Below are 130,225 nucleotides of genomic sequence, written 5' to 3'. Positions count from 1 at the left end.
GAAAGCGGAACAACCAAATACTAACTAAAGGCAAAAAATAAAATCAACTACCCACAAAGGCAGTTAAAGGAAACACAAAAGAGCACAGAATAAAACACCCAACATATAAAGAATAGAGGTGGAGGAATAAGAAGGCAGAGAAATAAAGAATGATCAGATAGTGTCTATAATAGCTCAATAAGCAAGTTAAGTTAGGCAGTAAGATACTAAAGAAGCTAACCTTGAACCTTTGGTAACCACAAATCTAAAGCCTGAAATGGAAATAAGTACATAACTTCTAATAATCACCCTAAATGTAAATGGACTGAATGCACCAATCAAAAGACACAGAGTAATAGAATGGATAAAAAAGTAAGACCCATCTATATGCTGCTTACAAGAGACTCACCTCAAACCCAAAGACATGCACAGATTAAAAGTCAAGGGATGGAAAAAGATATATCATGCAAACAACAGGGAGAAAAAAGCATTTGTTGCAGTACTAGCATCAGACAAAATAGACTTCAAAACAAAGAAAGTAACATGAGATAAAGAAGGACATCACATAATGATAAAGGGGTTAGTCCAACAAGAGGATATAACCATTATAAATATATATGCACCCAACACAGGAGCACCAGCATATGTGAAACAAATACTCACAGAACTAAAGGGGGAAATAGAATGCAGTGCATTCATTTTAGGAGAATTCAACACACCACTCACTCCAAAGGATAGATCAACCAGACAGAAAATAAGTAAGGACACAGAGGCACTGAACAACACACTAGAACAGATGGACCTAATAGACATCTATAGAACTCTACACCCAAAAGCAACAGGATACACATTCTTCTCAAGTGCACATGGAACATTCTCCAGAACAGACCACATACTAGGCCACAAAAAGAGCCTCAGTAAATTCCAAAAGACTGAAATCCTACCAACCAACTTTTCAGACCACAAAGGTATAAAACTAGAAATTAATTGTACCAAGAAAGCAAAAAGGCTCACAAACACATGGAGGCTTAACAATACGCTTCTAAATAGTCAATGGATTAATGACCAAATTAAAATAGAGATCCAGCAATATATGGAAATAAATGACAACAACACAGAGCCCCAACTTCTGTAGGAGGCAGCGAAAGCAGTCTTAAGAGGAAAGTATATAGCAATCCAGGCATATTTAAAGAAGGAATAACAAACCCAAATGAATAGTCTAACATCACAGTTACCAAATTGGAAAAAGAAGAACAAATGAGGCCTAAACTCAGCAGAAGGAGGGACATAATAAAGATAAGAGAAGAATAAAACAATAGAAAAAAATCAATGAAATCAAGAGCTTGTTCTTTGAGAAAATAAACAAAATAGATAAGCCGCTAGCCAGACTTATTAAGAGAAAAAGAGAATCAATATACATCAACAGAATCAGAAACAAGAAAGGAAATATCACAGCGGACCCCACAGAAATACAAAGAATTATTAGAGAACACTATGAAAACCTATATACTAACAAGCAGGAACACCTAGAAGAAATGGACAACTTCCTAGAAAAATACAACTTTCCAAGATAGACCAGGGAAGAAACACAAAATCTAAACAAACCAATTACCAGCAAAGAAATTGAAGCGGTAATCAAAAAACTACCCAGGAACAAAACCCACAGGCCAGATGGATTTACCTCAGAATTTTATCAGACATACAGAGAAGACATAATACCCATTCTTCTTAAAGTTTTTGAAATAATAGAGGAGGAGAGAATACTCCCAAACTCATTCTATGAAGCTGACATCACCCTAATACCAAAACCAGGCAAAGACCCCACCAAAAAAGAAAATTACAGACCAATATCCCTGATGAACATAGATGCAAAAATCCTCAACAAAATATTAGCAAATTGAAATCAAAAATACATCAAAAGGATCATACACCATGACCAAGTGGGATTCATCCCAGGGATGCAAGGTTGGTACAACATTCGAAAATCCATCAACATCATCTACCACCTAAATAAAAATAAAGACAAAAACCACATGATCATTTCAGTAGAGAAGCATTCGAGAAAATTCAACATCCATTCATGATAAAAACTCTCAACAAAATGGGTATAGACGGCAAGTACCTCAACATAATAAAGGCCATATAAGATAAACCCACCGCTAACATCATACCAAACAGCGAGAGGGTGAAAGCTTTTCCTCTGATATCGGGAACAAGACAGGGATGCCCACTCTCCCCACTGTTATTCAACATAGTACTGGAGGTCCTAGCCACGGCAATTAGACAAAACAAAGAAATACAAGGAATCCAGACTGGTAAAGAAGAAGTCAAACTGTCACTATTTGCAGATGACATGGTATTGTACATAAAAAACCCTAAAAACTCCACTCCTAAACTACTAGAACTAATATTGGAATTCAGCAAAGTTGCAGGATACAAAATTAACACAGAAATCTGTGGCTTTCCTATACACTAACAATGAACTAATAGAAAGAGAAATCAGGAAAACAATTCCATTCACAATTGCATCAAAAAGAATAAAATACCTAGGAATAAACCTAACCACGGAAGTGAAAGACGTATACCCTGAAAACTATAAGACACTCTTAAGAGAAATTAAAGAGGACACTAACAAATGGAAAGTCATCCCATGCTCTTGGCTAGGAAGAAATTAATATCGTCAAAATGGCCATCCTGCCCAAAGCAATATACAGATTTGATGCAATCCCTATCAAATTACCAACAACATTCTTCAATGAACTGGAACAAATAGTTCAAAAATTCATATGGAAACACCAAAGACCCCGAATAGCCAAAGCAATCCTGAGAAGGAAGAATAAAGTGGGGGGGATCTCCCTCCCCAACTCCAAGCTTTACTACAAAGCCACAGTAATCTAGACAATTTGGTACTGACACAAGAACAGAGCCACAGACCAGTGGAACAGAATAGAGACTCCAGACATTAACCCAAACATATATGGTCAATTAATATTCGATAAAGGAGCCATGGGCATACAATGGGGAAATGACAGTCTCTTCAACAGATGGTGCTGGCAAAACTGGACAGCTACATGTAAGAGAATGAAACTGGATCACTGTCTAACCCCAAACACAAAAGTAAATTCGAAATGGATCAAAGACCTGAATGTAAGTCATGAAACCATAAAACTCTTAGAAAAAAACATAGGCAAAAATCTCTTGGACATAAACATGAGCGACTTCTTCATGAACATATCTCCCCTGGGCAAGGGAAACAAAAGCAAAAATGAACAAGTGGGACTATATCAAGCTGAAAAGCTTCTGTACAGCAAAGGACACCATCAATAGAACAAAAAGGAACCCTACAGTATGGGAGAATATATACATCAATGACAAGTCCGATAAAGGGTTGACATCCAAAATATATGAAGAGCTCACACACCTCAACAAACAAAAAACAAAAAATCCAAATAAAAAATGGACAGAGGAGCTGAACAGACAGTTCTCCAAAGAAGAAATTCAGATGGCCAAGAGACACATGAAAAGATGCTCCCCATTGCTAGTCATCAGAGAAATACAAATTAAAACCACAATGAGATATCACCTCAAACCACTAAGGATCACTACCATCTAAAAGACAAACAACAACAAATGTTGGGGAGGATGTGGAGAAAGGGAAACCCTCCTACACTGCTGGTGGGAATGTAAATTAGTTCAACCATTGTGGAAAGCAGTATGGAGATTCCTCAAAAAGCTCAAAATAGACATACCATTTGACCCAGGAATTCCACTTCTAGGAATTTACCCTAAGAATGCAGCAGCCCAGTTTTAAAAAGACAGATGCACCCCTATGTTTATCGCAGCACTATTTACAGTAGCCAAGAAATGGAAGCAACCTAAGTGTCCATCAGTAGATGAATGGATAAAGAAGATGTGGTACATATACACAATGGAATATTATTCAGCCATAAGAAGAAAACAAATCCTACCATTTGCAACAACATGGATGGAGCTAGAGGGTATTAGGCTCAGTGAAATAAGCCAGGCAGAGAAAGACAAGTACCAAATGATTTCACTCATATGTGGAGTATAAGAACAAAGAAAAACTGAAGAAACAAAACAGCAGCAGAATCACAGAACCCAATAATGGACGAATAGTTACCAAAGGGAAAAGGACTGGGGAGAATGGGAGGGAATGGAGGGATAAGGGCGGGGAAAAAGAAAGTGGGCATTATGATTAGCATGTACAATATGGGGGGGCATGGGGAGGGCTGTGCAACACAGAGAAGACAAGTAGTTATTCTACAGCATCTTACTACACTGATGGACAGTGACTGTAATGGGGTTGGGGGGGCGGACTTGGTGAAGGGGGGAGCCTAGTAAACATAATGTTCTTCTTGTAATTGTAGATTAATGATAACAAAATAAAAAATAATAATTAAAAAAAAATGTTTCCTAGCCTACCCTGCAGAGAAAGATGGCCACGTAAGTAAATCCTGGCAATGGTATGTTGGCATAAGTTATTGAATGAGACATTTAGGAAAGCACCTTAAAAGAGCAGCTGACTCAACTGGAAGGCCCTTTGGCATTTCCTCCTTTATTCTTGCTACCTGGGGCTCAGACTTGGTGACAGGAAATGGAGAGGCCACCTTGGGACTATGAGATGACCCTGAGGATGGGAGCACAGAAAGATAAAAGGTATCTGGGATGATGATGTCCATCTCCAGATTCATTTTATGTGGGAGAAAAATAAAGCCCTATCACTTGTTATCTCAGGCCTGTTACTAGGATAGTGTGGCAGCCAGCTCCCAGATCGGCGGCCACTGATCCTTACCCCTGGTATTCGTGCTCGGTGTGATCCTTTCCCACATGAAGCTGGCTTGTGTAGCCAGCTTACACAGGATAAAGCCGACCTGCATAACCAACAGGATATTGAGGAAATAATGTTGTATGACTTCTGAGGCTAGGTCATAAAAGACATGGTAGATTCTGCCTGGCTTTCTCTTGGATCATTTGCTCTGGGATAAGTCAGCTGCCACATCATGAGAGCACGTACAGAGCCTGATGAAACAGTCCATGCAGCAAAGAGCTGAGGCCCCCCACCAACAACCAGCATCAGTTTGCCAGCCATGGGGGTGAATGACTAGAAGCAGGTTCTCTGGCTCATCAAGCCTTTAGATGACTGAGACCCCAGGCACATCTGGCTGCAATCTCAATACAGAGCTCCAGCCAGGACTACCAGGTAAGCTGCTCCTGAATTTTTGACCCACAAAAATTGTGAGATAACATTTATTGTTTTAAAACACAAAGTTTGTTACACAGCAATAGATACTTAATACACAAACATACTTAATTCCTGACTCCTAATTTGGCACGAACACATCTGACGCCCGAATGGTCCATACTTTGTACCCCACCAAAGCCCCATGCTTAGAGGCAAAGCAGGCCTCCCTTCTGCTACCTCCTCCTCAACATATGTGCAACACTGGGCATTCCTCCTATGGATCAGACACGGATGCCAGCTGTAATCAAAGAAGCAAGCCTACTCCATTCTACTTAAGGAGTGCTCTCTGCCAGCTTTCTCCTCCCAACTTGCCCAGGTGCAAGAGTTCACACCACGTTGCCGCTAGGTATCCACACCCTACCATCTGTCATATAGTGGGCCTGCCAGTATTTCCGGACACCCTGAATGGCAGTGCCCAGGTGAATTACCTGGTGATGAGAAAAGCCTGGGAGAGCAGAGAGGAGCCCCCCAGCTAACCGCCTCTGTGGACTCTCCTTGCTGGCCTCACTCAGTAGACAACTAGACTTGATCATTAAAGCTGGCTCCCTCGGGATTGCGGGAACAGAGAAACTGAGCTGGAAGACAGAAGATGCCTGCGTCTCTTCCCGGCGTATCCTCTCCAGCTGTCCTCACCGAGGCCATGAAGGTTGCACCAGTCTGAGGGGTCAGCAAATATGCCCACACAATGCTGGAAAGAACTTCTTCTTACACTGAGCTCTTTGAAAGAGAACCAGGGACGCACTGCTGCTTCTGTTCTGATTCTGTAATGGATCCTGTCACCTCCCAGAAGCATCTGACTTTTCTAACTACCATTTTGGCAAGGAAGGAAGGTCCTTAGGAGAAAAATGAAAACAAAAGTGCTGAGCATGGGATGGGATTGGGGAGAACATCAATTAAGTTTTGAACATATGACTGGAATAAAAATTGTACTCAGGGTTTTTCAGAGAAAACAAAACCAATAGGATGAGCTTTGTTATAAGGAACTGGTTCATACAATTATGGAGGCTGAGGAGTCCCATAATCTGCCAGGAAATTCCAGTTCAAGTCCAAAGGCCTAAGAACTGGGAGCGTAAATGGTGTAAGTCCCAGTCGGAGGGCAGAAGAAAAGCAGTGTCTTAGCTCAAGCAGATACAGAAACAGAATTCCACCTTCCTCCATCTTTTGTCATCTTCAGGCACTCAGCAGGGTAGATGATGCCCACCCACACTGGGCAGGGCAATCTCCTTTACCCAGTTCAGCAACTTAAGTGCTAATCTCTTCTGGACACACCCTCACAGACATACCCAGGAATAATGCTTAACCAGATATCTGCGCATCCCATGACATAGTCAAGTGGACACATAAAATTAATTTCACATAAACAGAAGTTTGTTTATGGAGCACATGACCCTCCCTGCCTCACACCCAATGCTCTAGGTGCAAGGACCTCTGTACAAGCCATGCTATTTTCTCTTTTTCTGTGCTCCTTAGCCCAGAATGGTCTTTTCTCAACTTTGTATTTAGCTAAGTCCTACTCCTGCTTAAGATTCAGTCTAATCAACATCTTGGATTATGTTAGGATTCAGTCTGGACAGTTCCCCATAAAACCCAACCCTCTTACTCACTGTGCACTGTTCCCATGACACTTCATGCACCAGTCATCAGTCTTGTGTCATGGACTCCACATGTATCCATCTCCCCCACTGCTCTGAGCATTTCTTAGGACAGGAGCTTCACCTAAATCACTTAAGTATTCCTAGCCCCTACCTATAATCTAGAACCTAGAACAGTGCCTAGCAAATAGCAGATGCTCAATAAATGTGTGCTGAGTGAGTAAATGATTGAATCAGTGAATGAATATGTGATATGCTCGGCACAGTGCAATACCATCAAAGCCACTGTTTTTCATTAAGCCAAAAACTTTGCCTTCAGGTGATACTTGAGAACTGCTGCCTCGCCCTGTGATTTCCTACTCTTAACACTGGCCTCAGTGCCCACCACTCTCAGCAGCAAGAATTGCATTTCACTTCATTTTTCTACTTCAAATAAATCAGCTTCGATGACTCCCCAGAGCCATGGGAAATTCAATCTCAATCACATTTGGCAGTGTCAAAGTATAATTTTCAAAATCCTGAAAATGTAATTTTCATGTAAATATATAAGGAGCTTGTATCAAAAGATTTACATAATTAATTAATGAGGAAATGCAGAATAAAAAAGTTGGCTCAAAAGATGACACAAGAAAATGGTATGTAAAAAGAGTTAGTGATAGAAAGGGAGATATGATTGCTAAGTTAGCTACAAAATTAGTTAATGCCCTACACAGCAGTAAAACCACAGCTCTTGTGGTTACCTTCTTGAGCAAACAGAAACATTTGCATTTCAACCAGGCACAAATCATTCATCTGTCTTCAGTTCTCTACAAGCTAATATTGAACTTTTAATAGAGTCTGGGCCTTAATAACCAGAAAGAATAAGCTCAACAAAGTTACCTTCCTGTAGAGAAGGCAAGTGGACTCCATGCTGGCAATAATTCTACCAAAAAAGAGGTCAAATGAGAAAGAGTTAAGGTGAAGCTTGGGAATTATACATTTAAAACAAATGTGAAAATGAGACTAAATTAGCTTTAGATAAAATGTGTATACATGCAGGGGAGCAGTCCAGGGCAATGTGACCTGGTGAATAAAGGACAAAAAAAGATTGTAACAAGGATGCCAGTGCCCACGTGTCTGCAAAAAAGAGAAGAAACAAAAGCCCTGGTGTTTTCACATACTGATCTGATGAAAAGACTAACAGTTTATATTTGGGCAAATGCCCAAAATGAGTCTTGATGAAGTATTAACTAAGGGGTTTGTTGGGAGTATAGGATATGTGCCCAGATCCTCCCCTGTGAAATTCTCTGCTAGAATAACTGTCTGCATAAGAGAAAACTCTTAAGAGCGAAATAAAACTGAGCTTTGTACTCCTTCCCCTCCGACTGTTCCCCCAAACCTAAAAGGCAGCGCAGACTCAGAGCCGCTTTACTCACCGGCTGACTTTAGCCAGGAGCCAGCGGGGAAATCAGAGGCCCTTGCCTCTTGAAGGAAGCTTTGCATGCGCTTGCCATGCAGAAGTGGGAAATGCAAGAGCTTCGGAAACCAAAAATTTGGTGACAAAACCATCTGAAGTGAAGGGCAATGAACTAAGAAGCTTAACAGACATATTCTCACAGTTTGGGAGGCTGGGAAGTCCCAGATCAAGGCACCAGCAGATTCAGTTTTTTTGGTGAGAGCCTCTTCCAGGCTTGCACGTGGCTGCTTCCCAGTCCATCCTCACATAGGGAAAGGAAGCCCTGGGGGTCTCTTCCTCTTCAGATAAGGGCACTAATCTCATCCAGGGGGCTCCACCCCTCATGGCCTCGTAGAAACCTAATTACCTCTGAACACCCCAGCTCCAAATACCATACCAGCTTTAACATACAGACTGCGGGGGGACACAAACATCCTGTAGGTAATGCCATCTGATCCTAAAGGTTTTAAATGAGGAATTGTGATCCTGTACCTCACCCAGAGCTTACCAAAGTTAACATTTTGATACCTGATCTGATTTTTTAAATTTCCCTGTTGTTGGATATTTAGGAAGATGTTTTCATTTTCTCTACTTAAAAAAAATTCTGTAATGATTGTTTCCTTTTGATAAATTCCTAGAAGTAGACCCAGAGTTAAAGGAGCATGCACATTAGAAGGCTCTTGAAACATGCTGCCAGATGTGCCAAATGTCTCTTGTAAGAAAGGCTATCTCAGCACAACTCACTTACACTGAGTCTTACTGTTACAGTATTATTTTTTGTTTACAGAAAAGAGCACATATAATGTATACTGATTAAACTTCAATTTAAAAAACAAAGAAAACCAGTACATGCATATAATAAAATATTCTCTAAGCACAGAAATGTGTGCACCCTTGCTGCCACCTTCCAATCCCTGTCCTCAAAGGGAAAAAGGGGGAAAGAACGGAGAGAGACTGGGTGAGGTCAACCACTGACCACATATTTTCCCCAAATGTTAGCCTCTGCCTGCTGCCTCCACTGACCCTCTCCAGTCTGGTGCCACCACAGGCCGGGTGAGGTCATCACTCCCATGTTCCAAGCTTGGCCTTTTAGACTTTGCTCATCTTCACTATTCTAAGGCAGTTGAAAATTCCCTTTCTACCACCTATTTTCTTATTTTAACAGGATTTGATATTCCCTGAGTACCAGTCCTGGCTAAGAAACTAGAGAAAAGGAAGATTAAAGTTTGTAAACCCTATTAGATCTCTGACTACAATGTGATCTGCTAGATCTTTCCCAAGCCAAATGTCTAGGGCCGTATTTGAGAAGACTACCTCTGTGAGGCAAGTCTCCTCTGGCATCAGCAGAGGACTTTGCCCTTTGTAGTCTTGACCCCAGGAAATATATTTTATCTCCATTCTAGACTAGATCTCTAGGGGCTGGGAGCCAGGAGAGGCAGAGGCCCTGTTGGGTGCCCCTCAAGTACTATGTGTGACTGGAGGGAGAGCCGCGGGTCGGGAGCTGTTCTGAGTAGACCAGACCAGACAGCTTTGGTTCTACCTGCCAGCAACCTCACTCTCTGGCAAACCCACCTTCCTGAACCCTCAGTGGGTATTGCAGAGATGAAGAAAACACACCACCCAAAGTGGATTCATCACCGTCCTGCACAGACCCATTTATTCCAGAGACACATTCCCCAATAGCCACTCCGGTGTCACAGGGATCATTACAAGCCAACACTGCCCAGGAGGGGGCAGACCCTCTGACGGTGTTTCTTTCAAAGGTCTTCCCCTCGTGATCACAGGTGCCCTGTACAAAGCCTCAGCAGCTCTCTTCCTTCCCTCTCCCCACCAAAACCCCAGGCCAAAGACTCTTTCCCACCCTGTTCCTTAGACTTCTTAGGTTCAGCTTCATGCCTTGGCCCTTATCCTATCTGGTCTCTAAGACCGTAACTTCCTTTCTCATTTAGCAAAGATGTAAGACTGCCGGCTCCATTACACTATTCAGACTTGTCACATATGGAAGTCACCAAATGATATTTCCATTTCCCAGTTTTCCATAGACTTTATGGGTCTGGTGATATGTTTAAGTACTATGTTTTTCAGGGATATATCTGGCATAGAACTGGGATTTTTGATTGTGCAAAGAAGATGTCATTGTTAACATACTGATTTTTTTTTAGGTGGTTTCATTTTTATCCTCCATTTCTAGCAAAATTATCATCTGACAACAATTTCTTACATATCTTAATATGATTGCTCTTAGACCTCATGCCTATAAATCCAGACTAATTTGCATCATCAAATGAAATGATGTGGTGTTTTAATGGATACCCAATTAGCCTATCTTTAGACCTGTGTTTCTATTTTATGAGTCTGTATAAAATGATGTAAGATTCAGCATATAGCCACATCTCTTTGGAATACTTTCTAGATTGTTTCCTTACAAATTTTGTATGCTTGTGCTTTAATTCCAGTCAAAGTCGTTCCATTGTCTGAGAGACATCTACGCTGGACAAGTATATCACCAGACATACTAACATTTAGGTTGAAGCTTTCCTTTGGGCAAACAACTTACCAATTGCAGCTGGAGGGTGTTTTCTGAACTGTCATGTCCCCAGCCCTGAGTAAGAACAAGGGATGAAAAAGTTGAATAAGGATCTTGGCACTAGAATGTGGACCAGATGAAGGGCCTGGAAATATGGATGGAGAAATACGGCCACCTTGAAATGACTGAAATTCTCTGACCAGAGAACCAGAAAGGAGGTCAAGATGTGGCTGATACTGCGTCCACAAGCAGCCCGTTGGACATGCCAGCCCAAACCCTGGCCATCCTGACAGAGGTTCCTGGGAACACAACAGAACCTCCCTCAGCACCACATCCTGCAACTGTTTCTGCAAGGGGGGCCAGAGAGACCCAGTTCACACTCCCCTACATCCCCCCATCATGCTCAGCTGAAGATACGACTCTCTCTATGGGAAGCCAGCAGAGACATCTGCCCCTTCCTGAAAGTTCTGGGGTCCCACTTCCACCCCACCTCCAACTGAATATAGACATTCCCTATGCTTGGCTGGCTCTGCCCCCAGACTGTTCCATGGTGCTATTCAAAGCAAATGAACAAGTAGCTTTTAGGGCCAAGGAACATACTAGGCTCATTGGGAAGCCCCAACAGCTCCTACTGAAATTAGAGCGGCCCATGACACAGATTTGTTCATTTTTAATCCTGATCTGCTATCAATTGTGAGACTGTAAGCAAGTCACTTCACTTCTCTGAGACCCCCATTTCTTCACCTGTAAAATGTAAATGATACCACTTGGGGACATGGGGCATACTGAATTTATGCACAAAAGAAGTATTACGAAAACACCCAATACCATTATTGGTCTGGCAATATGTTGATGCTAGCTTTGAACAGTTTGTATTACTTTCTAAAAATAAAAATGGCTGTTAAGAAAATTTTATGAGAATTCATCTTTCCACTTGTGTAATTTTCACAAAAACTCTGGAAGTGTTAGCATGTAAACAATGCCGGGTACTCATTTTCTTTATAAATATCTATAATTGAAATCAGCTCTATGAAACAGAACAAACCCAAGTAAATTATAGGCACGTGATTAATTACAAAATGTCTCATTAACAAAAACTTATGTAAATCTGAATTAGGAATGTAAAGAGCATCCTTGAACTTTTTGGCCCATTTCTTCAAGCTTAATTGCAAAAGTCTTAAGAACCATACAACCATTCCCACCCCCTGAGCTACCCTCCATGTCAAGAACGAGAACAGAGAATGAGCCAAATGGAAGTCCTGGGGATGCCCATGCTCAAACAGTGGGGAAGGGGTGCTTGAAGGCACTGGCAATCAAAGAAAGAAAAATTAAAACTACCAGAATAGCTAAAATTAAAAGGACCCAAAACACTGAATGTAGATGAGGATGTGAAACAACCAAAACTCTCACAGATTTGCTGGTGGGAGTGTAAATGGTGCAGCTTTGGAAAGGTTAGTTTCCTACATGGCTGAACACGCTTCTACTGTACTTCCACACCTAGCTCTTTGCCCAAGAGAAATGACAATGTATCTCCACAAAAAAGACTTACACTAGAATATTCATAGCTGCTTTATTCATAACAGTCAACAGCAGAATACAACCCAAACTTCCACCCCCAGGAAAGTGGATCAATGAATTGTGGCCTAGTTTCAAGATGGACTAACTACTCTGCGGTAAATAGAAACAAAGTACTGATGTAAGACAGATGAATTTCAAAGACATTATGCTGAGCAAAAGAAACCAGTCATATTAATTTGTTTATATTAAGTTCTACAAAAAACAAAACTATAGTAAAAAAAAAAAAACAGAAAAGTGGTTGGCCCTAAGTGAATTGACTAAAAAGGGACATGAGGGAATTTTCTGAGGGTGATGAAATGTCCTATGCTTTAACAAGAGAATGGGTGCGTGTGTGTGTTCATTTGTCAAAATACATCAGATTGTACACATAATTTGTGCATTTCACTCCTGAAGAGTAACTGAAAACAAATGGTGAACTCTAGTTAGTAGGCTTGCTTTTCTCACTGGCATAAGTTAGAAATTCTGAAAATACTTTCTGTGTATTCTAGACTAGAGCAAATGAATAAATAAATATATTAAGGGGAATGGGAGCCAGGTTTCTTACTGTCAGAGTCACAAATATGCTGAAGGAGAAGACTGGATGCTCTCTGAGATTATGGATTGGAATTGGAGGTATTGGAATGAATGCATGCTTTTCAGTAGGTAATAGTAAACAAATATATTTGATAGTCCTGTCCACTGAGAGCACCTAGAAGCAATGACACGCGTGGCACGGAGCACATCTGACACTTAGAGCTTTCTTTCTAACTACCACTCTTCTCTAAAATGAAATCTTGTATTCAGACTGGGGTATGAAAAGCACAAGAGGAGTGTGGAACATCCTACTGCACCAGAAAACAAGGATATACTAAATTAGTAGTTAAAAATACTCAGGGTCAGCTTGAAAGAACTGAAGGAACTCCCACTGACCAAATCTGGGATAATTTGAGCATCAATGATAATAATATATTATATTCCCCTGAATAAAGTAAGAATCCATGAAATCACACTATTAAAAACACATACATACATAAGCAGGGGGAAAGATTAAGGTTTTCCTTATGGAAAAATACTAATAAATACATAAGGAATGATGGAATTAGAAAATTATCTGTAAATATTAAAATAAGTTCAATGAGAATGAAAGTTAGCTAAGGAAGTAGTCTCAGAGTATTTTCCTATGAATTACTCATTACTTATAAAGGGGAAAATGGTAACTTTACAGCAGAAAAATTTGGCAGACACCACCCATTCCAGTTACTATGGCTACATAACAAATTACCCCTAAACTCAGCACCATTAAACAGCCATGTATTATGCTCATGGATTCTGGGAACTAGGAATTTGGACACGGAACACCAGGGATGACTTGTCTCTGATCCATGGTGTCAGGGAACTCACCTGGGAAACCTGAAGTCTGCAGGCTGGAATCAGCTGAAGGCCGCTTTACTCACACCCCTGCAGGTGATGTTATGCATCCCTGGGAGCTTCCCATCCTCTCACTGTGGCTAGTTTGGGCTTCCTCACAGGATGGTGGCTGCCCAGATTCACCACTAGAAAGTTCTACTTGTCACACTGTAATTAATACGTGGCTTATGAGAGATAGTTAGAGACTATATGAACACACCATCTCTCAATCATGCCTTTGTCCACTTTGCCCTCAGACCAACCAGTGTGAGTTCCTCCCGGCTCTACCCTTACTCCTGCACCTCCACAAGTGTCCCCTCCGTTGAAAGAATCCTCCAAAGCCAGCAGGCTTCTTTAAATTAACTAAACAGTTTCTCCTCAGGAGCTACATATTTTGAAAAGAGACCGGTTGATCTACAGCATTACTACAGTGATCTGCCACTTTCAGAGTCTTTCTTGTCTTCTTATCTAATCTTAAAACGACCCCAGGGAGCAGGTGTTATGGTCCTCATTTTACAGGTGAGAAAACTGAGATCAGAGAGGTCTGATGGCTTTCTGAGGCTTCTGTTCATGCAGATTATAAAGGCTTCTCTGTGCATCTTCAGTCAATCAAATAACCTGTAGAGCAAGGCTCTCCCCTGTTTTGTGTGAAAATCTACCTAGGAGGAAAATGACAGTGCCATTTCTTTCAGACGTCAGGAGAAGGCAGAAATAAACTCCACAAAACCATAGGAGAGGAACTGAGACAGATATGCAGAACTCTCAAAGAGACCCTGCTAGAACCTCTTGAGTTGAGTTCTTAAAGGAAGTCAGGCTGGATAGTACTTGGTTAGGGAAAAAAGATCAGATTTGTCTATTTATTCAGAATGGGTTTTTTTTTTCACTCTTTAGATATATCTTTGGTAAAAATTTCCACTGTTTTATATAATGAAGTTTTGCTTTGTTTTTTACAAAGAGGAATCTATTTTTATAGAGCTGGAATATTGTGAGGCTAATTTTGCATCTCAAAGAGCAGGTGCTCTGGAGGGAGGCAAGTGAATCTCTGTCGCCACCTAGTGGAAACTTTTTTATGGGACCCTGCAGAGGTGGCTGGGAGTGGGTGCTTGGAGCCCCCAGCCACATCACACACCAAGGACAGTAATGTGACAGCCAATGAGAAGCCAGAGCAGTCTTGGCAGGCTTACAATTGTCATTTCTGATTAGAAGCACACCATATTTAAAAGATCTTGAAAAACTACTTGTAGTTTAGAATAAAGCATCACAAATTGAACACACACTCTCATCCAATCTGTGTATCATGTTCCTCTTGTGTTTTCTAATGTTATTCTCACATTTTCTCTCAACCATACTTATACTTTGTTGACTTAAATATTCAGATCCAGTGATTGTACCTGAGCTGACCATCTAAACCTGAATCACTTGATTGCTCTGGCCTTCAAACCTTTGCCTAAATGTGTGCTCTTTCTCCAGCTACTACTTTCAAAATGTTTTTTAAATTAACCCTTTCTGCCTACTGTCACATTCCAATTCTGGTCTTTGTCACTGAGTTCTGGATTCCTTCATTTATTCAAAGCATTTTGACTGGGCACCAACTGCTGGTGTTATGCAGCCACAGCCCTAGGTATGGACATTTATTTCTAAATGGGACCCAGCAGAGACGGTGCCTCCTATGGACCCGGGAGAGGATGTGTTTGCAGAAGGTTTCAGGTGAAATTGGGCAGCTCACATAGAGAAGGATGGGTGGCTTCCTTGTGGGCTTCCTGACATGGATTCTTTCCAGCTCAATCCACCATGCCTCCTCTTCAGCCTGACTTCTGTCCTTCATTCCTGACTCAAAAACTTTCAAAGTTCCCTCCTTCACCCATTTAGCTCATCCATTTCTGTAGTCAATCCAGAATCTACATTGCTCTGTGCACAGAGCTACAGATGGGGTGAGATCCAGTCCTGGCTTCAAGGATCTCAGCAGGAAGGAGACAGGCCAGCAGACCCACCAGTGTGGAGAGAGCTGCCCAGGGTGGAGGGTGGGGGGATAATGGGTGCTTTGGGGGCCCAGGAGGGGCTGAGCAATTCTACTGGTCATCAGGGAGCCCTGGCCAGGGGAGGTTCCAACAGAAGGCTGCATTCACACTGGACCTTGAAGTTAAGTAGAAGTTTACCAGCTGGAGGTGAGGGAAATTGAGGCAGGCAGCCTTCCAGGCAGAGAGAACTACAGGTGGAAAGGCACAGAGGAATGGAAGAGTATAGGGTTCAGGGATGGCAGTCCTTCTACATGGCCAGAGAGGAGGCACATGGCTAGCATGACAGTGACCCAGATTCTAATTGTATCACTGGATGTGATAGCCATATGTTCATTCCTACTACATGGATTTACTGTCCCTGACGTGTCCTAAGGAAATAGACTAATAATAAGATTTGAAATGAATGAATCCCCATAGTCACTTCTGATCTCACTTCACATGCCGCTGCACTGATATGGCTGGGGCTGGATGGGGCCTAGCAGTCACTGGCAAACAGGCTCCAGGAGCATGGCCCACATGCACAGTGTGGCCCGAACTGTGCCTGACGAATGAGGTGCTGATTGCCCCGGCTGCAGGAATGTTGGCAGCCGATGGCCCAGACGAGCCTTCCTCCAGGACTTGCTCTCAGTTGAAGGGAGCTGCCCCATGCAACAGAATGATCCACTCCCACAGATAACCCGCGTCCCATGGTGGATGCAGGGAACAAAGCTTGGGCTCCTTGCCTTGATACAGAACAAATCTGAAGGCTCATCCCAGCCCCAGGGCCCCCAGTGGGGTTGACTGAGCCCATCATCACACCTGCACCACAACTCAGCTTCTCCTCCTTCCCGGTCCTGCTTCCTTCACTCCACCACAGGTGTGGATCCCAAGAGCACTCCCCAGTAATGCTCTCTGCACACAAATCTCTGTCTGAGAATCTGTTTCCCAGAGGACCCGATCTGCAACAGATAGCTTAGGGAGACAGGTTCCCATTCAAACAAAACCTGCTAGTTTCAGCATAGTTTGAGAAAGACCGTGTCCATCAGAAGGAACTTGGTCAGCCATGGAAGCCCCTTAGAGGTAGTCACTAGCAGTGCTCACCCAACGCTGTGCTGGCACCACTGTGTTAGGAGCTCACAAGCTCAGCTTCGCCCAGCAGGACTCCCTCCTAGGGAGATGGATGTGGAGGGCTGCTGGAATCTGGTGGCAGTGCATGAAAACCACATTCAGTAACCAACTCCTCTCTGCCCTTGGTCATGCTCCTCAGGAGACATTCTGGAACATCTGCCGTTTTGTGTCCCTCATCTGCAGAGAGTGTGCCTGAGTGCGCAGTCCATCTGGCAGTTACAATCTCTTCTTTTCAATCAGCATATTGCCATTCATGCTTAGAGTCAGTCTCTTGCAAACCCTGTTAGCCCTGGGTGGACAGACCAGCGCTGAGACAGCAAGGAGGACGTGTGTCCAAGACTACAAAGTACAGGGCAAAACTTGGATGACAGTCAGTTCGCCATGGCAGCACCCATCTGGGGGCCCACAGTAGACAGACAATTCACTTTTTCTTATGATATCTCCACCTCAACTTTCAAATGTCTGTAGACCTCGCTCAGAGGGCACCAAGAAACAGTTTTTCTTCGCCCAGTGTACCCCCCTTCACAGCCCAGACTCTCTAGGAAACAGACCTCTCTCCCCCCCCCAGAGGTCAGGGGTGATGACTGGGAAGCTTTTTCACAAGGAAAGGAAACTAAAGGAGTTGAGAGTTCACACCCCTGCATGAACCGTGACTGATGTCCCATTGTGAGGAGATGTTGCAGGAGATACTTTTGGAATAAAGGAGGTGGTTTGGGCAGTAACTGCTTTCTGACTTCATTTTAAAACTTCAGTAGTAAAGTGTCTGATACTATAAACAAGCAGTCAATCAAAATCGTGTCTGCCTGTCCTGCTTGGTGTCACTGAGAGACATCCACTTGGCTTCCAGTGCCTGCAAGCAGCCGGCCAGGAGGCCAGGCTATTACCCTCCAGATCCTATCTTTGAAAGAATGGAATTTTAAGTAGACATTTCCTGTCTCTCACAGTCTTGGTGTTTCTGTGGCAAGGAGTGGGGGGGCATTTGCCAAGTCTCTGCTTTTGCAAATTAACCTCAAAATGGAATCAGGGGACTTGCTCTCATCTCTGTGCCTCCTTTATGTCCTCCCTAAAGTCCTCCGTGACACACTCACCCCTCCCTGGATGTGGGGCCCTGGGTGAACCCAAGGACAACGTGCAGCCTTTGGTCACCTGGTCAGTCCCCCAGCCAAGGTCTACATGTCAGCTGGACCTAGTGACATTACTTCAGGGCGCCGGCAAGGCCTGTCTCTGAGCGGCTGTGCCACGGGAGAGCTCCAGGCACATGCCCGAGCCCCTCTCGTGTCTTAAGGAAAGGAGGCTAATGGAGCAAAGGCAGCAGAGCTCAGACCTGGTTCCTGGACCAGCACCCTCACACCAGGACGTCTACCGAGCTGCTTCCACCTGTGTGCTGGTCCACCACATACTCAGTCAACCAGTGTTCATGGAGCTGGGTTCACAAAGAGGAGCTGGAACAAGCACTGGTGCTGAGTGGGGTGGAGCTGTGGACAGGCACACACAGGAGGACGTGATGGCGCATGAACCCAGTGTCTGCAGCAGGCCTCAGCTCCAGGATGACGGAGAGGACTCAGAGAGGCCAGATGAAGGGGGCCACAGACAAACGTCCCCACCTTGCACCTTGAACAAAGGCTGGCATTCACTCAGCCTCCAGTCCCTAAAAGAGAGGATTGGTGAGGCCAGCCAGGACTGGCTAACATGCAGGGCCCAGTGCAAAGTCAAAATACGAGGCCCTTTGCTCAAAAAATATGAATTTCAAGACAGTGACAGCTGACCATTAAACCAAGCACAGGCCCTTCTGAGGACAGGACCCGGTGGCTGCACAGAGGACATGCCCATGAAGCTGGCCTGCTGCCATTCAACTTCACCACTTCATTCACAAAGCCAAACAATGCCAGACCCCCACAACCTAGTCCAGACCCCTCCTGAATACACAAGGAAGCTAAGGGCCCAAGAGATGAAATGACTCGTCCACAATCTCACAGCGGGTCAGTGGCAGCTGAGTCTTCTAGAAAACAGCCTTGCCCTGCTTTTGCCCATCGAAATTATATCATTGGAGTTGTCTATTTGCTGTCTGCTCATTTACTTCCTAAAGCTGACTATGTATAAGATGAAAAGAAAATTTACCTCTTTTAAACATCAAACAAGGTCAAACTGTCCAGCCAACACTGCCAGTTCTCTCAGGCCCCCCTGAGGAGTTTCCTAAGCAAGCACTTTGACCATCCACACACCTCACAGGGACACTGTGGACGAGAAGAGGAAAGCAGAGGGATCCTAATTTTGGAGCTGCAGGGGTCTGAAGTCACACCAGACTCCCCCAGAGCACTCAGAGGTCCTTGAGGGAAGCGGGAACCCTGAAGGGGGTGCCAAGAGCTGGTGGGCCAGCGGGGGAGGTTAATAAAGTAGTAAAATCCAGTAGTCCCCAGGAACGGGATCTCCTGGGTCTCTCAGCCTGCTGAGGCCCCAGTGGTCCCGTACAGCACTGCTGTGGGGAAGCCTGTAGAAGCGCCTCAGAGCAGGGGCTCAAAGGAGAGGCTGCCACTGTCGCCGAAGCCCCTTCCTGCTGGCTTCTGACAGCTGGCAGGCTTCCTCAGGTGTGGCTGCCTCCCTGTCTCTGCCCCCGCATCATTGAAATGCTCTTGGTGCCTTTCAATGACAAGACACCCCTGTGAGTGGCTTCTGCACACACCTGCTCCCCTTCCAAGTCAGCCAGGAACCCTCACAGGGCAGCTTCCCAGTGCCTTTCCCCAGAACACCCACCTCCCTGCCCCTCACGCAGCCGTTTTCCACTTTGTCCTGGACACACAGGTGACATTTTCTTGTCATGCTGACGAAGGGCTTTGTGATTTGAGGGAGTATGTTCTCCATACAGATCCCACCTGGTGGTATTTATGACCCTGTTGACTCACATGACTCCAGAAATCCTGTCTCCCCATTGCCCACAGGGAATATCCAAGCTTCTTAGCATGTCTTCCAAGCAGTGTGTGCAACATGGCCTCACTGCCTTTCCAGCTCACATCTCACTGCACTCTCCTCCTTGCACGTCTCATATCCCCACCCCCACCCCGGCCCCACTCCTGCTGACACCTAATTTAAAAGCCCCACTGTGCCCAGACATTGTCTCCCTAGCCAGTGCCTCTCCTTTGGGCAGCTCTCCCCACCCACAGGGACCTGTCATGCCTTTGTGGCCCTTCTGCGCTAGCCTGGGACTCTCCCCCAGAGCAGGCCTCTCCCTGCGGCCGTGACACAAGCCCGTGTTCTGGAGCCTCTTGGGGCAGGGAATACATCCTGGTCATTGCTGTGCACTCCCCAGGGCTGGAGAGAGTGTGGACGAGTGTTGTTGGATCGGTGAGATGGAATAACTAGGTAACTAAGAATCCCACACGTGCACATCTCCACTCCCTGCATTTCACACCCAACATTTTTGAAAAACAGAAAAAGGGAGAAAGGCCTATTGTCTCATCTGAGGGCTTCAGCCCCAGGCAAGTCACTCTGGACTTGGTGAGACCAAAAAATGACAACAGAGTGTTGAGAGTAAAAGGGTTTATACCCAGGTTTATTCTTGTAGCAGATCAAATGGTAGAATCCTATTCTGCCTCAGGGCAGGTCTGCATGCAGCAAGCCCTCTCCACCACCTCGCAGCCCCACAGCACTGGACAGACCTCTTCATGGAGAGTCAATAATAGCTCACTGCTCACACGTGTACAAGCCTGCACCCACAAGCACTGCATGTGCCCAGTGGGCAAGCAGACCAGGGTCAGGTGAGGATCCTGGCCATGGAACTCCCATTTTCCCTACACCAATACACACACATTCCTGTGCTCAAACCAGCATTTGGGAAGTAAGCAGAAGCCGGAGGTGCTCTTCCGCACCCGCCGCAGCACCCACACCAGCCAGCGTATGCACACTGCATGGCCTTCCCTGGGCTCCGCGAGAAATTCTTCATTCCCAAGGCAGATTTCACTACCTCTGCAGTTTCTCTGATGGTTTATGAGGTCACAGGGAGTGGTCACACCACAGAGCTCTCAGCACTTCCTGGGAAAAATCCCTGCAGCTTTTGCACTGCTAGGCCAAGCCCAGCACCAGCCCTTGGGACCCCTTGTTTCCGCCTCACTTCCCCAGGCGCTTGGCACTTCCCACAGCTTGTCCTGAGCAACCTCTCCTTCCGGGCAGCCCTGCCTCTGAACCTGTATATCTAAACTATTGCTCTCTGGTGGCAGACAAACCCGATAGAGTTCCAGCAGAGGACACGGGAATGTCAGAAACCACGCACAGCAAGCCAGGATGAGTGCTGAGTTCTGGACAGTGAGTCCTTCTGGGAAGAGAGGAAGGGGTGGGGGCTTTTACTTAGCCATACTGTTTTATTTCTCTAAAGCAAGGGCAGGGGGTTTAAAGTCAATGTAGCAAATAGGAAGGGGGTTCGTTTTGGGCTGTCGTATTATGTGTTTCACAATATAAATTTTTTTTAAAGAACAAAAGCCCTTGGGGTTGTATGTACCAGCATCAGGCAGCAGTAGGACCCCCAGGCGCTCTGCTCATTCTTAGGGGTGGGGACCATTCCATCTCAGCTTGCTCCCCAAATCAGCTCTCCAGGCCTCTCTGCTCTGCTCTTCCCCTGCCCAGCCCGGGTCCCCTGCTGCCGCTCCCCTCCAGGCAGCAGCTGCACCCTCCTTACCTCCTTGAGCCCAAACAGCTCTCCTTCCAAGACCACGTCTGGCCCCACCGGCCCCAAACTTCTTCCCCAGTCCAGCACACTCTTGCCTTCTTCATAGTGGCCCTCGGGCTGCTTAGAGTTGCCAGGCCACCAGAGCCTGTAGTGAAAATTAAGAAAGGGAGCACCTACAGAAGCTGCAACCACTCCTGGCTTCTCAAGGGGAGAATTACCCGCAGAGCTCGCTGTCTGCGATGTGGGCCAGCTGGGCTTTGGCCTGTGCTCCTGGTTTCGGGATTCTGCCTGGACAGCCTTTTTACTTCCTGGGCTGGCGCACCTGGATCTCAGCCCCACCTGGGAAAGGGACCAGTGGGACGAGGAGACGTGCTGGGTGCCAGCTCCACAAAAGCCAGTCAGGCTTACCTCTCATGGGGACCTCCTGGACCTCACTATCTGCCCCGTGGTGAGGAAGCACCTCCTGAGGGCAGGTCCCAAACCAGGGGTGCGCTCCCGCATTCTCCTCTGCATCCTGCTCTTTGGGATCCTCCTCTTTGGCCTGATTCTTCTTTCTCGCCCTCTTTCTATGAAATAAGATGACAGTTCTTCCCCACTTTGCTGGCACCAAAAGGGGCTGTGACCACATAATACATGTAATAGCCCAGTGAGTTTTCACAGACTGGACACACCTGTGAAATGAGCTCACAGGTCAGGAAAGAACAGGAACAGATCCCAGGAGCCCTGCCCAGAACCTCTTCTCAGCACCACCCCCACCCCCACCCCCTCCACAGGTGGGGGCTATCCTGACTTCTAACAGCACAGAGGACTCGTGCTGTTTGGTACTTCACCTAAGGGGAATCACAGAGTGTCAACTCTTTTGCATCTGGTTACTTTTGCTCCAAATTGTGCACATGAGTTTCACCCATGTTATTTCTTGTAATTATAGTTCTTTATTCTCATTATTGCATAGAATTCCATTGTGATACTAGGGTACATTTTATGCATGCACCCTCTAGACTATTACAAATAGTGCTGTTTTGCAAGGAGGGCTTTTTTTTTAATTATTGTGGTAAAAAGAAAACAAACACAGGTTTACCCTCTTAGCAATCAAGTGTACAGTACAGTGTTGTTAACTGCATGTACATTACTATACAATAGACCCCTAAAGCTTTTTCATCTTGCAAAGCTGAAATGCTATACCCATTGAACAACGCATTTCCCCTCCCTGCAGCCTCTGGCAACCACCACACATCCTATTGCTAAGATTGTGACTACTGTAGATACCTCATATAAGTGGGTCAGGTAGTATTTGTTCTTTTTGTGACTGGCTGATTTCACCGAGCATATTTTCCTCCGTGTTCATCCACACTGTAGCATATGACAAGATTTCCTTTTTAAGTCTGAATAATACTTCGTTGCATAAATTTCTTTATCCATTCATCCTTCAACAGATGTGTAGGTTCCTTCTACATCTTGACTATTTTGAATAATGCTGCAGTGCACATAGGTGTGCAAATATCTCTTTGAAATTCTGTTTTCAATTCTTCTGGATAGATGCACAAAAGTGGGATTACTGGATTACATGATAGTTCTACTTTTAGTTTTTTGGAAGACCTTCGTACTGTTTTCCATAGCAGCTGTACTATTTTCATTCCCATTAACAGCACACAAGGGTTCCAAGTTCTCCACAACCTCACCAACACTTGCTGTTTGTTTCTTTGATAGTAGCCGTCCTAACAGGTAGGAGGTGACATCTCTGTGGTTTTGACTTGCATTTCCGTGGTGCCTAGTGATATTGGGCGTCCTTCTTGTGCCTGTTGGCCATTCATATATCTTCTTTGAAGAAATGTCTATTCAAGTCCCTTGCGCATTTTTTTTGTTTTTGTTGTCGTTATTAAGTTGGAGGAATTACGTATTTTGAATTTAAAATACACGTTAATATATTGGATTTTATACATATAAGTTTTTACATACAAATATATATATATATGCATATTTGGATCTTATCTATTTTGGATTTATCAGGTATATGGTTTGCAAATACTTTCTTCCATTCTGTAGATTGCCTTTTCACTCTCATTTCCTTTGCTGCACAGAATATTTTTTTTAATTTGATGTAGTCCCATTTGCTTTTGTTACTTGTGCTTTTAATGTCATATCCAAGAAATCATTGCCCATCCCAATGTCATGAAAACTTCTCCCTATGTTTTCTTCTAGGAATTTTATAGTTTTAGGTCTTACATTTAGGTCATTAATTCACTTGAGTTAATTTTTGTATATGGTGTAAAGTAAGAGTCCATTCTCATTCTTTTGCATGTGAATATCCCGTTTCCTAAAACCATGTGTTGGAGAGACTGTCCTTTCTCTATTATGTAGTCTTGGCACCCTTGTTAAAAATCCTTTGACCATATCTTCAAGGAGTTTATTTCTGGGCTCTCTATTCTGTTCCAGTAGTCTATATGTCTGTCCTTCTGCCGGTGCCATTCTGTTTTGGTTACTGTAGCTTTGTAATATATTTTGAAACCAGGAAGTATGAGGCCTCCAGCTTTGTTTTTCTTTCTTGAAATTGATTGTTTTGGTTAGTCAGGGTTCCTTGAGATTCCATATGAAATGTAAGATTTTTCTTTCTGTTTCTACCAAAAAAGTGCCATTTTGACTTCAGTAGGAATTGCCCTGAATCTGTAGATTGCTTAGGTAAGTACAGAACTTCTCTTTCCACTTTCTCTCTTGAGCTAAGAGATCTGTCATTATTAAATTGAACAGGTAACACCCATTAACACACCAACACAGATTCCTGTAGCAAAGGGAATTGCTACAGGTTGGTATTGGTATGAGAGCTGGAATTGAGCCCAGGAGGGACTGGAGCCTCTGGGAAGCAAAGAAAAGGCAGTGGAGACTCCTAGATAAGAGGTGAGCAGAGGAGAGCAGAGCTGATGAGGGGCTATGTAGACTCCGGTTTCCTGTTTCCCAAACTCCCATCCATGGAGTATCACCAGCATGATTTTTGTCATATTCTAGTACCAGCTGCACTATTATTGACTCCATTTTTCTAAAAACTAATATATTTTAAAGGAAATTTTAAAACTTTAAATACCAACTAGAATCATTTGCCATAAATAGAATGTAACTGTAGAAAACAAATCCAATGAAAACAATAGCATGTTGTTTAAATCTAACTAAATAGTTGTCTGCCAAAGGATGCCAGCCTGGGTCCTATTTTGCCTCTTAGAGATTAGCATGAATTAGGGAGGTGTGGAAAACATTACCACCACACTAAATATCTCCTTGATACAATTACAAAGATTAGGAAACAATTAAAAAAAGAATAATTCTCTCATCCTGTGATTTAATTTTATGTTGGGTTGATGTACCACCTAAAATTACCTCCCACACCTCCAGTGGAACATGTCCTTCAGTGAAGAAATTCTTAAGTAGAACATCAAGTTTTGTCTTGTTTTGTGAAAAGAGCCCAAAGCTCTACCCCAGAGAAGCCATGAACAATGCAGGTGGTAGCTGAGAAGGGAATCTGGACCATTCTAGAGAGGCAGAAGTGCAGAGGGCCATTAGAGGCAACACAGAGTGCAGCCCAGGAAGCACAAACAACTTGAATCTCTGTGATTAGCTTTCCTAAGAAGTTTGTGGGGAAAGCAAGAGCCATTTAAAGGTTAGAGAAAAGAAAGGGAGCTAGTAGATTCTAAGAATCTTGGCTTCAGCTCTCTCTTCATTTGTCTCTCTTCCTTCTATTTTTTCTCTTCCTTTCCCCTTACTCTCTCTTGATTCATTCACCCTACCTCTGATTATAGCCTACATCCTAATGTGCATGAAGTAGCTAAATAGGATGCATTTGAACAGCATCAGTCAAAGATGATGGTTAATGGTTGCAGGGAAAATGAAAGTTCCTGTGGCCAGGACCCTCACCTGACCCTACTTCTTGATGATGTAATTGGCCTACTGTGTAGGCTAATGCTTACACACCCTTTGTCAAGGAGCCATTATTGCTGGTATTACTATATAAAGAGGTCTGCCCAGTGCTCTGCCAGGAGGCAGAGAGGGAGTTGGGTTTGCTGCATGCAGACTGCCCCAGAGGCAGACATGATTCCAGCACTCCACTCACCACTGTGAGAATAAAGCTTGGTAGAAACACTTTGTCTCACCTGAGGGTTTCAGGCCCAGGCAAGTTCACTAAGGATTCAGTGAGACAGAGAAATAACAACGGGAATGTTGTTGGGATAGAAAAGTTTATACCCAGCTGTATTCTCATGGTAGTAGGTCGAGCACTAGAATCACAACTGCATCCAGCAGTCTGCAGGTCCAAAATCCACCTCCATCTCTGCCTCCACCCAGAGCACTGGGCAGAGCTCTTTACATAGTGACTCAGTCAATAACAGCTTATGCCTATGGGTGTGGAAGCAGTAGTCTAGCAGTAGGCCAGTTACATCATCAAGTAGTTTAGGGTCAGGTGAAGATCTGGCCATAGGAACTTCCGTTTCCCCCATACCCTTTTAAGCTTTATGTTCCCTTGTTGTTATTTTGTCTCACCAAATCCAGAGTGAACCTGCCCAGGAGTAATTCCCCTCAGGCAAGACAATGGTTAATCTTGGTGTCTTGCCAATGGGTTTCAGCCCCAGGCAAGTTCACTCTTGATTTGGTAAGACTGAAAATGACAATAGAATATTCTTGGGTGAAAGGGTTTATTCTCAACTTTATTTTCACAGTGTCAGGTCAAGTGCTAGAACCCATCCACCACAGAGCAGTCTGCATGCAGCAAGCTGGCTGGTCTCTGCCCCCAGGCCTCCCTGCCCCAAGGCCATCTCAGTTTCTGTTCTTGGGGCTGCCACCACCCCAGCCTCTGCTCTCCTGCAGCCGCGCAGCCCAGAGCACTGGGCAGAGCTCTTTATATAGAGTCAGTAATAGTATACGGCCACACGTGTGTAGAGCAAGCCTACCAGAGTCAAGTGAGAATCCTGACTGTACAAACTTTCATTTTTTGTACACTCCACCCCTTCAGGATTCTCACCTCTCAATCTATGTGCCCTCAATCTTCCACAATGGCCCCTGAATGAGAAAGCTGGAACATTGTAACCAAATTCCACATTAACAACAGAGACTATGACAAGATACAAGTAACAAAAACTATGATACAGAAAAATTATAGTAACCCTCAAGCCTGAGGAGATCCATTGCCACCAAGTGGTCATCCCAGCTATATTCAAACCAGTTCTACTCAGATGAGTTAACCAAAAGGACCATGGGTGGGCCTTACAATACCCACCTTCTCCAACCTCTCCAGCAGAAAGTCTTGCAGACATACATGCTGGACTTGTGGCTCTGTCTCTGGCCCTGCTTCTTTGTCCTCAGCAGCCAGAACTGCTGCTCTGGTTTCAACTGTTGCCGCAACTCCGAAAAGATTCTATTTGACTTTCCATCCAGTTTCTTTCTTTCTGCTCCTGCCTTTATCAAATCAACTCACATGTGGGTCCTCATGACCTTCATGGGGCCCTTTTAATTCTTTCTCCAAGTAGTGGACCAGATTTCCTCCTGTGCTTTCATTGCTTCAACCTCTCCCAAGTCTGCTACTGCACAGGTAACTTCACTTATGGGCCATCCTAAGTGAGGGGCAGGAATGGCCACTAGGGGCCCCAAGAGAGACGAGGGAGCCAATTGAAGCACCACATCTTTCATTCCCGCTGTAAAAGGCTCCACAGCATGGGGAGGAGGCTGCACCTCTCCTGGAGGAAACCGCAGTTGCTGCATCTTTATTTTCTTTACTATAACCAGGTGGGCTTTCAACCAGCTTTCTTTCAACCAAGCAGGGGTCGATGCCTTCAGAACCAGCAGGGCCTCCAACCCAACCTGTTCATCAAACCTCAGCTCCTCCTTCATTTCTGGGGCTGACAGCCCCACGACATCCTTTACCTGCCCCCTGACACCTCACAGCCTGCATTCTCGTGCTGCTGCTTCTCATGCTACCACGACATCCTTTACCATCCCCACAGCACCTTGCAGTGACACCATTTCAGTCATCAGCAAATTTTTTACCTCCTCTGTGGCACCTCACAGCTCACATTCTCGTGCTGCCTCTTCTTGGGCTTCCTGCAGGAGAACGTCTTTCTCCCCTATGGTCTTTCTTAACATTGTGAAAAGAAAACACCCCACAGTTCCTGCAGCCTTGTGAGCACTCTGCTTCTTTAAGGAATCCCCCATTTTACTGAGGGCCATCTTTACTGCCTCAGGTGTCACCTCTGCCTCTCCCCAGTCTTGGGGTGGGGCCCAGGCTTCAAGGAGGCAAGTCACCTCAGACCACACGTCCACTGGGAGACACTCGAAGGTCTCCCCACCCATAGGGGCAGCCTGCTGAAACACTCCTCCCGTGAGGGCAGCCTGTTCTGTTTATTTGTTCCACTGCCAACATCACCAATTGTCTTGCCAATGGGTTTCAGCCCCAGGCAAGTTCACATTGATTCGGTGAGACTGGAAAATGACAATGGAACATTCTTGGGTTTATATCCAACTTTATTCCCACAGTGGCAGGTCAAATGCTAGAATCCCGTCTACCTCAGAGCGAGTCTGCGTGCAGCAAGCCAGTCTCTGCCTCTGGGCCTCTCTGACCCCACAGCCAACTCGGTCTGTCCTCGGGGCTGCCACCACACCAGCCTCTGCTCTCCTGCAGCCCTGCAGCCCAGAGCACTGGGTGGAGCTCTTTTTATATAGAGTCAGTAATAATGTATTGCCCACACTAGTGTAGTGAGGAAGTCAACCAGGGTCAGGTGAGAATCCTGGTCAGAGGAACTGTCATTTTCTCTACACTTGGGAAATATAGAATCTAAATGCCACAAATAAACAGACTAAAACCTTGACTCCCTTGAATGAAAAAATTTATTTCTGTATAGCAAAAAACACCATTAAACATTTGACACAAAAACAACTGGAAAATATTTACAATTAAGTAACAATCCAGAGGTTAATATCTCTATCACACAAAAAGAGCTCCTATAAAACAATATGAAAATAAACAAATGGCTCAACAGGAAAATGGACAAGAAACTTTTCAAAGGAAGAAATGCGCATGGCTAATACATATAAGGAAACAGTCTTTCTAGCTATCAGAGAAATTAAAATGAAAGCAAGATGTTATGTTGGACCTCTCATATTGGGAACATGCAAAGACCTGATGATATCAGGTGGTGGCAGCGTCTAATAAAAAAGAGCATTTTCATACCTTGTGCTTTTTTTAACATCTTTAGAAGACAATCTGATAAAGTTTATACTCTGATTCACAGATTCACTTTTAAGAATCTATCCTATGGAAATACACACATTCAAGAATATTTGTACAAAGATACATGTTACAATGCTATTAATAGTGGTGCACAATTACAGGTGTCCTTAATGTCTACCAATAGGGGAATTTTATATATTTTACAGAGTATTTGTACCATGGGATACTATGCATTCTATCGAAAGAGTGGTAAAGAACTGTATGTGCTATGAAAACAGGAAATCGCAAGACATAATGTATAAATTCATATGTATATACCCCAAATGAGATCGCAGCATTTACAGAATGGTGAACTAAGTGTATTTTATTTAATAATCAGTGTTTACATGGTTAGTATTTTTCAACTTATATACTTCTGCATATTCACGCTATTCCAGCATTTACAGTGCAGTGTAGGGATATATTTGAACATCCCTTTTGAATTGCCTTCTAATGGTTAGATTTCATGACTTTCATGTTTTTAAATCCTCTCCTTTCATGATCTGTTTCAATCTGGAAAATACCCAAAAGTCCCACAATGACAAGATAGTTGTAAACACAATTTGTTACGTTTCTATCTTGAAATTTTGCTGTGTGACAGGTGATGTGCTGTGTCCAGCTCACAAGGCAAACTTCCCAAAGAACAGCACCTACAGAGCCCAGTATAAAGGAAGCTCACAGTGGCCTGGGCTGTGATAATCACCACCACCTCTGGAGGCTCATGAGAGGCTTCACGTAATAAGCCTGGCCTACAGACCCTCTCTGTCCACACATTTGTCTGTGCTGGACCTATTCTAGATCGTGTCACACACACAGAAAAACATCGAGGGAATTATACCTGAGGATTGAGGGTGGAAGGACAGGAGCTTGATAGGGACTTTATTTCATGTGTAAACTCTTATATCACTTAAGTATTTTCAATAAATATGTACCAACTCGATTTAAAATATTTTCATGGATGGAACACTACCACCCAGAAACAGTGACTCAACAAACATTACAGTAAGTGTTTCTGCCCAATGGGTGATCTCTTTTCTGCTTAGACTCAAAATGGAAGTTACTCTTGCCATCAAGGGAACCCAGTACAATGTCCCAGCACCAACACACTGGCAGCAGAACATAGAGCGTTCGAATTAAGCAGGTGTAGGCACAAAACTGCAGCACCATAAATAAAGAAAAGGAAGCTATCATGGAGTAATAAACAGCCAAGAAAAGCAAGCACTTAGCAAAAAGCATTTTTGAAAGATGCAATCTTTCAATGATGGAGGGTGCATTTAAAAAGATCTTAGAGCAAGTAAGAGAAAATCATTTTCTAGATGCTTTTGAAAGTAGTTTCCACCATATTATTCTCTACATTCATTCCTTGCTGCTTTTCCACAGTATCTATTGCAATCTGAAATCATTTTGATTATTTGTCCACTTACTTTTTGTTTGTGTCTCTCCCCTATAGAATGAAAGTTCACAGGAGTGGGGACCATATCTGTCAATCACAGCCTATGGAAAAGTATAGGTGCTCAATTAATTTGTTGGATAAATGGATTGATGAATGACAATAATAGTAAAGATCCTTATACAAGGAAATAATCTCAGAACAACCTATTGTGGGACAAAAATAGAGCAGAAAGCTCCTTAGAGATCAAAAAGCCTGCAGGACACAAGAAGAGAAATTTGGCAGATTGTAGAGATGACTTGGCTAAGGGTTGTCAGCAGTACCTTAGTGAAGAGAAATTACAAATTAATACCTTAGCTTTACTGCCCAGATTAATACCTAAAACTTACAACTTGTTATGTATACATATGCTCATATTAAATGTAGTATAAACTGAATAGATTTTTTAATTTGTAAGTTTGGAGTTTGGAGTTCAGAAAGAGCATGGGATTAGGGCCAGATCAATCTGGATATGAAATCCAGCCCCACCAGTATGGAGGAGACCATGTGGTCCTGATTAGAACGAACTGTTGGGAAATATTTATGAGACAATTGAGGAGATTTGAACACTGATAGAAAGTGGATGGTTTTAAGGAGTTGTTCACTTGGAGCGGTAGTGCTAACAGTATTGTGACTATATATATTTCTTTTAATTTTTTTATTTTGATATCATTAATGTACAATTACTTGAACAACATTATGGTTACTGGACTCCCCCATTATCAAGTCCCCCCCACATGCCCCATTACAGTCACTGTCCATCAGCAAAGTAAGATGCTATAGAATCACTACTTGTCTTCTCTGTATATACTTTGTGGCTATACTTTTTAAAAGTCCTCATCAGTGGAGACATGCATTGTGGATGAAATGGTATAATGTCTGGGATTTGCCTCAGAACAATTAGGGAGAGGCTGCATAGGTGAATAGGTAAAACAAGACTGCCTGTGAATTGATGGTTGTTGAAGCTGGGTGTTGACTGCATGGGACTTTACCATTCTATTTCCTCCACTTTCATATCAATTCAAAATTTTTTCATAATCAAAAATTAAAAAAACAAGCTTGTATGTGTATACTTTAGAAAAACACTAATTGACTCTGGGTAAGTTTCAAACCTGTTCTGTGCCTCAGTTTCCTCACCTGTAAAATTAGGATAATAATAATCATAATAATTATAAACCTATAGATCGCTATGAGGTTTAAATAATGTAATACAGATATCAAACATAACAGTAACCAGCACAAAGTCAGGGCTCATAAATACTAGCAATTATTGACATTAATATCTTTAGAGAGAAGAAAGCATAGATAAAATCTGGACACATACGTCCCAAAATGTTAACAATCTAGGTGGAGGGATCATGGATGATTTTAATGTTCTTTATTTTGTTTAACTATATTTTCTGATATTTTTAACAGTGAATATGGATTACTTGTATAATAAAAATTAAGCCAGAATGCTGTCTCAAAACCTTTTATGAATGAAATGAAAACCTTTTATGAACAAAAGTTTAATGAACATGAAATTGGATTAATCATTAATTAAAAGCTAGCAAGGATCAAGCAAAAATGAACAAGTCACAGGAAGAGAGGTGGGGCCAGGTCCAGGGAAGCAGACAAGTCTGGAAGTGTCAGCGAGCCCCTCCGAGAGGAAAGAGGCGTCTGAGTCTCTTAAGGACTGCCTGCCCTGCACAGCAGTCCTCTCTGCTTCCTTGTTCTTTTCCTCCATTACAAAGGTTCAGCCTGTGCCTGGCCTTTTACTCCCAACGTATGTTCGTTCTCTTTAGAAGAAAGTAGCCTCCTGAACCGCTTCAACTGGCACACTCCCAAGGACAGCTCCCAAACCCACATCTCCAGCCCCACCTCTGCCCAGTCTGTGTCCCGCTGCCTACAGAACGATTTCAGCTTGGCACTGTTCATTTTCACCTTCAATCTCAATATATCTATACGGGCAGAAATCCTCTCCCACCCCCACAGTGATGCACCGCTGCCCTTCCAATTCCTTTGGGCCTCCAATCTCCAGGGCAAAAAACCTCCCTCTCCTTCTGCTCTCACAATTGACAACATCTATATAGTAGCTTATTATGTACCAGGCACTGGAGAGAGAAAGATGAAAATATGTGAGCTCTGCTCTAAAGAGTCAAGTCCTTGTGCCAATATCCCTGCCTGGAGGGTCCTTTGATCATTCTCCTCTCAGCAAACTCCTATTCACCCTTCAAAGCCCAGTCATGTGTTACTTCTTTTGTGATACCTTTTCCAACTCTTCAGCTGAGGCCTCAGCTTGGCACCTGTTGCCTTGTATTATGATTACTTGCTGTGAAAGAGGTTGCCAATTGCCCCTCAATATTTAGTAGTAGCCCCTTTTCTCTCATAGCAATAGACTCACTAAATTTTAGCCTAAGAAGTAACCTCCCAGAACAAAGACTACATATCCCAGCCTCCCTTGCAGTTAGCTGTGGTCAAATTCCAGTCAAGAAGATGTGAAAGAAAGTGAGATAGAGAATTCCAGCGAGAAACTTTAAAGGGGAGGTTTATGGTTTTCTTTCCCATTTCCTCCATCCTTCTCATTAGACCAGAGATGTAGTATAATTCATTGCTGTTCAGGCAGATGAGGGCAACCCCTGATAGAACAGAGTCACCACACCAATTGTGGGATGCCTACCTCCTGCCTGTTGAGTAGAAGAGAAATAAACCATTTTATTTAAGCCACTATTATTCTGTGCTTCTGCAATGGGCAGCTAAACCTATTTTTTTAAATTATATATTTGCCTACCTTTGATTCCTACCCACCACCCTGGCAAGGTAACATATATATTTCTTGAAGATTGTACACACGTGTAATTAGAGTCTCTGAACAAGAGGGGGAAAAGCATGACACAGAAGGAATATTTGAGACTTTTCCAACAACTGATGAAAAATCTCAAGCCACAGATGCAAGAATATGTATGAACTCCAAGTAGAGTAAATACAAAGAAAACTACAGTTATACACCTATATACATATCATGATGAAACTGCTGAAAACCAAGACAAAGAAAAAAATCTTGAAAGCAGTCAGGAAAACACACACACACACACACACACACACACACACACACACACACACACACACTCATCTGCCCAGTGCTTGGCACAGAGCCAGTCCTTGAAAAATACTGGTAGGATGAGTGAATGATGGCTTGGGTGAGTTTTGGATAGACTAAGAGCACACTGGTGCTCAGCATGCTGTGGTAGAAACAACACTGGAATGGGTATCAGGAGACCTGAGTTCTAATTCCAGCTCTGCCTTAAGGAGCAGTGGGAAACTGGGCAGCCACTTCACCCTCCAGACCTCTGCTTCCTTGGTATAAAATGAAGGATCCAGAATTTCTGCTCCTGATGATGGCACAGTAGCTTGTTACCCACCAGCCATTCCACTGAGGACATCTCAAAAAGCTAGACAAGATATAAAAGCCAAAAAAAAAAAACAAGAAAAAATGTTTAAAAAGTATTGAAGAAAGACTTTGGCATCTAGGACCTGAGTAGACAAGATCTCAGAGAGGAGAACCCATTGAAATGAGTGGGACAATCTGCCAGCACTTTGCCCTGCAAGGTTCTTGTTGATTCACACGTAGACCAGGGTGAGCGGATAGGAGGTCAAGCAGGAAGAGGGGCCGAAGAGTTCAGGAAGGAGCCTTAGCTCTCAGCAGCTGCACAGCATTGAGGAGGCAAAAGGTGGGTTGTGTCCAAAATGTTTCCCTTGCCCTGGAAGCTCCAAATGTTCTAATTTAAAGTAAAATCTAGTAGGGCATGAATATGTGTTGTAATCTCTGAAGTAATCACTGACAGAAAAATAAAAGAATGTGTCGTAACAAGCTCATAAAGGAGGAAAGGGAATGATAAAAATCTTTGATCTATTCATAATCCATGGAGACAGAACACACATCTGTGGTTACCAGGGACAAGGGGAGGGGAAAAGGGGAGCTTGAGCTGAAGGGGGTATGAGCATTCCTTTTAGGGAGAGGAGAATGTTTTGAAACTAGAGAGAGGTGGTGGTCACACACCAGTGTGAGTGTACTAATGCCACTGGGTTGTGCAGTTTATGGTATGTGAATTTCACTTCAATAAAAACTTCAAAATACAAAAATGTTGAGAATGCCCAACTTACCCAAAAGAAGGCAAGAAAAAAAAAAGGTAATACAGAAAATACAGAAAAAAGGTAGCACGAAAGAAAATAAGAGAGGGATGGTAAAAATAAGCCCAAGATATCAATAATTACATCAAATGTAAGTCAAATGTGAATTACATCAATCAAAAGACAGAAATCATCACAACACCCAACTGTACACTGCTTATAAAAGACAATTTTAACATCAGGATACAAGAAGGTCAAGTGAAGGAAGGAAAAAGATAAACCATATCAGCCTAAATCTAAGGAAAACCATAGAGCTGAACTAATATCAGAAAGTAGAGTTTCAGACAGGAAGCATTTCTAGAAGTAAAGAGAAACAACTCATAAAGATAAAAACTCATTCACCAGGAAGGCAGAGCAATCCTAAATTCAGCTGCAACTTCTAGCACAGCTTCAAAAATACAAAGCGAAATCTGATAGAATTTAAGAGAAATCGGCACTCCAGAGTCATGGTGGAAGATTTAATATGCCTCTCTCAGTATCTGATAGAACAAGCAGGGGGGAAAAAAAACCATGAAATATCCAAGATTTGAATACAAACCATACAAACAATCTAAAAAGATTAAAAAGAATGTTGCACCCAGCAACAGTAGAAGACACAGTTTTCTCCAAGTTTATCAAAGTGGATAAAGTGGATCATTCTTAGGGCCATCACTCAAGTCTCAATACAATTCAAAGGACTGAAATCCTACAGAGTATGTACTCTGACCACAGTAGAGTTTTGCAAGAATCGATAACAAAAAGATAACAAGAAAACCCCCAATGTTTGGATATTAAGCAACATACTTCTAAAATGAGGAGGCTCGAACAGAGGCTCCTGCAGGGCCCTTCAAAGATTGATGGCCCCTGAGTCTGAGGGACTCATTTGCCAAGTTTCCACTTCACGCTGAGCAGTGCAGGCCATATGGCAATTTTTCCTCATGTCTCAGAGGCTAATGGGATTGTCAGCCTTTGCCACATTCTTTCTGAGAGAGAGAGAAATTCCCTGGGCAGAATGGGATGAGTTCCTTCTTGCTGTCCTTCCTGCTGCCTCCCAAAGTCTGCAGGAGGCATTCACGCACCCCAAGAACCACTTTTCCCACGTGGGGACTATGTCACATCACCAGGAAAACTTCCACAGACCTTCCAGATTCCTGTGAGGCTCTCCCAGCACAGTGACAGCAGCCACTCCAACTGGTAGGCTGCTCACAGGAGACGCAGCATCAGCCACCCAGGAAGGGGTGCCGGACTGTGCACAGACTCCTCAGGCAGAACGCAACAAGGCCAAGAGACTGACGGCTTGGGGACATCATTCTCTGAACCCTCAGAGTTGGGCCACTTGTGGCCACCTTGCATGGGCTTCTGAAAGTGGCTGAAAGCCAGATAAAACTGGCATCCCCTGATCGGAGGGGTAAGCAAGGGCTGCTGTAGACCATCCCCCAAACTGACTGGAGCTCTCTTCAGTCACCGGGGCCAGCCCTGCCCCTGGTGGCCAGCCCAGCACTCCTTTACACTAGGGTAAACATGACTGATAACATTTAAGAGGCAGCCAAACCTCATTCGCTCACCATACATCTATTGAGCTCCTATTACATGCCAGGTCCTCTACTAGAACCTAGTGTTACAAAGAAGAATCATACAGATTTAAAACTAAGAGAGTTAAATTTTAAAGTGTTTCAAAGGATATCCACCAAGACTGTCGCATGGATGGCTCTGCAGTCCGTCATCTTCCTGAAACAAGAGCGTGCACTATGGCGAACCCTAGAGCTCAGAGGGGTGCAGGTCTTACAGCTCCACAGTAAAAACCAAGGAGTGGCCTTCCCCCATCACCATCCCCAGAACCAGGGCCCCTGCATCCTAAGTTACAGGAAGCAGACATTTCCAGAGACCCTCTAAAAACAGACATATGGATAAGGGGCACGTGCACTTAGTAACAACAGGCCAAGCCCCGAGCACCCACGAATTCATGTTATCTGTGCTGTAACAAAGCCTCCTGGTGCCAGGGGTCATGCGTGACCTGGAGGGCTCACATCATTCTCAGGCAGCGTTGTACTTACATTTTCACAAACGGACAAAAGGAGCAGCAGACATGTTTCTGTGGAAGAACAAGGAGGAGAGCTGGTGCTTGGAGTGATGGCTGTAGGGACCAGTGTGAGGAGAGGGTAAAGCAGAGGCCAGAGAGCTGGGGTAGGAAGCAAGGGACCACCAGCCTTCCCCCGAGGTCTGCTGGGCCAGCTCTGGGCTTATCTGTGGGCAGCTGTCCCTCAATAGCCCTCTACCCGAACCTCTGCCCCTCCAGGCCCCACTGACCTGTGGCTCTGCACCCAGAGACTGGGGCCCACTCAGATTACCAGCAGGTTGACCGCCTCAGCTCTGGAGCCAGGTCACCCTGCAGCCACAAAGCTGACTTGCAGCAATGCTGCCTAGATGAGGTGACAGGCAGCAGAGGAAGAAGAGGTCTCCCGGGAAGGAATACACCCTTCCTCCACCCCTTCCCTGTCCTCCGCCCGCCAGTTTCCTCTGCAGTTGTGCGATAATACACACACACACAGCTAGGCCCACACACGTGTGCCCATGCACACACACAGGTGTACACACCAAATGCAGAGCTGAGCCCTGACACCTAGCTGGCAGCTCTGGGTGTTGCCCACATGAAAGTGTGCACTTCCAGTTTAGTTTCCCTGAGGCTCCTGGCACTGGGGCCCAGGAAAGGGCACAAACATCTCTTCCTGCAGGGTGGGGCAGAGGCTCCCCCGGAGATCAGCAGCCAATCCACGCAGGCAGGCGGAGATGACCAGCTCCTTCCCAGCGCCCCTGGTGCCTGTGGACTCCTTCACCACTCCTCTCCGCCCTAGGAAGAGTAGGCCAACCTGGCTACTCTGTGCCAGCCCCCACTGCCCACGGAATGGGTGAGTGACAACCTTCTAAAGTGAGTAAAGAAGACAGATGGCCCCCTCTGTGAGAAGAAATCCCTTTGGGACAGCCAAAGGGGAAGGAAATTAATATTCACTTCCTACGGGCCACGCATTTTCACATATGGTCTCAGCAACCAGTCAGGTGGGTAATAGTTTCCAGTTTTACCCAAAGGGGAACTGAGGCCCACAGATGCTACCTATGCAACTTGCCCAAAGTCCCAGAACTACTGAGGAGGGTGGGGGTGGGGCTTAACTCAGATCACCCTGATGGGCTGAAAACAAAGGCCTGAAGGCCAATGTAGTGATTTGGGAAAGAGTGTGCAGAAAGGGCAGAGTGAGTAGAGAGGCAAGGCTAGAGGCATCTGGGTTTATTTTTAAGAGCTTAAAATTCTAAAAGAAAGGAATGCATATATGGAACATGTGACATTTATGGTAATTTCAAAAAATAATAGATCCCTCCTCCTCTGAGTGAACCCCCCGCCCCCACGCAGGAGGAGTCCAGACACTTGAGCCCATGAGGGAATAGCTGTGTGACCTTGGACAAGCCACTTAGTCCTTTGGAAAGAGGCAGACTGGAGAGAGCCCAGAAATGAGCTGGCAGAGGGAGGAAACTGGCGGCTGCCAATGTGAATGAGAAATGCTGAGGGCGTGGATGTGGAAGGGCAGAAGGAAGCAGACATCTGGGAAGGGGGTACAGGGCATAAGGGCTGAGAGCAGTGGGCAGGCAGAGCAAGCATGGCCGAGCTGGCCACCTGGGAGCTGGGGACAGAGAGGCACTCAGTTATCACCTCCATGTTGCTAAGACCTTGTCTGATACCACCCAGGGCCTGGGACCCAGGAGGTGTTCAGTGATGAGTTAGGAAAAGAGCACAGAAGAAATGGACTCTTGTGCTTAAATGAAAAATGTAGGTGTCTAAAGGTTCCTGAAAGGCTAGTGTCTGGGGGCCCAGAACAGTGCTGGCATAGGTGGATGTTCAATATATCTATTTATTTATAGGATGAATTAATAAATCAGTAGATCTAATTTCTGACCCAACCCTGCTTCTCTGGATCTCGTTTTCATCATCTGTAAATTGAAGAGCTTGTATTGGACAACCTCCGGGTCAGATGCTCTGCGGCCCCAAGGTGGAGGGTCCACTGGCCAGAGGTCATCCTGTCATGGAGGAGAGTAGGATCCACACCAAGAGACCAAGAGGTCAGCCCAGGGGTCACGAATCCTTTTTCAGGAAGGGGTAGTGAGTAACCACTAGGCTGAACACAAGAGATGGTTCAGAAACCTTCTCCAAGCTCTCGTTTTCTCTCTCTCCCTCTCTCCTCTCTGTGTCTGTCTCTCTCTGTCTCTCTTGTGCATGTGCGCACATTCCCCCCACCGCACACACACCCCCTCTCATCTCCCAGTTTGCCCTTACCAGACCAGCAACAGTTTCAGCCTGACATGTCAGTTTAGGAAGATCTAATCGCTGGTCCCCAACAGCTCCTCAAAGACTCCTGTGTGCGGCCTGAATGTGAGCCCCGTTTCCCACCTTTTCCTCCTGCATCCCATCCTTCACCCATGCCCACCGCTCATCAAGCCTCCCACAGTGCCAGAGGGACATGGGCAGGTGCCAGCCTCAAACCCCTCCCCAGCACTTAAGAGCTGGCTGACTAGGCAGTCATTTAACCACTACGACTCCATTTCCTCATCTGTGAAATTAGGTGATAATGCCTGCCCGCAGGCTTTTGCAAAATTACATGAGAGAGTGAACACAGAGAACACTGCCTGCTGTGCAGGGGTACGGCAATAGGGAAGAGAGACCAGGCCCAGCTCCCGCTACAACAAGGACAAGTGGGGATTCACAGCCAGGGGGCACAGTGAGGGGTCAGTGGGTGGAAAAATTACTGAGAGGAAGTAATAAGGGGTATTAAGCATAGTGGGATTCTTGCTAAAGCGACTTCACAGGATTCTTGCTGAAGGCAGGCCAGGGCTAGCAGGTACCAAACATGGCAGATGAGGAATTTGGTCATATATTCAGACGATTAGATATCAAGGTTGGGGGATTCTCTCTAAACTGACTTACTGGTATTCTTACTAAAACTGGGCTTAGCAAGAACGGACATGGAAGCCCAAGATCAAGGCCTAATCAAAGAGGGGTGCAGGAAAGCCGAAAGTTTGGTTAAGAAGAGAATCTTGGTCACCTACCATGACACTCCAGCTAACAGGAAACCAGACACGGGCCTTAGTATTCTGAGTCCTCAAAATAACCCTGGAAGGCAGGGCCAGAATCCTCACACCCGTTTCACCAATCAGGAAATGAACAGGTTAAGCACCCTGCCCAAAGTCAGACAGCTCAGTGGAGCTGGGATTTTAACGCAGAAGGTCTGGCTCCAAAGCCCATAGACATGCTCCAAATCGCCAGATGACATGGCTTCTTACCTTTTTCATTCTTTGCTGTATTTCATGCAGAATTACTCTCTCCATCACCAATCTGGGGCACAGAGACCCAAAGCGGGGGCTCTCACACCATCCTGCTTTACAGTGGACCATGCCTTCATATCCTTAATGGTTACTCTGGGGCCTGCAAAGATAAGCCATTGTAATGGACGCACCATAATGTGATTTGACCAACAAAAACATTGGTACACAAAAGAAGAAACCAGAGCAGATTTCTGCATTAGTTTCTATTTTTGTTGTGTTCTGCTTTTGTTTGATAATAAGCAGGGAGAGACTAAGCTTGAGCACTTATCTGCAGCAAGAATGTTTTATTACCAGGGCCTGGAAAACAAAATGAGTTTTAATTTCTTCCAATTTTATTTCAACTTTGCCAAAGGACATCTGTGCTCATGGGCTTGGAACCCATAATACACAGCTAACACTTTCCAATAATTTTCTTTTGATAATTCCTCTGACAGTGTGAAGAAAAGGGCCCAAACACGGATAAAACATCACATGATGATACTTTCCCAATTCTATGTGGCAAACTGACACTTTCCTTTCTCTACAGAGATAATAGGAGGAAGAAAATGACTTATCAGAATGGAAAAGCGGTGGACGAGGCATCCGAGAACTCTGGATCTCATCCTGGCTGCTCTCTAGCTGTGCGACCTGGGGTGGGTCAGACCTCTCCGGGTTTCTGTTTACAGACTGGGAAAGGAGACGCTTACACTACCTGATCCCCAAAGTCCCTCCCAACTCTGAAATTTCCTGAGTCTCTGATACAATATGGTGCCAGGAGACCTTCATAGTGTCACATTTTAACTTTGTACCTAGTTTAAGTCAACTAGTTAACATAGGGGGGAAATCCACAATTAATTGTACACATTTATGAACATTAAACAAGGCAACATTCATGCCAGGGATTCCCCCATGACAGGTGACATAAGTGAGGTCATAGAGCTGAGCAAATAGACAATAGGGAGCAGTGGAGACAGTGGTGTTTCTGAAGGTGACAACTGTGAAAATGAGGGCCCAATGTGACCAGATTTGGATTTTTCAAAAGATAAAAGTCTAGGTTTTTATGTGAGATTCCTCAATTTTTATAGGTAGCAAGCATACTTGGACAAGACCCCCTTCAGCAAATCCTGGGATACATGTGCTGGGTCCCCATGCACTTCTCTGCTCCCAGAGCACCCTGTATTTCCTCTGTCAGGAAGAGCATTCATTCTGTTTACTGATCTGCCTCTCCCCTGGGCCCAGAACATCTGAAGGTCACGGTATCTATGTTAGTCTTGAGTAGCGTATTGTCAATAGTCTAGGGAACAAAGGAATCTTATTATTTACAACTAGAACCTCATAAAACATCACAGACTGCATGGCTTAAACAACAGAAATTTATTTCCTCACATTCTGGAGGCTGGAAAGCCCAAGGTGAAGGCTCTAGCAGAGTTTAATTTTGGGGGAGAGCTCTCCCCCTAGTTTGCAGACAGCCGCCCTCTTGCTGCGTCCCCCCACCCCTCCCTGGCCTTTCCTCGGTGCGTTTCTTACAGGGACGCTGATCATCTCAGGTCAGGGTTCCACCCTTATGACCTCATATAACCTTGCTTACTTCCTTAGAAGTAAGTACAGCCACACTGAGGGCTAGGGTTTCAACATATGAATTTTGGGGGTACACAAACTTTCTGTCTATAACCCTCACCTAATTCCAAACCACAAGAATTTACTGAAGGGATGGGGGAGGGAAAGGACAGAAAACTGAGTCTGGAGGGCAAGTGAGACAGGAGATGGAGACCGAGGCTCTCAGCCAGGCTTGCCAGGCCCTTGTGCTTCCCGAGCAGCCTGCACTTCCTTGAGCCAAGGCTGCTACAGGAGGGCACCCCCTCTCCTCACCTTGCTAATGCCCCTCATTCTTCCTGGACTCACTTTGCTGAGTGATGGGCTCTCCCAGGGCTGCAACCCTGAGTTTCCTACTGAGGCACATGCCAATCTGGCTGGGCCACCTCCAGTATCCATAGGCATTGTCTCCCTTCCTTACAACGAAGCTACCAGGGAGACATAATATCCTCACTTTCCTAATGAGAAAACTCAGGCCCAGGCCAGTGGAGTAACAGGTCCAAGGGCACATGGCTAGCCAGTGGCAGGGCCCAGATTCAAACCCCCGTCTGCTTGGCAATGAGGCCTCTGCCCCACCCCCTGAGCATCACTGCTTTCCTGTCACCCACATCTCCACCAGGTACCCAGTCCCTGACCTAGAACTTTCAAATGGCAGGAGCCAAAACCTGAACCCCAAAATAATGCCTACCTGGAGTCAGTCCTCACATTCCCCAAACTCCACCCTTTCCAAAGGAAACCACCTCAGGCCCTTGCTGATGACCATTTCCAGGCTTAGCAGGCTGCAAGTAGGAAGTGATCCATTGGAAGTGGCTTCTGGGGTCCCGGCGAAATCTCCTCACTCAGACACGGTTTCTTAGCACTGTTTCCTGATGCTTGGAATTCCATTTTTGGAGCTTCTGAAATCCAACCCTGAGGATAAAGGCTGACTAATCATCAAAATCACTTAGAAAGCTTTTTAAAAAATGTAATGAAGAAGTTCACTCATTTCCCCTATAGAAGTAATAAGTATTTATTGTAAAAGTTTGAACAATATAAAAGATATAAGGAAGAAAATACAACTCATCTGATTCTACCTTGTGATAACTATTCCTGATACATCAATGACACAGATTCATGCATTTCTTTATGTATATATTGTACATACATAAACTTTTATGAGGTCTTATCATACCTTCTGTTTTTACTGCTACCTCAAAGTGTGCCCTTTTACCCACAGTCCTTGGCCTAGGTTGTCTATGTTAACAACCCTTCTTTATGTCCATCAATCATACATAGACATGCGGACAGGTATAGACTGATGATGGCAGTGATGATGATGTTGATGAGAGGTTGAAAAGGGAGGTACAGCTTATTCTTTGATACACTTCTCTCACTCTTGGTGTTCTCATTTAACAATACCTATGGGCACATCTCTTAGTCATCTTTTCTAAAACTGCACAATATTCCATAATGCTGATCATCACAACTCATTAAACTATTACCCTATTGATGGAACTTTATGTCCTATTTTTGTCACTAGGAATAGCATTGCAATAAGTATCTTAGGACATATCTGTCTCTGCACACTGCTTTTACTCTGTGAAAGAGAGTCTCTGGAATGGAATTGCTAGATTGAAATGATGCATGTTTTTAATTTTAATTGGTAATGCCAGATTGTTTGCCAAAACGGTGTAGCAATCTACATCTCCACCCATAGCACATAACTGTACTCTCCCTGCTTCCCACCAGGGGCAGTGTTATCCCTCTAATTTAGTCTCTCAGATGGGTGGGCAGTGATAAGCATTGTTACTTTTGTTGTGTTTCCCTGTCTACCGGAGAGCTCAAGCATCTTTCAATGTTCATTTGTCATTTGGGTTTGACATAAAACTGCTAACTGTCCTTCTCCAGCAACCTTGGCAGACACATGTTAGAGATGGAGGGGCACCAAATAGAAGGAACCTGGGTTCCTGAATCTCTGCGGAGAAGAGGTGCAGGCCAGACAGGACTCCCCACTGTGGACTGCAGATGAGTGAGGAACTCATTTCTATTGTGATGAGCCATAGAGAGAGACGGGTTTCTACACAGAGCTGTGAGAGGTGCCCTAAGACACCCACCACCTGACATATGCAGTACAACTATTTTCCCCAAGCTATTGTTTGTGCATTGACTTTGCTCATAGTAAAATTTAAATTTTTAAATGCCTATATATTCTTGTACTCTTGCATTTTATAGCTTCTATATTTTCTGTCTAAAATGGTCTGTTGGAAGCTTTTCAGAAATACAGATTCTAAGATACATCTTAGAAAATTCTCCTATATGCAGACTGGAGTGGGGCCAGGAAATCTAGATATTTTTAAGACTCCCTGGGGGATTTTACAACTTTCCCAGGATTGAGAGTATTGCTTAGGCCATGAAGGCTACAGCCCCTCCCACAATGGAAGTGACTCTGGGGGCAGTGACTGGCCTGTCACCCACTGATGCTTTTGCAAATAAGCTTGCCTGTCTTCTCAGGTAAGCTTACCTTCTTCCCTGTAGACTCCTAGAGGCATCTGGAGAAAGCCTAACAGGAAGCTGTGTGTCAGCCCATCATTGTGGGGAGTTCAAACCCTGACTTCCCCACTTGCTAATGTGTACCCGTGGGCTAGAAACAGCTTCTCTGGGCCTCCTTTCTCCTTCCTTACAAAATGGGGTGGTTATAATTCCTACTTTGTGATACGAATACTGACTGAACTTTCAGGGTCAAGGCAAAGATAAAGATACATGTAAAAATATTTATTCCTAAGCCTGGCACATAGGAGCAGCCTATGTTATTATTACAAGAATAACAAGAAATTGTTATTATTAACTCTGGGTTAGAGAGATGCTAAAGACCTTGCTAATTTACAATTTGCCTGGGGATAGTTCTGCTGGACGTCTTCAGGCACTAAATCTTTCCAATTAAAGAAATGCAAATTAGAAACATTCATTATGCTTGTGTGTGTGTGTATGTGTGTGTGGTGTAATTAAAGAGCAATTCGCTTTACTAACATAAGAAATATTCCAAAAATTCTGACTCTCTTAAAGCTCACTTTAGTTCTGTGGATGCTATATTAGCATATTTGCACACATGTGTGTGTTTGTGAGATACAGTGTATTTGTGTGCATGCATGTGTGCAAAAAGCTTTAGATTAAGTGTAAGGAATGCCAGCTCTTCAGAAAAAAATTTTGGGTGCCATGACCGTGATTCATGAATAACTGCTCAGGGTGATTCCTGACTAAATCTACCAAAAAACAACTGCCAACATTACCTTAGGGAGCTCATATCTACTGAGAGCCTACGCCATGCCAGACCGTGTGCTAAGAGTGTTACTTGCTATTTCATTCACCCCTTAAATAAGCTCAGGACCTTGTGTGTGAGGCTCAGAGAGGCTAAGTAAATTGCCCACAGCTGCACAGCTATGAAAGGGGAAAGTCAGGATGTGAACCCGGGGACATTTTCTTTTGGGGAATAATAGAAATTTTTCTGAAATTAGATCATGTGAGGCTTGCACAACTAAATATATGCACAAGTTCTGTTACATATTTCAAAATGGTGAACTTTATGATATGTAAATTATATCTCAAAAGAGCTGTTTAAAAAGAAAGTGCACCCAGGTCTGCCTGACTTGAGGTTTAAAAACCTGGCTTTCATGTGCATCACCTTGTCCAAACCACACCCCTCCCTGTCCCAACATCACACTGTAACTCTGAAAATCCCACAGGCCTACAGGGTGGGGAGGGAGGGATAAACAAAGCCAGAAATCACCTTTGGCATCAGGCCAGACTGTCAGCAAAACCACAGGGGTTAAGGGTGGGTATCAAGGTCAGGACCAGAGTCAGGACATGTGAGAGAGCAGCGCCTTCCAGGACAGCGGTGCCCTTCCATGCTCGTCAAAACCCCCACAAAAACCTTCACAAAGCCCACTCACAAAGCAGGCTTGCTAGCCTCTGTTTAAAACTCAAATCTGATCTTGTGGAGCCCACTAGAAGCCCTCCGCAGCTCTGCTTCGCCTTTAGCAATACACACAAAGACTTTATCGTGAAACCTAAGACCACGAGACCCCTACACTCCAGCACAGAGACTGCATGGGCAGCCCCTGGCCGCAAGGGAGCGCTCAGGTGTGCATATTTCTGCCCACAGTGCTCCTTGTCCACCTGATGGATCCTACTTAACCCAGCTTCTCTGAAGGTGCCCTCTGCCCCTCCCCATGGCCTTCGGCCCTGGTTTCCACTTACTTTTCCTTCACATTTTTATTTTAGCATTTTTCATGCTACTGAGACAGGGACCATGGGCTTAGACAGAGCAGGGTGAGGGCCTCTGGAAAAAGCAAGGCAAGATATTTACAGTCAAAGCAATGTAACAATGTAAAGTTCCTATTGAAACTCTATGTTCGGCTTTATGCAAAGTCAGGGTCACACTAATTCTCTAGGATAAAGATACTAGACGAAGAATATAGACATCTCAGTGAGATCAGTTAAAGGTCAAAAGGCCAGGAGCAACTTGGCCTGGAATGTTTGAGTGTTCTGCAAGGGTATCTCAGCATAACCCATGACTTCACTGTAAACAGCCCTAGCAAACAGACAACAACCCAGACCACCTTGAGGGCAGGGCAGGTGGTACAAGTCCACACCCTAAGCCCTCAGTTCCCAAAAGTCTTCAACTGCCTATAAATCCCCTAGACAACACACCACCCTGGGTTCTCTGGTTCCCTCCTGGCATAAGCCAGGAGCTCTTTCCTCTCACTTTATTTCTAAATAAAAGCCTCTCCCTGGCTCTCCTACCTTGACTGTTTGCTAAGTTCATTCTTCGACTCCGCAAACAAGAACCCCAGCATCACTATACTGGCCAGGCATTTCTTGCCCCCTTCCCCTCTCTCCACAGCACTGTCATTACAGACCCACAAAACCAACTGCCCGCTTTTCAGTTACTGGAACAGTTACTGAAAAGAAGCTACAAGCCAAGGAAAAGAAGCAGATACAAGGTCTCCACCTATTCACCTAGAAGCAGGACATAAATCTGTGAAGGTGTCGCCTTCCAATCCCTACCAGGACAGACAGAAGTTAATCACCAGAGACAACTCTAAGCCCTCATCAACCCAGATCCAGCATAAGAGGAACCTACGTAACAAACTTTACTAACTGGTCCTTATCTTCCATTAGTTGCCCCATATATTTGCCTTCCCATAATTTGCCACCCTAGGAACTCAAAGTCCTTTTCCTTTGTCTTGTCACTTCTCTAAAAAAAAGTGTTTTTGTTGTTAAGATGCTATATAAGCACAAGTTCCAGCCATCCCTTTGAGTTACTCACCTCGGGGCACTCTGTGTGCATGCGCATGCTGGTAAGGGGTTAACCTGTCTTCTGGCAGCCTAATTTCCCAGGCCCAGCCAATGAACCTAAGATGGGTAGAGAGAAAAAAGACATTTTTCCTCTTCTCCAAAGGCCAGATTTGATGTCGTGATCTTGTCCTCCAGACTGGCCTCATCCCCTGCTGTGGCATAACTCCCATCCTGTTATATCAGGCAGAAAACCACAAGCAGTGTAGACGACTTCCTCTCCCTTGTATCCCCATTTCCAAGTCATCATTTCCAACTCCAGAACCTGCCTCCTTCTCTCCAGCTCCACCACACCAACCTAGTTTATTGTATCTCACCTGGACCCTGGCCTCCCTACACATGCTCTTGGCCCCTCCAACCTTCCTCCGCACAGCAGCCACAGATGTTACTGGAAAAGAGCTCTGACCATGGGTCCCTGCTGCTGCTGAAAATATCCCTGGCTCCCCCTTGCTCCCAGGAGGAAGACAACCCCCTTACCTCCCCAGCACAGTGGGTAACACTCTCCCTCGCACTCTAAGACCAGTTGCTCTTTGGCCTTTTGGGGACCCTTAATACACCACATTCCCTCCCACCACAGAACCTGGACAAGCTGTTCCTTTGCCAGATGGCTTTTTACACCAAGGGCTCCCATACAGATAGTGACCTCTTGACCTTCCTTAAGATCCAGCTTGGTCACCACTTCTTCAGAAAAGCCTTTCCTGACCCGGCCTCTCGGATGAGGTCAGCTCTCCCTAACCAGTGCTCTCCTGGTACCGTGTGCCTCTCCGTGGAATCACTGAAGGGTACCTAGTCCAGCTTAGGTTCCTTTGCATGTAACAGAAACCCATGTACAGTGACTTAACCACAGAGTTTATATTTCTCTGACATACCAGAAGTGCAAATGCAGGAAGTCCAGGCCTGGTGTGGCAACTCCAGTTTGTCATCAGGGCCTATAGCTCCTTTTCACACCCCACTCCACCATTCGGACAGGAGGCTTCCAAAGTCACCTTAGGGCTCCCTGCCTGATGAAGTTCCAACTATTGTCTTAGCGCTCTAAGCATCAGCAACATAGGCCAAAACAATAAATAAATAAAGGCCTCTTCTCCCTTAAAAGAGACTTCCTGGAAGTGACACATGGCACTTCCATTTATAGCTCATTGTCCAGAATGGTCACACTTGGCTACAAGTTATATGGTCACACTTGGCTACAAGGGATGCTGGGGAATATGTCTTTCACTCAGGTGGTAATGTGGCCACTAAAAAGGAGTCGTTAAGGTGGCCTCTTCTTATAAAATTATTCCAGAAAGTAAATGAACATGAAATGGTAGGTTATCATCATCTTGCAACCTTCAGCAAATTAATGGGTTGAGGCACTGAGCATCTAGTATAGGAGAAAAAGGGGGGAAAACAGACATTCTGTGCCTCCTGATGGAAGAACACATGCCACCGATGACCCAGCTAAAACCGCCAGATATGAGCTTGACCAAACCTCTGGCAATCAGCAAAATCAAGACTGAGAAACACTATAGGTCAAACAGATCAGGTTCTTCAAAAGCAAATGTAAGAAGAAGAAAGCTCCAGGGGAATCTGCCATTTAAAAGGGATTCAAGAGGTGGATCAGACTTTTTTTCAGAGCAAAATTAAACTTTAGTGTCTAGGAACGCACAATGGAGGTGACAAAACTGTAAAGCTAGGCAAGGAGGTGATTACCATAGAGGTCAGGCTCATGCCTACGATGCAGGAGGTTGCCGTTGGGACAGGGTATGGGGAAGGCTTCTGGAGCAGCTGGCAGAGTTTTGTGTCTTCCTCTCATAGTAATGAGAAGGATGTTTGTCCGTAACAGTTCACTAAGCTATCATTCATTTTAGGTGCTATTTTCCTATTTGCATTTTGTTTTACAATGAAAGGGTTAAAATGAGCCAAAGAAATGTTTTTCATTAAAAGGTACTGCAGCCTTCAACCAAGTATGCCAGAAGAAAATGTAAAAGGGCAGCAAGGGACTCACTATAATCAAGAAATAACTGAAGAAATTTCTCCCTGAAGATGCTCTCAACAAGGCTGTGGAAAGGATGTAAAATCGGCTATACAAGACTAATCCCTACAGAGACAGTTTCTACAGGGCCTTGTGACTTAGAAGGCTGAGTGCTTAAGCTATTGCCAAAGAGTTGCTCAGGGAAACCTCAGCCAGGGCCAGGAAGGGCTCTGTTTCCTGATAAAGGAGGAGGCCTCCTGGTGTAGCCAGTCATCCAGTGAGTCAGGGAACCTGAGTTCCCACTTTAACTCAGCTACTGCCTCCCTCCGTGACCTTGAGTGAGTCACCTAAACTCTGTGTGTCACCCAAAGTCAGTGTCTCTATCAGCCAAATGGAGAGGGAATGTCGAATGAAGTAATCTAGAATCCCTTCTAGCTCCAATTTTATATAATTTTAATGACGCTAAAGCAGAATTTCTCAGAGGGTGATCTGTCGATCACCTGTATTAGAAACACTGGTTATTGAAAAGGCAGATTCTTTGGCCCCATCCCAAACCCAGTGAGCCAGACTTTCTGGGGATGAGACCCTGGAATCTGTTTTTGTTCCAAGGACCCATGTGTTTCTAATATACACTAATTTGAAGGCCACTATTCTAAGGTATTGTTCAGGTAAAAGAGGGTCGTAAGGACCTCCCATCTCTTAAACTCCTCCTACATGTCAAGCGCCTTGCCAAGGCACTTTGATTATATATGTACATGTGATCTCATTTTATATAATAACTCATCAATCTTCAGAGCTATGTAGTGAAGAAGATGGTGTCCCTATCCTGCAGAGGAAGAAGATGAAGCTAAGAGAGTCTCAGTCACAGAGCTAGTAAGTGACAGATCTGTCTGAATTGGAGGGCTTCTTTCAAGTTAAGAAGGGAAGGAGGGAACTAAAGTCCCTAAGAAAGCATCCCAGGTTTGGAAAGATCTAGCTGGGTGGACCTGCTATGCTCTCAGCACAGGACGCACTCTGGAAAATGCTCTTTCCTTTACTAATATAAAGAGAAGGGAGAGGAGGGTAATGGGAAGGACATGTGGAGGAATAAGGCCAAAGTTAGGTCTTTCCCTTTATTAATATGACATCCATCAAAAGATAGATAAACGCTTGAAGTTTTTGATGCAGCAAAATATGTAGCCAGGAAGATCTTAAAGTCAAATAGCGTAACTATAGAGAACAAAACAGCCAGGAATAGCTTTCGATTCTTGGAGGCAAAGGAATACACTGATATGCTGAGTTCCTTAAAAGTTGCTATAAAATGCAATCTTCAAGTACAGGGACTACATTCCTAGTCTGGAAGCAGATGATCCTCCTTCTGACCTATCATTAGAAGGTCAGTAGTTGCCTAACCCTGCTCACGATGCCTATGTAATTCACCTCACTTCATATCATCACGTAGGCATTGTATCAGCTCCCATCATCACACGGAGAAGCATGGTGAGTATGGTACAATAAGATATTTTGAAAGAAAAAGACCACATTCACATAACTTTTATTATAGTATATGATTATAATCATACTATTTTATTATTAGTTATTGCTGATAATCTCTTACTGTGCCTAATTTATAAATCAAACTTCATCAAAAGTGTGTATGTATAGGAAAAAACAGTATATATGGGCTGAGGTACTGTCTTTGGTTTCAGGCATCTACTGGGGGTCTTAGAACAATCCCCCAAAGATTAAGAGGGGATTCTTTTTTTTATAATTAAGGTATCATTAATATACAATCTTATGAAGGCTTCACATGAGCAACATTGCGGTTACTACATTCACTCATATTATCGAGCCCCCCGACACCCACCACAGTCACTGTCCATCAGTGTAGTAAGATGCCACAGTGTCACTATTTGTCTTATAAGAGGGGATTATTGTACTTGTGATTGGCATCTCAAGTGGAGGACAGTCTCGTGGGGCTGAGCCGTTAGCCTGTGGGATCTGATGCTCTCCCCAGGTAGATAGTGTCAGAATCTAATTAAATTGTAAGACACTGGTGCCACAGAATTCCTTGGTGTGGGAAAAGCCCCCACACATCTGGCAGCAGAGTATGGAGATTGTAGCAGCAGTGGAAGAGGAAAGGAGACACAAGGGAGGAGAAGTGAATTTTTCCAACACAGAAGAGAAGATGGTCACTCTCTTAAAGGTGAAACTGACAAAAATGAAACAAGCCAAGTCCCAACCAAGGGCACACCCATGGCGGGGGAAGTGGAATCTGCTTCCAAACACCTGTTAAAAATGTTTAAGTAAATCACAGGGTGGAAGGGGCTGCAGTGTAGGTGGTGCCCAGCTCTCTGGGCAGGGGAACGAGATTTCAGAGAGACTCTGGCAGCCAGAGTCAGGGTGTGGGGGCAGTGGGGCAAATGGAGCAGCCACCAAGTGTCAGCCACTGAGCTAGACACACCTCTGCCCTCAGGGAGCTTGTCAAGCCAGTGGGAAGCCAGTCACAAAGAGGAGAGGCTAAGAGACAAGAAGGGATGGTAGAATGGGAACTGCAAAGCAAGATAAGGAAAAAGTCCCTCCAATAAACAAAGGAATGAGCTGTCCTCACGTCCAGGGCTTCCAGGGAAGTGAGTTGTCAAGAAGTAAACTGGACTCTGAGGGGCACAGGCGAGCAAAGACACACCTTACAGCATTGCCAGCCTGCCAACTGAAGAGGAGAGTTCCCCCAAGGGGTGCAAGTCTGCAAAGGGCCAGACCAGGGATGGAGCAGGACAAGATTAAAGAGTGGGTAAATTGTCTCATAGGTAACAGCTATCGAAAGATTATGACTAGCATACCTCGTATACATCCCAGATCCATGCGTCCTGTCTCTACAAAGAAGTACAATAGAAGCACAGCCCAAACTGTCAAAATTATCAACAAAAGAATTGAGTCATTTACTTCTGTGTCTCCAGTTGGTAACTCCCAGCAACATGTCTTGAATCCCTTTTTTTGTGCCTTCTCTCCCTCCAGCATACTTCTCCCCTTCCTCTTCCTTCTCCCTCCCTGAACTTTATTAAACAAATCACCTTCAACTTTCTGGCTAAGCACCTCCCCTCCGTGCCCTCTACCCAGTCTCTCCATTCCAATCTTTCTGCTTAACCTAAGTTCAGGAACCTTCTGACCAATGGGAACTTCCTAATCAAAGAGGGTAGGGAGCGAAAGTAGAAGCCGTAAAGACAGCGTTCTCCTAATCAAGAGGAGGAAGGGAATGTTCAAGTCTAACTATCTCTTACCGCTCCACTGCCAGATGGGGTAATGAGGAAATAGTGGAGTTTTAGGCATATGTTCACAATTATTGATCTGACTCTGAAATGTTGAGTATTCCAAAAGATCCTGATTATTATGATCCAGACAGAGAGAACACGACACAGATGTACACAAAACCAGGGTCAGGTAGATAGGATATGACACAATGTTTTGAAGGTTTGGGAGCCATGGATGGCTGGACAAATTCAATGAGCAGAGGGCTAGTGTGGGAGAGTGGTGAGCAGAGACGCTGTGCGTCATCAGAGCCAGGCATGGAAGGTGGCAAGGGATCAGTAACACCAAAGAGAAATCTAAATTTTTGTGATTTGTCTGAAGGTTAACAAGTCATGAATCAACATTTCCAAGTAAACATTTCAAGCTGCATATCTAGGTTCGACAGTGATACAAATGAAGGAGTTACATTTGTATTTTCATTCAAATCTATTCTATTTTTTTACTTTAGACATAATTTCAGACTGCGAGAATAGCTAGTTATTTTGTAGAATGTCCTCATTTTGGGTTTGTCTGATGTTTTGTCACCATTAGAATCAGCTTATGCCCTTTTGGTAGGAATGCCACATAAGTGATGCTGAGTTCTTCTCAGTGTCTAACATCAGAAGGCAGTACATTTTCATTCAAAAATAAAATATATTGTATGTGGTGGTTGTCGTGAGAATGATTCTGCAGAAATTATGTTTAACTATAAAAATGACAACCAAAAGCCCCCAAAGGAACCATAGCCAGAACAATTGTGAACAATGGAGTTGTTTTCCTAAATGACACCAGAGCCTGGGGCTGTTTTCTTCCTGTCTTCAGAAATTTTTCTGTGTGTCTGATCCTGAGTGCATGTAACCCCCTCATTTGCCCTTTAAAACTTTTTAAGTCATGTAATTTAAGGAACAGAAATCTTTATGATATATCCATAAAATGGAATGTTATGCAGCCATCAAGATGATGAAAAGGTAGGAATCATATGACTAGATGTGAAAAGATGTCCAGAAAAGGGTTTTAAAAACAGGGTACAGAGCAGTAGGCATATCCCATTTTTGTAACAAAACCATGAGGGAGGGAGGGGCTCCCTAAATATATACCTAACAGTAGTGATTTCTGGGATGTGAGATCATAGGTGAATTTCAGATTTCACTGTCATCTGTCTATATTTCTGAATAATTAGGATTTTTATAAGTATTATTATTCTTACGATTAGTACAAGCAAGTAAGATGCTTCCACTTTGGAAAAAAATACGCTTGTAAAGCAGATCTTGGGAGCTTGGTGGCACCTCCTCAGAAGCTCATCCTTCGTCTTCGGTGTCCTAACAGAAGCCCTCACTGCCTGCACCCCTACAAAAGAAAGGACTCCCTCCATTTTCCAGCTGGCACCTGACAATCTCCAGGCGCTACTCCCAACATTGCCTGCTGCCCACCTCTTAGAGGAAGGGGTCTCCTTACACCTCTCTGGAGAAAAGGGGCCTGTCTTCCACCTCCCTCTGACCCCTGGCTTCCTTCCCTATAGAGAAGTTCAGAGCTCTCTCCCTAAGCCCTCCGCCCACTCCCAGTCTAACTCCCCAGCAGGAGTCTGGCCCTGTTAGCTGTTAGCTGCACCGCCTCTCCACCTTGGTCGGCTTCCCCTCCCCACCCTCTAACAGCGCTCTTAAATGCACACCAAAGCCAGTGGTGGCTTTGTCTTTCCTGTCCTGGAAGGCTCCTCTGCAGCATCTAATACCTGCCACGGGGCCTTCCTGAAACACGCTTTTCCACAGCTTTTCCACGGCTTCTGGGACAGGCTGCATCTCCAGCCTTCCTCTCTCCTCTGCAAACCCTCCCAAATGGGCAGGCCTTCCCCTGGATGATCTCAGCTATGTCAGAGATTCATCAGCTACCCTTCACACCGCCAAGGGCTATCACGTGGGTTAGAGAAGCACACTGACATTTTCATTTCCAGTCACTTACCTGCTAAGTCCAACTACTTCTACTGCTGACATACCTTATTATAGACTGAATGTATGTGTCCCCTCCAAAATTCGTATATGTAAACTCTAACCCTTAATACCTGTGATGGTATCAGAAGGTGGGGCCTTTGGGAAGTGATTAAGTTTAGATGAGGCTGGGAGGCTGGAGCCCCGTCATGGCTTTAGTGTCCTCACAAGAAAAGAGGACACCAGAGCTTGTGTGATGAACCACGAAGAAGGCAGCGATCTGCACGCCAAGAAGACAGTCCTCCAGAACCACATTCGCCAGCTCCTTGATCTGGGACACCCCAGCCTCCCAAACTGTGCAAGATGAATGTCTGTTGTCTCCCCAGCTGTGGCATTTTGTTTTGGCAGCCCGAGCAGAACAAGACATGCCCATCAAGGCTCCCGGCCGGCTCCCTCCACCCTGCTGCCGCCGCCCTGGTTCAGTTGGGCCTCTGTCCTTGCGGGAGCTGTGACAAAAGCCTCCTCCCTCAGCCGAATTGCCCACTTTCACAGACTCTCCCTCAAGCTGAGATGGAATTCTCTTCCTGAAACACAGCCCTGAAACTATGTCATTCCTGTGCTCAAAACCAAAATTCACATTTCCCAAAAGCCATTCCCTAGTTCTGCCAGATATTAATAGCTAAGTAAGTAAAATTTAAAAAGGGTGGTGGTGGTGGTGCAATGCCCAAATTGACTTTGACTTTTTGAGAAACATTGAATTAAACCAAGTTCAACAGGTTCTTTACTGTAGATCTCATCAGAGCCCTCCATAGGCTTCTTTCTCCAAGTGAAGTTTTAGTGCATTTTTCTCTCAAACTTATTTGATTCCAGAGTTCTTTTTTTTTTTGCAGAACATTCATGCTCAGGAAAGATCCTTGTAGAGGGGCCACAAGATGGAAGGAACCCAGGTCCCCGAATCACTGCTTTGAGCTGCTCAGGAGAGCAACCCTACCAGAAATACCAGCAATGGACCATCAAATGGGTGAGAAACACACTCGTATTGTGTTCAGCCACTTAAACTTAAGGGTTGTTTTTAATAGCAGTTAGTCTATGCTGCCTAATGCAGAATGCATGGGGTTATCTGCCAAAGAATAGATTATCTTTTTCAGTCTGGGAAGTTTTTGTCATGAACAATAATAGGCCACATGGACTGCAGCCTTATTAAGGGTCCAACACTGTGATAAGCATTTTGCAAACAACTTATTTAATCCTCTTCACCACCCAGTAGAATAAATACTATCATTGCCTTATTTCACAGACAAAGAAACTAAAGTTTAAAGAGGTTAAACACTTGGAGACAGGAGGTCCAGGCCAAAGAGATGTTTCCATGTGAAAACAGATCTCAGATGTTTCATCTAGAAATGAGTCTGGATCCTTGATTATAATGACACTGAGGTCCTGCTTTCTAAGCTCAGGTTTTGAGGGCAGAAAAGCTGGGTTTCTGGGGCAGTGTGTAAGTTACCTAGACCAACAGAACATCTAGATGACTGACTGACTTTCAGTCCTTTTGCTTAAACCAGTGGTTCCTCCCCCAGGGACGTCTGACTATACCTGTAGACAATTTTTGTTATCATAATAGTGAGGTGCTTCTGAAAGAGCCCCTCTGTGGCCCAGGATGCTGTTAAAAATTTGTACCATGCACAGGACTGCCTCCTACCACAAAAATTCTGTGGCCCAAAACATCTCAGTGCCAAGGCTTAGAAATCTGACGTAGACATCTCTTGTATCACCGACACAGCTTAAACTGTCCCGACTAAATCCACACTCTGGCTTGGAATAAGAAGCATGCTTGAAAACTCTGTTTTCAACACCTAAAAGAGCAAGAAAAGCAGTGGCCAACAAATGACTTTTAGTGCTCAATAGCCAAGGCTCACTGTGGGAGGGAGTCCAGCCCAGAGAAGACTGGCCCTGGGTACAGAATGTGGTTTGGAAAGACCTCAGGAACAAAATATGGTGGCAGAATAAAAATTCTATTGAAAGAATGCCAAACTTTTTGGTTTCCTAGTAACATAATTTTCCTGAGATTTCTCTTGTATTTGAATTTGCAGCATTCCTACACCTATTTTAAATCAAGGCAACAAAAGAATAAAATTTTTTAAATGACATAACAGAATCAGAGCTTCCTGGGGGGAAAGGCAAACCTAAGTGACATCTGGTCCACCCCCTGCCCACCCACCTGGTGTATAGTTCCACTGTTTCAATACCATATGATTGCAGGGTAAGAATGTCATCGTCACAAGGATCCTGTTGCATTTCCAGCATATTCTGTCAGAAAGATCTTCCCAGGGACAGAAACTTGCTTCTTGGAACTCTCTGCTTGTTGCCCCTAATTCAGTCCATTGTCAGAAGTTGGGGATAGTGGGAGGAATGGATACAAAGAAGACAAGATAGGATGGAAAGTATCCTTCAATGGAAGTGTTCTGGGTCCCACATGCTGTGCTTGACACTTTATGCACATTATTTCTAATCCTCCAACAATTTTTCATAGCAACCTCGGGTTAATGATCATGCACAGCCTCCTGCCTCTGCCTGTCAACTCATTTCTAGATGAAACATCTGAGATCTGTTTTCACATGGAACATCCTTTGGCACCCTGTTCATTCATTCAGCACATATTTACTGAGCAACTACAAAGTGCTAGGCTTATGCCAGATATTGAGGATACAATTGTGGGCAGGTTGACCTCTCAGGACAGCAGAACTACCACATACTATTGGCAAGGGAAGCCTTTGATCTGGGTGGCTGTTATTATTTTCAGCACCAAAAATTCCCAGGTCAGCACCTATAGTGGCCTACAACATCAGGGACCCATCCCGGAGGAAGTGACGTCTAACTGGGAGGTGGACTGAGATACCAAGGGCGTCACCAGGTGACGGGACCAGGGGGTGTTGCAGGCAGAGGGAGGGGCCTGTGTAACACCACGAGGGCACTGAGGGCACCAAAAACAGGCCTCCGAGGTGAGGATCTGGGAGAGGCAAGAGCAATGCCAAGAGAGTCCAGACGTCGTGGGTCCCACTGGTGATGCAAAGGATCTGGGTCTCAGCCATGATGGGTGTCCCATGAAAACAGGAGCATGGCTGAGCTCTGCATCAGGATGGATACAAGAGAAAATAGGACACAGGAGCCAGAAGACTTCCACACACGGCTACAACAGGCTGTGGAAGTAGGTAGGATCACAAGGAGTGGGCTGTCGAGGGAATTTCACCTAGAATGCAAGGAGAGGGAGGCCCCTAAATCACATCTGACTTACATACACCCGGCCCTTTGGTACAAGAGTTCATGAGCATCAAGAGCGTTGTTGCATTACCACTGGCCCCTCAAAAAGAGTTTGAAAGCAACGTGTTTAAAGAGAATAATTTCCCTAAGTGGTGGAACTTCAGGTACCATGGCAGGTTATTGGGGCCACGCTTGGTAGCGGGGGGAGGGGGCATTTTGGCACCTTCCACATCGCAGTCCTGGCCAGCAGCTCACTCCCTGTGCCCCACTGGTGCCCTGTGAGGTCCTGACCTCCCACAGTGCCCTCTGGGACAGCCGGATGCCCTCCTGGCTGGCAGCAATCTCATCACCTATCCCTGAGCAAGTGTGACAGCAACAGAAAACAAATTGTACTAAGAAGCCTCTAAATGAACCAAGGGAAACCGTGTATAATTCTGTGTTTTTGCCAGTACTCCTGGAAAGAAGGGAGGTTGACTTTCCCTATGAGTTTTACATCTGGAGACTAAATGAAAACAGACTTAAACAATTGCACAGAAGCTTCATAATCTCCTGGAAATCTCTTGAAAAGCTATGTGAAGTAAACATGGAAATTAAAAGAAAAAAAAACAGTTCACTGAAAAATAATTTGCAGTTTGAGTGCTGCAAGCAAAAAAAAAAGATTTACATCACATATACTTTCATTTCAGGCTCATCTTGTTAAAATATCATTGTATCATTGTCTTTGTTAACTTTTTTTGTTTTTAAACACAGAACAAGAACAGGCCTATGTTATGCCTGCTAGGAGAGTTTTTTGGGCACTTGTCTTATATGTACCCACTTCCCCATCCTCAAATCTAGCTAATATTCTCCTTAACAATGAAAGGGTCCCATTTCTTCCTATATCCCCAGCAGACCTAAGACCATACCTCATAGGTAGTAGGTGCAAGATAAGAACCCACAAATCTGAGGGGACCATGGGGGCAGGCATCAGTGTGGCCTCTGCCTCAGGAAAAAGGCTCCTGGGGCAGCCCTGTCAAGAGGGCACCTGTTCGGGATGCCGTTTGACAGCAGGAATCAGGCCATAAGTAGCTTTATATCTCTAGTCTTTAGAACCCAGAAGGCACTTAGCAAATATTTGATGTAAGAGGCCAGGCATCAGGGCCAGGATAAAGAACATTTATACATCAGGGCAAATATGACAAATACAGGCTTTTTCCCCCTTGCCATCAGGGAGCTCCAGGCCAGAGGATCAGCATCCTTCTGAATGCTAGTGTAACACAGCCCTCCCTGGGGAAAGACACAGGAGAGTTTCCAGGATCTTCATTCCTGGTGGCTGAACAACGTGGGCAAGATGTATAAACCAGCTCTTTGATGCCTGGAGCCTCAGAACTGTCCTTGAAGCCTCAGTTCAGATCCTCTATCTGAATATACTTAACTGTTACATTTTTCTAGGAGGAGCTCTGGGGGAAAGACAGATTTGGGTTTCAGCCAAAACTTCACCACTTACCAGCCTGTGTGATCTTGGACAAATAACTTAGCCTTTCTGAGCCTCCATTTCCTCATCTGTAAAATGGAGATCAAATTTAGTAATATCTCTGTCATTGGGAAATCTTGACACCTGTAAAGCACAGTGCTTAGCACATAGCAAGCACTCAATGAATTTCCCAAAGGCAGGAGAGGCTTACACAGGGTGGGCCCTGGCCAAAATGGTGAGGAGGGAGGCGTCTGTCCCAAAGCCCTCTCACTGCTCCTTTCCCCTGCAGGGAGTCCACGCAGATGGCCCAACCTCTGGAGTGACGGGAGGACTGACTGGGAGTATAGGGAGTGGTGCAGAAGCTGGAACAGGGCCAGGCGGGGTTAAGGGGCACCAAGCAGCAGGGTGGCCTGATCCTCGGTGTCAGGGCTAGGGGCTGGGGTGCCGAGTGACGGTTGTAGAGGCCATCCCAGGGAGAGCCCTACAGGGACCTGCCTGTGAAGGGAGGGTACTTGCTGATGTAGAGGGGAGCACTGGGGCTACAGCCCCAGGGGAACTGTCAGGCAGTTTCCAGGGCCCTGTCCAGGAAAGCGGGGGCTCTGGGTGGAGCTCCCTTGGGAGGAGAGGCTACTGTGCAGCCAGTGCTTGTCCACCAGGGTTTGCTCCAAGTCCCCAGGCAGTTGGATTGGGAATCAGGAGTGACTGCTCCTGCCCGCCCGCTTCTGACTTCCTCACTGACCACCCTCTCCATGCCTCCCCGAGCCCCCAGGCGGCCACACTCACACTCCCTGCTCAGGCCCTTCATCTCCCCAGCTGCTGCCCCCGCCCAGGATGCCCTTCCCTGTGTCCTCACCCACTGGCTCACTCACTGCATACACCTCTGCCCGTTGTCACATCCCCCGAGAGAACTTCCCTGTCTGCCCATGTAAAGTATCATGACTGCCCCCACCCCCATCACTCTCCAGCCCCATTATTTTCTCCACAAAACTTATGTGACCCGTGCATATGGGTGGACTTGCTGTCCATCTCCTATTCCACAGCATATGCTCCATGAGCACAGGGATTGTGTTCACTCGAGTATCTCCGGTCTCGCCAGATGCCTGACACCTGAGCAGCTGACAGCTCAGTAAGTATTTGATGAATGAGTGGGTGAACGAGGGAGCAAGTGAAGGGCCAGCTCCCATCTGCGGGCAGGTGAAGGACACTAACATTGTGCACTGGCCCAGAACTGTCCAGAACCGAGCCAGGACCTCATGAAGGACCTAAGTACTAGCTGCCAGGGTGGTGGGAACAGGCAGGGGAGGGTAGAGAAGGCAGGCGCTCACCGTGGGACTCCCACATACCTTCAAGTACCCACCCAGGGATAGTGTCATTGGGAGGCTTGTACTCTGAAGGCTCCCTTGGGCTCTGGCAGTGTGAATCACCTGGGGGAACTGCAGATGCTGTGGCCAGCAGGGGAGAAGGTATCGAGCTGTCTGGCTCACCCAAGTCATACACCTCGAGTCCTTTCGTGCCTGCTTATCAAGCTAACTCCAATAACAACCAAAGGGTCATTTATGCAGACAAGTCATTAGAGAAATTTCAGAATTTTAAGTCATCATTTCAATAGCATTACCGAGATAAATGACAGCTTGTGGCAAGAGCTTGGATGGAGACCTTGACCACAGGCTGGGGTTTCTTCTCTCTAGTGCTTAAAGTTTGCTGTCTGGCAAAGAACGCAGAAAGCAGGGTATCATTAGAGTGAACAATTCATGACACGAAACGCATGAATGTCCAGGCCCCACCCAGAAGCCCATGGTCATGGCGATTGCCTGATCTGCTCTTGGCAGAACCCATTGAGAAGAATTATTTTGGTACCAAGAACACATTTCTCCAGCTCCCGTCCATAGGTGGGGAGAAATGGCAAACGTCCCAGAACCAAGCAGGCTCCCCGACTGGCAAGTGTGACAGAAAGCTCACCCACAGCACTCGCCAGCATCTGGGAAGCCTTGAAGGGAGGTTCCTTAGAGAAGCACTGAGGTTTTCCAGAGGAGGGTGGGGCACAGTGGTGATAATAGGGAAGGGGAGCAAGGAAAACAAGACAGCCCATTCTGAAAGTGTGAACAGCAAGGAGTGGTTGCAAGAGGCAACCCCTGTGGGGCGGGTCACCGGTCCCTCTGTTACAGCCACGCCTTGCCTGCCTGTTGCCCCCCAGGGCACTGAACCTGTCCGCAGCCATGATGAGTTACAGCAAAACCCCATTCCCATGAAAAAGTTGCATCTGCAGTGTTCACCTGAACAGGATTTGATCTATGCCTGGAAAGTATTTTCACTTATGTGGGCCTCAAAGTTGTCATCAACATCCACCATAACTGGAAAGGGAATGGAGTTTCCACCTCAGCTCTCCCACTTAGCTGTGTGACCCTGGCCAAGCTTATGAACCTCCCTGAGCCTCAGCTTCTTCATTTTCAAAATAAGGGAACTTTATGTCCATGGGGTTGTTTTATCAGGATTAAATATGATTAAATTAAATTGTGTACTAAAGGATCTAGAAAATACCTGGGAGTGCTCACTAAATATCACTTTTCCTAACTGCCTCATTGTTTTGCCTGCTAAATCATATTATATTACTTTGTAGTGGATTATTACTTCTTTTAACTTCTAGTCTAGACTGCCCTTTTTAGTTTCTTGTATTTTGTTTTAGAGAATATAGAGTGTGTTCAGTTTTTAGTTATAATAAAACTATGTGTTGGAACCAGCCCAGTCTAACACTCTCAAATGCTAGAGTGATTTGAGGGACATTCATTCTCCCATGAGTTCATTTATTCCCCCACCTTGTTCTGAAAGTATTTTGAGGGAACTTACAAAAATAAATACAGCAGGTTACAAAGAGATAAGATTAGTTGTTACAAGTTGGTCACAAAGTCTGTCCTGAGCTTCCTAGAAGCCAAAGCAATGACAGAAAGCCAAGCAATGGTAAGATCCATAGTTTGCAAGACACCAGTTGCTTCCAAGAAACAGAATTTTTCCTGCATTAAGCTCTAATGAACTGTGTCCCATACTCAACAGTATCTCTATAGAAGAGTTCCTTTTAACCAGCCTGTTTATTGGTACAAAGCAGGGCACCACACCTGGGGGCTGCTCAAGAAAGCCCCAAGTAAGGTGGGTTTCTGTTGGTCTGGCTTGATCCTGGGCTGGGATTTTACTCAGAGGAACCAATGAAAAGTACATCTGTCCCAGTTACAATAGATGCATAACAAACTACCCCAAAACTTCATAGCTCACAATTACCATTTTATCTTGCTTACAATTTTGTGGGCCAGGAATTTGGACAGGGTACAGCAGGGACAGGGTACAAAGGATGATGCTTTATTTTTGCATCACACATGTCGGGGGAGGCTCATCTAGGGAAACTCAAAAGCTGTTATTTGGATGCATCTTCACTTACATGTCTGGTGGCTGATATGGCTGTTGGCTGGGACAGGCGTGCTCACACATGGCCTTTCCATGTGGCCAAGGCTTCTGCACTGCATGAAGGCCTCAGGGTAGTCAGAATTCCTACATGGCAGCTCCAGGCTCCAAAGGGTATCCCAGAGAACCAGAGAGAAGCTGACTAGTATTTTCTGGCCCAGCCTCAGAAGTTATACAAAGTCCCTTTCACTGCATCCAGTGGGTTACAAGCAAGTCACAAGCCCATCCAAACTGTGGGGAGAGGACATAGACCCCATTTCTTGATAGGAAGCCCATCAAGGTCACATTGTAGAATAGGATGTGGATGGGACAGATTGCTGCTGCCATCTCTGGAATATAAAATCTACCACTTTATCCTTAATGTGTCACCTACCAATACTATATCCTGCAACCAGGCTATTGATAAGAATTGAGTAGACCTAAGGGTTTAAAGGGTATCCTGGTTTCAAGCACCAGGTGAGGAGATCTTGGCTTGGTCTAAAAGGGTAAGCAGCAGGTTTTAGAGTCACAGCAACTGTACACTAAATAGGTCAAGAGATCTGGGTCCCTACTTACATTATTCTGCTCAGGTTGCCTTAACAAAACTACCATGGACTGGGTGCTTAAACAACAGACATATATTTCCTCACAGGTCTGGAGGCTGGGAAAACTGAGATCAAGGTGCCAGCATGGTTGGGTGCTGGGGAGAGCTCTGCCCTTGGGTTGCAGATGGCTCACTGTGCACACATGACCTCTTATTTGTGTGAGCACAGGGAGAGAGACAGAGAGAAAGCTCTGTGGTGTCTCTTCTTATAATGGCACTAATTCCACCCTAAGGCCCCCCACCCATGACCTCACCTAGCCCTAATTATCTCCCCCAGTGACCCTATCTCCAAATACCATCACATTGGGGGTTAGGACCTCAACATATGAAACATTCAGCCCATAACACTGTGGTTAAAGACATGCCAGCATGCAGTGGAAAATGACATCAATTCCTGAATATTTCCATATATCTGGAGTCTTTAATCAAGTAGACAAATTGCTCACAAACACATGACATTTTCACTTTCTTTCCAACTTAGTCTTATAGCTAAAACTCAAGCCAAAGACTATGACATAGATATAAATAGACCCAGAGCATCATTATATATAATTTGGAAAGGATTTCACTGGCATACATCTGTAAGCAGTTCAGGAACACTTTCAAGCTGTGTTTACATGATATGAAACATCTGGATGAAAACTGAAAAAAATAATCAATTTGGATTGGAAACAAAACAGAAGTACAAATCTCAGTGCACTGGCGCTTGGAATACTTGATGCAGAGCTGATCCTCATACCCCAAGAAGGAGATAATGGTGCACGAGAAGGGCCACTGAAATGGTCAAGGAGCAAAAGAGGCTTCCGTGGGAAGGCAGACTTTAAAAAAAGAACTTTATTCTGAAAATGGGATAGGAAGGGATGAAATCAAAGACTGTGAAAATCATGAAGAATATAAATCTCAAAGAGCCAAACTGCTGAAACCAGGAGCTTTGAAGCTTGAAGGCAATGATTTCAGTACAACTGAAAACCTAATAAATCCCTGCTATCAGGGAAAGGGGCATCCAGGAAACTCAAGCTTCTAGATAGCCAATGATTTATTCTTTTAAGCATCACAACCTATTTCCTCTCTTTCAGGCAGAAAGCTTACCAAAATGTACTTATTCCCCGCCTCCTTAAGAGAAGCACTCTACCCAGATCACCAGGGCCCTGTGTCTACAGTAATCACATCAGACACCCTCAAGCCCCAGTGCTGCTGCCAAAAGACCCCATGGCTCCAAAACACTTTAGTTCTTCTCTCTGATTTTTCAGAGTTCTTCTATTTTCCCTTGCCATCCTTTCTCAGCTTTTTTTTCTTGCAGAATGACTTAGGAGAGTTTCCCTTAGAGGCAGACCCTGAGATAAGGACTGCAGGACAAGTTGTTTGTTTGGGAGATGATTCCAGGAAGCACCAGTAGGGGCTGGGAATATGATGGGCCTGGAAGGCAGCCATACAGGTGCATTACCTACCCGTGAGAGCTCCTTCCCCCTGGGGGCAGATAGGGCTCAGGGCACTGCGACCTCTAGAAGACTGTGCAGAGCCACCCCACACGAGGGGCAGGAACCTAGATTTTATCCCAAGATCCTGCCTGTCACTCTTCAAGGGCTGCTCCGCTTAGCTCCCTGGCATTTCCAGAAGGCTGCAGGTGTTTGCAGTAGCACACCAGCAGGATGTGGGGGAAGGTGAGTGCAGACGGGATGTGGGCAAAGACAGAAGCTACTCCACTGTGGCTCTGGTGCTGCCCAGAGTGGCCACTCCACCCCTCCTTCTGTTCTCACACCAGACAGAATTTGGGGTAAATAAAGAAAACTAGACTATGCATGAGAGCCTTAGGGATTTTCTTCTGAGCTGAAGATATCTTTTCCAGTAGCTGAGGGGACTTTACTTTCTGACTTCTCCTTGTTCTTGGTTATATTCTTAATATAAGAATTTAAACTTATATATTTAAACTTATAAACTACTTGTAAGGCAACCAGTAGTTTTTAAAAAATTGTTTTGGCTATTCAAACATATCCTATCAAATTAAGTTTTGAAGCAAAGAGTCTGCAAAAGGCAGATTGTATCAGGCAAACTCCCTGGAGATGGAAAAAGATTTATTCATGTTACTTCAACTAATAGGAAATGGCCACACCTTAAGAAGAGTAAGACAAGGTTGGGGTACTGTCCAAAGGACACACTAGTGCAAGTGGGGAAATTGAGGCATACCCCAAGCATGCTGGTTTACATACTCACTATGCAGGGTAGAGCCAAAAGGGAAACTGTGGATCAGTGGATATGCAGGAGCCAATGTGCGCTGGAGGACAGGTTACAAAGGGTTACAAACTGATCCTCTCCCTTGTCTTGTCGGGTGGATGGGACTGGGTCAGGACAGACTCGGGCCTTAACAAGGAAGCAGGGGGCATGTTGAAGGCATACAGATGGCACGCTGAATGTCCTCAAAACTGGTATCTGAAGAGAGCTAGGATAGGCAGTCCTGACTTACTTAGAGTCAGATATCAAGTTCATCAACAGTCAGGACAAAAATCCAGGTGTCTTCACTCCACCACAGCAGAAATTACCCAACATTTAGTGGTCCAGAGGCAAAGCCAAGAAGAGGATGCGGATTCCAGGAACACCAGGGCATGCGGGCCAGAAGTTCCCATGAGGATATTTCTGGGCAGATGGGCCCAAGGCCAACCCAGAGAGTCAAAACCTCCAGCCAACACAGCCAGGCATGCCGGCTGGCAGGAAGGAGATAGGCCTTATGCCGGGGAAAGGAGGGCAAGAAGCCCACTCACCAGGGACGGGGCTGCAGGGACAGAGCCAGAGAAATTAAATATGGGGCAAGGCAGGAAGCAGGGAGAGATTGAAATTGGGTGGTCGTGGGATGACCCCATCACTGCTTAGACTTTGGCTAGTGTTTTATACATATTCCAGGCTCTCTTATGAGCGGAGAGCGGAGCAGGCTGGTACAGACACGAGCTGTCAGCTGAAAATGAGGGAGCTTGAGCTCTGGCTTGGGTGGTGTGGGGTTTGGGCAGGGCTGCAGACAGTGTTGCTGCAGCCATCAAGACTCAGGTAAAGAGCTGGGAAGACAGAGAGAGCGCAGATTTGCAAAGGAAAGGGTAAAATCAAGACACTTGTGGAAGAAATAACATTAAAATTCGGTGGGACTGTGGATGCCAAAGTGAAAGTAAGACAAAATCAGGGAACTAATTTGAAGACTACTAGCCTGGGGATCGGAGAGCTGTTAGCATACTGGGTGACAGGGGAGACTTTGGGAAGATGTGATTGTTCAGAATTGAGCGTGGGCATTGCTCTGACTCCACCCTCCACTCTGTACCGAGGAGAGGAGAGCACAGCACAAGGGTGTTAGGACCCGCTGTCCAAGGCTGTCCCCTTTGTGTGGTCACACTCCACTCCTGTTCATTCCTGCAGCAGTATCAAGGCACAAGGGAAGGAGGCAGGTGTCTGCTACACTTGTTTTCTGGGACAGAAACCCAATACTTGATCCTTGGACTTAAAGAGTTCAAGAAAAATTAAAGTATGAGTCAGGAATGTGAAGGGTGAACTGAGTTTCTGGATTCTTGACAGTTATGTGACTTGACGAAATCCACATTGGAAGAAAGTAACACAGAATTTGAAAGGAAAGAAGAATATAATAAGCCAACTGGAAATATGATGTCAATGTGTCTGTTTGGGGGGAGGATTTGTTCATTTGAATAAGGTCATTGTGACTCAAACATTGTATTGTAATGACGTTATCCTGAAAGAGCTTCAATAAATCTAACAGCTCATGAATGTCTAAATTACACAAAATTGGAAAGATCTAAAGGTTGATAAGATCCAAAGAGAGCAAAGATTGATGCTGACAACCGAAGGAGCAAGTCATTGAAACACTGGGAACGCCCCTGGGATGATATGTGTTACTGGTTTGAATTAAAGTAAATTTGATATTCTTGGCTATGGGAGGATTTCCCATCTATGCCGTAATGTTTGAGGTGTTAAGATGCTCATATCCATAGTCAAGAGGCCATGGAAGTAATAGAGATAGGCCCAGGGGTCCTGCCAAGGAGTGACTTTAATTTATGGCTTTCTTCAGAGAATTATCAAAAGCTGATGACAACCATGAATCAGAACCTGGGCTTGAAAGAGACCTCACTTGGAAGCATTGACGCCTTTACCCAGGCAGATTGGCTGTGACCACAGAAGGGAGGGATCGTTAAAGAACAATGTGAGGGAAGGCATAGTGGGAAAGAAAATGATAGCTAGAGAGGAGAGATAACTAGAAAGTTTGAGAATCCAGGAGAGAAAGGGGGGATAGGGAGCCCAAGGAAGTGTTGACGAGATGAAGAAATTAAAAGGAGGGATTGGTCAAGTCCTGCTTTTGAGGATTCCATTCCAGGTGGAGAAGGGTTGATGGAACACTCCCAAGTGTAGAAGCAGATGGAAATTGGATGTAGGGAAGGCATAAAGGAGCATGGTGATATGATGGGCTTCCTGAACTAGGGCTGGAGACAGGGTTCAAGTTCCATTCCTGTCCCTAACTTACGGCAAGCCACCCCGTCTTTCTGGGCTTGTTTGTCTGTATCTAACATGATGGGGTTAGACTAGGTGACCTAAAACATTCTCTCCCTCTTCTACAGCCCTCAGTTCAACATAGATGTTATGAAACCAGAGACTTACATAAATGGAACCTTCCAGATCAGAACATGTATTTAGATTTTCTAAGTAAAAAATCCCTTGAAAGGAGGAAAGAACGGTTCCACTCAACACTTGGCGAGCAGTATTTGTTCTGTAAAATAATTAGTGAATAAGCATTATCAAACTGAGCTGTCATAATTACAAGATAATTGAAAGAGAAAAAGAACTTAGGAGATTCAGTTTTCCCTCCAGTAGGTCAGAAGAGTGATTAACATAAACTTAGGTGGGTGGCTAACAAAGATATTTGCAGGAGGAGAGCTAACATCAAATGAAAAGAGAGCTGGGCTAGGGGTCAGGAGCCTTGAGTTCTAGTCCCAACTCTGCCACTTCCAAGATTTGGGCACGTCATTCCCCTTCCATGCTCCAACTTCCAAAGGAACCCTAATGATCATAGATTCCAGTCTCCTACAATATGGTCACCTACATGTAATCATTAAAACAGTGTTTCTTCTTTCAGTGTGTCTGTAATAATAAGGTCCAAGTAGCAAAGCAGAAGCTATTCCACATATTTTTAAAACAACAATGCAGGGAACTGGCTACAGAGGTAATGGAAATGCTGAGCAGCCCTACAGAGGATAGTGAAGCAACTAGAAATTAGAAACAGCAGGAAGCCACTGCCACTCTGGGCTGGAGAGGCAACAGGGAGGGGGGTGCTGTTGCCTGAGTCACGGACTGTGATCATCTGGTAGAAGCTGCAACCACAGTAGGTCCATCTAGTAGGAGCTGAAGCCATGGAGATGCAGCCACGGTCAGAGATGCTGAGATCTCAGGGGTACAGGATTAGAGAGAATGTTCCAGTCAGTCCTTCTCCTGGCCTCCCATCTTCTGCAGTGCCTCACGTTGGCTTGATCCTGCTAGAAACCAGCTAGCACAGAAGCCTGGCAAATGCAGCCTGCAGGGGTCAGCTCCTCATCCATACAGAGCAGGGGAAGGGCAAGCAATGGATCTGAGGACAAGCCGGTCAGGACTGGCACAAGGTTTCCAAACTCCACATTCTTGTGACATCTACCTAAATATAGGTCCTGTATCAGCCTAGAGTCTAGGTCTTCACACATTTGAGGGCACCCATCCTACCATACCTTGCTTTCTTTTTTCCCTAGCCTGACACTTAAACTTCCTCATTCAAGATATATGAAAGATTTAGACATAAGGATGTTCACTGATGCTGTCGATTATAGCAGAAAATTGGAAACAACCTAAATGCCCAACAACAAAGGATTGTCTAGATACATAATGGGACACCCATACAATGGAACACTATACAGTTACTAAAAACCATGTTGCCAAGAGAAGATGGAATGATGTTTGCGACGTGTTAAAAGGAAGCTACAAAAGCAGAATGCTATCCACACAAGGGAAATTTTTCAAAAGATATGTTAAGAGTTATGAAATTATGAACGGGTTTTTACTTTTTCTACAGAGATGCTGCTTTTGAAATAAGGAATAGGGAACAATTGAAGCTTATTTTTGCCAGCCAGAAAGAAATAGGAAAAACCCCCTCTTTCAAGGCTGTCTTCCAGCATCTTATTCTGCCAGATGGATATGAAGTCGGTTCAGGCCCCACTGTGTAGCTTGCCTAGAACCCCGAGGAGGCCACCGTGGCTCTGGGCAGAAGCTTCTTTGGTGCCAGCATTCACCTTGAGACGCACTATTAGGAATAGGGCTGTCCTGGCCAACCTCTCCTCCCGAAGTACCAAGGGCCATTTCTGCCTGAAAAAGTGTCAGGTCCAGAGCCCTGGGGGTATTTTGCAGCAGAGCAGCAGCCCTTGCTCCTGAGAGGAGCTTCCCTTCCTCCTCCCCAGGCTGCCTGCGAAGGTTTGCAGACAGCTCCCTTTCCATCCCGCAGGAGGAGTCAGGCGCAGGAGTCATAGCGCTGGCTCGGATTAAAGGAGTATTATTGTGCTAGCAGAAATGGATCTATTTTATTATCTGTTTCTTGACACCTTACATATAGAGAGGCTTTTCCCACCTGACAGGCAAGTTCCTTAGGAAGCCAACAATTTCGTAGCTGATGCTAAGAAATGACCAATAAGTTACAAATGCATGTTTCTGAAGAGCAGCAGCCAAGCTGAGAAGATGTAGTGGAAACACTGAGGAAAGTGGTTTATAACCCCAGATTCTAGATTCAAGTCTGCAAAGTGATGCCATTCTTCTAAAAATATACAGAGGAACTACAGAAATCCTTTCCCCTTTTCTAACAGCTTTTTCTTTTGTCCTTCCCTTTTTTTTTAAGAAATATACTAGGAATGGTTTGTAAGGGAGATTCACCACCTCAGATTTCACTATTTCGTCAGGGGTGATAGTTGTGAGATATTATTTTAAGGACTTCCTCCTCCTATACAGATTTTTCCACACTGGGAGGACAGATAAGGTATGTTCTACTAATGTTCCTCATTAAACACACATGCGTGCCAGCGGTCATTTCCCTTTGTCTTGCTATCCCATGACAACAGATTGCATATCATAGGAAATTGGAATGGAGAGCTTATTTAGTTTGGATCTCTCTTCTCCATTGTTTAATTCCACATTCAGTTTTTCATTCTATGTCTGCCTCCTTTTGCAGAAATACACTATGACTGCATACAGGAACAGATAAATGCGTAGGTATTGTTTATCTACAGACTCACCTCATAGACTTCTCAGGAGCACTTTGACCAGCCTCCCCCCACCCGCAACATTTTATCTCTGGGCTGAGATGTACTAGTTACTCAGTAAAGAATGGAAGATTGATGGGCCTATATGTGTCGCAAGTGTGCACCCCCAGGATTTTGTTTACTGTTGGTCAAGTTCCAGTAGTGAGATGGCTCCTTTCCTTTATTGCCATGATGCATAGATGCCTCAGTGGGATTTTGTCCCCCTCACCCTTCAACGCAGACCACCTGTCCATTAAAATAAACAAACAAAAACAAAAAATTGCCAGGAAAGGAGGCCTAAGGGAACAGAGAAAGTTTCACATTTCCTGTTGTTGAATTTAGGCCTGGCCTTTAGAGGAAGCTGGATGCCTCTTCAATCCACTATGCTCTGTTCTCTGACATTATCGTCATTGTTTTTCCTTAAGACTGCAAAGCTACGATGGCAAACTTTTAAAGTGACTTGAGTATCAACTTTTACCCAAATGTTACTGTTCCTTTTTTCTTGTCACATAACAGTGTGTGATTTTTAAATATTTTGTTTTCTAAGTGGGATCCATTAGCTCTAAGAACTAACATTCTTTCCATTGATCAAACATTAAGTGTGTGCCAGGCATTGGGTAATAGCTTCCACACTCATTATTCCATTTATTCCCTTACAACCACCCTATGAAGGTGATGCCAACACATGAGGAAACTGAAGGAGGGTGAGCCATTTGCCCAAGATCACACATCTAGAACAAGGCTCTTTTGACCATTCCGTTGAAATCCACCCAGCTTTTATCAACCAGAGTCCATGAGTTTCGTCATCCAGAAAACGTTTTCTGAGAACATAGAGCAGACTTTTATTTGCACCCTGTGAAGCCAATACCTTCACTAAAGGAGGCAGACCCCACGTAGCTGGCAGGTCCAATTCACCTGTGACAGGCTACCCTGCTATGAGCAGGTCTGGACATCAGATAGCCCTGATTTCAAGACCCAGCTCACACACTTTCTGGTCTTGAGACCACAGGAAAGTTATCTACCCTCTCTGAGACTACAAATGGGGGGAAACAGTATAGGCTGAATTCTATGAAATTGCCAACTTTCAACCAGTTTTGACCTCCAAAAAAGCATTTTCAAATGTTCAACCTCAATTCTTCAATGTATCAGTGTACAGATTAGAGTGAAATGGTAAACAAAAAATGGCACTTTTTTAGTGGACTTTCTCTTCCTAATTTCATTGTGTTCAGGTCATTAAAGTTAGTTTGCATGCTCTGTGTGCGCACTTAATATGCGGAGAAGCCCGTTATGTAAGTGTTGGAGCTGATAATTCAGGGAGCCAATAGGCTGCATCCGTAATAAAAAATTAACAACAAAGGATCTCCTGAGGCCTTATGCTCCGTGCATTTTCCCCCTAGTTTAGTTTCTTAATTACTAAATAAATTCTCAAATACTTATTTTCAGAAAGTCGGAGGGAGTTATCGAGGAAGTCCAGCACTGTGTTGAAGACAAAGCAACGGTTTTAAATTCAATTCTTGCCCTTTGAGCCGGGGACGCGAAGAGACCCAGCTCCTTGACTTGGCAGGGCGGGCTGGCCTCGGGCGCAAGCGCGGGCTCCCGACGGTCGCAACCAGCTCCCCGGCGGCTCGCCCAACCTGCCGCCCACGCCGGGAGAAGAGCTCGGCTTTACATTACCTGCGCTGTGCTCCTCGGTGCCAGGCCCAGCTCTTGGCCCCTCACGTGAATTATCTTATTTACTCCCCTACAGCATTCCGGACGAAAGGGAACTGTCCTTTCCCCCCATTTGGCAAGTGAGGAAACTGACACAGGGAGGTTGAGTCCGTTGCTCAAGTTGTCCGACCGGTGGAGTCGGACTCGAACCCTGGCAGCCCCAGAACTCATTATGAACCTCTCCTTTTCTTACTTGGCTAGAGGTGCTTTTTCGCCTAAACATCCTCTAAACTCGGCCACCCTGAAGACAAGGGACTCGGCCTTGCCACCCGCATTATTACCTCGCCGCGCTCCCCAAGTCCAATTCTCCCGCGGGTAGGAGGAGCGGCGCCGCCCCCGGGCTACTTAACCCCAGTCTGGAGCCCGCCGGGCGCCGGACGCTCCCGCTCCTCCCTGCTCGCGCCTCCCCGGCCTCCTCCCCGCGCTCTCGCGGCGCGCCCCCACCCTCTGCCCGGCGCTCGCCTCGCGCGCAGGCACCGGCCGGCGGGCGTCGGGAGCGGGGCGCGGGTGGCGCTCGCCTCCGCGGAGCCGCCCCCTGGCCGCGGCCGCCGCTCGCTGCCCAGCCTGTGCCGCCGGGGCTTGCTGCCGCCCGGCTGCCCGCACTGAGTGCGCCGCGGGACGCCGGCCCCGAGCGCCCCGCAGACGGACGGGCGGCTGTGGACGCCCGGCCAGCAGCCCGCAGCATGGATTCGGATTCCGGGGAGCAGAGCGAGGGCGAGACCGTGATCGCCGCAGGTACAGGGGGGCCGCGGCAGCCCAGCCGAGGGCTGGGGCCGGGAGGAGGGGAGGCCGGGCAGGAAATCGCGAGTATTAATCTGAGCTGCCGGGCGGGAGGCCGATCCCAGCAGCCTGTCCCTTCCAGGCCGGGACTGGGGCTCGCTCCGCTCGGGGAGTTTGCTCCGCGGCTTCCTCCCCCGTCGCACTTGGACGCGCGGGAGGGAGAGGAGGTGCGTCTGCGTCCGGCTCTCAGCGTTGCTGGCTTCTGCAGCGGGCTCGGGTCTCCCGGGCTGGGTGGGGGTGGGGAAGGGCTCGGGAAAACTGCGCCCTGTAGTTTGCTGCAGCGAAGGTTGCAACACATCTGCCTTTTGAAATAACTTTCCGAGCGTCAGGCCCGTCCTCGACTCCGGGGTCCCGGGGACGCTGCGGAACAGGTGACCGGGTCCGGGGGCGTGACAGGGTACTTCGGGAAGGAAAGGCCCCGCGGGCGGGCGAGCAGGGGTCGAACCACAGCTAGAGGCTGCGGTTCCCGAGGCTGCCTTAGACGAGCCAGTGGAGAAGCGTTCTCCCATCGCTGCCCCGCGCAGGAGGAGGAGGTCCCAGCGGAGGGGTCCGCGAATACGGACGCAGAGGGGGCACGAGCGCGGCTTCGCCTTTAAGAGGCGCGGCTGGCTTTTCACAATCGATAGTTATCGAAGCAATGAGTGGATGCTTACTTAGGAAAAATGAATGTCCTCCCCCGCCTCTCCCTGATACTGAGCAACAGGAGGAAGCCACCCACAGTCTTGGGTCGACTTACCTCCGGGCTCAGCCTACCTCCACCACCCGCCGCCCACCGATCCACCCACGCAGGACCCCATCGCCCTTCCTGCGTGTCCGAGGTTCCTGGTACCCGCGCGGCTCCGAAGGCTAGCGCCAGCCGGCAGACCTGTGACTTGAGATCTGGGACCCTTCTGGGACAGCCCTGAGGTCCCGGCTAGTCCCCACTCTTCGCAGTGTTAGACCAGGGTCTTAAGGGTGGGGAGCAAGTGCCAGAAGGCAGGATCAGCCCAGACGTGGGTGTAGGAAAGGCAGGCTCCGGAACCAGGCGGGACAGCGCCAGGCGCCGCGTCAAGGGCCCTACGTATATTATTCCCCTTCATCGCCACCCCACCTAGCCAGGAGGTTATATGTGCATTTTATAAAGGTTCAGAGAGGCTAAGTGACTTGCCCAAGTCTCACAGCCAGGGAGTAGCCCAGAGCCAAGTGACTCCCTTTCCACTGCATCATACCCCTCAGCTTCTCACAGAGCAGCTGTGGGCAACCCCTCTGGGTGGGTGGAAGGGAGGAAGCTGATAGGAAGGGTAGCATGGCCGATGCCCAAGCATGAGGCTTCCTGTGTGTGTGCAGGGCCACCTGCTTTGTGTGGGCATGTGTAGGTATATAATTAATAACCGCGAGCCCTTTGCCTACCTGTGTGTTTCTGTGACTATGAAGAACCAAGATTTTGTTTCACAGGTGGCCTGTGGATCTCCTCACGTCATTTAAAGGTTCCAGGGGGTGTTTTGTGTGTATGTCCAGAGCTCTAAAAAGGAGGGTGGGGGAACAATGACAATGACTCTCTCAAAATCCCAGGAATATCCTCTCCCTGCCCCCACTGTCAGTTGATGGAGAGCGAGGAGGGGGATAGGGGGCTTAGAGGAAGAGGAGGTGAGAAGGAGGAGGGGGAGGGAGGAGATACTCCAGAAGAGTTGACACTTCGGTGAAAGGAGACAGAAGGGGTTCTTAACGGCCCTGTTGCTGCTCCCTGCAGCCTGCCCAGCCCAGAGCTTCCCTTACGTGTTCCGTCTGTTTGCATCAGAAAGCTTCTGCACAGCCAGCAGCAGACATTACCACTGAGGTCAGATGGGTCCCAGGAAGAACAGGGCAGCCAGCTCCTGGGAGCTGTCACCATTTGTTTGCACCTTACACTTTTCTGAAGTCATTTCTCTTTTCCTTATGTGCATGAATCTCACAAGTTGAACATTTCTTTGAATGTCACAAGCCATTCTGCTAAATGACATTCAGTCTCACTCATTGTTTTCAGTTTTAAAGTATTCTTCATGAGAAAGCTTCAGAGCTAGATGCTAATTTATCACCTTGCTGTGGCTGCATCCTGTCAAATGGAAACCCTTGTTGCAGCTTCTGATATGAGTTGAATGACAGGTATGTTATCTGTAGGGGTTGACCTCTGTCTGTATAAGGAATGTGGTATTCATCTGTGGACCTATATCTGTGCAAGCTGGATGGGGTTGTAACTGAGAAGGGCAGCAAAGTAAGGGGAATGCCTCTGAGTAATCGTGTGTGTGTGTGTGTGTGTGTGTGTGTGCACGTGCGTGCCTACCTCACGAGGACTGCTTCCTCCTTAGAGCCCTTCCCTTCCCCAACTTTTGCAGAGTCCTGCCATAAGCCAGATCTTATTAAGGTCAAGAGCCAGGACTCTGGAATCAGAAAGATCTGTGTTTCAGTCTCTACCTGATGGATGAGTTATTTAACCTCTCCAAGCCTGGTTCCCACTTTGTAAAATGGGAATAAAAATAGTACCACAGAGAGGTCATGAGGATTAAATAAAATTACACATGAAAGGCATTCCTGGTAATCATGTGGTTTTGGTAAATGGTAGCTGCTATTTTGATTATCACCTGACTGGATTATTTGTTGTAAGAATACTGCTAAATAATGTACCCTGTGCTTTGTAAAATGTAAACCACTAGGCATGTGTAAAACAATTAGTATTGTTGTTATTATTGTCACATTAATAGAACTGCAAATAGAAGTTTGTTTTGAATTTTCTCCTTTGTATTCCCATTCTCTCTCTACTATGGGGGGGGGGTGTTTGCATGTAGGTTTGTTTGCTTGTTTCTGGGAGGTTATTTTTAATTTACCTCTTCTTATCCTCATCACCTTCCAGCTTAAGGCATGAAGATGAGGCCATTCAGACCCACTGCTTCCACCACCCTTTCTTCCAGCTCTAGGGAAAGTTGTAAAAAGCAATTTACCCCATCCACATGCTAAACTGGAGATTAGCCACTTCCATGCCACTTCAAATAGAAGAGGGAGTAATTTCCACCCCCGTGCCCCACCACTGCTGAACCTTTTCCCTTCAAGGTAGCAGGAGGCACAGCAGGTACGCACCATCCTCCCATTTTGCCCATCTCGATCACTGACCTGGCCACAAATTGGCAGAGGAATGAGGAAATCAAGGAGCCACCTCTTCTTCTCTATACCCCTCTCAAGAGACTTTCCCACATATCTCCCCAGCGCCTGCTGTGCAAACTTCTCATGGCACAGTACCCTTCACAGGACAAGGAAGGGGGTGTGAGATTTGGCTCCATCTGTATTTTCTGTTTTTCAGGAAGCACGGGATGATGCTTCTGTGTCATTCTGCTGCCAGCAGCTCTCCTCTGCCTTTCTGTCATTTATAGTTCTTTCTACAATCAGGAAAGAGGCAGAGTTTATGGAACACTGGATTCATTCCAGAGACCCTCACTTGGCAGTCTCTTCTTTGGCAAGCCCACCATCCATCTCTCAGAAATCCTAGAGCTTCGTGTATTATTAACTCAACAGTGATGGAGAGTCTTTCTTAAGAAGCAACAAGCGAGTAAACATGAGCAGTGTCAGCTTTTTCCCTTTCTGGCTTGTAAGACCAAGATAGTCTGCCCAGCTGATGGCAGACAAGCCCTCCCACCCACAGTGAGATGGTCCGGGGCAGTCACGCAGAAAGGGTGTCCTTGCAGCTGCAGAGGTGCTGCAGAGAAGCATGTCCACGCGATGGAGTCGGGATTGGTAAGGGAACTTCGAGACAATAAAAGAAGTGGGGAAACAGCAGGCCCCTAACTTTGCCCTTCCCGTCCTTCCCATCCTCTAGGTCCTAAGCTTGTTCCATGTGAACAAAATGCAAGAAGGAGATAGGATTCAATAGGCGGCCCAGAGGAGGAAAGGTTGTAGAAGTCAGACACCACTTGAGCAAAGACATAAATAAATAGGGCGGCAACTGAGTGGAGAGCACGTACTGGAGAGAGCTGGGAAACATGATTGTGGGAGGACCACTGTAAGAGGGTTGTAATAACTTGGTCCTGATAGTACCAAAGGAGCCCCCACTGAGCTGATTCTTGAGAGATGTTACCCCGCCAAGAGCTGGGTTTTCAGCTGCCACATCTGGCAGACATGAGGTGCGGGGCCTGCTCAGGTGGGAGCCTCAGCTGCCAGGATGTGGCCCCAGTGCGGAGGGGTGGGAGCTGTAAGGTGAGGCGGAAGAGGAAGGACACAAGTGCCATTCCAGAGAAGTAGCAGAAGTTGGTGGCAGATCGTACAAAAGCAGTGGAAGGAGACTGGCACATTGAGTTGGGTGAGGGCAGGGAGCTGCAGGAGACGGGCTCCCCTCCCCTCCCCTCCCCTCCCAAGGCCTCCCAGCCCCCCACTTCCATCAGGCACTTGGCAGCGATGTTTCACTTAAGGCACTTGCCCCCGTAGACAGGGAATCAGGCTGAGGCACTGGTTTCAAGGGATTGTGAGATTCTGGGGTTTGTTGGTTCTCGTTGTCAGGCTCCTCCTGGAGGCTGTTCAGTAACCTTTGTCAGCTGACAGAGCGACAAATCGATGGGCTGGCTGACTGCGGGCAGGAGCCAGCTGGGATGATGTGCCACGGGGCTATTAGTCATGGTCCCACGTCTTGCTCCCGTTTGTGGACCTCTTCAGGGGCTTCTGTCTTGTCCACACAGTGGGCTGCCACTGCTTTGAGGGTCAGGACCTTGTCTTATGCTTTCATGTTCTTGAGATTTTTCTGAAAAAGTAAGTGACTGAACATCACCAGGAGCCTCCTGAGAGCTCTGCCCTCAGTGGCTAGACAGGCCGCTGGAAACCTGCCCTACAAAGTGGGACTGCCAAAGTTTTCCTTCAATGTTTTGTTTTGTTTCGGTGGTTTAAGATTTCCCGCACAGTCTGGGATCCTGTATTGGGAAGTGTGGGAATGTGAAGAGATAGGACACAGTTCACCTCATCCTCCAGGGCTTGAGACCAGATGGAGTAGGGAGATTGAGATGAGACGCATATACTGCTGGCCACCGCCTAAGCCAGTGCAGGAAGACTCCTGGCCCCTTGTCCTGGGACTACACCCCGGCCACGTCTCTGCTTTTACGTTCTCAACACCAGCCACTTTCTGTTGTTTGCTTTGTAGTTATTCCTGTACATATCTCAACACTTGTACTAGATTGTTAGCTCCCTGAGGATGAGAACTGGGTCTTTTTCACCTGTGTTACCTCCCACCACCACCATCCATGGGCCCAAACACAGTGGTAGGTCATTAGCTGGCTGGAATGGCCGGATGCATGTATAAAGGGATGTATGGATTGATGGATGTATGGTGGTGCTGTAGGCTGGTTCCCTGGGAAGCTGACTCTGAGATGAAGGTTAGCATGTGGCAGTTTATTGGGACTGCTCTTAGGATCAGTACCTGTGGGGGAGAAGGGGACGGGAGGGATGCTGGATGGGGTCCACCAAGAAGCTGGGCTGCAGTGCAGACCCAACAGTAGCCCCGAGCTGTGGGGCTAGAATGGTCCTTCAGAACTGCTCTGAGTTGGGGAGAGGGGCCAGGCCTTTATGTCCCCTGCCATAATGATCAGTCATAAGATGCAAGGAATGGGGTGTGACCTTGGGTGAAGCTGTTCCCTTCATCTGAGGGCTGTCTGCAGGCAGCACCCCCAGCAGCCTGTAGAGGGCTTGGTCCTTTGTTCCTGAAGGGGAAGCTGGCCTCATGTGGCAGCATCCATAGCAAGTGTCCTTCCAAACTCTTCAGGTTTCCTTACAGATGGCAGCCCTGTCTGCTGGCAGAGTTCAGGGGATACTCATCGAGCTGTAAACCTTATCTAGACCTATTATGGTAATTCAGATTGCCAGATAAAATTAGCCATTCTAGATCCCATAGCTCTGCACCTAGTTGTTCATTCCACACCCTCCAGCAGATACTGGCTGGTCATCTGGTGTGTGTTCAAGGTAGTGTAGGGTGCTCTGGTAGCGTACAGAAATGGAATTAGATGCCCTGCCCTCAAAAGGCTTGCAGCCATATTAGGGACTGAAAACATCCACCCCAAACTGAATCTGCAAGACTGGGTGCCATCAGCCATAAACTGCAGGACTTGGAACAGGAGGCATCGTGGTTTGGAGTTTTGGTGGGAAGGCTTCATGCAGGAGAGGGACCTTGAGGATAGCCTTGGAGGAGTGAAAGATTTAAGTGAGGGAGAAGAAAGTGACTAAGGGAGACAGAGAAGGTAGCAAGGCCAGGCACCCCTAGGGGCCCCCTCAGAGAGCAAATGGCGAAGAGGGCTGTCATGCTCAAAACATGAAGTTGGGTATGGGGGTGTAGGTCATAGCCAACATGTACATTTCTGGAGAGAGAGTGTGTCTGGGTATGTAAACGTAAAGCTCTTTTTCCTATGTTAATTTTTCTCTTAAAAAATATGGCAGCTGCTTTTTTATTTGTCAGCAAAACCAAATTATAGTCACACTTTCCATTAGCACTTTTCTCTAACTGGTTCATTTTCTCCAGAGTTACCACTGGCTCCCGCTTGAGTTCACGTGTAAATCTCTCTAGAGATACTCTATACGTAATTTTGTTTTGTTTTTCAGTCACTTGGCTTCAAACTCTTTATGTAAAATGTCAGTGTAGGTGGGTATTTGGGTTGTATTCTGTACAACTGTAGAAATAAAAGATAGAAAAGAAGAATTTTAAAGAAGTAACAACCCTATCAAAAAATATGAGTGATTAAGGCATGCCAAATATATATATATATTTTATACATCAGAAATGCGCTTTTTAGGCAACTGCATGGCACAAATTCTGAGCCTGCTTTAGAACAACCCTCACATTCATATTGGGTTTCCTAAACACCACTGCCTGGGAATAAATTTGAGACTGTTCATGGAAAATCTACTAGTGTGCAGACTATGAAAATGGAAGGCTTGACAGCACAGAAAGTGCTAGACACACCCTAATAGAAACCAGTATTTTGTAACTCAGTTCTCCAGAAAAAAAAGTAGACACTTTGTTGGTGTCCAAGTATGTTTGTTTAAACTATTGGAAAACCACAGAAGCAGCCACTAGCTTCTAGGTTCTCTTCTCAAAAGTAAAATATGCTTTCGGTGAAACTATTCTGACCCTGAAATGAAGCATTTTGATGATACATAGCTTTATGGAGACTCCCAATTGATTTGTTTTTTTACTAGAGGCATCCAATTTCATGTGCAGGAGGAAATACTGTAAAGGGCCGTTCTAGCGAGCACATGTCCCACGTTCTTGATACGGGGCCTGTGGGTTATGCTGGGAAGGTCAACAGCGCCTTGGGTGCAGCATATGGAAGGGAGGTGGTCGGGGCCGGGTGCAGGGCAGGCTTCCGCAGCAGCTCTCTCCTACCACACGGAGGCTGGCTCCTTACTTTTCTTGGGATAATACTGAGAAAGAGAAGAAAACTGGGGTTGCCGGTACAGAGTAAAAGACAATAGGGTTGAAGAAGTTGTGGAAAACATCCAACAGGATAAGAAACTGTGAGCATGGTCTTTGCCAGCCAAAGTCCAGCCCCAGAGGGCTAGTACTGAATGTAAATTAATAGTGGTTTTGAATTCTTAATATATTTATTTTATATTAATTAAGCACATACAATGTATTTGAGACTGGGTTAGCTGCGTATATGGTATTAAACCCTTATATATAGCAGCCTTCTGGGTAAGGAACACTAAAGAGCCCCATTTTAGACCAGGAAACTGAGGCACAGAGAAGTTAACTAACTTGCTCAAAGTGCAGCTTGTCAGTGGGTAGGAAGCCTGACTACAGCGTAACTCCCCAAATGGTGCTCTCACACCAGACAGGCCATGGGGTGAGGTTGCTGGATGCTACCAAGCTCTTCATTCCCCACCAGCAAAGGAGCCCAGAACCCTGCCCCATGAGTTCCCTTCCTTAGGATCCCTCTGCTAGGTTAGCATTATACCTCCAGAAGGCCCTGTGGAAAGCGGCAGACATTACCTACATGAACCCAGTAGCAAGGTTGGCTGGCCCAGGGCTGGCGAGGGGTGGTTTGGGAAAGAAAATGGGGAGAGCAGCCTAGAGCTGCCCTGGGGGAGAAGGTCCTGGTGCAACTGACAGCCACGCCATCTCTGGGGTCGTGGGCCTCATGGGCCCTGGTGACTGGTGTGGCAACACTGGGAGGACAGGAGGATTGAAAGTCAGAGTTTGATAAATCCCTCTATAGGCTGTATTTAAGCTGGGTCCTAAGCCATTTCTTTCCACTCCAGCATGTAGAATCGTTTTAGATACAGAATCCCCAGGAAAACCCTAAGCCTCGGGCCAAGAACCTGGGATTCAAAGCTAGATGACTTGGGGTTGCCTTTCCAGCGCTGTCTCTTACTTAGTGCTTTTTAGAAACATTTTTTTCTTACCAAAGGAATGCAGGCTTGTGGTGAATATGTGAAAACAGGACAAAGAAGAAAATTAGATTGAACCCTAAGAATAAATGTGCTTTTCCAAAAGAAAGAGTGTAGTCCAAAAGCAATCCTGGAAGATGCAGGAGAGCTTTATGGGGCTTGGGGGTGGGGTGGGGGGCAAGCTTTATAACAGAACAGGAGTCGCCTTTCTGAAATGTGTACCTGGGGACACTAAAAGCATCTGGCTACATTGCCAGTCAGTGTCCGACCCACAGCTAGAGGCAGAATCCTCTGGTTCTCTTTCCTTCTCCCAAAACATATATGATTTTCAAAAACAATCAGAGGTATTCTGGGTTTGGGGATGTGAAAAGGACCCCTGCACTGTTTCCTTCTAACACCTCCCACTGTGTTCTTGCTGGCCCTTCCCTTCTTCGCCTCTCCTGAAGTTTATCCCTCCCAGGCACGTCTACCCAGAGGTCAGACCCCCACAGGCGCATACCAGGCCCTTCCCATGTGTGTGGCCCACTTTCTCAGTCAGGAGAGCCCTACAGGGGGCCCCAAGAAGACTTTTACATCTTTTAATACCCAAGACATATTCTTGGTAGGTTTTAGAGAAGGCCAGTGAGAACTGCAAAGGTTAATTTACTTTGAGCTTAATAGCTACCAGCTTCAGATAAATAGATGTATTGGCCTAGTGTTCTGACTATGTTCTATCTTTGATTTTTTATTTTTGTAAAGAAACAGAGGTATTTGTTCATCTGTGTTAGCCTCTCTACCCTCGCAATTTAACTTTGTAATTCAGTTATTCAATCTCAGTCAAACAAAGCAAGCAGAGCTAAGTTAACACAGAATCAACTTTTTAGAGAGCCTAGAGCAGTATCTGATGGGCACTAAACCTGAATTTTCTTAACTTTTTTGACCATATAATCACTTTTGTTCCCTTTTCTGACTATATAATCCTAGTTTCCCTGCACCCTTCCTCAGCTGCTCCCCCTGAACCCTTCATCAATGCCCTTGTCCTACCTGTGTCTCCTAAGGCTGAACACTTGGCCTTGTTCATTTCTAATGATGTACTTTCACTGGGAAGAGATCACCACTTACAGCACAAGGCCCAAGATTCCCAAGGCTGAGGAATAGCCCAGCCCCCTCCAAAGTAAGAATCCCACCCTTCAAAGGTCTCTGGGCTTCTCTGCCTCACTGTCCAGCAGACACTCCAACTCATCACCTCCGCACCCAGGCCTTTGTCTTTCACTCACCTGTTCCCAAATCACCTGGTGGCTTTAACAAGTCATTTAAAGTCAAATACTGTGAAGTCATGAGAACAATTAAATGTCCTACACATGTGATCTTATGGCAAAACCAGGACATAGATATTATTATTCTCAGTTTATAGATGAAGAAACAGACTCAGATTAAATTATCCTAAATCATAAAGTAAGTGGTAGATTTTCACTATTTAAAACTGTCCCCCCTCAAAAGGAGGACACAAACAAACTCAAATATCCAACCTAAACAGACAATTTTAACATTCAGTCAAATAGTTATTGAAAAATTATATACATAATACATTTCCACACAATGGATATTATTCAGCTGTTAAGAAAAATTAATTTGAACAACATATAAGGAAGTGTTTAATGTATAAAAAAGGAGGTCATAATGTATAAAAAAAAGCCTGATACATCTGTGATCCCAGTTTTGCTCTGTACATGCACATACACACACATTCTCTGTATGTATATTTATTATTACACATACAGACACGCCCTACACATACACCCTCTTTTTATATAGAGAAGGGGAGGAAACACCCTCACATTCACACACACAAACATTTAAAACAAATTTTATTGCTGGGACAGAATTAACCACTCTATATGATGAGTTTATAGGTAATTTTAATTTCCTTCTCTGTACTCTCCTCCAGATTTTCCTCAGTAAGTATGTATCACTGTCAGCAGGAAATGTTATTTTAAAAGCAACAACCACGGGAGGCCCAGCGGCCTAGCCCACTGCTCATCCTTCTGCCTCTGGCAGTTCGGTCCCAGGTCCCTCCATCATCTTCCTTGAGTCTTGCTCTTCCCTCACTTCGCAGTGACCCTCATCCCCCTCAGACCAGGCCTCTGAGGGTCCCTCTCCTGGCCCCTCCTGAACCCCCTCTTCCTGCTCACCCAGTGCCCTGGCTTTGGCTCTCACCTCTCTCTGGTGCCTCCACCCCATCACCTTCCCCTCTGAGCCCGCGAGGCCAGGAGGACAAAGTGCAGGCAGTGGGGGTGGGTAATGAGCAGATCCATTTGAGGCCTGTGATCAGACCAGCCGGGGGCACCAGAGCCTTCCCCACCAAACGGACCTGGCGGGTGAGCTTGCTGACTTCGCCCTTTCGGCTTGCTCTCCAGCTGTATGAGCCACTGGCATCCCGGGCCCTCCCTCCCTCCATGACTCTGTCCCCAACCCCTACCTGTTCTTTCAGTTTCCACTTTTTCATATATACATTGATTTTCTGTCTTTATTATTCTTGCAATTAGAAAAAAGGGGAGGGGGCATTTAAAATTCTGTTATTTTAGGATTATTAGCTTTTAGGAGGGATTGGTCTGCCACTACCCACATCAGTCTGCCATTCCAAAAAAATTCATTATTGAGGAGTCATATGATATTTAATATAATGTGTATCTATTTCTGAAGGAATTAGATATTTAACTGAGGATTTCTTATGCACCTTGGAGCTGAAAATAAGAGATATCATGGCCCCAGTATTCTTTACTGCCTCCCTATCTACACTTTATTCTCCTTTAGTCCATCGAGCAGGGGTAGCCCCATCGAGAAGAAAGTGGGGAACAGAAGTTCTCACCTTTTAGGTTCACATTTATCAGGGTTTTTAACCTAGTTTTAAATTAGTCCCAACCATCCTTAATGTTGGGTATTCCTCATCAACCAGGATTTTGCTTTCTTGTTTTGCTTTGCTTTCTTGATTTATATTATGAAAAATGATTATTTTTATCCCTTTTTAGATACAAAAATAGAATATATATTGATTATGCATTGACTCCCTTCTAAAAAAGCTTCTTCCATTAAAAAAACACTTAAGTGTCAAGTGGAAAGCAGTATCAGTTGCCTTTTAAGCAGCTGTATCTCCTTATTAGTTACAAATGAGTAAACATGACCGCTGTGATCTTTAAAGGAGAGGGCAGAGAACATGAAAGACAGACTGACTGAGACAGGAGAGAAAGCAGACGTTTGTGCCCAGAATGATGGTCAGCACATCCTAAGACCAGCACATATAGTGAGCACCCAGGCATTATTTCCAGAGAGCTGGTACCAAACACCCTCTTCCCCGGGCTTTCTCTTCACCCCAGGAGGGAGGTCAGTGATGGGCAGAGGTTTCTGTGCAGGGTGAAGAAGTCTGATTCCAACCATCCTTGGTTGGTTGATTGTTTCATTTGTGTTAAAAAACAAATATCTCCACATACAAATAGCTCTGCCAGATTGTCATAATACAAGAGGGGCTAAGGTCTGAGCAAAACCTGAAGAGGGTGAAGATTAGTGGTAAACAGGAACTGAGACTGCCATCCTACCAGCAGGGTGTGGGGCCAGGACAGGGCTAAGAGCAGCCGGCCAGGCGTGTGGCAGTGAAGCCAGAGGGACAGGGTGCCACCAGACAGGCGCATTCTCTTGAGAGTCACTTGTCCTGTAGTGGGTCTGCCAGTCACGGCTGCCCCAGCCTTCTGGGGCCTTTCCTTCTGGAGGGCAGCACCTCTTAACTTTAATGTCAACAGAGGCTGGCTCGCAAGTGGGCCTCCTGACCTCTCACTCCCACCCCAAAGCAGGTGCTCCCCCTGACTTCCCTTCCGCCCTGTCTCCCTGGCCCCAGGTCTCTGCCTCATTCGTGGTGCTTCCCTTCCCTGCAGCTTCTCCCAGCCAAGGGCTCCTCTCTTTCCTCTGCCTCAAGCCCCCACCTGCCCCACAAGCCCTCCTGGGCAGCAGAGGGATGAAGGCAGTAGAAACTCTGAGACCTGTGGCCATGGCTGGACACTGGCCATGAAGTGAAGATCATAAAAGCTGCCAGAGAGAAAAACCAGGCCCTTACCAATGTACTGGTTTTCTAAATAGCAACACCGAGAGCTAAACAGTGGCACAATGCCACTGAAGTCTTAAGGTGAATGATTTCCGACGAAGTTCTGAACCCAAACTATCAATCAAGTGTGCAGGCGGAATAAAGTCATTGTAAGACGTGTTAGAGCTAAAAACAAGATTACCTTATCATGTCCCTTCCTTAGGGAGCTGCTAGATGGGGACCATTCAGCCGAGGCCCCCAGGCCATGTCTGGCCTGCCCCCTGTGTTTATATTGCTACCAGCAAAGAGCACTTTTACTTTCTTATGTTCGATTACATTTTAAATGGTTATGTGAGTACCTGGACCCATTTTGTCTTTTGGCCCATTATTCTCTGTTCCTTTAAGGTAGTTTGCTGATGTCTGTGCTACTCAAAGTGTTCACTGAAATGGGGCACAAGTTAAGAAAGAGGGAGCCATGAGATCCAAAGAACACGAGACGGACACCTGAGAGAGGGGGTGAAGGTTGGAGAGATGACCAGGGTGTCAGCTTGAAACAGGTGTAGAGGGAGATGCACCCAGATTTGAGCCAGGGTGCAAAGAATGCCCAGAGTCCTCAAGAAATAAAAATGAAGTGGTGGATTAGTTGATGTGCTTGAGCCTATCGAGAGGAGTTTTATATTCCGCTGGGAACTTTGGGAGGAACTCAGTGCTAGACAGGAAACTAACCAAAAGAAAAAACAAGGCAGTGTTTACCTCCTGGGAAAACAAGATGAATAAGAAAGGAAATGCAGTCATGGAAGTGATAGAACATACCTGACTCAGCTATGAGTGGGTCTAAATCACAGTCACGTAATCACTGAAGTCTGATATAACTAATTATTAAAATAGAACCAAATTAGAAAGTGGAAGGATAAATGAATGAAGAGAGCTTAATTCTCACCTTCCTTAATAGGAAATTAAAAGCAAATGAAATCAAGACCTAAACAGTATAAACATGTAATTTAAATATAGAGAGGTAATTATTAGTTGCAACAGCTAAAATGTTCAAAGTATTTTGCTTCTAAGGAGCCAGCAATAGAAGTAGGCCGGAGGATGCTGCATTTTGTTAAAAGCATTACAGAATGACTTGACTTTTAAAATAATGTAGCTGTATTATTTTGAAAATAGATATTTAAAGTAACAAAATTAAAAAGAAGAGTGAATGATCATCCCGAGGAGTAACGTCCTGGTGACCATGCCCGGTGGTGGTGGCCTCAGGCCCCTAGGTGGAGGGTCCCAGGGCCACATTAGCTCTGATTGTCATTTATTGTTCCTGACATGAGTGTGAATACATTTCAATAAAATGTCAAGACTGATAGCCATTCATTCAAGCAATGCACATTCTGTGTTTCTTTCCTGGCTGGAGCTGGCCAGATGAATACATCATGATTCCTGCCCTCAAAGACTTCACAGACTGGTGAGATATAAAGTCACTCATTCCAGCTGATAAGAATATACTAGAGGGAAAGGTGATTGCAGAGAAAAGTGCTCAGAGGTCAGAAATCTTTCACTGGAGCCCTGGAGGTTGAATAGGAATTGGGGGAGGTGGGGTAAGGGAGGAGCAGATGTCCAAGCACAGGGGAACAGAATATTCAGAGGCACAGAGGGGACCCAGGCATGATAAAGCCAGGTACAGGTGACATCTGCGTGTGACCTGGAAGTGGGAGCTCAAGGGTTTATGTAGAGGATGAAGCTGAAGAGGTGAGCAGAAGACGGAGCACCGTTCAGTGACCCAGCATTCCAGGAGAAAGAGTTTGGACTTTGTCTTCCCTCATGACATCATTTTCTGGGCCAACCAGTCACTATTGAATTTTGAGATCAGTATTTACTATTGAGCTTCTCCCATGTGCCAGGTGTATCATGATGAACACAGTCCAGGTCTCCCTCTCCTGAAACAAACCAGTGAAGCCAGGTGAAAGGTCCTTGAATAAGCCCCACACGGGGAGTTTGTCCTGGATAAAGGGAGGCTTCAGGGGAGGGGTGGGAGGGAGGGCAGCAGGGGGGTTGGATCTGGGGGAAAGATGCACAAGGGCAAAATGGGTGACACTTTCTCTTTGGGCAGCGTCGGAATGACAGGGATGGGAGGCCTAGTGGGAAGAACTGGCTCTGGGGCTTTGGACACAACTCCCATACGCAGCTGTGTCAGCACAGGGTGGCCAGTGGGGGCTGGCAGTCTGCAGCCTGGTTTGTGGGCACTGAGGCCAGCACTGTGAGAGGCCTTAGGTGGAGCCTGCTGACCACCTGCTCTCCGGTGAGCACAGGCTGAGGCTTGAGTCAAGGATCCCAAGATACTGGGGGAGGGGAAGGCATTTTAGAGAGAAGCCAGAGAGCTGGAAGGCTGGAGGCTCCAAGGGCATTCCCTGGGCTTCTCCAGGGGAGGGAAAAGCAGGCCTTCCACTGCTGAAGCACAGCAGTTGCAGAGCCGGGAGAGGGCTCAGTTTCAGTGTGAAAAGGAAAGCTGATAATCGGTCCCACAGGCATTGGCTCACATCTCATGTACACCCAGTGCTGTTATTGGATTTAAAACTTCAATTTCTGATTCTGAAGAAGGTACTATTAAATTGAGAATGTAAAACAAATGATCACAATCATGGTCCAGCTCCCTCATTTAATAGATGGAGAAGCCAGGAAGGCTTGGGCCCACTGCACACAGTGAGTGCATGGTGGCGGGGGTGGACAGCAGGGGCAGGCCGGGGGGCCCTGCTGCAGCTCAGTGGCTATAGGCAGGCCCACAGTCGGCTATCCGATTTTCCATACAGGGTTTTCCCTGTCCTGGGGGAGTGACTCATGGCCATAGCACTAGCATCCTGACCCCACAGGACACCTATTGTCAGCATCCTGGAGTGACTAAACCCAGTGAGTTGATCTGAAACGGTGAAACCTCCTGTACTGTCTTATATAACCATGAAGTATAAATAATTTTATTTGGAGGTGCTTATTGCTTTTGAGACAAATATGAAGAAAGTTTAATCTAGAAAGGGAGCCTCAGAGAGGCACATTTATGAGGGCCTTCCAAGAAGGCAAGTGCCCCCTGCTCACTGGGCTCTCCCTCTTCCACGGTACCAGTGGGACACCCCCAGCTCAGGGTGGCTCCTCAGAGTCAGGGTCCCAGCAAGCTTAGGAGTCCAACCTCACAGGATCTTGCAAATGAGCGAAAAGCTGCCATCCCACCTCTCATCTGCATACTAAAACCCCCAACGCTGTCATTCCCTGGGCCATACAGTGGCCATGGCACCAGTGGATATCCAAAATGTGGTTTGGCTCATGTCTCAGATCTCAAATCCATGAACAAAATAACAATTACTAGAGAATGTACGTAAGGCTGTTTTAAGTATTTATTACATGTGCATCTTTCCTGCTGTTCTACTTTCAAATTGACTAAAATCCAAACACGTTATACAAAAGTTATATTTCACTAAAAAAAAAATTAAGTAGAACATTGAGCAAGGCATGGTGCTGTCTGCCAAATCGTCTCCCATCCAGAAGTGCCTTCTGGTCTCTTCTCCCTCATGTGTTCCCACCTCTCTAGCTTAGCTAACCCATTATCCTTCTTTTTGTAAAGCTTGCTAAGCTGAGGGTTAACATGTTAGTGTATTAATCCCAATATAGCACCTTCCAAGAGCTTCAGCCCTTCAGATTTAAATACCCACTATCTCAGGCCATATTTTGTTTGTTTTTCCCAATATAGACTGCAGTTTGTTCCATTTTATTGCCCGCTTTTTTTTTTAACGTTTCAGGTTTTATTTCTACACTCCAAAAATTGAAGAATTCCAAAGATTGACATTTATATTACATCAGTCTATTTACTAATCTCACATATTACCAAGTTGGCATCCTTCCACAGCTCTGAGTGCAGCGTCCTACCAATGCCCTTGTTAGCAGTCTGGTGGCTTGAGCCTGGGTGTTTGAGCACCTGCAGTGGTGAAGAGTTTGGGAGCTGCCAGCAGGAAGAGAGGATCACCCAGGGAGGCAGACGTGGCCTGAGCTATTCTGATCTCCAACAGCTCCTGAGTATTAAAATAGCTGGTGAGCGTGAATGGGGAGGTTCTGGGGGTGGCAGGAGGGATGGGTGCTCCTGCATGGAGAGAGGGTTCCTGCTGGAACTGAATGCTGAGGGCGGGGTTGATGTAGCTGGCACCCCTGATGCTGCTTGTAGGGGTGCAAGTAGGCAGCTCTGTGGGAAAGGCAAGGGGTAGACCTTGTGCAGAGTTCAGAAGGCTTTTGAATGCATTTGGTTCAGCCTGCACTTTGTAAATAGGCACTTCATTCCAGTGTGTGTCCTGAACAAGAGCATCTGGGCCTCAAACAATGAGAAATAACACACTAAATCATTCATTCAATCATTCATTTAACTGGCATTTAGTGAACAATATCTGTATGGTGGACACTGCCCCTAGTTGTGAGGATGCATAGGACCTCTGAACATCAGTCCTATAAGAACTCAGCACCAACCGCAGTGCAGCATGGGAAAAGGACTGCGCCATAGTTGGGTGTGAGGCCCACCCTTCGTGGAAAGACATGAGGCATGGCCAGGGGCTTCTGCAGGAGGAGGCCTTCAGCTGGAACAGACAATCTGTCACTGTGCCTCTTCCACCTGGGCAAGTCCACTGGATGCAGCTACAGGCACAGAGGGCAAGGGCAGCCAGGGGCAGGGTACCACCTACAGGGAGAGCCAACTTGATTTCTGGTACTTAATTTCTGGTAACCAATTATCCTTCTTTTTTTTAAGCTTGCTAAGCTGAGGGTTAACATGTTAGTGTATTAATCCCAGTACAGCACCTTGCAAGAGCTTCAGCCCTTTAGGCTTAAATACTCAGTCTCAGGCCATATTTTGTTTGTTTTTCTCATCTGCCTCTCTGCAGCCAGCTGGGTGAGGGTGGAGCCATCCTTGTGAAGGGGTGAGCCACCAGTTGGCTTCTGATTTCAGCATGTCCTCTGAATGACAATAGATGAACAGGCCTCTGGGTGGGCAGAGTTGGGGGACTGTCTGTGGGGCTTCCTCTCATTGTCACCTGCCATCTTCCAGCTTATGAAGAAGCATTAAAAGGGAATCCTGCTATGTACCAATAGAGATCTTTAGACACACTTCCTCCATCATGTAGCCTGGTGCTGGGTTATTGGTTATTTTCTGCAGACCCTTTATAGCAAACACTGGAAACAGTAAAAATCTATCAAGAGAGGACTGTTATAGGAAATGGTGGCACATGCTGTCACCAAAAAATGATTATGTAGTACATTTATTGACATGAAAGATATCCTCAGAGTGTGGATCGAAAATGCATATTAGAAAATAGTGTTCATAGATCCCATGCTTGTCAATATTAAAGTGCATATGTCTGGGAGAATGTTAGGAAGATGCACAGTGGGAATGTGGGGGACTCATTTTCTTCCTTTAGCTTATCTGTCTGTTCTGACTTTTCTCAGTGCTCATATGTCATTTTTTATAAAATAATCATTAAAGACAGAACATATTTTGAGAATTAGCTCCTCAGTGTCCCCTCTTACAATAAAACAAGGAGAATAATATTGAAAATTATGCCAGTGGATGGTGTTTATCACTTTATTCCTGAGAGTGATCTACCATTTAGAGTGACTGCCTACTTTGTGGACACTCTAGGAAAAGGAAAGAAAAATCTGGAGAGCTTAAAATAGTTATTAAATAAAAAGTTTTAAGTATCTGTTGTTTTAGGGGGTTATGCTCTTCTATACATGAATAAATATTAAAGAGGTCACTCCTTCCCACTCTCAAAATACACAAGCCACTTTACATGACTTTATAGGCAAGTTTTGCTAAACATTCAAAAAATAGTTAATCTTTGTCTTATACAGTCTCAGAGAATAGAAAGAAAAAGCTACCCAATCCATTTTATGAGGATAGTTTACTCTGACATTAAAATCAGACAAGAACCTTCCTAGGAAAAAGCTATAGACCAATGTTACCTTTGAGCATATTTATAAAATGCTAATACAATATTTACTAATAGAATTCTTCAATATATTAAATAATGTATGCATTATGACCAGGAAAGGCTTATCCTGGGAAAGCAATAATTTAAATCAAAAAGTCTTAATAATTGGTTAAATTCACATATTAAAAACAGTAAACCATATGAGAGTCTCAATACGTACATAGGAAGTGCTTGATAAAATTAGGTACACATAAAATTTCTATCTTCAAACAAACAAAAGCTTAGCAAAATAGTAACAGAAGGAAGATTCCTTAACTTGATTTAAAAAAACCTACAGCAGACAATTTATATGGTAGGGAAATTTTAGAGACAATTCTGTTAAAGTCTGGAACAAGACAGGGACGCCAAATAACATCCTTATTCTTCAACATTATACTGGAGATTCTCACCCGTGCAATAAGGCAAGAAGAAGAAATAGGAGGTAGAAGAAAACAATCATTCTGTGCAGGCAGTGTAGCTGTCCACATGAAAAAAATCAAAGAGATGTTACATAAAATCTGTTAGAACTAATAACAGAATTCAGCAAAATTTCTCAACTGGAGATAAGTATATAGGAATCAGTTGGGTTCCTATTATCATTAATAATCATTTAGAAACTATGATAGAAAAAGAATTATAGTAGCAACTCAAACTATATGGTACCTAGAAGTAAATCTAATGAAAGATGTAAGAGCTTTATGGAGATGACAATAAAACATTATTGAAGTCACAGAAGAAGATCTGACTAAATGGAGAGATATATCGTGTTAATGGATGGGAAGCCTAATATCATAATACCAATTTACCTGAGATTAATATATGGTGTTCATAGCATTTGGCCAAATGATCCTAAAATTCATATGGAAGAGTTAAAGGCAAGAATAGTCAAGACAATTCCTAAGAAGAATAAAATGGGGGGTTGGGGGAAACTTCATAACTCATCAATGGGACAGAATAAAAAACTCAGGCCCATGTGCTATGGAAACTTGATAAGAAAAAGCTTGCCTAACAGGTCATTAGCAGAAGGATGAACTATTCAATAAATTGAATAAATTGGGAGGGGAAAAAGATACCTCATACAATATGCACAAATAAATTCCAGATGGATTAAGATCTAAATGTGAAAAGCAAAACTTTAAAACTTTTGGGAATTATACGAGACTCATTTATCACTTCAAGCAGGAAAGCATTTTTCAACATGAGATACAAAAGCCAATAACCATAAAGGAAAACATTGATAAATTTGACTATGTTAAAATTTTTAATTGCTGTACAACTAAAGACACCATAATAAAGTTAAAAGTTAATGCTATAGACTGAGAGGAGATCATTGAAACTTGTTTGATGAGCTGAGGATTAGAATCCATAATATATTAATAGCTCCTACAGATTAGCCAGAAAAAGACATACAGTCCAATGGGACATGGGGGGTAGATGAGTAAATTATATAAACAAGCAATTCACAGATAAAAAACCTAAATGCTCAATATACACAAAAATATATTGAATCTCACTAGCAATCAGATAAATGTGTATTAAAACAAGATACCATTTTCTACCTATCAGATTGGCAAAAAATTAAAAGGTAGATTATTTAAAGTGGACTATTTGAAGTGTTGATGAGGAAGTGGAACTACAGGAACTCATACACTACTGCTGTGAGTGAAAATTAGTACAATTTCACTGGAAAGCAACTGACAGTCTCTGTAGAGGACTTGGCAATTGAGTTCTAGGTGTAGAACCTGGGAGACTGTTGTGTGTGTGCACAAAGAGATAACATCTGTGGACTTTTTTGCTTGCAGAAAGTGGAAAGAATTGTCCTTCAACAGGAAACATAGGTATATAGTGTATACATAAAAGCAACTGAATGACTCAATTAGGTAAATCTTGAAAGCACCATGTTGAATGAAGAGTTGCAGAAGACCATGTAGTATGGCACCTTTATCTGAAGTTTAAAAAACACTCTAGGCAATACAGTGTCTATGCATGCGTACTCATGAGGCAGGAGTATAAAAACAAAGATGAGACAAAAACACATTGACTTCCCAAGTGCGGTTAGATCTGGAGACATAGAAAGAGTGTGTTGAAAACTTCACGTCACTGTCTCTGAGGACAAAATATTAATATTTGTTCCATCAGCAGGATGGCCACACAAGTAGAGTTTGTTATATTTTTCTGTGTTGTCTATATACTTGAAATGCATCATGGTTTTTAAAGAATTCTCCCGCTAGCGGGGTGGGGGAAGCCTGTCTAAGCTCCATCCTAAAGTGGGCAGTAATTCAAAAAACATTTGAACTGACACTTGTTACCTCTTGAATGTCAGTTGGGTGTGGCAGATTGAAGCACAGGACTCTGGGGCAGCCTGCGGGTCTGAATCCAGCTCTGCCACTTCCTAAATGGTAGCCTCAGACAAGCTGTTTAAGCTCTCTTTGCAGTGGTTTCCTTGAATGTAAAACCTGCTGCTGGTGGTGATGAGGATATCAGTGCCTTCTCATAGAGTTATTGCAAGGCGATGATGAGTTACTGCGCACACACCCTACAGAAGTGGATTCTATTATTATTATACCTGAATGTGATATGCCATTCAGAGAGACGCCAGTTGCTTGTTAGTTGCAAGTGGGGGAGGGGATGAATAAACTTTGTTGAAAGAAATCATGTAAGTAGATGTTTTTAGTGATGGTTGCTCTTCCACTGCAATGAGACAAAAATATCTCTCAGATCTCTAAAATTAACCTGTTGAGTTGGAAATGATTCACCCCCGCCCTCCCTGCTGGTTTCACAAGTATCTGCTTCAGTTAGCGCTGGTAAATAAAATTATCTCTCATTCACTTCTCAGAGCTGGCTGTAAAATCACTATGAAAAGCAAAACCAATATATAAAGCTGTTGTAATATATAGCATTTCCTCCAAAAATGAAAGATACATCTACCTTCAAGTTTTGGTGAATGTGTGGTATTTTTATCACTTAATAAGACTGGCTTTTTTGTATTAAAAAAAAATTGATGAAATACAAATCTCTTTGCTGGGTGGGAATTTAAATTGATGTCTATTTAATGTCTCAAATAAATGAAAAATCACAGTCATTAGTGAGCCCAGGACAATTTTCTGAAAGCAGAATCCACAAAGGCAGAGATTGTAGGCCTTGTCTGGAGAGATTGTAGGCCTTGTCTGGAGTCGCTTTGAACTTGGGCAGAACTGCAGCTCTGCTACTTACTGGCCTTGGCTTTGAGTGAACTACTTAAATCTGCTGTGTCTGTTTCCTCATCTGTAAAATGGTACTGATAGTCCCTCTTTTGCATAACTCATGTGAGGATCAACTACATGGTATATACTATCTCGGGTACATAATTTGTGCTCAATAATTAACATGATCTCTGACATGGTAATTAACTAATTCCTCAATGCTGATGGGTGGGTGGATTGGGAGGGTCTACAAGATGAGATAATGCACTGGAAGGTCTTACCTGTAGGAGACCCTGCCAATCTCTCTCCACTTCACCTAAAATAACAAGTCATTTCAGGCCCAGGAATTTTTTGGAATGAAAAAAACCTGGTCTTCATTTTAAAGATGTTGAAAGGCTGCTTTTGAAGTGCAATTATTCAATGCAAGGTATTGCAATGAATAGAGTTTGCTTTCCAGTAAGAAGCCTGTTTTGACTATTGCTTGTGTATGACCTTGCACAACACCCTAAAATGTCCAATAGAACTAGGAAATTTCATCACGCTTGGTCTCCCCAAAACACCTGAATCCACGTTCCTGACCACTGGAAGAATGAATCTCTAGGACTGAGCAGCCACCAAGGGCAAAGCCAAAACTCAGTGCCTGCACCCAGGCCTCAGCCAAAGGCAAGATCTTGGAGACACCCAAGCACAAGCTGGAGGCAGAACAACTGCCACATGGTAAAGGGGGTGCAGACTACCTAATGCGACACCCCCTCCTCTGCATTTGGTTGTCGACTGGGGGAGAGGGTAGAAGGAAGAAAGGCAACTCAGCCTTTCTTCCTTCTACCCTCTCCCCCAGTTCTACTAGACCCAAGCCTGCCTCTCACTTCCTACCATCTTTTAGTAGGAGGGGCAGTTTGGTGGTGGGCCAAAATGGGAGGAAAGAGAATCCCTAGGAGGGATACACTGTGGCTCTGACCAAATTGATTCCCAGCAAGCTGTGAATAGAGACTACACTTTAACCAGCTAAACAGCTATTTGCATTTTAAAGGAATAACCTATTTATCCGAACCAAGATCCCTAAACGACTAATATTTAGGGAAGATGGGACTTTTCACCATCGTTTGCTTGATGGAAAGGGACAGGGTTTGATGGGAAAATGGGAAGCTCAGGGTAGGGCAGGCTGAGTTTGAGATGCCTACTGGACAGGCTCCTGTGGCCTTCTCCACCCAGATGCCCCCAGGGCACCTGGACCTCAGCGGGTCAGGACTGAATCCATCTTCCCCACATGCTCCCAGATGCCTGTCAGTTGGTGGTGCGTAATGTCCCCAACGCCCATCCCTCAAGCTAGGAGAAACCCTCAGCATGTTCTCGACTCATCCTCTCCCCCAGCCGCCATGCAGGTGGTTATTTACTGTCACCCACAGGACCAGGTAAGATCAAAATCACAGTGTGTTTAACTGTCTTGCTAATTGCCTCAGCTTCCTACTGCCTTGAGGAATATCTCAAGGCATGTAAAAGTGTTTGAAATCCATATTTCAAATCATCTTATTAGAGTTTTTGAAATTTTTATGGCCCATTTCTTGTCAGATCTGATTAGATCATTACTTTGCCGTATAATTTGGCTGCAGGACAAGTCCTACAACGCGGAGGATAATCGTCTGTCGTGCCCACGCTGCTCACTCGTGCTGGCATGATTAGTGCATTGCCTTGGGTCCTCGGTGTCATTTCTTGCAGGAATCTTTTGAAAGTGGTCCATTTTGTGAGGGTTAGTTTAGTTAGAACCAAATAATATCATCAGTGAGTCTGTTTAACCAAGCACACATAAACATGTGCTGAAATAAATCAAAACTGCTGAACAGGAAGCAAGTGGGAGATACACTAAATACCCTTAAACCCCGGGTGAGTGAGGGACCTTCTCCTCTTCTCTTAGCATGCCACACACCGGTGGGCCGTGAACTTAACCTGTATGTTAAATATTAGTATTTATCTCATTTAGAAAACAAGGAAACAAATACAGGTTCTAATGTTTTCATTTTGCATGCCCTATAGTGAAGCCTGGCAGAGGCTGCTGTCCTCCAAGTCTTGGTGACCCCACCCACAGGACCCACAAGCTGCTTGCTTTTTATTGCAGGTGGTGGAAATTTGGGGACCTCGGTGCCAGCAGCAGGGGGCTGCCCAGAGGATATATCCTCATGGAGGGTGGCTCTCTTAGAGAGTGGAGGAGAGGCCAGACCCAAGAAGGCCATAGGATGTGCTGGATTAACCTGCAGTCAGAAAAATCCATTTCCTAAGCCAACCATGTCATCTCAATTTTATTGTGATGCCTTTTACAGTATCCCAAAATACTTTTCTTAAGTCTCAAAAATGCCATCTCATTCAAGTATGAAAGGAGTTAGACCAACAAAAGGCATTTTTCATGAGCTTCTAAACTTTGATCGTTTCTCCCTGTGGGGAGGGATCAAGGTCTCTGTTTGTCCCTGACTCAGCGGCCCACCATCCCTGATGATCTCATTTCACTGGACCTCCTCCAGTGCTGTTCTTTCTTTAATATTACAGCAGCATACAAACCAGTTTTATACAAGGGAAGGAAAATGGTTTCCAGTTTGACTCCCCTGGAGATGCAACAACTCAGTCTTTCTGGAATCCACAACTGGGTTAGGTTTGCATTTCAAAACACTACTTAAGGTTCCTTAATAGCTTTGTCCCCACAGCTCCACAGGGACAACCAAGAATTGAAGCAGAGGCAAAGCCTTCCCTAGGTGTTTTATCATTGTCTTAGATACCCCATCCTGCAGACTACCTCACCCTCTCCAATCAACCCCTTGCTCATCGGTCATCAGGACAGACAAGGAAGAGGGGAGAGGGTGACACCCTCCCCACTGGCTCCTGGCCTTTGTCAGTAGTGAAGGATGGATTGTGAGTGGCAAGACCAGTCCAGTCACATTTTCTGGGTGCATGTGCAGATGTCAAGGATGGGTGGTCATCAAGAAAGTTCAACGTCTTGCCAATGGGTTTCAGCCCCAGGAAAGTTCACTCTTGATTCAGTAGGACTGAAAAATGACAATGGAACGTTCTTGGGGTGAAAAGGTTTATACACAAATCTATTCCCATGGTGGGAGGTCAAGTGCTAGAATCCCGTCCACCTCAGAGTGAGTCCGCATGCAGCAAACCGGTCTCTGCCTCTGGGCCTCTCCGCCCCCGCAGCCATCTCAGTCTCTGTCCTCGGCGCTGCCACCACTCCAGCCTCTGCTCTCCTACAGTCGTGCAGCTGTGCAACCCAGAGCACTGGGTGGAGCTCTTTATATAGAATAAATAATAACTCATTGCCCACATGTGTGCAGTGAGCAAGCCAACCAGGGTCAGGTGAGAACCCTGGCCATAGGAACTGTCATTTTCTCTACATTCAAATTCAAAGTAGTTTATGAGGCTGCTCCAATCTCAAGGAGGCTTGCTTGAACTTTCTTTCCAACAGTTACATGTTCAGTGATTGAGTGCGAGAAACCTGGACTGCCACTAAACTCACCCTCTGCCCCTCCCCATGCCCGGAGAACTCTCCGCCTACCTCCCTTGTGCTCTGGGTCTCTTGCTTTGACAGATGGTGCCTATTAAGCACCACAGATTGGTTTTCTCTGGGTCCCATCTCCAGTGTTTAACTTCTGCTGAACACTTTTAGCTAACTCCTCCTTGCCATCATCTTAAGCTGATTACAGAAGTGAAGTGACATTGTGTGTACACTGGCTATTAAGATAATCTCCAGTTTTGTAATACTAATGCAGCTGTCCATACTCGCCTAACCAGAAGTGGAGAGTTGCAGAGTCCTGCGAGTAAGGAGAGAAGAGCTGGGTCTGCACTAGTCCCTCTACTGCAGCACATCCTGGGCCGACGCTCAACCTCCTCTTGGGCTGTAGCTGATGGCTCAGAGCCCATCATTTCTCATAAGCATCATTTATTTTTCCCAGAACTTATTACCTTGCTGGAGCTCATCTGCCTCTTTTCTGCCCACTCACCCAGATTGGTAAGATCTTCCTGCTGTTTATCACCACTAGCTTGGCATTTCACCATCTGGGGGAGCTTAAAGTTTTCTAGAAATATGGAAACATCACTTGTATTATGGCTGAACAATCACTTAGAGAAGCATCAACTCGGCCTGGCCCCAGTACTGTTCCATGCAGTGAAGGGCCCACTTACATTGCCTCTTGCTTTCTTTCTCCAAACCAGTTCACTACCACTGTCACGCCATTCTCCCCACATAATTTTGGTACTTTTCCTTTCACTGTAAATGTCCTAAGAGTGCTTATTCTTAGAGCCCTGACTTCACATTCCTTTCAGTTTAGCCCCACTGTCAATCTTGGTTTAAGGAAGCCATTCTCGAAGGGTAAATTTTGCAGCCTCTTCAATCTAGTCTCATTGTGCTGGCCAAGTGTGCTATACAGTAGCAGCATGATCATGTCCTTGTGTGCACTCTCAGAGATTCTGAGTTACTGTGAATGACCCATTACCTTTCATGGTTAGGGAATGGGAACTTCTGTACAAACATGGTTAAGAGAATTACCCCTGGCCAAAAGAGCCTCCCTAAGACTTGTACACAGGAATAAGAGAACAGTTTTTGCCGAGCTCTAACTTACATCTCTTGGTGATTCCCCAAAACAACATGTGCCCACTAGTTGGGCCTGTTTCCCCAAATACCCCAAGTGTGCTCCTGACCTTGGCTCCCAAAGCTCCTCTCTTGCTCTCGGCCTGCAGTGTTCCTCCCTGGCGGGTCACCGTCATGGCCCTCTACAGAAGGCTGAAGCAGGAGGCTGGATGGGAAGAAGCAAGCCCAAGATTTCCATGTGCAAAAAAGTCTTGAAAAGGACAGCCTCACCGGCTCTCCCTCCGTGCACACACTCCCTTTAATCGTGCATGTGTGTTAGAACAGTGGTGTCTCCCCACCCTCCCCCACTATCTCGGGAGTTGTAAAAGTTGATCAGAGTGTCTTTATTTCTCTTTGTCCTGTCCCAGCATTTCCCATAATGTACACCACAGAATGTAGTGTTTACATGCACATATATATGCATGTATGTTTGTACAAATTATGTAAGGTCCAGGAAGGACCTTTGAGGAGTGGTAGACTAAACAAAACTACACAGGTATCTTTACTGCAGGACTTCTCAATGCCTTTAAAAAGCTACCTGGTATGGCAAATCATCAAGGGCCAGCCATAATAAATAGTCTTCTACAACCCTATTTAACTGACCACAGAGCCTTCTTTCCTAGAGCATCTGCGGGACCAGCGTTCTACCGGATACACATGGGGGCTGGTCATGATCACTGGACCCTACGTGCAGCATGTCAGAATCACAGAGGGAGCGTGGCTTACTAGCTCAACTCTAGATGATTTTGATGCTGGCCGTCTCGGGAGAGTGTGCAGATCAACTTTGTTGTTCTTTGTTGCTTTTCCCTAAAATTTTCCTGATGATTTTGATGACCCATAACACTTGGGTTCCTCTGCTCTAGGCTCTTCATCTTCAAGGCTTTAGATATGCTGTATCTGTGATCCTTCTGAGCCCTCACCATAGAAACTTATACCCCAAATCCCATTGTAGGTAAAAAACACCTTCTTATATAATGGAGATGGCTGAAAACATCAGGAAAACCACCCAAAGCCTTGGTGATTTGGGGAAAATTATTGGCCCTTATCTATGACTTTAGAAACCACTTCCAAATATCATAGCCATCCCCATCTATCCACATGCAAGTCCACCCTTGGCTCCCTACAGCTGTTCTCACTCATGCTAATTTGAGCTACTCCAACTTTCTGTACATTGTTTCATTTGTCTGTATCTCACACCCCTGCACTGCCATATTCAGAGTGGGACCCAACTGAATACTTTTTGGGAGATTTCCCCTTTAGCACTTCATACAGAGCCAAACTAATAGTAAAGGCTCAATAACTGCAAAGAAACCAAGGAACAAAGGGACTTTGGCCTAAAATGGATAAAAAGGAATTAAGGTTGACTCTAGAATTAAAAAGCAAGTCGAGAGGGTTGGCAAACATGGGTGTACAGCCTACCTGCTGAGATGATAGTGCCTTAAATATTGGGTATGTATTATATTCTTCCAGCATTTGAAATTTTTTCTTTGTTATTTCTCTGTGTTCTTCATTTCTTAGGTCAATGATATATGCATCACTAATGGCTCAGGAAGAGGGTGACCAACTTGTCCCAATTTGCCTGGAACTTTACCAGTTTTAGGAATGAACATCTGCTATTTGGGAAACCCCTCAATCCTGGTGCACTAGGGTAGCTGGTCACTACTCTGAAGACAGAGTTCACTGAACAAATAAATTTGGGAAATGCTACATCACAATTCTACCCACCTGAATTAGTTTTCTGTTGCTACTGTAACAAATTAAAGGGTTAAAACAGCATAAATTTATCATCTTACAGCTCTGGAGCTCAGAAATCCTGAATGGGTTTATAGGACTAAAATCAGCATTTCAGTGGGGCTGCATTTTTATCCTGGAGGCTCTCGGGAAGAATCCATTCCCTTGCCTTTTCCAGCTTCTAGAAGTGGCTCACATTTCCTGGCTGGTGGCTCCCTCCTCCATTTTCAAAGCTGACATCATTTGACCATCTGCTTTCCCCCTTGCACCCCCTTCTCTGACTCTCAGTCTTGCCTGCTTCCCTCTTTCACTTAAAATGACCCTTGTGATTACACTGTGCTCCCTGAATAAACCAGGATAATCTCTCCATCCAAACTCCTTTAATGACATCCACAAAGTCTTTTTTGCCAGGTAAGGTAACACACAGGTTCCAGGGACTAGTCTATGGACATCTTTAGGTGGCCATTATTCTGCCTACCATCCCTACCCCTCTCTGAGAGTTGATAAAACCCCTTAATGTATTAAAGGAGTACTTTTTAAACCTCCCAGGAAAGGAATCTATTTAACATTGCTTAACGCAGCATTTTCTAAGCTTATTTGATCAAGAAAATTTTTATTCTCCCACAAGAAAACACCTCTTGACATCTCATGGAATGCTGCCACTCTTACCAAAGAGGATTCAGACGAGTGTGTACAACACCAAGAGTCCAGGGACTTTCCATGTGTTGTGCAGACAAGGAGAGTTTTGAGGGAATCAATTCATAGATCCAATTCCTCTCACTTCAATACATATACTCTTCTCTAAACTTAGCTGCCTGAGAAACAACCTGAGGTCAAAGAATGGTTGACCTTCCTTCTTTCCACTGTTTCAGTCATGGAGTTCTCACTAAAGAGGCTTACTGGACAACCTATTACCCAGGGGTGCAAAACCTCCCTGGTCAAACAAAGGGATGATGTGAAGCTCTGGCAATGCCTCTTTTAATCAAGGTGATATAACCTTTCATTAGAGGTGTATTGCCAATAAAACTTTAATTTTTATGTTTACTAAGTATCAAAATTTTAATACTTTATATTGTACTCAAAGTAATTAAAATGTAACTCAGGAAGAAATGGAATCTTCTGTCAATTTAAATCTCAATTTATACGCATCCTTTGGCTGTAGGAAATTACCATGAATTGAGCAAATAAAACATTTTTTAAGCATAAAAATGTAAGTTAAAATTCTCTGGGTGTCACAGAATAGAGATACAATTTCAAAGAGAAAAAAGAAAATGTCCTTGGTCCTGTCATTTTTAAATTGACAATAATGGGTGTTACATCACTGTAGTATTTGTTATATTGAACACATTTAAAAGAATGATTTAATGGGTTAATTTTAAAATATCAGTATGTATAATACCTAGAAATTCTACTTACAAATTATAACTAATCTTAAGGTGAAAAATACTTGCTGTCAAAAGAATATGCAAGAAAGTATATAGTGTTTCAAATGCTTCTGGAAGTATATAAACAAAAGTTATGATGGCCACTGCTCCAGAGAAAAATGTTCGGGAAAGAGCAGTGTTTAGAACCAGGCCAGCAGGGAAACCCCAGGAAAAATGCCAGCTTCCTTCAGCTATTAGGGTTAAGCCATGAAGTACCTGGCGCAAAGCCGGCATGCCCTTCATTCCACCAATATGGGCCAGGAGCCCCCAGTGCGCTAGGCCCTGGATGTGCAGGAGGGCTTAAACACAAATCCCTGCTCTCACAGAGCTTATGTTCTAGTGGACACATATTTATTTGATCCGTTGCTTCTGTATAAACGCATGTTTGCTGCATTTCCAGAAAGCCTTTTAAAATACCTTATTTTCAGGCATTTTTTAGGAGCTGTGTCTACAGAGAAATGACTCGTTTTTGTATTCCAAAAGGGACCCATCTAGATTCCCTTGTTCCTGCCAGAAAAAATCACCTGAGGAGGCATATACTAATTTCAGTGATAGGGCCACTACTCAGAGAAGTCTTTAATTCCTCTGGAATTGACTTCAAAACATACAGCACCATCTTCTGAACATCCTCCATGCTTGTAAATACTTGTGTTTGGGGGACAAACTTTAATGTTTTTGGAACAAAGGTTGTTCACACAAAAGTCAAGTGACTAGAGTAGGTGGTCAAACTGAGCAAGAATATTATTTGTCACAAACTCTGGAGGGCATTAATCAGGCAGGCAGGCTTACTCACGGTAGAGTCAAGTCATACCTGCCCATGCTGGGATCACTTGGCTCTGAAATTGCTTGGAGATTTAATGGACTCAAATTTTAGGGAGAGAGCTTCCTGGGGCTGGGGAGGCCATAGCACCCACTGCTTTAGTACTGCTGATGCTGTCACAGTGACCCCCTTCTAGGGGCCGTAGCTGGAAGAAGTCCAAGAGGAGAAATAGCTATCCCGGAAGAACCCAGGGCTGAGAGAACAACACTGGGGCAGTCATGAGGGGGCACACAGGTGGAGGGAGCACCTGGGCCTGTGTCTAAATTGTGTTAGAGTGTTCACTGAGTCTGTCTGCAACATTAATCATGCTGTCCACTGAGGATGTGAGTCCAGGATGGACAGAGGGGGTGGGGTACAAGATGGGAAGGATAGACAAGGATTGCAGAAGCTGGCATGTATGGCCATCTGCCTATCACATATCACTTCTGTGTGGCCAGAGCACTGGACAAAAGCTCTAGGGATTCTAGAGAGCCCTCAGTTAACAAAGGAAATTTTTTATTTTTTAGTATAAGTGCACTGTATTTTACTACTTTCTCCTTCTGCAATATTTTTTTGATATTTTACTTTGGAGACACCATTCCACCTGCGTCTAGAACCGAGCTAGGTGCTGTGGGAAACATTGTCTCTGCCCTCAGGCAACTTGAATCTCCTTGAGAAGATTAAAAATAACGTGCATACATACTACAGAGTATTTCACTTCAAATATTAGCTATCAGCTAATTGGTGACTTCATGGAATATTTCATCAACTCTAATGACACCACCAATTGTAAGATGCTGTTTTATGTGCTCTTAAGAAAGAAAGTGCTGCCAATTCAGTTGTGAATGATTGCTTTCTTATTACTTAGAATTTTTTATGTATTGAAAGTTCCTTTTTAGACTTAGACATAATGTTATTTTTTAACATATATTGCTCTCATGAATTCATAAACTGGAAAATAGTAGGGAAATAAATTGACTTTGGTTTTTCTAAACTTCTTTACAACTTAGAGTTATTGATGTCTATGTGTCCAAAGTGCTGTTCTCTAAGCCAAACTAGGGCACTGGTGAGGCAACATATCCTGCAGAGCGCTCTTGACTTGCCAAAATCTCTGGCTCCTATTGTGTAAACTGATGCACACACAGGTAGTAACAACCACAGCACAACTGTCACCTGGCAACAGTGACTATAAGACATTCCAATTTCCAAGATATCAAGCATGAAAAAAATACGTCTTAGACTCATGAAATATGGATTCTGAGACTCAAAGAGACTACCAGGATCAACTACCCATGTCTGCCCTGGGAATGGGATTGGTATTGGTGCTACATCCTTGTCATTAAACAATAATTTATTCCTAGATAACTTGCAAAACTGGTTTCCAGTGCAACAGCCATTGTGGGGAGTTCTGTGAGCTAAGAGTCAGGAAGTCTTTATGCATAAGAAAGGTCCAAAAAGGTGAGATTTGGCCAGAACAGAGGAGACCACTTCCAGAGAGGAAAGAGGTCAGTAAGGAAAGTTCAAGAGGGCAGACAAGCATGACATGTGGAGAGGACAGTGGAGCAACCCTGGGCTGGGATTGGGTTTAGTTAGGGAGCTGTGGGCTATAAAGGAATGTTCTTAGAGCAAAGAACATAAGTTCAAATGAGTGTGTTTCACTTTCAGAAACATAATAATGGTTCTCATATTTCTCTAACTTTTCTTTCTCTCCTTACCATAGGTCCCGATGTTTTCAGTTCAAAGAGCCTTGCCCTTCAAGCTCAGAAGAAGATTCTGAGCAAAATAGCCAGCAAAACTGTGGCCAACATGTTGATTGATGACACCAGCAGTGAAATCTTTGATGAGCTCTACAAAGTCACCAAAGAGCACACCCACAACAAGAAGGAAGCCCACAAGATCATGAAAGACTTAATCAAGGTGGCAATCAAAATTGGGATCCTGTACCGGAACAACCAGTTCAGCCAGGAGGAGGTTGTCATTGTGGAAAAGTTCAGGAAGAAGCTGAACCAGACCGCCATGACTATCGTCAGTTTCTATGAGGTGGAATACACCTTTGATAGGAACGTGCTCTCCAAGCTCCTACATGAATGCAAGGACCTGGTGCATGAACTGGTGCAGCGACACCTGACGCCCAGGACCCACGGGCGCATCAACCATGTCTTTGACCACTTTGCTGATGTGGAGTTCCTCTCTGCCCTTTATAATCTGGATGGAGACTGTAGGTCCAACCTCAAGAGGATCTGTGAAGGAATCAATAAATTGCTGGATGAGAAAGTCCTTTGAATGCCTTTCCTCCTTCTGGACTTCGCTGCAGTCAAGTTACAGCACCCAAAATGGTCCAGTTGAGAATCAAGAAAACAAAAAGAAACCCTTGTCAAAGACACCCATGTTCTGTCCTAGTCACCTATCTGATGTTGATGCTGAATTAAGCTCAGATGTGTTTATCCCCTGAGCTTGCTGATGAGGCCTGCACTTAAAAACACCTTGCTGGCAAGCCCAAAAGATATTTCATCTATTCTAGGCAGCAAGGCTGCCCTGCTCATCAAGATGGGCTCAGTCCATCTTGTGGAGTGGAAGGTGCTCTGGACCAGGAATTGGAGGATATGGATTTGGTTCCCAGCTCCAGTAGTTACAACGCCATCTTCTGCATCCAGGAACCATGATGGCTGCCTGCCTGCCTCCCAGGGCTGCTAGGAGGATCAGATGAGATGATGTATGTTCATGCTTTTGAAAACTCTAATGTAAGGTCTTACTATTTTCTCCTCAGAGTGTGAGAGGGATCAACCTGGATCTAGACTATTAAGCAGCAGAGAAGAACAATAGTATCTAATGGGCTGGGTTTGCAATCTGTCTCTAGGTGTGCTGTTTCATACAAAATAAAAATGAATCCAAAGGTGTGAAAAAGAAGAGCTGCAAATTGAAAAAATGTTTTTGAAAAGCTGTGTTTTTTAGGTCCTCAATGTGCAGGTTTATGATCCTGCAGAGGTAAACTTTCCTGGAGTGGGTGGAAGGAAAGTTTCCCCAATAACACAGAAACAGAGAACTGTGCTCCCCCTGTAGGACCAGCCTTCCCCCATCTACAGCATCTGTGAGGCACGGGAAGGGTTTACTCTGGCATGCACCGGAGAGTTGGACAGAATGAATCCCTATCTGGCTTTCTTGGCCTTTCACAGTAATTTTGTGGTGTTTTCTCTGGTTCGTTAATAAATTGAAACTACCCTTCAAACAACAGGTTTTGGAGTTGTGATTCAAAAATAAAATTCCTTGGAGTTAGATACAGTGTTAAGAATAAAGGGTATGAAAGGAACATAAAATGAAGAGTAAGGGAAAGCCTACCCCCAGGCCCTAAGGGTAAGAAACCCCAGCGGGAGCACCCATGGGGTGGGGCCTGCATCCTGGGTCACTGGGCAGCCAGCTCCTCGACATGGTGACTGCCTTCTCTGGGTGTCTCTCAGGCTTGCTTTAACACTGGATTCTGATTCTTTTCATCATAATCTTAACAGACATCAGAACAATATATTTACTGCCTTTCATGTTGTCTAGAGGACACATACCACATTAGACTTGCTCTCCCTACATCACCTCCTATCCTGCTATGTTTCTCTTGTATTGGGTGACAATTTAAAAATACCACTTTAGTTCATCCCCATGGGTTCATCCCATCCTCTGGTCTCTCTCTGACAGGGGCATCAAGAAATGGATTTGTGGGAGGGTATAAGCAACATGCCCTGAACTGACAGTGGCCATTCAATCTTAACTGGCTCCCATGTCAACCTGAGTGAACCATCCAGTTAAGTTCTTCAGCCACCAGCTCACAAAATTAGTTCATAGGAAGGATGTCCAGTAAGGAATAGGGAATAGTCAGCCTCTGTTCCCCACATCTGACAAACATGACCTAGCCCCTCCTCGAAGACCCAAGAACTGGACAGTAATGCCTGTGCACATCTGCACTGGGCAGGTTGTTGGTCATCCAGGCAGTGCTCGTGAGAATGGCCTGATAGGCAGCAAAGCAGCCCAGCACATTTTCACATACAGAGTCCTCAATGCCCACCTTGGTGTACTCTTCTGGTTAAGGACTGCTTTCTAACTTGAGGGATGGTTCTACTAGCAGGTCCTTTTGCCCTTAAGTAGGTGAACCTATCCAGTCAAATCAGACCCAAAAGGAATGGGTGGAACTGTCATCTTTTCATCTGCAACAGGGCAGGGAAGCAGGCAGGATCCCCAGCCAAAAAGGTGTCAGGCTCTCCCCACTCTACAGGCCACAGCACAGCAGTGGCGGCAGAGGCGGGCTAAGCAGGTTCTGACAGCTCATGAGTCCCTAAGGAAACTGGGTCCTCCTTGTTCTGACCAGAGAAGACTCAGCACTTCCACCAGCAGGTCTCAGCAAGTGCAACAGCAGAGTGTAGACCAGAACACAGTCTATGGTTTTGGGCTTCCCCCCAAGACAGACAAGGGGCTCACTGGCTACAGCAGAGCCAGCTGGGTTATCTCAAGCTCATCAGCAGTAGCCAGGGAGAGCTGGGCTACCCACCACACCTCTAAAAATAACCAAACCCAATCCCAGGTGTATACCTTTCAAATATACAATTGGCAGTAAATTCAAGTGATAACTGCATCTCCTGAACCAGCTGAAAAGCTTGCAAATTTCAAGTGCTTAACATGACAATCTAGAAACCAAAGGAACAATTTCATTCTTGGTTTATCCTGAGGACTCTAACATCATGTAGTGGCCCTGAAAAGCTGTTTAGGGTGAAAAAGATAGGACAGAGGCCAGCAAGTGCTTTCAAAACTAGGACTCCATAGATGTGTATTTGTGCTCAGAACTACACAAAATTTTCAGTAATGAGAATCCACAAAAGTAAAGTTAGAATATTTTCATTTCCTAGCACCTGAAAGAAAACTGATTTCAAAAGAAGCAACAGCACTCAACTGATCACGCCCCAGACAACTTCAGAGTAATGCCTGGCTCAGCACATCAGGGGAAGAGACAGGACTCACACTTTTAAGGAGAGGGGAGCAGAAGCAGCTTGCCTCAGTCATCTGGAAACACCGGTGGGTGTTCAGCCACCCCTGAGCACTCAGCCCTGTCCCCAAGGGAGGACACGAGGGACTTGTGCTGAAGCTCCTGGCCTCCCCCAGTTCTGAATCCTTCTTCGTGTACCTGAACCCTGCAAAAACACACTGACTGCCGGCTGGTTCTGCCATGTGTCTGTGTCACTCTTCGTCCCTGTGTTCGCATCTGTGAGTCTTGACACCCTCAGCAATTCCAGGTCTCTGCTCAATGACAAGTCAAAACGAAAAGACTTCTCCATCTGTGCTTCTCCTCCAAACTCCCATCTCCCCCATCTGTACATTTTTCAGAAGCAAAAATCAGTACATTCACTGGCTGCTCAATGGACTTCTTGTATCCATTTATAAAGAAAAGGAAGGATCTCAAATCAGGCTTACATGCCCTCTACCCCATTAGTTTTTTTGTTTGTTTTTCAATTCAACGTGGCTCCAGATGTCAAGAGCAAAACCAATCACTGGAATTCTAGAACAGCCAACTTTGGCTACGAGAACACTGCATCAGCAGCTGTCTGGTAATGGACTGGGATGCTGACACTGGAGTCATGGATCATATGGTCTTGAAGAAGAGGCTCCCTCCGGCCCTCCCAACTCAGAATTGTATGATCACTTTCCCTCCTTTAGTCTCAGTGGACTATGGGGCCCACCTCCTGTCTCTCCTAAGAAGGTCTTGCTTATTAGCGGAAAAGACTCTTCTACAACCCTCTTCCTCAAAATGGCATCTAGGAATCCCTGAGAGTTTGTGGTGGTGGGAGGGAGAGAAAAGTGGCCATGAGTTCTAAAAGGAGTTTTAGGTTTTTGTTTCATTCTGACTTTAAAAAAAAATCAAAATCGACGTAAGTACCTTCTGAAGCTAGTGGCACGACTACAGCCAGGTATACATCTAGCTTCAGGGTCTAAGTATCTCTTCATGTTTACAATGTCATTCATGTTAACTGGTCAACTCAAGTGAAAGAATTAAACTGAATGTATTTCTCCAATTAGGCCTGGCATCCCCTAGAGGTCTGCAGGCATAGCTTAGGGGTCTGTGAATTCTCAATTTTAAGAAAGGTTGCTACAACATATGGAAATGTAGGCTTGCATGCAGATAATGTCACTCTGCCCTTGATGGTGACTCATGCGTCGGGGCTCAAAGATTAATGGGTGAACCAGTGTCTGGGAGACACACAGGCCTGCTGCAGAAAGAGGTGGGCTCCCACATGTCCCGACCACCCTTTGAAACTGTCCAGGAAAAGTGACTACATATAAATCAAAGAACTGACCAACTGTCTTGGCAATCCTACTAATAAATCTCAAAGGTAGAAGAGAGGCCACTGCTGGACACACCGGCCACTGGTCCTCCCAAGGAAGGGAATAGAGGAGAAACCTTAAAAAGCCTCCTTGCAAAGAAAAGTCACCTGTACCCGCTCACTCTGTCTCAGCTCCAGCTTCATCTGGAGTGCAGAGTCCCAGGCATCAAGAGTGTGTGTGGTTCCGGGATCCCAGGCACTAATTCATTGGCTGAATTTAAGGCATGTGGCACCCAGATCCTGGTGGCATGGAATTCCTCCCAGCTGCGGAAAAGGAATCAGCCAGAGCAAGCACTCTCTCACCTCCCACCCCCACCCCCACAGTACCATTGCACCAAGTCCTTTTCCTTCCTTTGCTGGGGCTGGGCCAAGGTCTCTGCAGAGGAAGGGTCCTGGCCACCCACCCAGGCAGCCAGGCCCCCCAGGCTGTGACAGAGTTCCTCTTTGCTGACTACTAAGGCCATTCTGGACCAGTGCCTAGGACAAGGGTGTCTGGTGTTTGGCTCCCAAGGAGGAGCTGGGTGGGAGCCAGAGCTTGGCACAGAGCAAGTGCTGGAGGCTGGTGGGGAAGCAGCAATTCGGTTATGTTGTAGAGGGGAAGGAGCATTCTTCCAGGTCCTGTCACTTGGGAGGAGGAGCCTGTGGCTGGTCCCCCCAGTGACTGGCCTTCTTCCACCTCTCCCCACCAAAAGGGTCATATTCCCTCAGTAACAGGATGGGCTGCCCCTGCTCTACAAAAACAGTTACAACTTGATTTTAGAAATAGATTTTTGGATTTGGTTTTAGGGAGACAAGGAAGATGGATGTGCTACATTTTGTTTTCAGCTTTCATAGGCAGCTCAAAGTGTAGAACATGGAACGAGCCACAAGTCAGAAGGTTTCGTCTTAGCTCCCCTACTACCTGGGAATTTCCTTTCACTTTGCCTCTCCTGGGCCTCAGGTGCCTCAGCTGTAAACAGAGTTGCACCATGTATCTAAGAATCCTTCCAGTTCCATAGGTCTGTCTTCTGAACATCTTAGGAGAGAAGCTCTGGGTGTTTCAGTGTCATAGGTTGCTCAGAAGGGAAGCTATTCATTATTTAAATGAAGCAATAGCTTCCAAATAGACTGAGAAACGACTCCTCAGTGATCTCCTTCAGGACTTTGAATCGTGAATCTAAGTTCATGATTTCTGAGAGGAAGAGCATTAAGCCAGAAAATGCAAGGTAAAACCGGGACCCCATACAGACCAGAGAACTGGACAGTGTAGGCCCAAGTAGTCAGTCTCCAGCTTAGCTGGTGCTGGCAGTACTTCAATGTCAGGACCGACCCTCTCCTGAGACATACATTTCAAATTGAAGTGTGTCAGACTCCATAACATATCTCTGTAGAGATAAGAGAGTAGTGAGCAAAGTCATTATATAAGTCATTACTAAGTTGTGTCAAATATCATAAGAAATCATCAAATTGTTTTTAAATATATTAATAAAGCCATCCCACCAACAAATGGGCTATTTTATGGGCTTTTCAGATCTTTTTCTTCCCCCTGTACTGTATGAAACATATTTCATGTTCCTTTACCAAGCGTAAAGGAACCATGCACCCTTATGTGGTGGACACACTGCCACCGCGCTACTGAAAGAGCACTATCTTTACCCATATATAAAACAACATTCTCTGGAACATCTTTAACGTGTCTTTAGTGTTTTATGCACCCATGCTATGAAATAACTTTTTAAAAAACCAGCTTTGTTGAGAAATAATTCACAAAACACACTATTCACCCATTTAATGTGTAAAATTTAGTGGATTTTGGTATATTCAGGTATGTGCAACCATAACCACACTCAATTTTAGAACATTTTCAGCACCTCAAGAGGCTCAGTACCCTTTAGCTATCACTTCACTCCCCTCAGACCTTATTAGCAATGTAAAAGTTACTCTTCATCCCCACAAGTATCACAATACTTGTGTATCACAACATTGGCGTTGAGATTCAGAGCAAGCCAATCTCAATGACGTGCGTGACTAAGATTCATTGCGATGAACCAGGTTGATCTCATCAGCTGTGTTGTTCCCATGAGAACAGGCCTCATCAGCCTCTTAACAAGGTGGTCTCTGTGGGGAGGCAGATTCAGTGAAGGGTGTGGACGACGGGGCTGACCGTGAGATGCCTAAGGTTGGCAACTCCCTCATCAGCCTCCTGCTCTGTCAATGGATGCAGTCAGTGGCTGTGCACTGTAGAAGCTCAGGCATCATGTGAGCAGAGGGGCTCAAAGCATGGACCGTGAACCACCTGTATTGAATTCCTGGACGGTTCCTTTAAAAATATAGAATCCTGGGGTCCACCCCCAGAACTACCTGAGCCAAATCTCTGGAGATGGAGCTTGGGAATATGCAGTTGTGAAAAGGCTCCCTAGTGATTTTTCACATTTGTAAAGTTTGCTGACCCCAATATAGAGGATATAACTTGAAATCCTTTGCATCTCTATGCTTCTCAAAGGATTAATTCCCTTCTGAATTGTTTGCATTTTCTGCCTGTTCCAGCTTTGAAACTGAGTCCATCTCATTCTCCCTTTGTGTCCATGAGGCACCCCCTGAGTACTTAAGGTTCTCTTCATATATTCCATTACCCTGGGGCTGTCACAAGCCCTATTCTCCAGTTGCAAGTACCCAAAGGATGGAAATACCAGTGAGAGGCAGGGTTATTACTCTTGGAACCTAGAGGTCAAAGGGGACAGAAAGAATACCTGCCTTTCAGCTAGTGGAGAAATCATCTTAAAGTTGAACCCAGGCTCAGAGCAGCCAGCCCGAGGAACCTGGAGCACACAGACACAGAAGAGAGGCCCCCAGGCACAGGAAAGCTTGGGTCCACGTGGTTGCAAGTTGATTGGGGCTACCCAAACCCTTCGGGAGTCCCTATCCAAGCTTTCTTTAAGCAAAGGGGAGCTGTTTTTTTGTCAGAATAAAGGGGATTCCACTCAGAAAGAGACCTTACAGCTCATGATGCAGAAAAGGAATGAGGGGTCTCCAGGCCTGCTGTGGGGGATGAGTGCTCACAGGCTTTCCCCAAAAGCCAAGTCCCCCTCTCTGGGACCCCTAGCACAAGGCAGGACTACAGGTGCTGGTGTACCACGCCCTTCCAGTCCTAGGTTGCAGGTCCTGTGAGGCCCTACAGAAGTGGGGCTTGCCCCACACCTCCTGCCTCTGACAGTGGCAGCTCTTTTCTGGAGGGACCAACCAGGTGACAGTTCAGGTTATCAGGCCATACCCTGACTATTCACCAAACTCAAGTGCGTAGAAATCAATCTCCCCATTCTAAGTAGATGGAGGCCCCTTTTCTCATCATTTATTTGTCAGGGGCAGGGAACTTGGTTTCCCTCTTGCTTCTCCACATGTCAGGCACATTCACTTTTTCTCCCGCCTATTTTTCTACTGTAGTTTACCTAACATAAAATTTACCATCTTTACTATTTTTAAGTGTACAGTTCAGTGGTATTAAATGCATTCACTTGTGCAACCTTCATGACCATCCATCTTCAGAAATTCTTTTCATCTCATACAACTGAAACTCTGTACCCATTAAACAATAGCTCCCCATTCCCCTCCCCCTAGCCCTTGGCAACCACCATTCTATTTTCTGTTTCTGATTTTGACTAAGAATCTCATGTATTTATCTTTTTGTGATTTATTTCATTAGCATGATGTCCTCAAGATTCATCCATGTTGTAGTATATATGAGAATTTCCTTCTTTTAAGGCTGTACAATATTCCACTGCACATATATATTGTGTATTTATTCATCATGCATTTGGGTTGCTAACACGTTTAGCTATTATGAATATTACTGCTGTGAACATGGGTGCACAAGTACCTCTTTGAGACCCCGCTTTCAATTATTTTGGGGATATACCCAGAAGTGGAATTGCTGGATGATATGGTAATTCTATTTTTAATCTTTTGAGAAACCACTATACTGTTTTCCATGGCAGCTATACCATTTCACATTGTGATCAACAGTGCACAATGTTCTAATTTCTCCACATCCTCACCAATATTTGTTATTTTCTCTTTTTTTTGATAGTAGCCATCCTAATGGGTATGAGATAGCATTTCATTGTGGTTTTTGACTATTTCCTTAATAGTGATGTTAAGCATCTTTCATATGCTTATTGGCCATTTGTATATCTTCTTTGGAGAAACATCTACTCTTGAATTGCACTGATTTTCTTGTTGAGTTTTAGGAATTCTCTATATATTCTGGATATTCTTCCTTATCAGATGTAAGATTTGCAAATACTTTCTCCCATTCTATTGGTTGCCTTTTTACTCTGTTGGTAGTGTCTTTTGACACAAAGAATTTTCAAGTTCTCATGAAATCCAACTTCTTCCTCTGTTGACTGTGCCTTTGGTGTCATACTGAAGACATCATTTCCAAATCCAATACCATGAAGTTTTTGCCCTATGTTTTCTTCTAAGAATTTTATAGTTTTAGGTCTTACATGTAGGTCTTTGAGCTAAATCAAAGTTAATTCAAAAGTTCTCTTTATTGGAGTTCTTATTACACAAGTCTTTCACCTCCTTGGTGAATTCCTATTCTTTTTAATGCTATTGTAAATGGAACTGTTTCCATAATTTCCTTTTCAGATTGTTCATTGTTAGTGTATGGAAATGAAACTGATTTTTGTGTACTGACTTTGTGCCATGCTACTTTGCTGAATTCATCTCTAAGTTGTAACAGGGTTACTGTGTGGAATCTTTAGGGTTTTCTACATGTAAGGTCGTATCATCTGTGAACAGAGATAATCTGACTTCTCCTTTTCCAATCTGGATGCGCTTTCTTTCTTTCTCTTGCCTAACTGTTGTAGTTACAACTTCCAGTACTGTGTTGAATACACGTAGCAAAGGCAGGCATTCTTGCCTTGTTCATCTTAGAGGAAAAGCTTTGACTTTCACTGAGTGTGATGTTAACTGTGTCGTATAGGACTTCCGTTATGTTAAGGTAGTTCCCTTCTATTCCTAGCTTGTTGAGTGTTTTTACTTTGAAAGGGTGCAGAATTTTGTCAAATGCTTTTTTTGTGTCAGCTGAGATGATCATGTGGTTTTCTTCTTCATCCTGTTAATGTTTTATATTACCCTGATTTTCATAGGTTGAACCATGTTTAAATTTCAGGATTTCAGGAATAAATCCCACTTGGTCATGGTGTACAATCTCTTTATAAGCTGATGGATTCTGTTTGCTAGTATTTTGTTGAAGATTTTTACATATTCACAAGGGATATTGATTCATTTTTTTTGTTGTTGTAGTCTTTGGATTTGGTGTCAGGATAATAATGCTGGTCTCATAGAATGAGTTAGAAAGTGTTCCTTTCTCTTCAGTTGTTTGGGAGAATTTGAAAAGTATTGGTATTCACTCTTTTTTAAATGTTTGGCAGAATTCACCAGTGGAGCCATGAAGCCTAGAGATTTTCTCTTTCAGATTTTTTTTTATGAGAGACTTAATCTCCTTCCTATTTATCGGTCTGTTTAGATTTTCTATTTCTTTATTATTAATCTTGGTAGGTTTTGTGTTTCTAAAAAATTGCCCATTTTCATCTGTTATCCAATTTGTTGGTGTACAACTGTTCATAGTACTCCCTTGTATCACAAATAGCATGTATCTTACATGTACCATTTTTATTTCTGTAGAATTGATAGTAATATCCCCCACTTTCATTTCTGATTTTAGTAATTTGAGTCTTTTTCTTAGTACCTCTAACTAGAGACTTGTCAATTCTGTTGATCTTTCAAAGAACCAATTTTTGGTTTCACTTATTTTCTCTATTGTTTGTATATTCTCAATTTTATCTCTGCTCTAATCATCATTTTCATTCCTTCTGCTAGCTTTGGATTTAATTTGTTCTTTCCTAGTTCTTTACGTTGTAAGCTTAGGTTGTTGATTTGCAATCTTCTTTCTTAATGTAAGCATTTATAGCTATATAGTTTTCCCTTTATCACTATATCCCCCAAGGTTTGGCTTGTGTTTTTGTTTTCATTCATTTCTAGGTTTGCAAATTTCCCTTGTGAGTTCTTTGTGTTCTATTTTTAAAAGCATGTTGTCCATTGCACTATGTTCAAGTTTGTTGATTCTTTATTCTACTTGCTCAAGTCTGTCTCTGAATCCCTATAGTGAATTTTTCATTTCAGTTATTGTGTCTTTTTAGCTCTTGGAATTTTTTTTTTTTTGGTTCACTTTTAGGTTTTCTATATATTGATATTTCTACTTTGCTCCTACATCATTTTCTTGACCTTCTCTGAATCTTCCTTTAGTTCTTTGAGCATCATTAAGACAGTTGTTTCAAACTCATCTTGTAACTCTGCCATCAAGTCTATTTCAGGCACAGTTTCTGTTGACTTTTTTTCCTTTGAATGGGACATCCTTTACTATTTCTTTGCATAACTGGTGATTTTTTGTTGTTGAAAACCAGACATCTGACAATCTAATAATGTGGTAACTCTGGCAATCAAGATTCTCTCCCTCCCCAGGATTTTCTAGTTTTTTTTCTACTGTTCTTATTGTTTTTTTTAATTGTTGTAGACTGTCTCTGTGCCAAGGATCAGCTTGAAGTATAAACATAAGGTCTTCTCATGTGTTTTCTGAGCCTGCACTCTACCCTGGTCATGCACAGCCATTTTCTAATTTTCCCCATATATACAATGGCTTTTTCAATGTCCCACTGTTTAATAGCTGACTCTCAAAAGGGAAAAGAGAGAAATATGAAGAAGGGCATCAGCCCTTTAAATCCCCTACAAGACACTACAGCTGGAGGAGGAGGGGAGAGGCTTGCAACAGTGGTGGAAGGTGCAAAAGCAACGGTCACCTGCCTCTTTGCACCTCTGTGATCAGAAGAGGCAATCACTGATCAGAGCACAGATCCCTGATAGTTGGAGGTCAGGGACTTTCCACCCTGGTTCCTCAAAGGTATGCACAAACTATTATAGGAACATGTGCACAGCTGCCCACCATGTGGGTAGGGATGAAGGATGGGTAGCTGCTACTCTGCTAAGAGCTGAAGTTCACCAAAATTAACGAGCCAAGCCTCCCTCTAGGAGTTGCAAGCCTTGACAGACTCCAGAGTTCTAAAATAGTTGTATCATATTTTGCCAGTACAATTGTCTAGCTGAGGAGACAGATTCTTGGTGCTTCCTACTCAACCACTGCCCCAGAGTCCTCAATGACACATTCACTCTGGGTTCTCCTGCCTCCTCACCCCGTGTGCTATCATGGCTATTTATGTGTGACCTCTAGCTGTCCTGCTCCACCCCATGAATGGGTTAAAAACCTTTGAAAGGCACATTAATTCTGCTCAGCAATGGGCATCAGCCACAGGTCAGGATTCATTAGTCCAGGGGAACAAAGACCAACCTCTATAAATCTAACTCCTCCTCTTCTCCTTTTTGCAATCATATACCCTTTCATATTGTTGCCCAATTTTGCAATAAAAACCCCAAGAAAAGGAGAGGAATATTCATGCTATGTGTATATGTACAGACATGTGGGGCATAACCACCTTCTTTTCTAATTTCCAAAACTATAGCAAAATTTTTTTCATTTTTTAAAGTCAAATGCAGTTGCCAAGTTTTCCAAAACTCTGAATTAACTACAAACAACAGGACTGCTTGAAAGATTCTTGGCAAACTTAATATATCCAACAACTTTAACAAGGAAAATCAGCTCACAGGCCTGCATGCTTGATGCCTTGGAGCCTGGAGTAGGTACCCTGACCACCACTGGTGGGGGGCCAAAGTGGTGATGTTTCGATTCCCACCTCTCCCCCTTGCTGCCTGTCACCCTCTGAGTGATGTTGGTCTCATTTCTGGACTATTTACTACTGTGCTCATGTGAGAAGAGACTGTAGGCCCCGGCACCCAGGAGAGGGCTGCTGACTGGGCTGCTAAGCCAGGCCTTTGTAGGGAACAGGTTTCCCCTGACTCTCCTCCCCCACCTTGTAAATGCCCAGGAAGAAAAGGCCAACAGGGGAGTGGGTGACCCTCACAGTCCATGGCTGGCCAATTCCTCACTTGCCTGTGAGTTCCCAGAGGAAATGCAAACAAATCAGACCACACTTGGCTGCTGACCAATGAATCTTTGAACTTCTTCAAAAAAAAGTCTTAACTTTGGTTCTGACCCAAATCTTTTGCTCCAGCATAAAAACTACTGGGCCTCAAGTCCGTCTGTTTAGGGAAACAGTGTGTCTGTGGCATTTGAATAAGAGTGTTAATCTCAGAAATGGTCCCTTGAGTTCCATGAGGATCTATAGTGAGTTACTGTGCCTCACCTTCAACCTCCAAACCTTCCTGAATATCTAGTGTGTTTCCCTATATGCCTTACAGTGATTGTTGGGTATATTTGCTTGTGAAGGTTCCTAACTCCACCTTCTTTCTTTGTAAGCCAATTGTTCTTTGTAAGAGAGACCAGAAGTTGCTGAGTTTCCACTGAAACCAGGATGAGAGCAAGAACAAACTCCCTAGCGGAGGCATTTAAAAGGTATTAACCACTGGTATTCACTATCCAAAGTGTTCCTTGAGCTACCACCATTACAAAAAAAAATTGGAGTTAGCAATACTTGTTAACCCATTTCCGTAACTGCTCCCTTAATTAACACCTTCAAAAAGTCAGAACAAACTGTTCATTTTCACCTGAATGATTTCACAATAGATGGGAACCAACTGCATTTCAGAACTGATTTTCTTTTATGGCACACTTTTAGATGCGTCACAGGGCATTGAGTGTAAAAAAATAACACTTTTGTTACTCTAGAAGTGTCAGTATGAATTCATATGTACATAAATGTGCTGGGTCTAGTATTTTAGACCACAACCAAATCATTTATAAAGATGGACATCATAACTTGAGAAAATATAGATGTTCTAAAATGCCTACTCCTTGCATTCCCTATTCAGGTATACTTTCTTTTTAGACTGGTGGCAATATACATAAAATCGTCTCCTTCCCACCAAGAAGACTTACTTTAGTCACCCATAAAGCAATTTCATATTCTATTATAATATTTGTGGATTAAATGTGACACTTGACCTCATTTTGTTCTGTTTTTATTTTTTTCTTACCATTCATACATATATTTACATGGAAACATCTAAAATTGGCCAAAGCTCTGTTGAAACAGACAAATTATGAGAGCAGATGAAGTAGTATACTCATTTATGGTGCTGTAACTTTCTAAAGCACTAAGAAGTCAATTCTTCATACAAAGACAATACTGCTGGTGTTCATGTTTATATCAAATCATAAATGAATGTGTTGAATGCCTATTTTGAGTAATGGCTACTCTTAGGGGAAGAATCCCTCTCCATAAATAACTTTGTTTGACATTACTCCTTCCTCTAAGTCATTTCTGGATGGCTGTTTAAGGGGGGACTGGCCCTGCAGTGAGGCAGCCACGGCTGCATATAAACGGGTGTGCTCATTGTCACCTGCCCAGGTAGAGTGGTTTCTCTTGTTCCTGGGTTGTAAGCATGTCCTATCTCAGGCTGCACTGAACTCTCTTACATTGCTGGTGGGAATGTAATGGTGCAGTCACTGTGGGAAACAGTGTGGCAGTTTCTCAAAAACTTTCACATAGTTACCATATGATCCTGCAATTCCACGTAGGTATATACCCAGGAAAACTGAAAACATACATTTATGTCAAAATGTGTACATAAATGTTCATATTCTTTGTAATTACTCGTAATAGCCAAAAAGTGGAAACAATCCAGATGGCCATCAACTCAAGTGGACAAACAAAATATGACACATCCATACAATGGAGTACTATCTGGTCATAAAAAGGAATGAAGAATTGTTACATGCTACAACATGGATGAACCTGGAATACATTATGCTAAATGAAAGAAGCCAGACTCAAAAGGCTATATAAGCTATTATTCCATTTTTACAAAATGTCCAGAAAAATGTCCAGAATAGGCAAATCCAAAGAGACAGAAAGAATATTAGTGGTTGCCAGTGGCTGTGGGGAGGGGGAAAGTGGGACTGCTAATAGGCACAAGGTTTCTTTTTGGGTTGACGGAAATTAGTGGTGATGATTGTACAACATAGGTAATATACTAAAAACCACAGAACTGTACACTTTAAAATGATAGTTTTTATGTTATGTGAATTATATATCAATTTAAAAAATGCTAAAATTTAGGCAGTATAGTCTTCAGAAAATAGTATCAACACTTTCAAACTTATTATCTACAAAATGCAACTTCAAAGAAGACTGCAGACAATTTTAAGAAAAAAAAATCAGTAAGATATATCTGCGTTCTTTAGAAAAAAACACCTGTGATGTGTTGGGAACAGAAATGGCTAAGAAATGGGAATATAGTCCAAGAAAATAATTCTGCTTATGTAACCTGTTAAATGGTCAGAAAGTCAATATAAAGACATTTGCTTTTGCTTTGATGTAAACGTATTTGTGTTATATTTTTTCCAAAACTTTATTGGAAATGGCTTTTTATTTTATCTATTTTATTAATCCACCAATATAATAAACCAATTTGTTGATAAATGAAAATTTCGAAAACGTTATAATTTAAATAATATTTAAAGTTCCCATTCACTTAGATACCACCATAAATTAGTCACCCTGCTTAGAAAGAAACAGTCCTTTGCACCCCAAAGAACCAAGATACTACACATCCTTCCTGAGGAGGTCTCCTCTGAACACCCTGTGGGGGTCTTAAAGTTACCTGTTACTCCACTTCCATAAACTATGCCATCCAGTTGTTCCTCCAAACCAGGAACTCCCCAAGGGCAAGGACCCAGTATCATTACCCAGGAGCTAGCACTGTGACTGATCTATAAAAGGCTCTCAAATGATGATAAACGGAAAGAAGGGAGGAAGGAAGAAATGTTGAAGTGTTGTCAGCTCTGGATGTCCAACAGAGAAAAGATTACCCCCACTTGCCAATTCTGTGCTGTGATCCTGCAACCCCACTCCTCCAAGGGTCTCCCCCTGTGGTCTCTATCAAAGGTTCCAAGGAGAACTATGCAAAGCCTGACTTAACAACTGGTGCCCACTCCACCTCCTCACTAGGCTTCTGGAACTGTCAGTCACGCCATCTCCTCTCCTAACCAGATAGTAAAATCTCCCATCAGACCTCAGTCAACAGGCACTGCCCCTGAACTCTGGTCCTGCAGCCCTGGAGTTGCTCCTTGCACTGTGAACAGGAGCTGATGATCTGACGATTCTACACTACACCCTGTTGGAAGCAGTGAGGGCGCACTGGCTGAGAAACTTTATATTCAGAGGGTCTCAAGTTGACATGGCTGAAATAATTCATTAACTTAAAAAAGGTCTTTCAATTGGAAAGGATTAAAGATGGCAGAGTGAGAGGAGAGACAGAGGCTTCCTCCTAAAACTGGATACAATTAGAAAATTTAATTGGCGCCACTAATCCTGAGAGAGCAACAGGAAAGAGCAGGCCTCAGACTGCACACACTGGAAGAAAAGAGCAGACCTCAGCGAAGGGGATAACCTACCAGAGCTGTGGCTCCGCGGGACCCGAGCCCCTCCCCCACCCCACCTCACCAGCGGGAGGAAGACAAAGGAGCAGGGAGCGAGTGGAAGGCTTGGGACTGTTGAATACCTAGCTCCGGAGATCTGCTCTGGGAGCACAAACCTACATTTCATGGTGCTTTCATGAGACACGCATGACTACCGGGTTGGAAAGTTAATACAGGCAGAGTTCCTGGGGAGACTGGGATTCAGGCTGCTTGTGGAAAGCAGGGATCCATATCTGGCTGGTCTGGGACAAAAACTTATACCTGTGTGCCCGCCCCACTGGCTCAGGCAGTGGAGACAGGCACCGCAGCCAGGAGGCGGGGAACAGCTCTTTCCTACCCCCAGGCACCAGTACCGCTCCCCTGCCACCCCCAAAATTGCTTCAGGGGCTCAGCAGCTGCAGAATAGAGCTTCTGGACACTACAGGGCAACATATACAAACATGAAACACCAAAGGAACCTTGTCCAGAGTAAAATTGTTAATACAACTCCCGAGAAAGATTTAAATGATATGGACCTCGTGACTCTTCCTGAAAGGGAGTTCAAAATAAAAATAATCAACATCCTAATGGATGTACGGAAAGACATCCAAGAACTCAGGAATGAATTCAAGTCAGAGATCGAATCGTTAAAGAACACGATGGAGGGTATTAAAAGCAGGCTGAATACGGTGGAGGAGACAATAAGTGAAATAGAAACTAGAGAAGAGGAATACAAAGAAGCTGAGGCACAGAGAGAAAAAAGGATCTCTAAAAATGAAAGAATACTGAGAGAACTGTGTGACTAATCCGAGCAAAACAATATTCACATTATAGGGATACCAGAAGAAGAAGAGAGAGAAAAAGGGATAGAAAGTGTCTTTGAGGAGGTCATTGCTGAAAACTTCCCCAATATGGGGAAGGAGATAGTCTCTCAGGCCATGGAGATCCACAGATCCCCCTACACAAGGGACCCAAGGAAGACAACAGCAAGACACATAGTAATTAAAACGGGAAAGATCAAGGATAAGGACAGACTGTTAAAGGCAGCCAGAGGCAGAAATAAGATAACATACAAAGGAAAGCCCATCAGACTAACAACAGACTTCTCAGCAGAACCCTTACAGGCCAGAAGGGAGAGGCATGATGTGTTTAATGCCATGAAGCAGAAGGGCCTGGAACCAAGATTACTTTATCCGGTGAGGTTACCATTTAAATTTGAAGGAGGGATTAAACAATTTCCAGATAAGCAAAAGCTGAGAGAATTTACCTCCCACAAACCACTCTGCAGTCTATTTTGGAGGGACTGCTATAGATGGAAGTGTTCCTAGGGTTGGATAGCTGTCACCAGCGGTAGTAAAATCATGGTAGGGAGGGTGGAGCAGCTGATTGCGAGGCAAATGCAAAATTAAATTGACTATCCCCAAAACCAATCAAGGGATAGACAAAAAGTACAGAATTTGATACCTAATATATAAAGAATGAAGGAGGAAGAAGAAGGAGGAAAAATAGAAAAGAACCTTTAGATTGTGTTTGTAACAGCATATACTAAGTGAGTTAAGTTAGACTCTTAGATAGTAAGGAAAGTAATCTGGCACCTTTGGTAACCACAAATCTAAAGCCTGAAATGGCAATAAGTACATACCTATCGATAATCACCCTAAATGTAAATGGACTGAATGCACCAATCAAAAGACATAGAGTCACTGAATGGATAAAAAAACAAGACCCATCTATATGCTGCTTACAAGAGACTCACCTCAAACCCAAAGACATGCACAGAATAAAAGACAAGGGATGGAAAAAGATATTTCATGCAAACAATAGGGAGAAAAAAGCATTTGTTGCAGTACTAGCATCAGACAAAATAGACTTCAAAACAAAGAAAGTAACAAGAGATAAAGGACATTACATAATGATAAAGGGCTCAGTCCAACAAGAGGATATAACCATTATAAATATATATGCACCCAATACAGGAGCACCAGCATATGTGAAACAAATACTCACAGAACTAAAGGAGAAAATAGACTGCAATGCATTCATTTTAGGAGACTTCAACACACCACTCACTCCAAAGGACAGACTGACCAGACAGAAAATAAGTAAGGACACAGAGGCACTGAACAACACACTAGAACAGATGGACCTAATAGACATCTATAGAACTCTACACCCAAAAGCAACAGGATACACATTCTTCTCAAGTGCACATGGAACATTCTCCAGAACAGACCACATACTAGGCCACAAAAAGAGCCTCAGTAAATTCCAAAAGACTGAAATCCTACCAACCAACTTTCAGATCACAAAGGTATAAAACTAGAAATTAATTGTACCAAGAAAGCAAAAAGGCTCACAAACACATGGAGGCTTAACAATACGCTTCTAAATAGTCAATGGATTAATGACCAAATTAAAATAGAGATCCAGCAATATATGGAAATAAATGACAACACAAAGCCCCAACTTCTGTAGGAGGCAGCGAAAGCAGTCTTAAGAGGAAAGTATATAGCAATCCAGGCATATTTAAAGAAGGAATAACAAACCCAAATGAATAGTCTAACATCACAGTTACCAAATTGGAAAAAGAAGAACAAATGAGGTCTAAAGTCAGCAGAAGGAGGGACATAATAAAGATCAGAGAATAAACAAACAAAATTGAGAAGAATAAAACAATAGAAAAAATCAATGAAACCAAGAGCTGGTTCTTTGAGAGAATAAACAAAATAGATAAACCTCTAGCCAGACTTATTAAGAGAAAAAGAGAATCAACACACATCAACATTATCAGAAATGAGAAAGGAAACATCACAACGGACCCAACAGAAATACAAAGAATTATTAGAGACTACTATGAAAACCTATATGCTAAGAAGCTGGAAAACCTAGAAGAAATGGACAACTTCCTAGAGAAATACAACCTTCCAAGACTGACCAAGGAAGAAACACAAAATCTAAACAAACCAATTACCAGCAAAGAAATTGAAGCAGTAATCAAAAAACTACCCAAGAGTAAAACCCCTGGGCCAGATGGATTTACCTCGGAATTTTATCAGACATACAGAGAAGATATAATACCCATTCTCCTTAAAGTTTTCCAAAAAATAGAAGAGGAAGGAGTACACCCAAACTCATTCTATGAAGCCAACATCACCCTAATACCAAAACCAGGCAAAGACCCCACCAAAAAAGAAAATTACAGACCAATATCCCTGATGAACATAGATGCAAAAATACTGAATAAAATATTAGCAAACCAAATTCAAAAATATATCAAAAGGATCATACACCACGACCAAGTGGGATTCATCCCAGGGATGCATGGATGGTACAACATTCGAAAATCCATCATCATCATCCACCACATCAACAAAAAGAAAGACAAAAACCACATGATCATCTCCATAGATGCTGAAAAAGCATTTGACAAAATTCAACATCCATTCATGATAAAAACTCTCAGCAAAATGGGTATAGAGGGCATGTACCTCAACATAATAAAGTCCGTATACGATAAACCCACAGCCAACATCATACTGAACAGCGAGAAGCTGAAAGCTTTTCCTCTGAGATCAGGAACAAGACAGGGATGCCCACTCTCCCCACTGTTATTCAACATAGTACTGGAGGTCCTAGACACGGCAATCAGACAAAACAAAGAAATACAAGGAATCCAGATTGGTAAGGAACAAGTTAAACTGTCATTATTTGCAGATGATATTGTACATAAAAAACCCTAAAGACTCCACTCCTAAACTACTAGAACTAATATTGGAATTCAGCAAAGTTGCAGAATACAAAATTAACACACAGAAATCTGTGCCTATACACTAACAATGAGCCAATAGAAAGAGAAATCAGGAAAACAATTCCATTCACCATTGCATCAAAAAGAATAAAATACCTAGGAATAAACCTAACCAAGGAAGTAAAAGACGTATACCCTGAAAACTATAAGACACTCTTAAGAGAAATTAAAGAGGACACTAACAAATGGAAACTCATCTCATGCTCGTGGCTAGGAAGAATTAATATAGTCAAAATGGCCATCCTGCCCAAAGCAATACAGATTTGATGCAATCCCTATCAAATTACCAACAACATTCTTCAACGAACTGGAACAAATAGTTCAAAAATTCATATGGAAACACCAAAGACCCCGATTAGCCAAAGCAATCCTGAGAAAGAAGAATAAAGTGGCCGGGATCTCACTCCCCAACTTCAAGCTCTACTACAAAGCCATAGTAATCAAGACAATTTGGTACTGGCACAAGAACAGAGCCACAGACCAGTGGAACAGACTAGAGACTCCAGACATTAACCCAAACATATATGGTCAATTAATATTCGATAAAGGAGCCATGGGCATACAATGGGGAAATGACAGTCTCTTCACCAGACGGTGCTGGCAAAACTGGACAGCTAAGAGAATGAAACTGAACCAATGTCTAACCCCATACACAAAAGTAAATTCAAAATGGATCAAAGACCTGAATGTAAGTCATGAAACCATAAAACTCTTAGAAAAAAACATAGGCAAAAATCTCTTTGGTGTGAACATTAGCGACTTCATGACTATATCTCCCCAGGCAAGGAAAACAAAAGCAAAAATGAACAAGTGGGACTATATCAAGCTGAAAAGCTTCTGCACAGCAAAGGACACCATCAATAGAACAAAAAGGTACCCTACAGTATGGGAGAACATTTTTGTAAATGACAGATCCCATAAATGCTTGACATCCAAAATATATAAAGAGCTCACACACCTCAACAAACAAAAAGCAAACAATCCATTTAAAAAATGGGCAGAGGAGCTGAACAGACAATTCACCAAAGAAGAAATTCAGATGGCCAACAGACACATGAAAAGATGCTCCACATCGCTAGTTATCAGAGAAATGCAAATTAAAACCACAATGAGATATCACCTCACACCAGTAAGGATGGCTACCATCCAAAAGACAAACAACAACAAATGTTGGCGAGGTTGCAGAGAAAGGGGAACCCTCCTACACTGCTGGTGGGAATGTAAATTAGTTCAACCATTGTGGAAAGCACTATGGAGGTTCCTCAAAATGCTCAAAATAGACTTACCATTTGACCCAGGAATTCCACTTCTAGGAATTTACTCTAAGGATGCAGCACTCCAGTTTGAAAAAGACAGATGCACCCCTATGTTTATCGCAGCACTATTTACAATAGCCAAGAAATGGAAGCAACCTAAGTGTCCATCAGTAGATGAATGGATAAAGAAGATGTGGTGTACGTATACACAATGGAATATTATTCAGCCATAAGAAGAAAACAAATCCTACCATTTGCAACAACATGGATGGAGCTAGAGGGTATTATGCTCAGTGAAATAAGCCAGGCGGAGAAAAACAAATACCAAATGATTTCACTCATCTGTGGAGTATAAGAACAAAAGAAAAACTGAAGGAACAAAACAGCAGCAGAATCACAGAACCCAAGAATGGACTAACAGTTACCGAAGGGAAAGAGACTGGGGAGAATGGGAGGGTAGGGAGGGATAAGGGTGGGGAAGAAGAAAGGAGGTATTATGATTAGCATGTATAATGTGGGGATGGGGGAAAGGGAAGGGCTTTCCAACACAGAGAAGACAAGTAGTGATTCTACAACATCTTACTATGCTGATGGACAGTGACTGTAATGGGGTTTGTGGGGGGGACTTGGGGTAGGGGAGAGCCTACATAATGTTCTTCAAAAAAATTAAAATTAATTAATTAATTTTAAAAAATAAAGGTCTTTCACATATATAAATAAAGAAGTTAATTTCAAATATGTTTATTTCATTAAATAATATATGTACCTATGTGCATGTGTATGTTTATGTATATCTGTATATGGTGAATTAATCTGCTTAACACTCATTTTTATAAACTCATTTTTGGTGATAATTACTTTTCTAATACCAAAAAAAAAAGTGTACAATCAATTATCAATGATAAAGTTGTTGAAAACAGTTTCTTTCTGGCTTCACAACTGCCTGCTTCTGTTAAATTAAATAATGCTTTATTTCCTGACCCAACTGCCAAATTAATCTAACATACAAATTACTATAGTTTCTTAATTTTCTTTAGACTAGGTGGACTTTTCAGCATTCAGACTGGCTTCAAATCTGGAAGTAACCAAGAAAAGCAAAAGTGAAATGTCTCTCTCTCCAGCAGAAAAAGCAGCTCCTCCCTGTGACAGGCTTGTCAATCTGCTCACAGAAAGAAGTTATGGCACCTTCCAGTTGGCAGAACTCCCAAAGAACCAGCTGCTCCTCAGCAAAGCCACAAGGTATAGAAGGGAAAAAAGGGAAAATGAAGTAATAGACAGGGGATGGATATTCAAGGACGATCATAAAATCTCTAAGTCCTAACTCAACTGCTAGTTATCTGTACAGTCTTGTGCAAGTCACTTAAGTGCTCTGGGCCTGTTTCTTCATCAATAAAATAGGAAAATTAAATCAACAGTTTCAGGAGATTAGGCACACAATAGTGTTTAGAACAGCTTCTGACCCAGTAGCACTCCGTAAGTGTTTTTCTTATTGTTGTGATGACAAATCACTTTTCCTTCAATATCTTCAGGGAGTGGAGAACCACTGAAAATAGGAGATAAATTATATGGAGAGGTAAGGTTGAAAGGTATGTGCAGTCTACAAGATGGGAATCCCCTAATGTGGGCGAGGAGGTTATAAATTAATTACACACTACTTTAAGACAGAAAGGACAACTAGGTTTCATTTCAAGTGCAACTCAGATTAATTCGTGGTGGAATCCAGGGTCAGGGGCGATGTGACTGATTGTAACGTCTGCCCTGATCTGAGAAGACAAAGTGATGGCAGGGCCACGCCTGACGTTCTATGCACAAAGGACACACTTGCAATGACTTTTGCAGCCAACTTCAACATGAGAAATTCAGACAAGTAACAGTACTTAAACCAAGAAATAATAATCTAATTGAGAATCACTTCATTTAAAATGAAATTCTCTAACAAGGAAAAATTCCAATACTGAAAGACCCAGAACATTACAGGGTAAACTCTTCAGGGATATCCTACTTTACTGACTTATCCCCCTGAAATCTAAGGAAGAGGTTGACAATGAGACTGTTGGACAGCCCAGGAGCTGACAACATTTCAACATTAGTAAGTTTGATGTCCACAGAAGGAAACTTTATTTAAAAAACAACAACCCTCTCCTGGCACAGCCCAGCCCCCCTCCCTGAAAAAAACCCTCTTATACACAACCAAATCAGCAGTTCAAAGTCTACAGTATTCGCCTACAAAGAACATTCCCAAATACCACTCCCAGGGCTGGGGAGAGTTCAGTTGGGCTGGCCTACCCGGAGTTCTTAGCTTGGGCTGCTCCAGCAAAGGCCTCTGGCTTGTGCCCTCCTGGCCTGTCCAGCAGTGTCTGTTGATGCAATTCTTCAGAGAATGGGAAGATTCTCTGCTTTCTGAAACCAAAATTTCAGCTGCCACAATCAGGGGCTGTTCCTTTTGAAACTCACTACATTTCCTAGTTATAGGTACATTATCTTTAATAACCTGGCCAAACCTAAAACATACAAAGGAAGGCTCTGTGTCTACACAGAGTGACACATGCCTCTTCCTTCCAAATTCTGTAATAATTTTGATCAAGTGCATCAGGAGTTTCCTAGAACAGATCAGAAAAATGTCCTTCATAGATTTAAAACCTATTCTGACCAAAAGTAACAAGGACTGGACTTAACCTCCTGCCTTAAACAACATGGAAACTGGAAAATTTATATGAAATCATGATTTTTAGACATGAAAAACAACCAGCACAAGACTTTGATTTCTTTCAAACAAGTCAAGCCCTGTGATTGTCCCAGCTTATACCCTGAAGCAAGTTCCAGGGCACAGGATAAGGGAGGAAAAATCCTAAGACTTCAGGGAGGCCAGGGTGGCCAGAATTTGCTATGGAAATCTCACTTCCATCAGCACAAGTGGCCTCATGATACAGAAGTAGAATCCTCAGAAGGGTATGGCCTTGAAAGGCACAAATTAACCCTAAAGACTGCTCTGGCCCCAGCCTAATAAAGCTTAAAGGCAGGTCCTGAAATGATCAAACTGATGCCTAGTAACTTGACTGTGCACTAGGACAAACTCCAGCACTGTGAAGACCCAGCACCCAGTCAGGTGAAATTCACAGTATCTGGCATCTGGTAAAAAATTACCAGGCAGAGAAAAAGGCAGAAAAATATAACCAATAACCAGGAAAAAGTAAATCAATACAAACGGACACAGAAATGATGGAGATGCCGGAATTATCCAACAAGGACATTACAATACCTGTTAAAAATATATTCCATATATTTAAAAAGCAGGAGAAAACACGAGCATGATAAAGAAAGAAACTGAAGATATAGAAAAGATCTAAATGGAATCTCTGGAAATGAAATATATTATATCTGAGTTGAAGAACAGATTAATAGCAGTTTGGACAAAGGTAAGTTAGATATAGAAAAGAGACAAAGACAAAAAGAAATAGATGCTAATCTATTCTGGAAGAACAAATTCTTCTAGAAGTGGAAGGGAAATTCTTCCTTTTAAAAAGACATAATTCTCTCAGAATTGCTATTAAAGTTTAAGGATAATGGATTTAATGTTGGCATTAGCAGGAAGGAAGGTAGAGAATAAACACATTGTTTTTTCCAGATTGATCTTTATAGGACCATAAATTGAGATCTTGGTTGAAAATTAGGTTAAAGACAATACTGCCCAATAGAAATATAATGCAGTCACACATGTAAATTAATATTTTCTAGTAGCCATATTAAAAATAAAAATAGGTAAAATTAATTTTGATGTTTTATTTAGTCTAATATAAATAATAATTTCAGTATCATTTAATAGAAAAATTATTTTACTCTTTTTGCACTAAGTCTTTGAAATCCAATGCTTATTTTATACTTAGAACACATCTCAATTCTTACTGGCCACAAGTCAAAAAAAACAGCCAGATGAAGAGGTATATAGTGCAAAGTCCAAATGGGTACTGAGCACATGAACTCCTGTCCCCAAGGAACTGGGGTGCATCATCAACATGGAAGTTCATCAATCCTGTTTTTCAAAAGACTTTTTAGAGCTTAATTTCCAGTCCCCCAACCACCCTTCCCCTTCCCTGAGGTAGGTGTGTGCGGCTGAAAGTCCCAACTCTAATCACTTGGTATTTCTGGTGACCAGCCCACCCTCCTATCTAGGGACCCCACTCTAAGCCACCTCATTAGCATAAATTCAGATGTGCTCAAAAAGACTCCATATGAATAACAAAAGACACAACATTTATGGAGATGAAGATTATCTACACAATCCAATATTTGGGTTCAAATCATTTCATCTCACAGCTCAAGTAACTCTTCTATTTAACCCCTTCAACCATTAATCAGTCTACTAAGATGAAAAAATAAATTCTTGTACATTGGTTTATCATCAATGGCAAACAGCTTGTTCCACTCACATTAAATTCTGTGGTAGCTATTCAAACCAAATGCTTCCCTCTAAAAATACATAAGCTTTGCCTCTGTCACTTTCCACTTGTCACACGACATAAGAAGCAGAGATGTACAATTAAATAGATTAAGTCCTTTTCTCTCACTGATATACAAATAACCTCGGGGCTCTAGTCTCTACCCATCTGACACATGTCCTACCAGATCTCTTCAGGGAAAAACTTCCTGAGGTCAGCCATTGAATGGTGTTGGCAATGCAATGTTTTGGAGAAAGAGAAACTACTCATTCACTTAGAAAAATAGTTTTAAATAACTAAAGGAAATTGATTTTTCCATAGAAAGAAGCCTACAATCTAGCTGCAACCACTTACAAGGACCCACTATTTTTTCAGCATTACAGGTGTTGCATGAAATTCATGGTATAT

At 44.3% G+C, this 130,225-nt stretch overlaps 1 protein-coding gene and 1 long non-coding RNA gene across 4 annotated transcripts; one reads left to right on the top strand and one right to left on the bottom strand.

Moving 5' to 3' along the window:
• Nucleotides 1–39,711: 39,711 nt before the first annotated feature.
• On the bottom strand, nt 39,712–71,908 carry LOC140843158 (uncharacterized). Its single transcript, XR_012120693.1, has 4 exons — nt 71,795–71,908; nt 46,605–46,690; nt 41,988–42,208; nt 39,712–39,827 (listed from the first exon to the last, which is right to left on the bottom strand). It is a non-coding gene; the product is annotated as an uncharacterized lncRNA (long non-coding RNA).
• A 149-nt stretch (nt 71,909–72,057) lies between these two features.
• TNFAIP8L3 (TNF alpha induced protein 8 like 3) lies at nt 72,058–110,467 on the top strand. Of its 3 annotated transcripts, XM_017653745.3 has the most exons (3): nt 72,132–72,248; nt 74,296–74,414; nt 104,170–110,467. In XM_017653745.3, the coding sequence occupies exons 2-3, from the start codon at nt 74,408–74,410 to the stop codon at nt 104,730–104,732; spliced, it is 570 nt and encodes a 189-aa protein (XP_017509234.1). In that variant the 5' UTR covers nt 72,132–72,248; nt 74,296–74,407; the 3' UTR covers nt 104,733–110,467. The 3 variants fall into 3 exon arrangements, with proteins under 3 accessions (XP_073067952.1, XP_017509234.1, XP_036876961.1); XM_073211851.1 differs by lacking the exon at nt 74,296–74,414 and having other exon boundaries at nt 72,058–72,248; XM_037021066.2 differs by lacking the exons at nt 72,132–72,248; nt 74,296–74,414 and adding an exon at nt 88,068–88,776.
• The last annotated feature ends 19,758 nt before the right edge of the window (nt 110,468–130,225 follow it).

The sequence above is a fragment of the Manis javanica genome, chromosome 8, assembly GCF_040802235.1.
Source record: "Manis javanica isolate MJ-LG chromosome 8, MJ_LKY, whole genome shotgun sequence".
NCBI lineage: Eukaryota > Metazoa > Chordata > Mammalia > Pholidota > Manidae > Manis > Manis javanica.
This window is presented reverse-complemented; position numbering and strand designations above follow the sequence as displayed.

What these genes read in the sequence shown, in the direction of transcription:
- TNFAIP8L3 (XM_037021066.2), top strand. Translation starts at nt 88,617, where the DNA reads ATGCCCTTGTTAGCAGTCTGGTGGCTTGAGCCTGGGTGTTTGAGCACC. An exon ending in CCTGAGTATTAAAATAGCTG is followed by an intron (nt 88,777 to 104,169) that starts GTGAGCGTGAAT and finishes TCCTTACCATAG; the next exon opens with GTCCCGATGTTTTCAGTTCA.